Source organism: Staurois parvus, unplaced genomic scaffold, assembly GCF_062004578.1.
Source record: "Staurois parvus isolate SC_StPar_1 unplaced genomic scaffold, SC_StPar_1.0 ptg001191l, whole genome shotgun sequence".
NCBI lineage: Eukaryota > Metazoa > Chordata > Amphibia > Anura > Ranidae > Staurois > Staurois parvus.
In genome coordinates, this window is record NW_028318987.1 from 10,122 (window position 1) to 154,300 (window position 144,179).

Below are 144,179 nucleotides of genomic sequence, written 5' to 3' on the forward strand. Positions count from 1 at the left end.
TTAGAACTGTTTGGGCCCATGGATCAACGCTATGTTTGGAGGAGGAAGAACAAGGCCTATGATGAAAAGAACACCTTGCCTACTGTGAAGCATGGTGGAGGGTCAATCATGCTTTGGGGCTGTTTTGCTTCTGCAGGTACAGGGAAGCTTCAGCGTGTGCAAGGTACCATGAATTCTCTTCAGTACCAGGAGATATTGGATGGAAACGTGATGCAGTCCGTCACACACCTGAGGCTTGGGAGACGTTGGACCTTTCAACAGGACAATGATCCCAAGCATACCTCCAAGTCCACTAGAGCATGGTTGCAGAGGAAAGGCTGGAACATTTTGGAGTGGCCATCGCAGTCACCAGACTTAAATCCGATTGAGAACCTCTGGTGGGACTTAAAGAAAGCAGTTGCAGTGCGCAAGCCTAAGAATGTGACTGAACTGGAGGCCTTTGCCCATGAAGAATGGGCGAAGATACCCGTAGATCGCTGCAAGACACTTGTGTCAAGCTATGCTTCACGTTTAAAAGCTGTTATAACTGTAAAAGGATGCTGTACTAAGTACTAAGATTGAATGTCACTTGGGGGTTGAATAAAACTGATAATGCTGTGAGCACAGAAAAGACATTTGTGGTTATTTCATTATAACTGTTATGTTATATTTGTCTGACCTACAAGTGCCTCTTTAATGTAAATGTAAGCAAGATGACTGAATGATCAAAAGCAATGTCAAACTGGCCAAAACACTCAATTTCAGTGGGGGTTGAATAATTTTGGTCACAACTGTATATCCGGTCTCCCCGGACCCCGCGTTCACTATATCCGCTCTCCCCGGACCCCGCATTCACTATATCCGCTCTCCCCGGACCCCACATTCACTATATCCGCTCTCCTCGGACCCCGCGTTCACTATATCCGCTCTTCCCGGATCCCGGATTCACTATATCCGCTCTCCCCGGATTCACTATATCCGCTCTCCCCGGACCCTGCATTCACTATATCCGCTCTCCCTGGACCCCTGCATTCACTATATCCTCTCTCCCCGGACCCCGCGTTCACTATATCCGCTCTCCCCGGACCCCGCATTCACTATATCCGCTCTCCCCGGATCCCGTATTCACTATATCCTCTCTCCCCGGACCCTGCATTCACTATATCCGCTCTCCCCGGACCCTGCATTCACTATATCCGCTCTCCCCGGACCCCGCATTCACTATATCCGCTCTCCCCGGACCCCACATTCACTATATCCGCTCTCCCCGGACCCCGCGTTCACTATATCCGCTCTCCCCGGATCCCGCGTTCACTATATCCGGTCTCCCCGGACCCCGCATTCACTATATCCGCTCTCCCCGGACCCCGCATTCACTATATCCGCTCTCCCCGGACCCCGCATTCACTATATCCGCTCTCCCCGGACCCCGCATTCACTATATCCGCTCTCCCCGGACCCTGCATTCATTATATCCGGTCTACCACGACCAGGGGAGGACTGAGAACTCATGGGGCCCCTGTGTCCTTGCCCAAACTCAAAAAAGCCTATGAAAAAGGTACCAGGGGCATCTCATGGGGCCCCCTACTGACCCCAGGCCCTCGGGCAGTGCCCGAGTTTCCAAATGGTCAGTCCGCCCCTGCCCCGGACCCTGCATTCACTATATCCGCTCTCCGTGGTTCTTTCGTGGTTTCTCCCCATTTCATTTATGCTGGAAAATTCATGAAAAAGGACCGATTTTTGAAATCATTGGTGGCACCAGAACGAACAACGTTTTGATTTTCGGATGAAAAATCTTTCGGAATTCGAACCACGTACGGCCTGCTTAAGACTGGGTTCACATCTGTGCAGGTGGTGCTGCTGCGGATCCGCATTAAAATCCACCCGCACAGAAGAATGCGGACCCGCCGGCGGGTCACATTCATTTTAATGGCACGCCACCCGCACTGGAAATCACAACCGCACTGGGAACCTCGGCTGCGTTTTCAGAAGTGCCGGAACTTCTTCCCTGCGTGTCCCGGGGCACCGGAGTCCATTCACATGAAAAGCGCGGCCTGTAGGAACGCGGATATGTAAACTGGGGGTAAGATGCAGCTGCTGTTCAGGTATTCTGACAGCCGCAGCCGGTGGCAGCACTATATGGAGTGGATGGAGGAATGTGTTTTTTTTTTCTTACTTTCCGTTACCCCGGGTTCACACCTATGCGTTTTGCGCAGCGTTTTGCAGAAACGCACAGCAGTCCATTTAACATGATGTCCTATGGGACACGTTCACATCTGTGTGTTTTCACCCCGGTGCGTTTTTTTGGAAAGGGTCGGGGACTTTTTTTGAACACAAAAAAGTTGCGTTTTTGGTTCTATAGACTTCAATGGAAATGCTGCAGCAAAACATGAAGTGTGCGATTTGAATTTTAAATCCGGTGATCCTCGGTGTGTTGGTGATATTCTTCCTCGCTGATTCTGTTCGGTTCCAGCCGACAGTCGCTGCTGCACCCATTTATACACCCCGCCATTTTTAATGCAGGAACGTGTGCGATTGGATTGTACAGTTATTATTCATTTCAGGTACTTATATAGCGCCATCAATTTATGCCACGCTTTACATACATATTGTACATTCACATCAGTCCCCGCCCCTGAGGAGCGTACAGTCTAAGGTCCCTAACTCACATTCATACATACACATACTAGGGCCAATTTAGACAGAGAGCCAATTAATCTCCCAGCATGTCTTTGGAGTGTGGGAGGAAACCCGAGTACCTGGAGGAAACCCACGCAGGCACAGGGAGAGCCGTGGTTGGGATTTGAACCAACGACCTGAGTACTGCCAGGCGGAAGTGCTAACAATTTAGCCACTGTGCTGCCCCCACTTGCCTTTTAAATCTGCCTAGCAACAAGAAAAAAAAAAATGGAAAACACATTAAAAATGTGGCAAAAACATGTTGAGAAGGCATTTGCAAAACACAATACAGAAACAGATCAGTCGCAAAAAAAACAAAACCGCCTGCATGATACATAAGCAGCCACAGCCTACAGAGCAGAAAAGCCTGCCCCCTGCCAGCAGCTACAGAGGAGGACCCCCGCTCACTGTAGGGACGGAGTTCTCTCACCGCGGAGGTCCAACAATCAGAAAACATGAAAGTGATTATATAATACAATAATATAAACTCATCGACTTTCTGTGCCTGAATGTCCTATTCTGTGGAACTGGTTTGTAGTCTCTGGAGAAAGGCCAAGCTGGCCGCAAACGTCACCGAAATGTCACCTCCCAGAGAAGGTGAACCAACCAACTACCTACCACAAATACAGGGGCAGAGAGAAGACGGACAGACGGTGTCACTGACAAAGAGCAAGGTATGTCCTGATCTCTACAACTTCAACCAAACAATAGATTACATACAGACATATATCACATATCCATCCATCCATCCATCCCTCCGTCTGTATGTATTTTGTGTGTGTGTGTATATATATATATATATGTGTGTGTGTGTGTGTATATATATATATATATATATATATATATATATATATATACAGTCAGGTCCATAAATATTGGGACATGGACACAATTCTAACATTTTTGGCTCTATACACCACCACAATGGATTTGAAATGAAACAAACAAGATGTGCTTTAACTGCAGACTGTCAGCTTTAATTTGAGGGTATTTACATCCAAATCAGGTGAACGGTGTAGGAATTACAACAGTTTGCATATGTGCCTCTTACTTGTTAAGGGACCAAAAGTAATGGGACAGAATAATAATCATAAATCAAACTTTCACTTTTTAATACTTGGTTGCAAATCCTTTGCAGTCAATGACAGCCTGAAGTGTGGAACGCATAGACATCCCCAGACGCTGGGTGTCATCCCTGGTGATGCTCTGCCAGGCCTCTACTGCAACTGTCTTCAGTTCCTGCTTGTTCTTGGGGCATTTTCCCTTCAGTTTTGTCTTCAGCAAGTGAAATGCTCAATCGGATTCAGGTCAGGTGATAGACTTGGCCATTGCAGAACATTCCACTTCTTTGGTGTCTTTTGCAGTCTGCTTTGGGTCATTGTCCATCTGCACTGTGAAGCGTCCAATGAGTTGTGAAGCATTTGGCTGATTATGAGCCGATAATATTCCCGAAACACTTCACAATTCATCCGGCTGCTTCTGTCAGCAGTCACATCATCAATAAATACAAGAGAAGCAGTTCCATTGGCAGCCATACATGCCCACGCCATGACACTACCACCACCATGATCACTGATGAGGTGGTATGCTGAGGACCATGAGCAGTTCCTTCTCCATCCTCTTCTCTTCCCATCACTCTGGTACAAGTTGATGTCGGTCTCATCTGTCCATAGGATGTTGTTCCAGAACTGTGAAGGCTTTTTTACATGTCGTTTGGCAAACTCTAATCTGGCCTTCCTGTGTTTGAGGCTCACCAATGGTTTCCATCTTGTGGTGATCCCTCTGTATTCACTCTGGTGAAGTCTTCTCTTGATTGGTGACTTTGACACACATACACCTACCTCCTGGAGAGTGTTCTTGATCTGGCCAACTGTTGTGAAGGGTGTTTTCTTCACCAGGGAAAGAATTCTTCGCTCATCCACCACAGTTGTTTTCCGTGGTCTTCCGGGTCTTTTGGTGTTGCTGAGCTCACCGGTGCGTTCCTTCTTTTTAAGAATGTTCCAAACAGTTGTTTTGGCCACGCCTAATGTTTTTGCTATCTCTCTGATGGGTTTGTTTTGTTTTTTCAGCCTAATGATGGCTTCACTGATAGTGACAGCTCTTTGGATCTCATCTTGAGAGTTGACAGCAACAGATTCCAAATGCAAATAGCACACTTGAAATGAACTCTGGACCTTTTATCTGCTCATTGTAATTGGGATAATGAGGGAATAACACACACCTGGCCATGGAACAGCTGAGAAGCCAATTGTCCCATTACTTTTGGTCCCTTAATAAGTGGGAGGCACATATGCAAACTGTTGTAATTCCTACACCGTTCACCTGATTTGGATGTAAATACCCTCAAATTAAAGCTGACAGTCTGCAGTTAAAGCACATCTTGTTCGTTTCATTTCAAATCCATTGTGGTGTATAGAGCCAAAAATGTTAGAATTGTGTCCATGTCCCAATATTTATGGACCTGACTGTATATACACACACATATATATATATATACATACACGTATACAATAGCAGATAATTCGATTTTTTTTATTTATATGACTATAATATAGTTCTAATATGTATATTGCTAAGAGGTTTATGATGTTACCCCCCCACACACCCCTTTTCACATTTGCCCAATAGGTCCAGTTTTTAATTTCTGAATTTCTCCCAAGTTCCAAACATATTTAGAAAATTTGGTAGGCTGAAATAACAACTGTGTGAAACTTTTTTTTTCAATTTGTTATTTCCAATTTTCTCATACACACACATACACACACATACATACACACACATACATACACACACATCCATACATAATAATGCCCCATCATTGGTGTCAGTGGGAGGAATAGTGCCCCATCATTGGTGTCAGTGGGAGGAATAGTGTCCCATCATTGGTGTCAGTGGGGGGAATAGTGCCCCATCATTGGTGTCAGTGGGGGGAATAGTGCCCCATCATTGGTATTGGTGGAAGGAATAGTGCCCCATCATTGGTGTCAGTGGGAGGAATAGTGCCCCATCATTGGTGTCAGTGGGAGGAATAGTGCCCCATCATTGGTGTCAGTGGGAGGAATAGTGCCCCATCATTGGTGTCAGTGGGAGGAATAGTGTCCCATCATTGGTGTCAGTGGGAGGAATAGTGCCCCATCATTGGTGTCAGTGGGAGGAATAGTGCCCCATCATTGGTGTCAGTGGGAGGAATAGTGCCCCATCATTGGTGTCAGTGGGAGGAATAGTTCCCCATCATTGGTGTCAGTGGAAGGAATAGTGTCCCATCATTGGTGTCAGTGGGAGGAATAGTGCCCCATCATTGGTGTCAGTGGGAGGAATAGTGCCCCATCATTGGTGTCAGTGGAGGAATAGTGCCCCATCATTGGTGTCAGTGGGAGGAATAGTGCCCCATCATTGGTATTAATGGGAGGAATAGTGCCCCATCATTGGTATCAGTGTAAGAAGTGTCCCATTGTTGGTGTCAGTAAAAGGAATAGTACCTCATATCATTGGGAGAAATAGTGCCCCAATGGTCAAATAAAGGCTAGCAAAGGGCCACATCCGGAGAGAACACCTCTGATTTTACTTGGTTGCAAAAATATTCATCACAAGATTTTTTTTTTTTTTTTACAGAATATTATCGTTGTAATTCTGAGATCTGCCATGGATGGTCTTTGGTGTCACACGTTTTGGATGTGCTCTCTGCTGCTCTGGGGTGAGTTATTCTTATTACGTAAACCTCTGACATGGAGGATGAACACGGGCTTCCCCTTCCTCACCCTTCCTCACCTTTCCTCAGGGGCGGAGCAGTGGGTGTTACAGAATCATGGTGAGACCTCTATTGGGGCTTCATAACGACTGTCATGTCCAGGGGCGGACTGACCATTTGGAAACTCAGGCCCTGCCCGAGGGCCCGGGGTCAGTAGGGGGCCCCATGAGATGCCCCTGGTACCTTTTTCATAGGCTTTTTTGAGTTTGGGCAAGGATACAGGGGCCCCATGATCCCCTATTGCCCGGGGGCCCCATGAGTTGTCAGTCCGCCCCTGGTCATGTCCTAATGGCATTACAAATTGCTGGCATGGTTTAAGTGCCCCGCTCCCAACTGTCCCTGATTTTGAGGGATTGTCCCTCATTCGAGGCAAAGTCCCTCTGTCCCCCTTTCCTCCTCATTTATAGTTGTATATAAAAATCACTTCTAAACTATCAAAGAGCATTTCAAAGTGCTAAACCTTCCCTCCAATTTCTAAATTGTTTCATCTGTAAACTTCAAAAGCCAACATAAAGGAATATTAGTAGTAAAAATCCACTTTTTCGGTTTAACCTAACTTTTTTTTTGTACAATTATCCTTTAAGGGGGGGGGGGCGTGGCAGGGGGTGAGAGACTCTGATGGAGACACCTGATGTAAGGGGGCACTTTGATGGGGACACCTGATGTAAGGGGGCACTTTGATGGGGACACCTGATGTAAGGGGGCACTTTGATGGGGACACCTGATGTAAGGGGGCACTTTGATGGGGACACCTGATGTAAGGGGGCACTTTGATGGGGGCACTTTGATGGGGACACCTGATGTAATGGGGCACTCTGATGGGGACACCTGATGTAAGGGGGCACTCTGATGGGGACACCTGATGTAAGGGGGCACTTTGATGGGGACACCTGATGTAAGGGGGCACTCTGATGGGGACACCTGATGTAAGGGGGCACTTTGATGGGGACACCTGATGTAAGGGGGCACTTTGATGGGGACACCTGATGTAAGGGGGCACTTTGATGGGGGCACTTTGATGGGGACACCTGATGTAATGGGGCACTTTGATGGGGACACCTGATGTAAGGGGGCACTTTGATGGGGACACCTGGTGTAAGGGTGATCATTGGTGTCAGTGGGAGGAACAGTTCCCCATCATTGGTATCAGTGGGAGGAATAGTGCCCCATCATTGGTTGGTATCAGTGGGAGGAATAGTGCCCCATCATTGGTTGGTATCAGTGGGAGGAATAGTGTCGGGCTCTGCATACACCATCAAGCAGCCCACAGCCTCTCTCAGATCCCACCTGGTCCCCATGCTGCATGTGTCCCTTCTTTTATCCCTTCTTCCAGGGAGCGGCGCTGACCCCATGAAAAATGCTGCCCTAGGCAAGCGCCTTGTTTGCCTTGTGGTAGATGCTAACACCCTTTGCATATCTGCAGACGTGGTATCAATATCTCTGTATGTGGTTATCTACAGGCTTCCAAGAAGCTGCTTTCCATGGAAGAGAGTTTGTCACGACATTTTTGCAGAACAAGAACTCCAACGAGCTTCCAAACTGGGACATTGTGGTGACAGGAACCTCAGAGGAACCTTCCACCACTGTCACCGTTACGGCTATGAGATACAATCTTACAAAGGCAGTCACTGTTGGAAAAGGAGAAACTGCTAAAATCCCAATTCCGGTCTACGCCGAATTCAAAGGAACGGGTATCTTCTCAAATCCTGTGGTGGTGAAAGCGAGTGCAGATATCACCGCGATGTCCCGAAATTATAAAAAAAACAGTGGCGACGTCACATTGATTCATCCCGTTAAAAGTCTGGGGACTGAATATATTGTATCTACTCCATCAGGGGGACCTGCAAATGAATACAAAGAGTTTTCTATCATATCGCTTGAAAAGATAACCCCTGTGGGCATTTATTTAAAATCAAGTCTCCATTTCACGGCAGGGCCAAGGCCAAGGAGATCGGTAAGGGCTGAGAAGTTGGAAATTGTACTTAAGCCGTATGAAACTTTCCAAATTCAGAGCAAAGATGATCTTTCAGGAACCAGAGTGGTTTCTGATTTCCCTGTTGTGGTCCTGGCTGGTCATACATGTGCTCAATCTAACATAGGTTGTGGCCATGTCTACGAACAACTCAACTGTGTTGAAGGTTTGGGAACCTCATATGCCGTCCCAGGCATGCCCTTCCAGCCTGACCACGATACCGTGCTTGTCACATCCCCCACAGTTACCACCATTAAATATCAATCCGGTGATAAAAAAGGAGAAAGAAGATTGCCAGCTGGAAGACAGATACAATTCAGTGTCAACATGTCATCACCTCTGTTCATCGAAAGCAGAGATAAAATTCAAGTTTTGCTTCTTGGAGGTGGAGGAACATTTCAAGGCACACCTTTCGGACCTTTTCTAACTCGGGTTCCCAGCAGTGATACATTTTGCCGTTCGGTTTCCTTAAATAGCCAGGATGATTTTGACAATAATTATGCCATTATCACGTCCAAAACATCGGAGGATCCCGCAATTTCCATTAGCGGGGTGAATAAAGAATTCCCAGAGTGGAAGGAATTTCCTGAAACTAAATACGCCTGGACAGGATATAACTTTGGTCGAGTGTCTGGTGCCCACAGTATTCAGCAAACCTCTAGTATGTCGTTTGGAGTTTTAAGTATTGGGTACTCTAAAAATAAGGCCTATGGATCTATGGCACCTTGTATTTAGGGTAAAAGACCTTTCCTTGGGCTTCAAATGCTAGGATAAGGATCAATATCCCCCCCCCCCACCAAAAAAAAAAATGAACCTTACTTTCAGCTTAATCCAATAAAAAAATACAAGTTGCTAAGGCTGATGGATCTATGGCACCTTGTATTTAGGGTAAATTACCTTTCCTTCGGCTTCAAATGCTAGGATAAGGATCAATATTACCCCCCCCCCCAAAAAAAAAAAAAGAAAAATGAACCTTACTTTCAGCTTAATCCAATAAAAAAAATACAAATTGCTAATGTCCAAATGAAGGGGCGACCAAAAACTGATTATTCAATAATTTATCATTGAAAAATCTACCAAAATCTAACAATCTTTATTGAATAGAAAAATATACTCTCAAAAAAGAATCGAAAATTAAAAAAAAAAATATTCAATTCATTTTTATTAGGAAGGATCCTATTATATTTATGATAAGAAAAAGAAGACATTTTTACAATTTGACAAGGTGGTAAAAAAAAAAACATTTCTTGTTCCTATCTAAATGCAAACTCTAAAAATAAGGCTGATGGATCTATGGCACCTTGTATTTAGAGTAAAAGACCTTTCCTTGGGCTTCAAATGCTAGGATAAGGATCAATATTCCCCCCCCCACAAAAAAAAAAAAAAAAAAATGAACCTTACTTTCAGCTTAATCCAATAAAAAAAAAACAGATTGCTAAAGGTCCAAATGAAGGTGCGACCAAAAACTGATTATTCAATAATTTATCATTGAAAAATCTACCAAAATCTAACAATCTTTACTGAATAGAAAAATATACTCTGAAAAAAGAAAAAAAAAAAGAATCGAAAATTAAAAAAAAAAACATTTAATTCATTTTTATTAGGAAGGATCCTATTATATTTATGATAAGAAAAAGAAGACATTTTTACAAATTGACAAGGTGGTAAAAAAAAAAACATTTCTTGTTCCTATCTAAATGCAAACTCTAACAATAAGGCTGATGGATCTTTGGCACCTTGTATTTAGAGTAAATGACCTTTCCTTGGGCTTCAAATGCTAGGATAAGGATCAATATTACCCCCCCCCCCCCAAAAAAAAAAAAAATGAACCTTACTTTCAGCTTAATCCAATAAAAAAAATACAAAATGCTAATGTCCAAATGACTGAAGGGGCGACCAACAACTGATTATACAGTAAGTTGTCATTGAAAAAACAAAAAAAACTACCAAAATCTAATTATCTTGTATAGAAAAATATACTCTCAAAAAAGAAAATAAAAAAGAATTGAAAATAAAAAAAAACCAAATTAATTTAATTTTTATTAGGAAGGATCCTATTGTATTTATGATAAGAAAAAGAAGTGGTAAAAAAAAAAAAACATTTCTTGTTCCTATCTAAATGCAAACTCTGAAAATAAGGCTGATGGATCTATGGCACCTTGCGTTTATAGTAAATGACCTTTCTTTAGGCTTCCAATGCTAGGATAAGGATCAATATCCCCCCCACCAAAAAAAAAAAAACAAAAAAAAAAATGAACCTTACTTTCAGCTTAATCCAATAAAAAGATGGATAATGTCCAAATGAAGGGGCGACCAACAACTGATTATTCAATAATTTATCATTGAAAAATCTACCAAAATCTAACAATCTTTATTGAATAGAAAAATATACTCTCAAAAAAGAATCGAAAATTAAAAAAAAAAATATTCAATTCATTTTTATTAGGAAGGATCCTATTACATTTATGATAAGAAAAAGAAGACATTTTTACAAATTGACAAGGTGGTAAAAAAAAAAACATTTCTTGTTCCTATCTAAATGCAAACTCTAAAAATAAGGCTGATGGATCTATGGCACCTTGTATTTAGAGTAAAAGACCTTTCCTTGGGCTTCAAATGCTAGGATAAGGATCAATATTCCCCCCCCCACAAAAAAAAAAAAAAAAAATGAACCTTACTTTCAGCTTAATCCAAAAAAAAAAAAACAGATTGCTAATGTCCAAATGAAGGGGCGACCAAAAACTGATTATTCAATAATTTATCATTGAAAAAACTACCAAAATCTAACAATCTTTATTGAATAGAAAAATATACTCTCAAAAAAGAAAAAAAAAAGAATCAAAAATCAAAAAAAAATATTCATTTAATTTTTTATTAGGAAGGAATTCTATTATATTTATTGTAAGAAAAAGAAGACATTTTTACAAATTGACAAGATGGTAAAAAAAACAAAAAACATTTCTTGTTCCTATCTAAATGCAAACTCTAAAAATAAGACTGATGGATCTATGGCACCTTGTATTTATAGTAAATGACCTTTCTTTAGGCTTCAAATGCTAGGATAAGGATCAATATTACCCCCCCCCCCCCAAAAAAAAAAAAAATGAACCTTACTTTTAGCTTTATCCAATACAAAAAAAATACAAAATGCTAATGTCTAAAAGAATGAAGGGGCAACCAAAAACTAATCATTCAATAAGTTATCATTGAAAAAAAAAATCTAAAATGTAGTACCAAAATCTAACAATCTTTATTGAATAGAAAAATATACTCTCAAAAAAGAAAAAAAAAAAGAATAAAAAAATAAATAAATAAATTTAAATTCATTTTTATTAGGAAGGATCCTATCATATTTATGATAAGAAAAAGAAGACATTTTTACAAATTGATAAGGTGGTAAAAAAAAAACATTTCTTGTTCCTATCTAAATACAAACATTATAGTTAAAAAAACATCAAACACGAAACGCCGGACAAGATATAATATAATAATAAAGAAAGAAATTAGAGAAAGAAAAATAAACGGAGGGAAGAGCATCAGCTCCTCTAGATTTAGACACCATGTACTATAAGATGCTAGAAATATCTCCATAGTCACTGGGGATCGAGGCTATTTTTCAGCGGGAACGCGGGGGGTAACTCAGTGCCGGCGCCATTGAAAAAAAAGCACTTTTGCTCGCACATGATTGGATGGTGGAAGTGAGAAGAGCTTCTGCTCATTTACTAAGGTCTGGAGCAACTGCTCTTTCTGAGGGCAACGGCACTTTGCAAAGTGCACAGCCTGTTTGACTTTAGGAAACCAGGGATGACAGGTCGGGCTAGGGGGGCCTTTGTTTGGTCAGCATCGTCACATGAATGGTGCTGACCAATCAGATGCTGTCTAGCCCAAACTGTCATCCCTGCAAGGAGAGGAGAGAAAGCCACAGGGATTTCAAATCCCCAGACCTGTGAAGTGGCTTTCTCTCCTCTCCTTGCAGGGATGACAGTTTGGGATGGGCGGGGGGGTTTGATTGCTCAGCATCGTCACATGGACGGTGCTGATCAATTAGATGCCGTCTAGCCTAAACTGTCATCCCTGCAAGGAGAGGAGAGAAAGCCACAGGGATTTCAAATCCCCAGACCTGTGAGGTGGCTTTCTCTCCTCTCCTTGCAGGGATGACAGTTCGGGCTAGGGGGGGTTTTTGATTGGTCAGCATCATCACATGGACGGTGCTGACCAATCAGATGCCATCTAGCCCAAACTGTCATCCCTGCAAAGAGAGGAGAGAAAGCCACACAGAGGTCCCGTACAGTGATTGGTGACACAGCGGTGCCGCGCGCTCCCAGTTCAAAATGGCGGGCAACCTGCACCTGCACTGCCCCCATCTGGCCGTTTATATACAGCGGCCGGACGGGAAGTGGTTAACCCTCCTAGCACACATGTAAAATGTTTTCTATAAAAATACAATCATCCTTTATTAAGAGGAAGTCGTTGATTTCACAATGTGCGCTTAATTGCTCGTTTTCATTATAAAGACAGCTTATGATGATAAATATTTCAAAAAACAAACACAAGTCCCGGGTCTCCTGCCAATGGATAGCACTGAATTTCGGGATCTTTATTGTTGCAGAAGCCAAATACTTTGGCACAATATTTACTTTTGCATTAAAGCTGCCCGTGTCAATATCTATGAAAAAAAAAAAGGAAAATTCCTGATAGAGAGCCACCGTCTCCAGAATACAGGATAACCACACAGGAAGGTAAATGGGACTGTGAAGGCACAAATTAAAAATATATGAAATCTTTATTTTTCCATCAAATTTTCACACATATTAAAAATTATGGCGCAAACATGACAAACCATTTCCAAAAGGTCACATTGCAACCTGACATCGCCGTTACAAAATATTGTTTGGTTACAGAGACAATTTGTAAAGATCCAACAAAGCGTTCTGGAGTGATTTCACTCCTTCCTCGGGGAAAGAAAAACTCTGCGCAAAGGTGATATCATCTGTGAGACTGAAAATACATTTATTTAGAACTTAACATGTGTCCATAATAAATATTTGCATCATTCCAAGTGTATAAGTATTATTATACAGGATTTATATATTAATGTTATTATTATTATTCAGAATTTATATATTATTATTATTATACAGGATTTATATATTATTATTATTATTCAGGATTTATATATTATTATTATTATTATTATTATTATTATACAGGATTTATATATTATTATTATTATTCAGGATTTATATATTATTATTATTATTATTATACAGGATTTATATATTAATATTATACAGGATTTATATATTATTATTATTATTATTCAGGATTTATATATTATTATTCTTCAGGATTTATATATTATTATTATACAGGATTTATATATTATTATTATTCTTCAGGATTTATATATTATTATTATTGTGATTATTATTATACAAGATTTATATATTATTATTATTATTATTATTATACAGGATTTATATATTAATATTGTTCAGGATTTATATATTATTATTATAATACAGGATTTATATATTATTATTATTATACAGGATTTATATATTATTATTATTATTATAATACAGGATTTATATATTATTATTATTATTCAGGATTTATATATTATTATTATTGTGATTATTATTATACAGGATTTATATATTATTATTATTATACAGGATTTATATATTATTATACAGGATTTATATATTATTATTATTATTATTATACTGGATTTATATATTATTATTATACAGGATTTATATATATTATTTTTATACAAGATTTATATTATTATTATTATTATACAGGATTTATATATTATTATTATTATTATTATACAGGATTTATATATTATTATTAATATACTGGTTTTATATATTATTATTATACAGGATTTATATATATTATTATTATTATACAGGATTTATATATTATTATTATACAGGATTTATATATTATTATTATTATTATACAGGATTTATATATTATTATTATACAGGATTTATATATTATTATTATTATTTTTATTATTATTATTATACAGGATTTATGGCGCCAACAGTTTGCCCAGCGCTTTACAATATAACGGGAGATAATACAGCAACAATACAGTTCAGTACAAGAGGGATAGGAGGGCCCTGATCCTGGGAGCTTACAATCTAGGAGGGAGGGGCTAGTGGTACAAAAGGTAGTAACTGTGGGGGATGGACTGGTAGGAGGAATAGAAGATTCCAGTATTAGCTGAGGGCAGGATAGGCTTCCCTGAAGAGAGAGGTTTTCAGAGATCGCCTAAAAGTGAGCAGAGTAGGCGATCGTCTGATAGATTGGGGGAGGGAATTCCAGAGGATGGGGGAAGCTCTGGAGAAGTCTTGGAGATGAGCGTGGGAGGAGGAGACAAGGGAGCTAGAGAGCAGGAGGTCGTGCGAGGAGCGGAGAGGACGGTTTGGGTGATATTTTGAGACAAGATCGGTGATGTAAAGTGGGCAACAGTCTCCTATAAGTTGTTATACTGCACGGGGTGACACCGGATCCGCTCTACAAAAAGGTAGGTTGTAAAGAAAGCCGATGATCCCCGCAGGATGGATCGGATCTGCGGATCGGGGAGGTTAATGGATGGGATATTCCTGGAGTATTCTGCCTACAGACCAGGGGGGGACTGACAACTCATGGGGCCCCTGGGCAATAGGGGATCATGGGGCCCCTGTGTCCTTGCCCAAACTCAAAAAAGCCTATGAAAAAGGTACCAGGGGCATCTCATGGGGCCCCCTACTGACCCCGGGCCCTCGGGCAGTGCCTGAGTTTCCAAATGGTCAGTCCACCCCTGGCTTGTATTGTCTGTACCAGGGGCAGACTGACAACTCATGGGGCCCCCAGGCAATAGGGGATCATGGGGCCCCTGTGTCCTTGCCCACACTCAAAAAAGCCTATGAAAAAGGTACCAGGGGCATCTCATGGGGCCCCCTATTGACCCCGGGCCCTCGGGCAGTGCCTGAGTTTCCAAATGGTCAGTCCACCCCTGACTGTACCCATAATGCACTTGACCACATGCTCACCGCACAGGATGACGTTACAAGGGGCGGGGTCAGCTGTCAGGTGGCGTGAGCCGGCGTCGCAGGTTTTATTTTTCAGTGGCGGGCATCGTGATTGATGTTGGATCTACTTCAGGGGACATTTTTTACATTTTTAATAAAGAACTTGTCAAAGTCTGTCTCCTTTCTTTTTTTACACTACAGTTTTTTTGGAAGAATGGGTAGCGATACCATGTACCCCACACTCATTCACATGGGGGGGGGGTGGGGTCTGGGGGCCCCCTTGTTAAAGGGGTCTTCCAGATTCAGATAAGCCCCCCCCGCCCACAGACCCCCACAACTACAGAAACACAGCAAACTCTGTACTCCTGCGCTTACAGATCTGGGGCCCCCCTTGTTAAAGGGGTCTTCCAGATTCCGAAAAGCCCCCCCCGCCCACAGACCCCCAAAACTACAGAAACACAGCAAACTCTGTACTCCTGTGTTTACGGATCTGGGCCCCCCCTTGTTAAAGGGTCTTCCAGATTCCGAAAAGCCCCCCGCCCACAGACCCCCAAAACTACAGAAACACAGCAAACTCTGTACTCCTGCGCATACGGATCTGGGCCCCCCCTTGTTAAAGGGTCTTCCAGATTCCGATAAGCCCCCACCCGCCCACAGACCCCCACAGCTACAGAAACACAGCAAACTCTGTACTCCTGCGCTTGCGGATCTGGGGGCCCCCTTATTAAAGGGGTCTTCCAGATTCCGATAAGCCTCCCCGCCCACAGACCCCCAAAACTACAGAAACACAGCAAACTCTGTACTCCTGCGCTTACGGATCTGGGCCCCCCCTTTTTAAAGGGTCTTCCAGATTCCGATAAGCCCCCCTGGCCCACAGACCCCCACAACTACAGAAAAACAGCAAACTCTGTACTGCTGCGCTTACGGATCTGGGACCCTCCTTGTTAAAGAGGTCTTCCAGATTCCGATAAGCCCCCCAGCCCACAGACCCCCCACAGCTACAGAAACACAGCAAACTCTGTACTCCTCCGCTTAGGGATGGACTCAGCTAGGGATATGGAAACATCTCAGATGTCCTGGAAAATGTTCTCCTTGCTGCCCTCAATGGACCTCAATGGACTTCAATGGACCGGGGTAGTCCAATGTCACTGGATACAAAGAAAAACAACCAGAGGGCGCCCCGGCCTGGTGCATTATCATAAAAAATATTTATTGGAAGGATACAAAGGAAGTATCGTACTCACAATTGACAAACAGGTCCAAGGCAAATCACAAAGGACAGCGTTGTCCAATCCACAAAATGGAACCCTGGACTTCCAACAGGCTAACGCGTTTCGGGGACTCAGCCTCTTCCTCAGAGCCAACAAACTGAGAGACTGTACCTCTCCGACCCCACAAATACATCCCAGGGTTGGGGGAAGAGGCCCTTGTCCCCCCCTCCATGTCCAGAACCTCTGCACCTCCCCCTTTCAATCTTTATTTAAAAAATTAAGACAATTTAATGGCAGCTATAGGGGGATAAATATGTATGGCTTTGGTGCACATGTATGTGATGTGGCAGCGTTGTCTGTGTCAGCCACAAGTGGCAGTGCCGAGGAATTCTTGTAAATCATCTAGCTAAGGGTGTCCAACTGGTGGCCCTCCAGCGGTTGCCAAACTACAAGTACTATCATACCTTTGGGAGTCGTGCTTGTAGTTGTCGATCTTACAATGTCTCATGGGACTTGTAGTTTGGCAACCACTGGAGGGCCACCAGTTTGACCCCCGCTAGCATATGTGTGTGTGCATAGCTAGGTGCATGCCTGTGCGCAGGAGTTTGGGGTCTCTAGCCCCCACGGTTCCAGATAGGCTCGGCGGGAAAGCTGGCCAACTTTCCCATAGACTCCAATGTTAAAGTTTGCAGTTGGCTCCGGTCGGTTCACTTTGGGCAACTGTATCTCTGGAACCATTGGGTCTAGGGACCGCAGGGTTCCCAGCAGGTGCTGCTCCAAAGTTTACCGGTTGACGCCAAACCTTCAACCCGGGACTTAGTGCCAGTAAAGATTCTGGATTTTACTGGTCATTTTGGGTGCCCGTATCTCCGGAACCATGGGTGCCAGAGACCCCAAATGGACCATGGGTAGCCGGGGACGTCCTGAGCATGCACACCAAAACCGTTGTCTTTAGCCAACATGGTTCCCAGCAGGTTCCAGGGCAACCGGGCCCAACTTTCCTATAGGCTCCAATGTTAAAGTTTGTGGTCGGTTCTGTTCGCTTTGGGCGACCGTACCATTCAGTCTAGAGACCCCATATTTCACACATAAACCCCTGAGATCATTGATTCATGCATCTGCCTTACAGGGTGTACACTCCTCATTGGTGTCTAAAGGCTATGGCAGGGGCGGACTGACTCATGGGGCCCCCGGGCAATAGGGGATCATGGGGCCCCTGTGTCCTCGCCCACACTCAAACCACACCCAAAAAAGCCTATGAAAGGTACCAGGGAAATCTCATGGGGCCCCCTACTGACCCCGGGCCCTCGGACAGTGCCTGAGTTCCCCAATGATCAGTCCTCCCCTGGGCTATGGTGGTCTTCAGCGTGTTCCTTGCTCCCTGACTCGAGTTCCACCAGTTCTACCAGCCCAGCTTCCTCCTGACTTAATTGTGGATGTTGTTCTGGACCAACCAGCTCAGCCAGTTTGTTATCTTTGCTTCATTCCTGGCTTTGTTCTGGCTTCTGTACGGCATTGCGCACTCGTTGCTGACTTCATAAATACATCTCATAACTGCTCCACATTGCCTGCATGCACCGTGTTCAGATCCAGTGAATCCTGCTATCCTGAACCCACCGATGAATCGAAGTTCCACGAAACCTCTTCTGATTCTCCTGCTGACTCCTCACCTGGTATTGCTGCTCGCACGAGCTGCTTGAACATCCCAATTGGCATCTCCAGTCCCGGTTTCTGCAAGCTACATCTACTGGAACGTGTATTCTTCCAGCCCCTTTGGACCCTCTGTTTCACTTTCAGGGGTGCTCAGGCAGGAGATACAAGAGAGTCGTCTGCCCTCACCATCTCCATCTCCTATCAGGTAAGTGACAGTCGGATTTAAAACAAGGATACTGGAAAAAAAAATATATACCTTCAAAAAACAGAAGCTCCGATTTGGGGAAGGCAGGCAGCCTATGGCTACAGTACGCATGATTTTTGCTGCTGCCTTACCTTCCTTATGGGTGTTGAATTTCCCCATTTAATTTCTTTAGCCTAAGTTTCCAGGGCTGACGTCATGCTGCTGCACGATTCCGGGTCAGTAGCGTCTATACATGTAAGCCAGTTCGCATTGTTTTATTGGAGTGTTTTTACCCATATACAGTGAAGGAAATGCATATTTGCTCCCCGGCTGATGCTGAATGTTCGCCCCTCACAAGGAAATGATCGGTCTAAACATCGAATGTTCGGTGTATTGTAACACTGAGAGACAGAATACAAAAACAAATTCAGCAGAAATGCGTCTAACAAATGATGACTGATCTGCATGTTCATGAGGGAAAGAAGGATTTGATTCCCTTCACAAAACATGACTTAGTACTTGGTGGCCAATCCCTTGTTGGCAATCACAGAGGTCAGACGTTTCCTGTAGTTGGCCTCCAGGTTTGCACACATCTCAGGAGGGATTTTGGCCCACTCCTCTTGGCAGATCCTCTCCAAGTCATTCAGGTTTGGTGGCTGACATTTGGCAACTCGAACTTTCAGCTCCCTCCACAGATTTTCAATCAGATTAAGGTCTGGAGACTGGCTAGGCCACTCCAGGACCTTAATGTGCTTCTTCTTGAGCCACTCCTTTGTTGCCTTGGCCGTGTGTTTTGGGTCATTGTCATGCTGGAACACCCATCCACGACCTATTTTCAATGCCCTCGCTGAGGGAAGAAGGTTCTCACCCAAGATTTGATGGTACATTGCCCCGTCCATCATCCCTTTGATGCAGTGCAGTTGTCCTGTCCCCTTAGCAGAAAAACACCCCCAAAGCAGAATGTTTCCATCACCATGTTTCACAGTTGGGATGGTGTTCTTGGGGTCATAGGCAGCATTCCTCCTCCTCCAAACATGGCGATTTGGGTTGATGCCAAAGAGCTGGATTTTGGTCTCATCTGACCACAACACTTCCCACCAGTCCTCCTCGGCATCATTCAGATGTTCAGTGGCAGACTTCAGACGGGCCTGGACATGTGTTTTCTTGAGCAGAGGGACCTTGCGGGCACTGCAGGATTTCAGTCCTTGTCGGCGTAGTGTGTTACCAATTGTTTTCTTGGTGACTGTGGTCCCAGCTGCCTGGAGATCATTGACAAGATCCTCACGTGTAGTTCTGGGATGATTCCTCACTGTTCTCATGATCATTGACACTCCACGAGGTGAGATCTTGCATGGTGCACCAGACCTAGGGAGACTGACACTTGTTTTGTGTTTCTTCCATTTGTGAATGATTGCACCAACTGTTGTCACCTTCTCACCAAGCTGCTTGGCCATAGTTTGGTAGCCCAGTCCAGCCTTGTGTAGGTCTACCATCTTGTCCCTGACATCCTTGGACAGCTCTTTGGTCTTTGCCATGGTGGAGAGTTTGGAATCTGATGGTTTGATTGCTCCTGTGGACAGGTGTCTTTTATACAGGGAACACAATGAGATTAGCAGCACTCCCTTTAAGAGACTGCTTCTAATCTCAGCTTGTTACCTGTATGAAAGACACCTGGGAGCCAGAAATCCTGCTGAATGATAGGGGATCGAATCCTTCTTTCCCTCATGAACATGCAGATCAGTCATCATTTGTTAGATGCATTTCTGCTGAATTTGTTGTTGTATTCTGTCTCTCAGTGTTACAATACACCTGAAGTAAAAATAAAAAATAAAATAAAACGTGGCACCTGCCGCGGTCTATAACTGGCTTATGAAGCAAGGACTACGTGAACCAGGCAACGCATGTCAATATAAAAGAAAACGCAGTCCTTGCTTCATAAGCCAGCTATAGACCGCGGCAGGTGCCACGTTTTATTTTATTGTTGTTTTTAAGGTGAGTGGGCGCACTGGTTCCCATTGTGCTATATGCTGGGTGTTCTTTGCACTCCTGTACCTTTAAGAGGGGTGGGCTCCCTGATGAGCACCTGCCCCAGGTCTATCCTTTAAATACATGTGCCTCTACTATGTGGACTCAAATTTGTAGAGTTAGGACCACAGAATATCGGGGTGCCGTGGCTCACGTATGTATTTGCAAATGTGTGCTAACTAAACCCCGGTTTTAACGCATACTGTTAGACAGGTTAATTTGGTTGTTGGCAAGCTGGGTGGTGAGTTGATTTTTGAACACTTTTTTTCTTTTTCTTTTATACTTACAATACACCGAACATTCAACTTTTAGACCGATCGTTTCTTTGTGAGGGGCAAACATTCAAAAATCAGCCGGGGAGCAAATATGCATTTCCTTCGCTGTTGTTTAATACTACACTATTGGAGATTCGTTCGCTCTCGGTGAGCCGTATTTTGCCCCAGCCCGACTCTACCGAGAGGTGCGTGGGTACAGCTGATGGGCGACAACGTATACACATCGGGCTTCTGTTATAACGCATGGGCGCTGTAGTAATGGCAGCCATCTATTACCTGGGTATTGAATTCACAGGGAGATGGTGGGGGACCTCTGGATTCTTCATAGGAACAAGGATCACTATAGCTATGCTGGTGGATTGATCTCTTCAAGTCTTCTCACTCGGACTTTATTTTTTGTTGAATGTTTTTTCAAATTATGTTTATAATTTTTTAAACTCTTGGATCTCATTACTGTTTACACATAAATATTTCAGCGGCACGTCGCTTTTTGATCTTTTACACATTTCTTTAGCCTGCCCTTCCCCCTGTATTGTGGAAGGACAGGCAGCCTATAGCTCTAGGTTTCCCCCGTACAGGGGATCCAGCCACCATCTAATACGGGAAGGAGATTCTTTGCACCGACTCCTCAAAGTTGGGCATTTTGGGCTCTTTCTGGCAGGACTGGATCTAGCCTGGGGGTGCAGTACAAAAACAATCAGTGGGTGTAATGTCAACACTGTCAGTCTATCACACGGTGTCATGACCTGGGAAACACTAGTATGTATTAGATTAGGGTGATTAAACAAAACCTGTGCCCCCTTATATCAGATGTTCCTATTAGAGTCCTCAGATTCCTTCTTTATATCATGACTACTAATCAGAATCCCCCTTACATCAGGTGTCCCCATCAGAGCGCCCCCTTACATCAGGTGTCCCCATCAGAGCGCCCCCTTACATCAAGTGTCCCCATCAGAGCGCCCCCTTACATCAGTGTCCCCATCAGAGCGCCCCCTTACATCAGTGTCCCCATCAGAGCGCCCCCTTACATCAGTGTCCCCAGTAGAGCATCCCGTTACATCAGTGACCCCATCAGAGCCCCCCCTACATCAGTGTCCCTAAAAGACCCAGTCTTTGCATCATTTGTCCTCATAAGAGTGTCCCCTTCCATATGATCAGGGGTCCCCATCAGAGCGCCCCCTTACATCAGTGTCCCTATCAGAGCCCCCCCCCCTTACATCAGTGTCCCTATCAGAGTGCCCCCTTACATTAGTATCCCCATTAGAACACCCCCTTACATCAGTGTGCCCAGTATAGCATCCCGTTACATCAGTGACCCCATCAGAGCCCCCCCCTACATCAGTGTCCCTAAAACAGTCCTTGCATCAATTGTCCTCATAAGAGTGTCCCCTTACATATGATCAGGTGTCCCCATCAGAGTGTCCCCTTACATATGATCAGGTGTCCCCATCAGAGTGCCCCCTTACATCAGGTGTCCCCATCAGAGTGTCCCCTTACATATGATCAGGTGTCCCCATCAGAGTGCCCCCTTACATCAGGTGTCCCCATCAGAATCCCACCTTACTTCAGTGTCCCTAAAAGAGCCCACATTAGCATCAATTGTCCTCATAAGAGTGTCCCATAACATTTGATCATTTATCCCCATCAGAGCGCCCCTTACATCAGGTGTCCCTATAAGAGTGCCCCTTACATGGATTGCCCCCATCAGAGCACCCCCTTACATCAACTGTCTGCATCAGACTGGCTCATGGATCAGTGGATGCACTCAGAGTACAATCTGGGGGGGGGGGGGGCACAGCTCACCCTAGCACCTCCCTAGATCCGGCCCTGCTTTCTGGTATTGTGGCCATAGACCCCCCAGAATCAACCTTGAACCCTCCCAAAATAATCACCACCTCACTGTCGGCACCCAAACACTCCTAACTGCTATCACCCCCAAAACTCCTCATATTCCTCCTGCTGCCTCATGTCATTCCACATGCTGGACAAGAGCAGGAATGGCCTTCTGTGCAAACAAATGGTGCTGTTCTATATCCTTCTGTGGAGGAGGAGGAGGAGGAGGAGGAGCACCAAAAATGTTCTGCTAGATTATATGGAATGAGTTGTAAAAATACCAACAAAAATGGTGGTTGGAAATCTTCCACTCTAAGCCCACATATAATATATTTACAATAATATATTTGAAATACTACAATTTTGGCCGTTTTCAATATATATATATCTGTTGAAATGCGTTTTTATTACAAAATATCTGAAAAATATTTTTAAAAATACATTTTCAAATATACCGTATGTCTTTAAAAATACATTTTTGGAATGCATTTGCAGATGTATAGTAAAATGACTTTTATATGTTGAAAAAAATCTGAAGAATATATTTAACAAAATTTATTTTTAAATATTTTTCATATATTCTGTAATATATAAAAAACGCATTTCAACGTGTGTGTGTGTGTGTAATTTTTTTTTTTAAATATATTGAATACGGACAAAATTGTAGTATTTCAAATTTTGTCAATATATTTGGAAAGACTATTTTCAAAATATAGCTCAATAAATAGATATAGATATACAGTGTGTATATATGTGTGTGTGTGTATATATATAATCACACACGTTGAAATGCATTTTTTACAAAATATTTAAAAATGTATTTATTTTTTTTAAATATATTCAGATTTTTTTTTTTTAACATATTTATTTATTTATTTTTTTTAATTCAAATATTTATTGATTTTTCATATTTATAAGTACATATATAATAAAAGGAAAAAAGAACATGACAATACATTTCATCAACATTCTCATATCATATATAAAATTTTTAATCCTATCTCCTTCTATTTCCCCCTATTTATATCCCATACCTCTACCCCTACTCCCTACCACATCCCTCCACCCTCCCACTCTGCATTTTTCTCTTGTCTCCTTCCCTATACAATCAAACTTCTCTTCTCATTTCTTATTGCTTCATATATATTCGTTTAATGTACAAAATCTTCCCATTTCTCCCATCTCCTATTATATATCTCCATCTTACCTTCTTGGATATAGTATCATTTCTCCATTTTACTAATCTGATTTACTCTCTCTACCCAGTCCTTTTCCCTCGGAACTTCTAAACTATGCCAGAATTTAGGTATCAAACCCTTTGCTGCATTCACATAGTACCATATACCCGAGTCCTTGTATTTATTCACTGGTATATCAGTCTTATGTAATAAACACACTTCTGGATCTAGTCCTATCTTTATCCCTGAGATTTTCTCTATTAAGTTGACCGTTTTCTCCCAAAAACTTTGAATCTTTGGGCACTCCCACCAGATATGAAACCACGTACCAATCTCTCCACACCCACGCCAGCACTCTTGTGTTCTCTCTATACCAGTGGTTCTTAACCTGGGTTCGATCGAACCCCAGGGGTTCGGTGAGTCAGTCTCGCGGGTTCGGCGGAGGTGAAGACCCACACCCGACTCATATGATTCGTGATGACATGCCCCGCTTGTCCATCATTGGCTGCAGGTGGTCACGCAACATCGCTTAGCCCAGTGGTCGGCAAGCCGCGGCTCGCGAGCCACATGCGGCTCTTTACACGCTTTAATGCGGCTCTTGTGTGCCGGGCGCCCGCTCCCCTCCCTCCTCTTGGGTGGCAGGGACTCTGCAGCGTGATCCAAAAAAAAAAAACAGCCAGGGCAGCGCGCTCAAATGCAATGATTGGCCAGTCTCGCTGCCACTCACATCCTGATAGCCAGTGATTGGCTGTCAGGATGTGTGTAGGCGGGACAGCGTGACGAACGTGAGAGGAGCTAGGCTCCTCTCACAGTCCGCCCTGAAGACCGGAACGGCGCGGGAACACGGCGAGAGGAACGCACGGAGCAAAGGTAAGTGAATTGACACAGGGGGGACTTGGCTTACTACTTGCTACTTACTACTACTATATGGGGGATGAATTAATATGGGGGATGAATTAATATGGGGGATGAATTACTATGGGGGATGAATTACTATGGGGGATGAATTACTATGGGGGATGAATTGATATGGGGGATGAATTGATATGGGGGATGAATTACTATGGGGGATGAATTACTATATGGGGGATGAATTACTATATGGGGGATGAATTACTATATGGGGGATGAATTACTATATGGGGGATGAATTACTATATGGGGGATGAATTACTATATGGGGGATGTATTACTATGGGAGATGAATTACTATAAAACAGTGGTTCTTAACCTGGGTTCGATCGAACCCCAGGGGTTCAGTGAGTCAGTCTCGCAGGTTCGGCAGAGGTGAAGACCCACACCCGACTCATATGATTCGTGCAGTAAATATTCATTATTATGTTTTTGTTTTTGTGTGAAAATCATGTTTTAATGGTTTTGTTCTTTGTTAACGGTTTTGTTCATTTTGTGCACCTATGTATAAATATATACCTATGTTTTGAATTTTAAAAATCATATTTTATTTTTCCAATTAAGAAGGGTTCGGTGAATGCGCATATGAAACTGGTGGGGTTCAGTACCTCCAACAAGGTTAAGAACCACTGCTCTATACCCATTTTATGTTCCACCTTTGGTGTGATGTGCCATCTTACCAAACTTTTATAATTTACCTCCACTTCTCTCATGCTGATATTTTCGTGTGTGAGTCTATATATTTTCCTCTGTTTATCCTCATCTATCTCTATCCCCAAGTCCTTTTCCCATTTTTCTATATACATTGGTTTTACTTCCGTGACTAACTCAGTGAGAATTTTATATATCTTTGCCGTGCCCCGTTTCCCATCTCCCCGTGATTCCAACAACTTCTCAAACAGGTTCCATTCCTTTCTCCCTCTCATAGGTTTCGGAAGACTCTCAACAAAGTGTTTTAATTGGTGATATTTCCACTCATCAATCTTAATAAAAAGTTCCCTTCCACCTTTCTTTAAATCTTTTAATGTTTTCAATTTCTGTCCATCCATAATATCCCTTAATTGAATGTCCTCCTTTTTAATCCATTTTCCCATACTCCCCTCTATACCTGGTGGAAAATACTCCATATTCCTTAGTGACATTAATTGTGAATTAAAATCCCACTTCATACGTTTATGTAAATCATCCCAAACCTTTAAAACATTCAGTGTATACACACTCGTGGTATTTTTTAAACCTCTATATTGTGCTGGTGCCCATATGCTTCTACTCAGGTCAACTCCACTCAGATCGTTCTCTATCTTAACCCACCTTTTCCCCCTTATATTGTGCGTCCAATCATAAATTCTTGTTAAAACTACAGCATTATAGTATCTCCTAAAATCTGGCACTCCCAATCCCCCTCTGTCTTTACCTCTACTCATCAGATCATAGGATATTCTAGGTTTTTTATTTTTCCATATAAATTTTGTTATCTTTTTAATTTCTTTAAAAAAGGCCTCTGGGAGTCTTATTGGGATCATCTGAAATTTATACAAGACTTTGGGTACAATTATCATTTTTATCAGATTTATTCGTCCTAACCAAGAGGGGATTCCTCTTCCCAGTATCTTCAGTTCCTCTTTGATCTCATTTAGAAGAGCAATATAATTTACTTTATACAATTTTGTATATTAAGCAGTAAGTTTAACCCCTAAATATTTTATCTCTCTATCTCTCCATATAAAAGGGAATTCTTTTTGTATCTTTTCTTTCTCACTATTTGGAAGATTTACATTTAAGATCTCAGTTTTTGTCGGGTTGATTTTTAAGTTTGATATTTCCCCATACTCTTTTAACTAGTAGCCGACCGCAGATACCCGAATGACGGCTTCACTGCGGCGTCATATGACGTCCCCCCAGAACGCGCTCTCCTGCGCGCCCCAGGGGGCGCGCACCCGGCGATCTCCGTGATTGCTGTGTCCTACGGACACAGCTGATCACATGATGTGGTAAAAGGCCGATCCCAACTGCCTTTTACCACGTGATCAGCAGTGTCCAATGACGCGCTGATCACAGGGAAATGCAAGTGCCGGTTCTCGGCTGCACTTTCCTCACGCTGTCAGATCATGAGGAAAGTACTGCCGAGAACCGGCAGTTGTCAGAGCGAGGATCGGCACCGATCATCAGGACACTGATGATCAGTGCCCTGATGATCGGTGCCACCCGCAAATTCCGCCCACCTGTGCCCAGCAGTGCGCCCACCCACCTGTGCCCACCCACCTGTGCCCACCCACCTGTGCCCACCCACCTGTGCCCACCCACCTGTGCCCACCCACCTGTGCCCACCCACCTGTGCCCACCCACCTGTGCCCACCCACCTGTGCCCACCAGTCAGCGCCACCAGTCAGTGCCCAGGGGTTGTGCCAGTCAGTGCCACCAGTCAGTGCTCAGCAGTGATGCCAGTCAGTGCCGTCTATCAGTACCCATCATCAGTGTCACCTATCAGTGCCGCCTATCAGTGCTGCATATTAGTGCCGCCTATCCGTGACACCTCATTAGTGCTGTCTATCAGTGCCGCCTATCCGTGCCACCTCATTAGTGCTGCCTATCAGTGCCCTTTAGTGCTGCCTATCAGTGCACATCAGTGCCGCCTATCAGTGCCCATCAGTGCTGCCTTAACGCACATCAGTGAAGGAGAAAAAATACCTGTTTGCAAAAAATTTGAAAAAAAAAAAAAATTCTTTGCTTCTATTATAAAATTTTTCACTTTTTTTATTTATAGCACAAAAAGTAAAGTGCCCAGTGGCGATTAAATACCACCAAAAGAAAGCTCTATTTGTGAGAAAAAAATGATCAAAATTTCATATGGGTACAATGTTGCATGACCGCGCAATTGTCAATCAAAGTGCGGCAGCGCTGAAAGCTGAAAATTGGCCTGGTAAGGAAGGGGGTATAAGTGCCTGGTAGGCAAGTGGTTAAACTTTTTATTAAATTCAGGAGTGTTATCCTAGGGTTTCCCACATAAAACAGGTCGTCTGCAAAAGCTGCCACCTTATGTTCAGTTTCCCCTATTTGTATTCCCTTTATATCTACGTTCTTCCTAATTGTTTCCAACAAGGGTTCCAATGATAGCACATGCAGCAATGGGGACAGTGGGCATCCCTGTCTTGTCCCGTTTGACATCCCTATGGGCTCAGACTTTTCACCATTAACCAAAATAACCGCGGTTGGCATTTTATACAACTTTCCTATCCACTCCCTCATTCTACCACCTACTCCCATGATCTCTAGGGTATCCATCATAAAGCTCCAGTTTACTCTATCAAAAGCTTTTTCAGCATCGATCGAGAGCACCACTGCCGGGGTTTTCCCTTTCTTAGCTTTCTGGATCAACAACATAGTTCTGATTCCATTATCTCTACCCTCTCTCCCCGATACAAAACCAACCTGATCCCCCTGGATCCATTCTGGCATCAAGTCTTTCATCCTATTTGCTAAAACCTTTGCATATAACTTTGTATCTATATTTAGGAGTGCAATTGGCCTATAGCTAGAACATTGAGTAGCATCCTTTCCTTCCTTATGTATAAGTGTTACATGGGCTTTTAGGGATTCCTGTCTAATCTCCATTTCTCCACCCAGGGCATTCATATACTCCTTCAAGTTAGGTATTAGCAGTTCACTATATTTTTTATAATACCTCACGGTATATCCATCTGGGCCAGGGCTTTTCCCCACCTTAGTATCCTTCAACGCTATCTTTATTTCCTCCTGCGTAATTTCCAACTCCAGGGATCTCAGTAGATCTTCATCTATCTTTGGTAGTCCTGCATTTTTTAAATATGCCCTTCTTTTTTCTCTGTTTTCATTTTCACTATTTGCTAAGTTCTGAGAATTAATATTATACAGCTTGCTATAATATTCCTTGAACACCTTCCCGATCTCTTTAGTAGAGTGAGCTATTTCTCCCTTGGGATTTCTTATTTTTTTCTATATAGTTTCTATTTTTCTTTTTTCTCAGGGCTCTCATTAAGTGTTTTCCTGGTCGATCCCCCCATCTATACCTCTCCGCTGCTACTTTATTGAGTACTCTCCTCCTTTCTTCTTCCATTAATACCTCCAATTCTTTCTTCTTTCCTATTACCTTCTGCCTTGTCTCACTTGTTGTTCTATTTTTATGGATCTGTTCCAGGTCATATATTTCTTTTAAGAGCCCCGTCATTTTCTTACTCCTTTCCCTTTTCTTTTTTGCCCCTAGCGCGATCAATATACCCCTAATATATACCTTATGGGATTCCCAGACAGTGGCCACTGACACATCCCCTGTTTCATTCTCTTGAAAGTATCTTTCCATCTCTTTTCTGATCTGCTGATCAATCTCTTGATCTAATAGAAGGGCCTCATTTAACCTCCATCCTACCCCCCTTGTCAACTGCCTCCCCCATCTTACCTTCATTATAACTGGGGCATGGTCTGAGATAGTCATTGTCTCTATTTCTACTTTAACCACCCTCTCGATAAGTTGATGGTCTACCATTATATAATCCAATTTTGAATAAGTCTCGTGTGCATTAGAGAAGAAGGTATAGTCTCTTTCCTTTCCATGTGTTATTCTCCATATATCCACTAGTTGGCCCTCATGTATCTCCTTCTTTAAGGTCCTCATAGACCTACCTCCCTCTCATTGCACACGAGAAGTTGTATCCATCTGTGGATCTAAACATAGATTCAAATCTCCCGCCAGTATACCCTTTCAGGTATACTTCTGGTCTCTTATTTGGGCAGTATATATTCGCTATTGTACACTCCATTTCCTGCAATCTACCTTTCAAAAACAAAAATCTCCCCTCAGGATCCGTCTCTCTCTCCTCTATCTCCCACCTTACATTTTTATCAAACCCAATTGCCACCCCCTTAGCTCTCTTAATTGGGGAGTCTGCATAGAACCATGTTGGATAGCTGGTGATTAATTTAATATTTGACTTAATCTCAAAATGCGTCTCCTGTAAAAAAAACTACCGAAGCTTCTCTATGTTGCAACTCCTTAAATAGCTTAAATCTCTTCCCAGGACTATTCAACCCCTTTACATTGTAAGTTATAAATGTTATAACTTCCATATGTCTTGTATACATCTCCTCGCTATGCAGAGTATTTTTAAAAACTTCCCCCTATACCATCCTTCTCCCCCTCCCTCACCATAGCCCTCCCCTTTCCCCTCCCCCCTCCCCAACATCCTCCCCCTCCCAGGCCTCCTTTGCCTTTGGATCATGTTCCACCTTTGATCCCTCTATAGGGGTTCGACTCCAACTATGACCGCTCACCTTCCCCCCCTCCTCCCCAATGTCCCCTTATCTATTGTCTCTCTATTTCCTCTTTTAACCAACAGCCATTTTCCTAATCTACCAGTGTCCAACTCTCCCTCTTCCACTTCCCAACCCGGTATCACTTGTCTCTGCAGTCCAAGTTTATCACAGAAATCTTCCATATCTTCCGGAAATTTTAAGATGGCTGTAATTCCATCCCTCCACCCGATTAGACTTGTATCACGGCCTCATCTGTATTTCACACTATGTTTTTTCATCACTTCTAATAGGGGTTTCAGTGATCTCTTCCTTCTCAGAGTCTCTGATGTTAAGTCTGCAAAAATTTGAATAATTTTCTCTCCGTATGTAATATTTGTTTTTCCTTTAATCTTTTTCCATATCTCTTCTCTATCTCCGTAGTTATGGAATTTAACAATTATATCCCTTGGTTTTTCTATCCCTTTGTCTTGTTGATACTTTCCAATCCTGTATACTCCGTCCAATTTAAACATGTCCTCATCCACTTTATCCATTATGGAGTTCAAAATTTTGCCAATTAGCTCTTTTAAGTCTTTTAAATCTTCCCCCTGTGACAGTTCCGGGACTCCTCTTACTCTGAGATTATTTCTCCTTTCTCTATTTTCTTGTTCTTCCATCATATAGAGCAATCTCCTTTGTTCTTTTCTATCTTCTAGTATCCATTTTTCTAATTTTGGGATGGTTTGGGTATAAGTTTGCACTTTTTCCTCCATTTCCTCCACCCTAGTTAACAATTGTCCCATTTCTTCCCGAATCATCCCCATTTCATACTTCATTGATTTTTTCCAAGCCTTTAAACATCTCCGCCATTTTCTTTTTTATTAGGTATTTGCATATCTCTTTCACGATCTCTCAGATCAGTGCCTTCCATTAATTGTTGGCTATTATATACCGGGCCCAGGGAGAGTCTCGGGCTATTATCCAGACTTATTTCCAATTCACTTTTTTCATTTATTCCCTGAGATCTTTCTGGGGTAACATTTCCCTGTGACACATACTTCTTAATCGTACCAGTTTGGGAGTTCTTAGGCCCACTCCCTTTGATGTTTTTTACCTTTTCATTTTATTTTTAAAGCCTTTACTCTTGTTTCCTGTTCTCCTGGACACCTACTCCTCCCGATCTTCAGACCCGCCCTAGGAATCCCCGATTTCTTTTATTTTCAGGTTGTGTAATTAATGCAAAGTCTTACTATAGGCATCTGAAAGTCTAATACGAGGAATCAATGTATATAAGGCTCCAATGTACAGATCCAATATATAGTGTAGAAGAAGACCTGCTGGAGGGCCCACGGTCCTCACTCACCCTTCACGTTGGGATATCACTCCAGAAGCAGTCCTCTTTTGTCACTATAAGTTCTTAAGGGGATTCCTCTGGGTCTAATATGGCTCAAGTCACTTATCTTTCCCATCATATATCTCCTTATTTTGGAGGTGATGTATTGATATATATTAGTTTAAGGATTGGGAAAGATATAGAAGTTTAGAGGGTTAGCCTTATTGTAGCAGTGGTGTAAGGCAATAGGGATAGTATGATGTAGGAATGGTATGGCAGCAGGGAGATTTTGAGGTCTCAGGAAGATGGGGTGGAGATGGTGTGATGTGAAAGGAGTGTGCTGGTTTACCTCCTCCACTTCTCCTACTTGTGTACACATCAGGCAAGTTCTCCCACACCCGGATCTCCCAGGGCTTCTCTGCGGCTGCCCACGTGTCAGCGCCGCTCCACTGCCTCGTCCGTCTCAGTAGTATCTCCCTGGCAACCTCGCTCCTCCTCCGAAACCGGCTTTCTCCTGGCTCCAGGCACTCTGACCGACAGCCCGACCATCTCCCCGGCAACTCCACTCCTCCTCCTAAGCCTCCGCAGGACATCAGAGGAGAGCCCCGAGGCGTTCCTCTCCCGGGCTCTCTGCCAGCTCTCTCCGAGGTCCAGGAAGCCGACCGTCTCCGGGACACTGCGTATCGTCTCCAGTCGGGTGAGTCACCGCACACCCTCGATGCAGCTGGTCTCTCTTTTAGGGACTCATGGGGGAGGATAAACAGGGGGAGGCTAACGGAGAGTGCTTACTGCACGCTCTCCCGTGCCGTCATAGTCAGGCTCCACCCCGTTTTATTCTTTTCGAGGATTGCTGTATTGATGTTATCAACATATTTGTAAATGCATTCCAAGAATGTAAAAATATTTTTCATATATTTTGTAATAGAACGCATTTCAACATACTAATAAAAAAAAAAAATAAAAAAAAATAAAAAATATATATATAATTTATTTCAGGTACTTGTATAGCGCCGTCAATTTACGCAGCACTTTACATATATATTGTACATTCACATCAGTCCCCGCCCCCGAGGAGCGTCCAATCTAAGGTCCCTAACCCTCAAGGGGCGTACAATCTCTAAGGTCCCTAACCCTCAAGGGGCGTACAATCTAAGGTCCCTAACCCTCAAGGGGCGTACAATCTGAGGTCCCTAACCCTCAAGGGGCGTACAATCTAAGGTCCCTAACCCTCAAGGGGCGTCCAATCTAAGGTCCCTAACTCACATTCATACATACACATACAAGGGCAGATTTGGCCAAGAATCAATTCATCTACCAGCATGTCTTTGGAGTGTGGAAGGAAACCGGAGTACCCGGAGGAAACCCACGCAAGCACAGGGAGAACATGCAAACTCCATGTAGGAGGTGCCATGGTTAGGACCATTCACATCAGTCATCATTCACATCAGTCCCCGCCCCCAAAGAGCGTACAATCTAAGGTCCCTAACTCACATTCATACTTACACACCTTAGGGCCAATTTAGACTGAAGCCAATTAACTTACCAGCGTGTCTTTGGATTGTGGGATGAAACCGGAGTACCCGGTTTTGCGCGCCTGCAGAAGGAAAAGACACAGAAATAAAAATTCGACAGGGGCTTTAACGATTTCTTTCCAAAACAAAAAAAAGCCACTGTGCCTCCCGATATATGTATTGCAATATATTTTGAAATATATTGAATACGGCCAAAATTGTATTTCAAATATATTTTACTTCCATGTGGGGGGCCACCCAATCCAGGAGCTTTGTACATTCACATCAGTCCCCGCCCCCGAGGGGCGTACAATCTAAGGTCCCTAACTTACATGCATACATACACATACTAGGGCCAATTTAGACAGGAGCCAATTCACCTACCAGCATGTCTTTGGAGTGTGGGAGGAAACTGGAGTACCCGGTTTTGCACGCATGCAGAAGGAAAAGACACAGCAATAAAAATTCGACAGGGGCTTTAACGATTTCTTTTCTCTTCATAATCTTTTGTGTTTTTTTTTTTTTTTTTCTTCTGATCATTTGTTGTTTTCTCTTTATGCAGCATGACGATACCAAATTTCATGAAACTAGGAATGTTGCTAGCTCTCACATGTGGTAAGTTGAACGCCCCGTGCAATACTAATGTTCAATGTCATAGACATGCATAATGCATGTAACCAGGGGCGGACTGACCATTTGGAAACTCAGGCATTGCCCGAGGGTCGGGGGTCAGTAGGGGGCCCCATGAGATGCCCCTGGTACCTTTTTCATAGGATTTTTTGAGTTTGGGCAAGGACACAGGGGCCCCATGATCCCCTATTGCCCGGGGGCCACATGAGTTGTCAGTCCGCACCTGCATGTAACATTAGAAAATCATATGGCGTCCCAGAACGAGAGAACCGCCTTGCGCCCGTCATTACCTTATATGGCGGGTGGGAGGCGGTTAAAGGTATAGTACTGTACAGGGACATGATTAAAAAAATAAATTCGTAAATGCATTGCAAACCAATTAATCTGTTCATATTGCAAAAAATTTAGTAAACCGAGGCATTATTTTCAATGGATTTTCATTCGTAAACCGAAAATTACGTTAACCGAGACGTTCGTAAATCGAGGTACGCCTTTATATACCAAAGTTTGTAGGCTCTATAACTTTTATGCAAACCAATCATTATACACTTACTGGGATTTTTTTTTTTTTTTACCAAAGACTACATTTTGGCCAAAATTTATGAAGAAATTTGATTTTTACATTTTTGTTATTGGATATGTTTTATAAGAGAAAGTAAAAAAAATATATTTTTGCTAAATTTTCGTTTTTTTTGGTTTATATTGCAAAAAATAAAATCCCCAGTGGTGATCAAATACCACCAAAAAACAACTTTGTGTGAAAAAAAAATATATAAATTTTGTTTGGGTACAGCATCGCGTGACCGCGCAATGACCAGTTAGTCGCAGTGCGGTTTAGCAAAAAAATAGGGGACTTCCGGAGCTGAAGTGGTTAATATTGTTACCTTTTTGTTACAAGTTTATTACATATTATCCGTTGGGAAGAAAAAAGTTGAAGTCAATTAAAATTTTCGAACAGTTTTATAACCAAGTATAAAATGTTTTCTTCACAGAATCAGGAGCACTTACTGTCCCTCCCAAGATTCTCTGCGGTGATTTGATATGTCAAGCTGGAACAAACTGCAAAATAGGAAATGGACAACCCACTTGTGTGGGGGTCTCAGAAGCCAATTGTGAAGTATTCGGGTTTCCTCCTTACTTTAAGACCTTTGATGGCAAAACTTTTAACTTCCAAGGCCCTTGCACCTACACGCTTGCCGAGACTTCCCACAATGACACCAACCTTCCTGGTTTTAGCATCAAGATTGCATACCAAAATCAAGGCAACACCAAAATTATGAATCCAACTTTTGAGATCACGGATCCTTCACAAAATACTACTTTAAAGACCAAAAACAATAAGCTCACAAAGGTAAGTGACCATGCTTATGCATAGACACTAGGTGGCCAAAAGTTTGCAGAATCACAACCATCACACCCACACGAGCTTGTTGGACATCCCATTCCAAAACCGTGGTCATTAATATGGAGTTGCCTCCTCTGTGGCTAAAACAACCTCCACTCTTCTAGGAAGGCTTTTCATAAGATTTTGTATGGTGTCCGTGAAAATTTGTGCCCATTTGTGAGGTCAGGTACTGATTTTGGAGAAGATCTGGCTCACAGGGCTCTAGTTCATCCCAAAGGTGTTCAGTACGGCTGATGTCAGGGTTCTGTGCAGGACATTTGTGTTCCTGCACCCAAACTGGTCAAACCATGTCTTTTATGGAGCTGGCTTTCTAGGAGAAGATCTGGCTCTCAAGGTTCTAGTTCATCCCAAAGGTGTTCAGTATGGCTGAGGTCAGGGCTCTGAGCAGGACATTTGTGTTTCCGCACCCAAACTGGTCAAACCATGTCTTTATGGAGTTGGCTTCCAGGAGAAGATCTGGCTCTTAAGGTTCTAGTTCATCCCAAAGGTGTTCAGTATGGCTGAGGTCAGGGCTCTGTGCAGGACATTTGTGTTCCCGCACCCAAACTGGTCAAACCTTGTCTTTATGGAGTTGGCTTTCCAGGAGAAGATCTGGCTCTCAAGGTTCTAGTTCATCCCAAAGGTGTTCAGTACGGCTGAGGTCAGGGCTCTGTGCAGGACATTTGTGTTCCCGCACCCAAACTGGTCAAACCATGTCTTTATGGAGTTGGCTTTCCAGGAGAAGATCTGGCTCTCAAGGTTCTAGTTCATCCCAAAGGTGTTCAGTACGGCTGAGGTCAGGGCTCTGAGCAGGACATTTGTGTTCCCGCACCCAAACTGGTCAAACCATGTCTTTATGGAGCTGGCTTTGTACACAGGGGCACAGTCATGACAGAACAGAAAGTGGTCTTCACCAAACTGTTACCAAAAGGCTTAGAGAGCACAATTATCTACAATGTCTTTGTTTGCTGTAGTATTAACAGGACCATAACTGGAAACTCCTGAATTAAAGAATACTTTTGGTCATTTTATGTATCAGTGTGAACTTTATATGAAAAAAAATCACCTTTTTCTATCCCACTTGTTCTAGGTTAATCAAAATCTTGAAAAAAGAGCTAAAATTTCAAGTTCTGGACTCTTAGTGATTATTAAGACAGATTTCGGCCTAATTTTGCGATGGGACAAGAAAAACTATATGAAATTAACAATTCCCAACATCTTTAACCAAAAAGTACGTGGACTTTGCGGCAACAGTAATGGCAACTCTGCAGATGATTTTGAGACACCAACTGGCACTCGGGTAGCTCGTGGGGCTGACTTTGGCAGAAGTTGGGTAGTGGATGATGGACAGTGCATTGGTAAGGATGTCATTACAGACGGTACCCATAATCCTGGTCACGGAAATTCAGCCAGCATTAGACTTTGTGTTTTTTTTTAAGATGTTCCATTGTAACGAGGGGAGACTTTGCTCTCATTCAGTTATGTAATATCCATGTGTGCAAGGCACTCGAGCCCCAAGGGGGATGGGACCACTGTGCACTGAAAACATGGAGGCCATCCTGACTCCTGAGCTGCAGCTGTCACTTGCGGCTAAAGGACATCCACTTATGGCAGTGAGCCACCTCGTCTGGGCATAGTGGCTGCCACACTGGATCCCTCCCCTCCCTACCCTCGGATTGGACAGTATAGGTCGGGAAAGGAGAGTGGGTGGAAATTGTGGTTACTCATTGGAGCAACAGCCATGGACTTTAGCTCCTATGTGAAGTGGAGCTGGAGATAGGACATCCCCATGCCTGAGAATGGACTCCAAACCAGCTACCAACTGCTGGTGGCCCTGGGGTTAGTGTGGGGGAAATTATGAGGGGCAACTGAGATGGGGGGGCTGTAACATAAATGTAGGATTCGGATAGCTGTGATGTGATCTGTAGAAATATGTCGTCGTAGATCTCGTCTCATGTTGTTACAGATATTTTTATTTTACAGGATTTATGTAGCGCCAACAGCTTTACAATATAATAAGATCGCTGCGCGCTACCGGAGCCGCGCATTCGCAGTGAGAATGGGAGGACACCATATGACGTCCTCCCAGAACGAGAGAACCGCCTTGCGCCCGTCATTACCTTATATGGCGGGTGGGAGGCGGTTAAAGGTATAGTACTGTACAGGGACACGATTAAAAAAATTCGTAAATGCATTGCAAACCAATTAATCCGTTCGTATTGCGAAAAAAATGAGAAAACCGAGGCGTTATTTTCAATGGATTTTTATTTGTAAACCGAAAATTACGTTAACCGAGGCGTTCATAAATCGAGGTACGCCTTTATATACCAAAGTTATAGAGCCTACAAACTTTCATGAAAACCAATCATACACTTACTGGGATTTTTTTTACCAAAGACTACATTTTGGCCAAAATTTATGAAGAAATTTGATTTTTAAATTTTTTATGTTGCATATGTTTTATAAGAGAAAGTAAAAAAAATATTTTTGCTAAATTTTCATTTTTTTTTGTTTATATTGCAAATAATAAAATCCCCAGTGGTGATCAAACACCACCAAAAAAAACACTATTTGTGTGAAAAAATTATATAAATTTTGTTTGGGTACAGTATTGCCTGACCGCGCGATGACCAGTTAAAGAGTCAGTGTGGTTTAGCAAAAAAATTGGCTGGTCATGAAGGGGACTTTCGGAGCTGAAGTGGTTAATGTTGTTGTTACATTTTGTTACAAGTTTATTACATATTATCCGTTGGGAAGAAAAAAGTTGAAGTCAATGAAAATTTTCGAACAGTTTTATAACCAAGCAGAAAATGCTTTCTTCACAGAACCACCAGCACTTACTGTCCCTCCCAAGATTCTCTGCGGTGATGTGATATGTCAAGCTGGAACAAAATGCCAAATAGGAAATGGACAACCCACTTGTGTGGAGGTCTCAGAAGCCAATTGTCAAGTATCCGGTTTTCCTCCTTACTTTAAGACCTTTGATGGCAAATTTTTTGGCTTCCAAGCCCCTTGCACCTACACGCTTGCCGAGACTTACCACAATGACACCAACCTTCCTGGTTTTAGAATCAAGATTGCATACCAGAATGAAGACAACACCAAAATTATAAATCCAACTCTTGAGATCACAGATCCTTCACAAAATAAAAAGACCAAAAACAATAAGCTCACAAAGGTAAGTGACCATGCTTATGCATAGACACTAGGTAGGTGTGATGGTTGTGCTTCTGCAAACGTTTGACCACATGAGCTTGTTGGACATCTTTCCAAAACCGTGGTCATTAATATGGAGTGGCCTCCTCTGTGGCTAAAACAACCTCCACTCTTCTAGGACAGCTTTTCATAAGATTTGGGAGGGTGTCCATGGAACCTTGTGCCCATTTGTGAGGTCAGGTACTGATTTTGGAGGAAAATATCTGGCTTACAAGGCTCTAGTTCATTCCAAAGGTGTTCAGTACGGCTGAGGTCAGGGCTTTGTGCAGGAAATTTGTGTTCCCACACACCAAACTGGTCAAACCATGTCTTTATGGAGCTGGCTTTCCAGAAGATCTGGCTCACAAGGTTCTTGTTCATCCCAAAGGTGTTCAATACAGCTGAGGTCAGGGCTCTGTGCAGGAAATTTGTGTTCCCGCACACCAAACTGGTCAAACCATGTCTTTATGGAGCTGGCTTTGTACACAGGGGCACAGTTATGATGGAACAGAAAGCGGTCTTCACCAAACTGTTACTAAAAGGCTTGGAGAGCACAATTATCTACAATGTCTTTGTTTGCTGTAGTATTAACAGGACCCTAACTGGAAACACCTCAATTAAAGCATGCTTTTGGTCATTTTATGTATCATTATGGACTTTATATGAAAAAAATCCTTTTTTCTATCCCGCTTGTTCTAGGTTAATGATGAAATTCTTAAAAAAAGAGCTAAAATTTCAAGTTTCGAACACTTCGTGATTATTAAAATAGATTTCGGTCTAATTTTGGAGTGGGACAAGAAAAACTTCATAAAATTAACAATTCCCATTGCCTTTAACCAAAAAGTACGTGGACTTTGCGGCAACAGTAATGGCAACTCTGCAGATGATTTTGAGACACCAACTGGCGTTCAGGCGGCTAGTGAGGCTGACTTCGGCAGAAGTTGGGCAGTAGATGATGGACAGTGCAATGGTAAGGATGTCATTACAGACGGTACCCATAATCCTGGTCAAGAAAATTCAGCCAACATTAGACTTTGTGTTTTTAAGATGTTCCATTGTAACGAGGGGACACTTTGCTCTCATTCAGTTATGTAACATCCATGTGTGCAAGGCACTCGGGCCCCAAGGGGAATGGGACCACTGTGCACTGAACACATGGAGGCCATCCTGACTCCTGAGCTGCAGCTGTCACTTGCGGCTAAAGCTTAAAGGACATCCACTTATGGCAGTGAGCCACCTCGTCTCGGCATAGTGGCTGCCATACTGGATCCCTACCCTCCCTACACTCGGATTGGACAGTATAGGTTGGGAGAGGAGAGGGGGTGGAAATTGTGGTGTTACTCATTGGAACAACAGCCATGGACTTTAGCTCCTATGTGAAGCAGAGCTGTAGATAGAGGGCATCCCCATGCTTGGGAATGGACTCCAAAACCGCTACCAACTGCTGGTGGCCCTGGGGTTAGTGTGGAGGAAATGAGGGGCTACTAAGACTGGGGGGCTGTAATATAAATGTAGGATTTGGATAGCTGTGATGTGATCTGTAGAAATGTCATAGATCTCACCTTATGTTATTACAGATATTTTTATTCAGGATTTATATAGCGCCAACAGTTTGTGCAGCACTTTACAATATAATAAGATCAGTGTTCAGTATTCAGTCAGAGACTTATGTTCACCAATTAGCATCTGAAAGGACAGAGCAGCTGCTAGGCTGGAGGTGACACCTGGATGCCAATAAAACTTTGTCACCTATGTACCCAGAAATTGCCACCTTCTTGAAGTCTAAAAGAAGAGCTCCAGTCATTTTGGCTTCGGGAAGCAGCAGGAGACCAGGAGTGGCTCCAATCTGTCTGCTAGCTCTGAGGTATATCCACAGATCAAAGGGATCTATTTCATCTCTCATAAAAGCTAAAATATTAGTTGTAGAGATGAAAATTACTTCCTTCTGACTGGACACACTGTAGGCTCCATCTACATGCAAAACTGTATTTGTAGCCCCTGTGGAATCCCAGAGAAACGCAGAAAACGGCTATATGGAGCCTGATTGCGACAGCTGAACAAGCGATTGGTAATATCATGATCAGACTGATGCGCTGGTGTTGGAATTTCTACCCCTGACTTGGTGATTCAAACCATTCCTGGCCCATTCAGCTCTTGGTACTGCAGAACCCAGAACATCCTGTGGGCTGGTACAGGACCCCCCCCCCCCCGGGGTTGATTGGCCAAGGGCTCCCCAGCCCTTAGAGTGCACCAGATTCCAGATTGTATCTGCCTGTGTGGTCAGCCAGTTGGATTGGAGTCTCCCTCTAGTGGTGGCCAGAGGCAATGCGTACTGTGAAAGTGTATCATGGCCAGTCTTATATGGTCAAAGTCCCCCTTATGACTTCACCCCAAGTCATAGCCAGATGTGCATGCCTTGGTTAGCTAGTCGCTGTGGGCATGTGCTTGTGGGTTGGATCTGTGACAGGGGCGATAGTGAGTGTGCGTTCCATCTTTTTCCTGACAGCCTATTGTCTCCTATCAATGGCCCCCTCTGCACTGCCTGTCGCTGATGAAGGGGCATTTATTCATTCGACTGACAGTACTGAAACGAGAACATTTTTACTTCTAGTAACACCACCAAAGCAGGGGCATCTCTATCACCCACTGACAGCAATGCAGGGACATTTTTTTCCCGGTAGCAACACCTACACAGGCATGTAGATGGTTGTATAGGCAGTACCTTACACACATATACACTCACTGGTCACTTTATCAGGTCCACCTTGCTAGTGCCCAGAAAATCTCCACCACACTATAGCACCACCAGCCTGAACTGTTGATACGAGGCAGGATGGATCCACCACACCATGACACCACCACTACCACCAGCCTGAACCATTGATACAAGGCAGGATGGGTCCCCCACACCATGACACCACCACCACGAAGCATTGATACAATGCAGGATGGATCCACCACACCATGACACAACCACCACCAGCTTGAACTGTGATACAATGCAGGATGGATCCACCACACCATGACACTACCACCACCACCCTGAAGCATTGATAAAAGGCAGAATGCATCCATGCTTTCATGTTGTGCCAAATTCTGACCCTACCATCTGCATGTTGTAGCTGAAATCCAGACTCATCAGACCAGGCAAGTCTTTTCCAATCTTCCATTGTCCAATTTTGGTGCGTTTGTGCAAATTGTAGCCTCAGTTTCCCATTCTTAGCTGACAGGAGTGGCACCAGGTGTGGTCTTCTGCTGCTGTAGCCCATCTGCTTCAAGGTTGGACATGCTGTATGTTCAGAGATGGCATTCTGCATACCTTGGTTGTAACGAGTGGTTATTTGAGTTACTGTTGCCTTTCTATCATCTCCAACCAGTCTGCCCATTCTCCTCTGACCTCAACAAGGCATTTTCCTCCACACAGTGTAAAACTATAATTACCAATTTATTAAAATGTACAAAATACAATGTTAAAAATACATAGGCACTTATTATACAACCAGGCTGCTTCCTAGTATAAATGTACATGATGACGTCATGAGCGGTGGCAAAAAGTGCTAAATGGTTGAGGGGTTGTGGTGGAGACCTTTGTCTGAAGGTAGGCTTTAAAAACAGCTTCCAACTAATAAAGGTTTATGAATCTACTCCAGTGACCTCATTAGAAGGACCGACCATTTATTATTACATTGAAATTTGAATGTATAGAGATCTATGAACAAATCATGTGACATTAACTTTCCAATAAGAGAGCATTGTAACCAAACCATGTGACCTAGGAATAATTCATCCTTTGCAGAGGTTCAGTTTGAGATTGTTTTCCTACTTTCAAATAACTTGCTACTATTCATCACTGTACTACTTTATTGAAAGATTGTATATTCTTTTATTTTTTTTTAGACAGACTACAGAATTAAGAATCAAGATGAATATTATACTTCCCTTTCCACAAATTATTGCTGGGATGGATGAAATTGTGATTATGGAAAACAGAAATTTTTCAACATGAAGAGATTATTCAGTCTAAAATGGGAATCCTTGGTTTCTTTCTAAACTTTCAAATGATAATTAAATTACAAATCCTGATTTTGAAGCATCGTGATGTATCTTTTTTTTTTTTTTTCTTTTTTTCACTCAATTCAGGCATGGGTATATTTCCTTTTTTGTATAAACAAAACCTTTTGCTGGACACAATAGGTACAGTGAAACTTTTTTTTAAGCACAGTGAAAGACCAGACAATACTACAGGTACAATAATTTATTGACATAGAAGGATCATATGACAATGTATAAAACAAACAATATATACATACTCCCCCCCCCCCCCCAAAAAAAAAAGACAACAATGGGGTATCATTTCTTTCTTCAGAAATGAACAGGAAAATGCAGAGCAGAAAGGGTCAGGGATTGGATAGGTGGTATATAGGTAGGGGGAGGGGGGATGGACGGAAAAGGATGAACGGATAAATGTATTGATAATATGCTAGGGTTTTAATGAGTTTGTTTGTATAACTTGTTTATCTGAAAAATTAATAAATAGTTAAATAAAAAAAAAAAAGCAACAAGGGGGAATAAAAGTAGGTACGTAATTACTCCCTTCCATGTACTATTGTCACCGAGAATGTTAGTTCCAACTATAGTAAGAAGTCAGAGTACGGTCAACGCGTTTCACCTGGACCTTTGGCTTCCTCAGGACCGTAACTTCTGTATAAGGGAAAGCAGTACTACTGTATATAAAACATAATAATTATGCTGACACACAATTATACAATAACTTGAAAAATGCACATATAATAGGCAAGAGCAATATTTATTGGGCTTACATAGGAGGTCGATATTGGTCCTTATCCAATTTTTTTTTTTCCATTTTTGCCTGGTCTATACCAGGGGTGGGCAAACTTTTTGACTTGAGGGCCGCAATGGGTTCATATATTGGACCCGGGGGCCGGACCAAGAGTAGATGAATGATGTGTATGTGTCATCCATAGTAAGTATAGTAATATTCCCCCATAGTAAGCATAGTAATTCATCCCCCCTATAGTAATTCATCCCCCCTATAGTAATTCATCCCCCCTATAGTAATTCATCCCCCCTATAGTAATTCATCCCCCATATTAAGTCCCCCCTGTGTTAATTCACTTACCTTTGCTCCTGTCGCCGTGTTCCCTCGCCGTTCCGGTGTAGCATGAACATCTGTCTCCTATGAGGATCTGTCCCCCTCGACGTATCTGCGCATGTGCCAGTTTCAGGCATTAGCAGCCGATCGGCGATCTCCGGCACATGCGCAGATACGTCGAGGGGGACAGATCCTCATAGGAGACAGATTTTCATGCTACACGGCGGACTGTGAGAGGAGCCTAGCTCCGCGGGCCGGATTAAAAGGTCCGCCGGGCCGTAGTTTGCCCATTGCTGGTCTATACCCTATTTTGTATAGTACATTTTTTGGAGAAGTAGCAAGTAGACACATATATTTTTGATATCTTATAATAATATGTATATATTAAATCTATTTAATATTTATATATTAAAAAATATAATAATATATATATTACACCTAGAAACCTCGATGACATTAGATTTTGACCAAACCTTCTACAGATACAAATTGCTACTCCATGAAAAAAAGAGTTTTCAGGTACAACATATGGCAGGAAAAGTATAAAACACATAATGTTCATTCATGTAAGTTTAAATGCACGGTAACTAAATTTGACCACTCAAGCCCTGGAAGGTTTTACCCTCTTCATGACCAGGGCATGTTTTGTTATTCACCAATGCGCTACTTTAACTGACAATTGCTCAGTCATTACTTCAAGTAAAGTGGAGGCGCTGTCTCCTGAAAATTCCAAAGTGTAATTGTGCATACAATATACCTACACTATATTGCCAAAAGTATTGGTCGGCTGGCCTTTCCACGCACGTGACCTTTAATGGCCCCCCAGTCTTAGTCCGTAGGGTTCAATATTGAGTTGGCCCCGCCCTTTCCACGCACGTGACCTTTAATGGCCCCCCAGTCTTAGTCCGTAGGGTTCAATATTGAGTTGGCCCCGCCCTTTGCAGCTATAACAGCTTCAACTCTTCTGGGAAGGCCGTCCACAAGGTTTAGGAGGGTGTCTATGGGAAGGTTGGACCATTCTTCCAGAAGCACATTTGTCAGGTCAGGCACTGATGTCGGGGGAGGAGGCCTGGCTCACAGTCTCCGCTCTAATTCATCCCAAAGGTGTTCTATGGGGTTGAGGTCAGGACTCTGTGCAGGCCAGTCAAGTTCCTCCACCCCAAACTGGCTCCTCCATGTTTTTACGGACCTTGCTTTGTGCGCTGGTGGGCAGTCGTGTTGGAACAGGAAGGGGCCATCCCCAAACTCTTCCCACAAAGTTGGGAGCATGAAATTGTCCAAAATGTTGCCTTAAGAGTTCCCTTCACTGGAACTAGGGGGCCAAGCCCAACCCCTGAAAACAACCCCACACCATAACCCCCCCTCCACCAAACTTTACGCTTGGCACAATGCAGTCAGGCAAGTACCGTTCTCCTGGAAACCACCAAACTCAGACACGCCCATCAGATAGCCGGACAAGCGTGATTCGTCACTCCAGAGAACATGTCTCCCCTGCTCTAGAGTCCAGTGGCGGTGTGCTTTACACCACAGCATCCGATGCTTTGCATTGCACTTGGTGATGGAAGGCTTGGATGCAGCTGCTCGGCCATGGAAACCCATTCCATGAAGCTCTCTACGCACTGTTGTTGGGCTCATCTGAAGGCCACACCAAGTTTGGAGGTCTTTAGCCATTGACTCTGCAGACAGTTGGCGACTTCTGCGCACTGTGCGCTTCAGCATGTGCTGACCCCGCCCTGTCATGTGACGTGGCCTACCACTTGGTGGCTGAGTGGCTGTTGTTCCCAGTGGCTTCCACTTTGTTATAATCCCACTAACAGTTGAGCGTGGAATATTTAGTAGCCAGGAAATGTCACGGATGGACTTATTGCCCAGGTGGCCACCTATCATGGGACCACGCTTGGAGTCACTGAGCTCCTGAGAGCGACCCATTCTTTCACCAATGTTTGTAGAAGCAGTCTGCATGCCTAGGTGCCTCCTTACATCCTCTCCTCATGCGATGCCTCAGCGGTTCGAGCGCCACCTGCAGTGGAGAAAAGAGACTGCACCTGCCTACAGGATTATGATGGCAAACCTCTTGAGATGTACAAGAAGCCAGACCTGATACAAGACAACGTAATGGAGAAGGCCATCTGGGTGCTGAGAAGGAGATCTGGGGATTGCTGCACCAAAGACAAATTACGTAAGCGGTGGTCTGATTTGAAGCTGTGTGAGGGGCCCCAACTGAGGAGAATCAAAAAGGTTCTTGAGAAAAAGAAACATTACTCAGTTTTGTGTTGTCCTCTCTGGCTAGTCACTCACATGTTGGAACTAATATTGCCGTAGGCCAATCAGATGCCACATGACTGCAGAAGGAACGCTCTACACCCGGAATGAAGTGAATGACTTTGTGCTGTTTACTGACGATGCGAGCCTTGGGCTTCCACTATGTATTCAGGAGCACATGATGCTATGCCAACAGCAGCCTACAAACACCGAGCCGGGGGTGAGCAATTTATTTTCCCAAGGGGCCACATGAGCATACGAGCTGTGGATGGCCAAACCAAAGTTTAGTGTGTCGCAAAAAATATTTTGATTTAACAAGCAACCTTGGGCCCCATTCACAATACGTGAATGGAAATCGCAAAAAATGTGTTTGGGCGCCATTATTCTTCAAGGGTTACTAAACCCAGAACAGTGCAATCAGTCTGTAGATGCAGGAAAGTATGCTTGTTATACTCACTGTGGAACCTAAGGGGTTAAACCTCTGCATTGTTTAAAAAGGATGTTTGATCCTGTCTTCTCTGATCCTTCCCTTCTTCCAGTGTCCCCCTCTTATTTCCTGATAAAACATATTGTGTGGAGTCACTCTGCACATGCTCAGTTTGGTGTGTATTGCTGGAGAGGTTTTTTTTTTTTATTGGGGGGTGCATGTGATCAGCACAGGGCCAATCAGCACACAGGGGTTTTGCATCCTCTTAGAGCAGAAAGAAAACTCCTCCTATAAGCTTTAACCAGTGCTCTGCTGGACACTAATAGAAGTCACAAGACTCCTATATACTACTGATGAGAAAAGGTATTTAGCAGTTTATATTTACAAAAATAATTGCATTTCTATGTTGTGTGTACAGTGGGAGAGCGGATATAATGAATGCGGGGTCCTGGGAGAGCGGATATAGCGAATGCGGGGTCCGGGGAGAGCGGATATAGCAAATGTGGGGTCCGGGGAGAGCGGATATAGTGAATGTGGGGTCCGGGGAGAGTGGATACAGCGAATGCGGGGTCCGGGGAGAGCGGATATAGCGAATGCGGGGTCCGGGGAGAGCGGATATAGCGAATGCGGGGTCCTGGGAGAGCGGATATAGCGAATGCGGGGTCCGGGGAGAGCGGATATAGCGAATGCGGGGTCCGGGGGGACTGGATATAGCGAATGCGGGGTCCGGGGAGAGCGGATATAGTGAATGCGGGGTCCTGGGAGACCGGATATAGTGAATGCGGGGTCCGGGGAGACCGGATATAGTGAACGCGGGGTCCGGGGAGAGCGGATATAGTGAACGCGGGGTCCGAGGAGAGCGGATATAGTGAACGCGGGGTCCGAGGAGAGCGGATATAGTGAATTCAGGGTCCGGGGAGACTAGATATAAGTGGAAGAATATTTTACAGTGAATGCAGATGAACAAATAGGACCATATAATTCAGAGTGTGGGGCTGAATGTACAAGTCGAACCTAAGTTCGAATTGAACATTGACCGTTCGCATGTTCGCTGAACACACGAACAATACGGATGTTCAGCGTGCTGTTCGCCCACTGCGCCCCACACTGCACTTGACCACATGCTTTGGCCAATCACAGCACAGGATGATGTCACAAGGGGCGGGATCATCTGTCAGGGGGAGCTGTCAGATGGAGCTGTCAGAGGGCGTGAGCCGGCGTCGCAGGTTTTATTTTTCTTTTTTCCGGGTAGCGGCGGGCATCGTGATTGATGTTGGATCTACTTCAGGGGACATTTTTTTAATTTTTAATAAAGAACTTGTCAAAGTCTGTCTCCTTTCTTTTTTTACACTACATTTTTTTTTGTATGGGTAGCGATACCATGTACCCCACACTCATTCACATGCGGGGGTGGGGTCTGGGGCCCCCCTTGTTAAAGGGGTCTTCCAGATTCCGATAAGCCCCCCCGCCCACAGACCCCCACAACTACAGAAACACATACCTCTACATTTGGGAGTCATGCATGTAGTTGTCAATCTTGCAATGCCTCATGGGACTTGTAGTTTGGCAACCTCTGGAAGGCCACCAGCTAAGTGCGTGCCTGTGCGCAGGAGTTCGGGGTCTCTAGCCCCCACGGTTCCCGATAGTTTTGGTGGGAAAGCTGGCCAACTCTCCCATAGACTCCAATGTTAAAGTTGGCTCCGGTCGGTTCCGCTCACTTTGGGCAACCGTATCTCCGGAGCCATTAGGTCTAGGGACCGCAGGGTTCCCGGCAGGTGCCGCTCCAAAGTTTACCAGTTTACACCAAACCTTCAACCGGGACTTAGTGCCGGTAAAGATTCTGGATTTTAGCGGTCACTTTGGGCGCCCGTATCTCCAGAACCATGGGTGCCAGAGACCCCAAATTTGGACCATGGGTAGCCGGGGACCTCTTGAGCATGCAAAACCATAGTCTCTAGCCCACATGGTTCCCGGCAGGATCCAGGGCAACCGGGCCCAATTTTCCCATAAACTCCAATGTTAAAGTTTGCGGTCGGTTCTGTTCGCTTTGGGCGACCGTACCTCTGGAACCATTCGGTCTAGAGACCCCATATTTCACACATAAGTCCCTGAGATCATTGATTCATGCATCTGCCTTACAGGGTGTACACTCCTCATTGGTGTCTAAAGGCTATGGCAGGGGTGGACTGACAACTCATGGGACCCCCGGGCAATAGGGGATCATGGGGCTTCTGTGTCCTTGCCCACACTCAAACCACACCCAAAAAAGCCTTTGAAAGGTACCAGGGAAATCTCATGGGGCCCCCTACTGACCCCGGGCCCTCGGGCAGTGCCTGGTTTCCCCAATGATCAGTCCACCCCTGGGCTATGGTGGTCTTCAGCGTTTTCCTTGCTCCCTGACTTGAGTTTCACCAGTTCTACCAGCCCAGATTCCTCCTGACTTAATTGTGGATGTTGTTCTGGACCAACCAGCTCAGCCAGTTTATTATCTTTGCTTCATTCCTGACTTTGATCTGCCTTCTGATTGTGAATGGCATTGCGCACTCGTTGCTGACTTCATAAATACATCTCATAACTGCTCCACATTGCCTGCATGCGCCGTGTTCAGATCCAGTGAATCCTGCTATCCTGAACCCACCGATGAATCGAAGTTCCCCCCAACCTCTTCTGGTTCTCCTGCTGACTCCTCGCCTGGTATTCCTGCTCTCACGAGCTGCTTGAACATCTCAATTGGCATCTCCAGTCCCGGTTTCTGCAAGCTACATCTACTGGAACGTGTATTCTTCCATCCCCTTTGCACCCTCTGTCTCAGTTTCAGGGGTGCTCACGCAGGAGATACATCATCATCTCGATCTTCTACCAGGTATGTGACAGTCGGGTTTAAAACAAGGATACTGGAAAAAAAAAAAATATATATACCTTCAATAGACAGGAGCTCTGATTTGGGGTAGCGGCTATACATGTAAGCCAGTTCACATTGTTTTATTGGAGTGTTTGTACCAATATAATCTTCATTCAATTTCTTTAGCCTAAGTTTCCAGGGTTGACGTCATGCCGCTGCACGATTCCAGGTCAGTAGCGGCTATACATGTAAGCCAGTTCACATTGTTTTATTGGAGTGTTTTTACCCTTATAGTCCCCATTCAATTTCTTTAGCCTAAGTTTCCAGGGCTGACGTCATGCCGCTGCACAAATCTGGGTTGCTAGTGGCTATACATGTAAGCCAGTTCACATTGTTTCATTGGAGTGTTTTTAGCCATATAGTTTAATATGGGTGAGCCGTATTTTGCCCTAGCCCGACTCTACCGAGAGGTGCGTGGGTACAGCTGCTGGGCAACAACGTATACGCATCGGGCTTCTGTTATAACACATGGGCACTTAAGCTGTAGTAATGGCAGCCATCTATTACCTGGGTACTGAATTCACAGGGAGATGGTGGGGGACCTCTGGATTCTTCATAGGAAGAATGATCACTATAGCTATGCTGGTGGATTGATCTCTTCAAGTCTTCTCACTCGGACTTTGTTTTTTGTGGACTGTTTTTTCATATTATGTTTATAATGGTTTAAACTCTTTTGGATCTCATTACTGTTTACACATAAATATTTCAGCGGCACGTCGCTTTTTGATCTTTTACACATTTCTTTAGCCTGCCCTTCCCCCTGTATTATGGAAGGACAGGCAGCCTATAGCTCTAGGTTTCCCCCCTACAGGGGATCCAGCCACCATTTAATATGGGAAGGAGATTCTTTGCACCGACTCCTCAAAATTGGGCATTTTGGGCTCTTTCTGGCAGGACTGGATCTAGCCAATCTGATCTGGGGATACAGTAAACAAAATTCAGTGGGTGTAATGTCAACACTGTGTGTGAGTCACTGACAGTCTGTTACACGGTGTCATGACCTGGGATATACTATTATGTATTAGATTGTCAGTAGATTAGGGTGGTTAAACAAACCTGTGCCCCCTTATATCAGATGTTCCTATCAGAGTCCCCATTTACATCAGGAGTCCTCATCAGAGTGCCCTCGTAAATCAATGTCCTTATCAGAGTGCCCCTTTTACATCAGGTGTCCCCATCAGAGTGCCCCCTTACATTAATGTCCCCATCAGAGTGCCCTCGTACATCAAGTGTCCCCATCAGAGTGCCCCCTTACATTAGTATCCCCATTAGAACACCCACTTACATCAGTGTCCCCATCAGAGTGCCCCCTTACATCAGTGTCTCTAAAAGACCCAGTCTTTGCCTCAATTGTCCTCATAAGAGTGTCCCCTTACATATGATCAGTTATCTCCATCAGGTGTCCCCATTCGAGTGCCCCCCTGCATCAGTGTCCCCTATCAGAGTGCCTCCTTACACCAGTGTCCCTATCAGAGTGCCCCCTTACATCAGCGTCCCCATAAGAGCACCCCCTTACATCAGAGTCCCATCAGAGCACCCCCTTACCTCAGTGTTCCATCAGAGCACCCCCTACATCAGTGTCCCCATCAGAGCACCTCTTACATCAGTGTCCCCATCAGAGCACCTCTTACATCAGTGTCCCCATCAGAGCACCCCTTACATCAGTGTCCCCATCAGAGCGCCCCCTTACATCAGTGACCCCATCAGAGCACCTCTTACATCAGTGTCCCCATCAGAGCGCCCCCTTACATCAGTGACCCCATCAGAGCACCCCTTACATCAGCGTCTCCATAAGAGCACCCCCTTACCTCAGTGTTCCATCAGAGCACCCCTTACATCAGTGTCCCCATCAGAGCACCTCTTACATCAGTGTCCCCATCAGAGCACCTCTTACATCAGTGTCCCCATCAGAGCACCCCTTACATCAGTGTCCCCATCAGAGCGCCCCCTTACATCAGTGACCCCATCAGAGCACCTCTTACATCAGTGTCCCCATCAGAGCACCCCTTACATCAGTGTCCCATCAGAGCGCCCCCTTACATCAGTGTCCCCATCAGAGCGCCCCCTTACATCAGTGTCCCCATCAGAGCACCTCTTACATCAGTGTCCCCATCAGAGCACCCCTTACATCAGTGTCCCCATCAGAGCACCCCTTACATCAGTGTCCCCATCAGAGCGCCCCCTTACATCAGTGTCCCCATCAGAGTGCCCCCTTACATCAGTGTCCCCATCAGAGCGCCCCCTTACATCAGTGTCCCCATCAGACCACCCCCTTACATCAGTGTCCCATCAGAGCACCCCTTTACATCAGTGTCCCTAAAAGAGCCCGTATTTGCATCATTTGTCCTCATAAGAGTGTCCCCTTACATATGATCATTTATCCCCATCAGAGTGCCCCCTTACATCAGTGTCCCCATCAGAGCACCTCTTACATCAGTGTCCCCATCAGAGCACCTCTTACATCAGTGTCCCCATCAGAGCACCCCTTACATCAGTGTCCCCATCAGAGCACCTCTTACATCAGTGTCCCCATCAGAGCACCCCTTACATCAGTGTCCCCATCAGAGCACCCCTTACATCAGTGTCCCCATCAGAGCACCCCCTTACATCAGTGTCCCCATCAGAGCACCCCCTTACATCAGTGTCCCCATCAGACCACCCCCTTACATCAGTGTCCCATCAGAGCACCCCTTTACATCAGTGTCCCTAAAAGAGCCCGTATTTGCATCATTTGTCCTCATAAGAGTGTCCCCTTACATATGATCATTTATCCCCATCAGAGTACCCCTTACAAGGATTGCACCCATCCGAGCACCCCCTTACATCGGCTGTCTGCATCAGGCTGGCTCATAGATCAGTGAATGCACTCTCAGAGATTCGGGGAGCACAAATACAATTTGGGGGGGGCACAGCCCTCCTCAGCACCTCCCTAGATCTGGCCCTGCCTTCTGGTATTGTGACTGTAGACCCCCCAGAATCAACCTTGAACCCTCCTAAAATAATCACCACCTCACTGTCAGCACCCAAACACCCCTTCTGCTAACTTCTAGCACCCCCAAAACTCCTCATGTTCCTCCTGCTGCCTCATGTCATTCCACATGCTGGACAAGAGCAGGAATGGCCTTCTGTGCAAACAAATGGTGCTGTTCTACATCCTTCTGTGGCAGAGGTCACATTAACAGGAGGAGGAGGAGAAGGGTGCATCAGTAGCCCTCCCAAAAAATGGCTGCTGTGTGCTCATGAGTAGAAAAAGGGATCCTTAGCCTCTATGCACCCTTGAGTAGTAGGAGGAGGAAAAAGGCCAAGAATGTTCTGCTAGATTATTTGGAATGAGTTGTAAAAATACCAACAAAAATGGTGGTTGGAAATCTTCCACTCTAGGGCCACCAATCCAGGGACTTCTGCTGGATTACTGTTAGAGATGAGCGAAGAAATGAAAAATTCGATTCGACTGATTCGGCGAATTCGTGGACAATATTCGATTCGAGTCGAATAAATTCGCTGTGAATTTAACTTAAAAAAGGGTGTTTCTAGGCTTCAGAGAGACTTAATATTAGTGCAGAACACTGTACCTTTAATTTAAATGCCCTTGGAGTCTGCTGGGGAAGAGAAATAATACTGTCAGTCAGTATGACATGCAGATGAGTGCCGTCGATCTTAGAATCACCGCACACTTCACTCATTTGGGCAGTCACGGGGCCAAAACCAGAGTGTGGAGCCACAGTGTGGCGGTGGAGGCAGCAGCAATGGGAGGCCATACAGCACCCTATGACAAAAATGGAAACCACCAGCAGTGTGAGGAGACCTGAAAGTGGCACATGGCAGAGTGTGGCGATAGAGACAGCAGCAATGGGAGGCCGTACAGGGACCCATGACACACTCTGGACCTGGCAGCAGCATGAGGAGGCGGTACAGGGGCCCATGACAGATTACGGGCCTGGCAGCAGCATGAGGAGTCGGTACAGGGGCCCATGGCAGATTACGGGCCTGGCAGCAGCAATGGGAGGCCGTACAGGGACCCATGACACACTCTGGACCTGGCAGCAGCATGGGGAGGCGGTACAGGGGCCCATGACAGATTACGGGCCTGGCAGCAGCATGAGGAGTCGGTACGGGGGCCCATGACACACTCTGGACCTGGCAGCAGCATGAGGAGGCGGTACAGGGGCGCATGACAGATTACGAGCCTGGCAGCAGCAACTTGGACAGGAGGACGTTCAGCTTCTGCACCGTCGGGTGCGTGCTCGCAAACTGTTGTCTCTTGGAAACGGATTCCAAGAAAGACTGCTGACGGAATCCGTGAAGAGGAGTAGCAGGAGAAGGAGCATCTGAACGAGCGGAATATGCCAACAAGCGACAACAGTGGCCCATGACAGATTACGGGCCTGGCAGCAGCATGAGGAGTCGGTACGGGGGCCCATGGCAGATTACGGGCCTGGCAGCAGCTATGGGAGGCCCGTAATCTGCCAGCACCCTATGACAAAAAATGGAACCCACCAGCAGTGTGAGGAGACCTGAAAGTGGCACATGGCAGAGTGTGGCGATGGAGACAGCAGCAATGGGAGGCCGTACAGGGACCCATGAGAGACTCTGGACCTGGCAGCAGCATGAGGAGGCGGTATAGGGGCCCATGGCAGATTAGGGGCCTGGCAGCAGCTATGGGAGGCCCGTAATCTGCCAGCACCCTATGACAAAAAATGGAACACACCAGCAGTGTGAGGAGACCTGAAAGTGGCACATGGCAGAGTGTGGCGATGGAGGCAGCAGCAATGGGAGGCCGTACAGGGACCCATGAGAGACTCTGGACTTGGCAGCAGCATGAGGAGGCGGTATAGGGGCCCATGGCAGATTAGGGGCCTGGCAGCAGCTATGGGAGGCCCGTAATCTGCCAGCACCCTATGACAAAAAATGGAACACACCAGCAGTGTGAGGAGACCTGAAAGTGGCACATGTTTGGGGCATGATTCATGGCGGATTTAGTCAGTTGTGTCAGGAACTGGTGGTTTGAAATCCAGACTAATCCACGCCTGATTCATTTTCACAAACGTGAGTCTCTCCACACTTTGGGTGGACAGTCGTGTCCTCCGCGGAGTTGCAATACCTCCTGCCGCACTAAACACGCGCTCCGATGCCACGCTACTGGCCGGGCATGACAGCCTTTCAAGGGCAAATTCAGCTAGTTGGGGCCAAAGGTCAAGTTTCGTTGCCCAGTAGTCAAGGGGATTGTCTACCTCGGTTGGCAGGGTGCTGTCCAAGTAGGCCTAAGCCTGTTGTTTGAGGTCCTGCTCCAGGTCCACCTGATGCTGCTGCTGCTGCTGCGGCTGGTTAGTAGTTTCCTCACTGCGCTGGTGAAGAAAGCTACTCATCATCGACTGCAGACTGAGGCAGCCGCTGCTGGTGGAGCTGCCACTGCTCCTACCACCCCACCCCTCCCCTGCTGCCATGGCAGCGGAACACGAGCGCACAGGGCCCACAGTGTCTGAGGATGGACGTTGGCGCAGACAGGCAGAGACCAGCTGACTACATAGGTGTTTTTTATAGTACGTTATTTTGGCCTCCCTCTCAGCAGGTGTGAAAAAGGCCACCATTTTTGAACGGTAGCGAGGGTCCAACAAGGTGGACAGCCAAAAGTCATCCCTCTGTCTGATGGTTATTATTCGGCTGTCGCTACGCAAGCAACCGAGCATGCTATGGGCCATTTGTGCCAAGGAATGCGAGGGACTCCCTGCCTCCATCTCCACAGCATACTGCCACGGTGCGTCTAGGTCCTCTGTCTCCTCTTCCTCCTCCTCTACCAGATGCTCCTGCTCCTCCACTCCTGTCCGCTGAGTGGAAAAACCACCCATTTCACTCAATAATTCCTGAGCACCAATGTCCTCCTCTACCTCCTCCTCTTCTTCCAGTCCTGCCCCCACAGGGGCCATGTGGCGTTGAGATCTGTGCGCCACGTCTACCGCACCCTGACCAGCCATTGTTAACAGCATTTGTTCCAGGACGTGCAACAGAGGAATGACGTCGTTCATCCCATAGTCCTGCCGACTCACGAATAGCGTGGCCTCCTCAAAGGGCCTGAGCAAGCGCAGGTGTCACGCATGAGCTGCCAATGGCTGACATCTAAGTTACACAGGGAGTACCTTTATCTGCTTTTAACATCAGGAAATCTGTGATGGCCTTTTGCTGTTCGTAAAGGCGGTCTAACATATGTAGGGTTGAATTCCACCTTGTTGCAACGTCACAGCATGAGGAGTCGGTATAGGGGCCCATGGCAGATTAGGGGCCTGGCAGCAGTTATGGGAGGCCCATAATCTGCCAGCACCCTATGACAAAAAATGGAACACACCAGCAGTGTGAGGAGACCTGAAAGTGGCACATGGCAGAGTGTGGCGATGGAGACAGCAGCAATGGGAGGCCGTACAGGGACCCATGAGAGACTCTGGACCTGGCAGCAGCATGAGGAGGCGGTATATAGGGGCCTACGGCAGATTAGGGGCCTGGCAGCAGCTATAGGAGGCCCGTAATCTGCCAGCACCCTATGTCAAAAAATTCAACACACCAGCAGTGTGTGAGGAGACCTGAAAGTGGCACATGGCAGAGTGTGGCGATGGAGACAGCAGCAATGGGAGGCCGTACAGGGACCCATGACAGACTCTGGACTTGGCAGCAGCATGAGGAGGCGGTATATAGGGGCTTATGGCAGATTAGGGGCCTGGCAGCAGCTATAGGAGGCCCGTAATCTGCCAGCACCCTATGTCAAAAAATTCAACACACCAGCAGTCTGAGGAGACCTGAAAGTGGCACATGGCAGAGTGTGGCGATGGAGACAGCAGCAATGGGAGGCCGTACAGGGACCCATGACAGACTCTGAACTTGGCAGCAGCATGAGGAGGCGGTATATAGGGGCCCATGGCAGATTAGGGGCCTGGCAGCAGCTATAGGAGGCCCGTAATCTGCCAGCACCCTATGTCAAAAAATTCAACACACCAGCAGTGTGAGGAGACCTGAAAGTGGCACATGGCAGAGTGTGGCGATGGAGACAGCAGCAATGGGAGGCCGTACAGGGACCCATGACAGACTCTGGACTTGGCAGCAGCATGAGGAGGCGGTATATAGGGGCCCATGGCAGATTAGGGGCCTGGCAGCAGCTATGGGAGGCCCGTAATCTGCCAGCACCCTATGTCAAAAAATTCTACACACCAGCAGTGTGTGAGGAGACCTGAAAGTGGCACATGGCAGAGTGTGGCGATGGAGACAGCAGCAATGGGAGGCCGTACAGGGACCCATGACAGACTCTGGACTTGGCAGCAGCATGAGGAGGCGGTATATAGGGGCCCATGGCAGATTAGGGGCCTGGCAGCAGCTATGGGAGGCCCGTAATCTGCCAGCACCCTATGTCAAAAAATTCAACACACCAGCAGTGTGTGAGGAGACCTGAAAGTGGCACATGGCAGAGTGTGGCGATGGAGAAAGCAGCAATGGGAGGCCGTACAGGGACCCATGAGAGACTCTGGACCTGGCAGCAGCATGAGGAGGCGGTATATAGGGGCCCATGGCAGATTAGGGGCCTGGCAGCAGCTATGTGAGGCCCGTAATCTGCCTGCACCCTATGTCAAAAAATTAAACACACCAGCAGTGTGAAGAGACCTGAAAGTGGCACATGGCATGAGAGACTCTGGACCTGGCAGCAGCAGGAGGAGGCGGTATAGGGGCCCATGGCTGATTAGGGGCCTGGCAGCAGCTATGTGAGGCCCGTTATCTTGCAGCACCCTATGTCAAAAAATTTAACACACCAGCAGTGTGAAGAGACCTGAAAGTGGCACATGGCAGCAGAGTGTGGCGATGGAGACAGCAGCAATGGGAGGCCGTACAGGGACCCATGAGAGACTCTGGACCTGGCAGCAGCAGGAGGAGGTGGTATATAGGGGCCCATGGCAGATTAGGGGCCTGGCAGCAGCTATGTGAGGCCCGTAATCTGCCTGCACCCTATGTCAAAAAATTTAACACACCAGCAGTGTGAAGAGACCTGAAAGTGGCACATGGCAGCAGAGTGTGGCGATGGAGACAGCAGCAATGGGAGGCCGTACAGGGACCATGACAGACTCTGGACTTGGCAGCAGCATGAGGAGGCGGTATATAGGGGCCTATGGCAGATTAGGGGCCTGGCAGCAGCTATGTGAGGCCCGTAATCTGCCTGCACCCTATGTCAAAAAATTTAACACACCAGCAGTGTGAAGAGACCTGAAAGTGGCACATGGCAGCAGAGTGTGGCGATGGAGACAGCAGCAATGGGAGGCCGTACAGGGACCATGACAGACTCTGGACTTGGCAGCAGCATGAGGAGGCGGTATATAGGGGCCCATGGCAGATTAGGGGCCTGGCAGCAGCTATGTGAGGCCCGTAATCTGCCTGCACCCTATGTCAAAAAATTTAACACACCAGCAGTGTGAAGAGACCTGAAAGTGGCACATGGCATGAGAGACTCTGGACCTGGCAGCAGCAGGAGGAGGCGGTATAGGGGCCCATGGCTGATTAGGGGCCTGGCAGCAGCTATGTGAGGCCCGTTATCTTGCAGCACCCTATGTCAAAAAATTTAACACACCAGCAGTGTGAAGAGACCTGAAAGTGGCACATGGCAGCAGAGTGTGGCGATGGAGACAGCAGCAATGGGAGGCCGTACAGGGACCCATGAGAGACTCTGGACCTGGCAGCAGCAGGAGGAGGTGGTATATAGGGGCCCATGGCAGATTAGGGGCCTGGCAGCAGCTATGTGAGGCCCGTAATCTGCCTGCACCCTATGTCAAAAAATTTAACACACCAGCAGTGTGAAGAGACCTGAAAGTGGCACATGGCAGCAGAGTGTGGCGATGGAGACAGCAGCAATGGGAGGCCGTACAGGGACCATGACAGACTATGGACTTGGCAGCAGCATGAGGAGGCGGTATATAGGGGCCCATGGCAGATTAGGGGCCTGGCAGCAGCTATGTGAGGCCCGTAATCTGCCTGCACCCTATGTCAAAAAATTTAACACACCAGCAGTGTGAAGAGACCTGAAAGTGGCACATGGCAGCAGAGTGTGGCGATGGAGACAGCAGCAATGGGAGGCCGTACAGGGACCATGACAGACTCTGGACTTGGCAGCAGCATGAGGAGGCGGTATATAGGGGCCTATGGCAGATTAGGGGCCTGGCAGCAGCTATGTGAGGCCCGTAATCTGCCTGCACCCTATGTCAAAAAATTTAACACACCAGCAGTGTGAAGAGACCTGAAAGTGGCACATGGCAGCAGAGTGTGGCGATGGAGACAGCAGCAATGGGAGGCCGTACAGGGACCATGACAGACTCTGGACTTGGCAGCAGCATGAGGAGGCGGTATATAGGGGCCCATGGCAGATTAGGGGCCTGGCAGCAGCTATGTGAGGCCCGTAATCTGCCTGCACCCTATGTCAAAAAATTTAACACACCAGCAGTGTGAAGAGACCTGAAAGTGGCACATGGCATGAGAGACTCTGGACCTGGCAGCAGCAGGAGGAGGCGGTATAGGGGCCCATGGCTGATTAGGGGCCTGGCAGCAGCTATGTGAGGCCCGTTATCTTGCAGCACCCTATGTCAAAAAATTTAACACACCAGCAGTGTGAAGAGACCTGAAAGTGGCACATGGCAGCAGAGTGTGGCGATGGAGACAGCAGCAATGGGAGGCCGTACAGGGACCCATGAGAGACTCTGGACCTGGCAGCAGCAGGAGGAGGTGGTATATAGGGGCCCATGGCAGATTAGGGGCCTGGCAGCAGCTATGTGAGGCCCGTAATCTGCCTGCACCCTATGTCAAAAAATTTAACACACCAGCAGTGTGAAGAGACCTGAAAGTGGCACATGGCAGCAGAGTGTGGCGATGGAGACAGCAGCAATGGGAGGCCGTACAGGGACCATGACAGACTATGGACTTGGCAGCAGCATGAGGAGGCGGTATATAGGGGCCCATGGCAGATTAGGGGCCTGGCAGCAGCTATGTGAGGCCCGTAATCTGCCTGCACCCTATGTCAAAAAATTTAACACACCAGCAGTGTGAAGAGACCTGAAAGTGGCACATGGCAGCAGAGTGTGGCGATGGAGACAGCAGCAATGGGAGGCCGTACAGGGACCATGACAGACTCTGGACTTGGCAGCAGCATGAGGAGGCGGTATATAGGGGCCCATGGCAGATTAGGGGCCTGGCAGCAGCTATGTGAGGCCCGTAATCTGCCTGCACCCTATGTCAAAAAATTTAACACACCAGCAGTGTGAAGAGACCTGAAAGTGGCACATGGCAGCAGAGTGTGGCGATGGAGACAGCAGCAATGGGAGGCCGTACAGGGACCATGACAGACTCTGGACTTGGCAGCAGCATGAGGAGGCGGTATATAGGGGCCCATGGCAGATTAGGGGCCTGGCAGCAGCTATGTGAGGCCCGTAATCTGCCTGCACCCTATGTCAAAAAATTTAACACACCAGCAGTGTGAAGAGACCTGAAAGTGGCACATGGCAGCAGAGTGTGGCGATGGAGACAGCAGCAATGGGAGGCCGTACAGGGACCATGACAGACTCTGGACTTGGCAGCAGCATGAGGAGGCGGTATATAGGGGCCCATGGCAGATTAGGGGCCTGGCAGCAGCTATGTGAGGCCCGTAATCTGCCTGCACCCTATGTCAAAAAATTTAACACACCAGCAGTGTGAAGAGACCTGAAAGTGGCACATGGCAGCAGAGTGTGGCGATGGAGACAGCAGCAATGGGAGGCCGTACAGGGACCATGACAGACTCTGGACTTGGCAGCAGCATGAGGAGGCGGTATATAGGGGCCCATGGCAGATTAGGGGCCTGGCAGCAGCTATGTGAGGCCCGTAATCTGCCTGCACCCTATGTCAAAAAATTTAACACACCAGCAGTGTGAAGAGACCTGAAAGTGGCACATGGCAGCAGAGTGTGGCGATGGAGACAGCAGCAATGGGAGGCCGTACAGGGACCATGACAGACTATGGACTTGGCAGCAGCATGAGGAGGCGGTATATAGGGGCCCATGGCAGATTAGGGGCCTGGCAGCAGCTATGTGAGGCCCGTAATCTGCCTGCACCCTATGTCAAAAAATTTAACACACCAGCAGTGTGAAGAGACCTGAAAGTGGCACATGGCAGCAGAGTGTGGCGATGGAGACAGCAGCAATGGGAGGCCGTACAGGGACCATGACAGACTCTGGACTTGGCAGCAGCATGAGGAGGCGGTATATAGGGGCCCATGGCAGATTAGGGGCCTGGCAGCAGCTATGTGAGGCCCGTAATCTGCCTGCACCCTATGTCAAAAAATTTAACACACCAGCAGTGTGAAGAGACCTGAAAGTGGCACATGGCAGCAGAGTGTGGCGATGGAGACAGCAGCAATGGGAGGCCGTACAGGGACCATGACAGACTCTGGACTTGGCAGCAGCATGAGGAGGCGGTATATAGGGGCCCATGGCAGATTAGGGGCCTGGCAGCAGCTATGTGAGGCCCGTAATCTGCCTGCACCCTATGTCAAAAAATTTAACACACCAGCAGTGTGAAGAGACCTGAAAGTGGCACATGGCAGCAGAGTGTGGCGATGGAGACAGCAGCAATGGGAGGCCGTACAGGGACCATGACAGACTATGGACTTGGCAGCAGCATGAGGAGGCGGTATATAGGGGCCCATGGCAGATTAGGGGCCTGGCAGCAGCTATGTGAGGCCCGTAATCTGCCTGCACCCTATGTCAAAAAATTTAACACACCAGCAGTGTGAAGAGACCTGAAAGTGGCACATGGCAGCAGAGTGTGGCGATGGAGAAAGCAGCAATGGGAGGCCGTACAGGGACCCATGAGAGACTCTGGACCTGGCAGCAGCATGAGGAGGCGGTATATAGGGGCCTATGGCAGATTAGGGGCCTGGCAGCAGCTATGTGAGGCCCGTAATCTGCCTGCACCCTATGTCAAAAAATTAAACACACCAGCAGTGTGAAGAGACCTGAAAGTGGCACATGGCATGAGAGACTCTGGACCTGGCAGCAGCAGGAGGAGGCGGTATAGGGGCCCATGGCTGATTAGGGGCCTGGCAGCAGCTATGTGAGGCCCGTTATCTTGCAGCACCCTATGTCAAAAAATTTAACACACCAGCAGTGTGAAGAGACCTGAAAGTGGCACATGGCAGCAGAGTGTGGCGATGGAGACAGCAGCAATGGGAGGCCGTACAGGGACCCATGAGAGACTCTGGACCTGGCAGCAGCAGGAGGAGGTGGTATATAGGGGCCCATGGCAGATTAGGGGCCTGGCAGCAGCTATGTGAGGCCCGTAATCTGCCTGCACCCTATGTCAAAAAATTTAACACACCAGCAGTGTGAAGAGACCTGAAAGTGGCACATGGCAGCAGAGTGTGGCGATGGAGACAGCAGCAATGGGAGGCCGTACAGGGACCATGACAGACTCTGGACTTGGCAGCAGCATGAGGAGGCGGTATATAGGGGCCCATGGCAGATTAGGGGCCTGGCAGCAGCTATGTGAGGCCCGTAATCTGCCTGCACCCTATGTCAAAAAATTTAACACACCAGCAGTGTGAAGAGACCTGAAAGTGGCACATGGCAGCAGAGTGTGGCGATGGAGACAGCAGCAATGGGAGGCCGTACAGGGACCCATGAGAGACTCTGGACCTGGCAGCAGCAGGAGGAGGTGGTATATAGGGGCCTATGGCAGATTAGGGGCCTGGCAGCAGCTATAGGAGGCCCGTAATCTGCCAGCACCCTATGTCAAAAAATTCAACACACCAGCAGTGTGAGGAGACCTGAAAGTGGCACATGTTTGAGGCATGATTCATGGCGGATTTAGTCAGTTGTGTCAGGAACTGGTGGTTTGAAATCCAGACTAATCCACGCCTGATTCATTTTCACAAACGTGAGTCTCTCCACACTTTGGGTGGACAGTCGTGTCCTCCGCGGAGTTACAATACCTCCTGCCGCACTAAACACGCGCTCCGATGCCACGCTACTGGCCGGGCATGACAGCCTTTCAAGGGCAAATTCAGCTAGTTGGGGCCAAAGGTCAAGTTTCGTTGCCCAGTAGTCAAGGGGATTGTCTACCTCGGTTGGCAGGGTGCTGTCCAAGTAGGCCCAAGCCTGTTGTTTGAGCTCCTGCTCCAGGTCCACCTGATGCTGCTGCTGCTGCTGCGGCTGGTTAGTAGTTTCCTCACTGCGCTGGTGAAGAAAGCTACTCATCATCGACTGCAGACTGAGGCAGCCGCTGCTGGTGGAGCTGCCACTGCTCCTACCACCCCACCCCTCCCCTGCTGCCATGCCAGCGGAACGCGAGCGCACAGGGCCCACAGTGTCTGAGGATGGACGATGGCGCACAAAGGCAGAGACCAACTGACTACATAGGTGGTTTTTATAGTACGTAATTTTGGCCTCCCTCTCAGCAGGTGTGAAAAAGGCCACCATTTTGGACCGGTAGCGAGGGTCCAACAAGGTGGACAGCCAAAAGTCATCCCTCTGTCTGATGGTTATTATTCGGCTGTCGCTACGCAAGCAACCGAGCATGCTATGGGCCATTTGTGCCAAGGAATGCGAGGGACTCCCTGCCTCCATCTCCACAGCATACTGCCACGGTGCGTCTGGGTCCTCTGTCTCCTCCTCCTCCTCCTCTACCAGATGCTCCTGCTCCTCCACTCCTGTCCGCTGAGTGGAAAAACCACCCATTTCACTCAATAATTCCTGAGCACAAATGTCCTCCTCTACCTCCTCCTCTTCTTCCTGTCCTGCCCCCACAGGGGTCATGTGGCGTTGAGATCTGTGCGCCACGTCTACCGCACCCTGACCAGCCATTGTTAACAGCATTTGTTCCAGGACGTGCAACAGAGGAATGACGTCGTTCATCCCATAGTCCTGCCGACTCACGAATAGCGTGGCCTCCTCAAAGGGCCTGAGCAAGCGGCAGGTGTCACGCATGAGCTGCCAATGGCTGACATCTAAGTTACACAGGGGAGTACCTTTATCCGCTTGTAACATCAGGAAATCGGTGATGGCCTTTCGCTGCTCGTAAAGGCGGTCTAACATGTGTAGGGTTGAATTCCACCTTGTTGCAACGTCGCAGATCAGGCGATGCTGTGGAATTCCGTTCTGCCGCTGCAGCTCAATGAGGGTGTTCTTTGCGGTGTAGGAATGGCTGAAATGCATGCACAGTTTACGTGACATTTTAAGGATGTCTTGCAGTGGGATGGTGGATTTTAGGAACCGCTTGACAACCAGATTGAACACGTGAGCCATGCATGGCGCATGGCACAACCTTCCTTGACGCAGAGCAGACACCATGTTCTTTCCGTTGTCAGTCAACATGGTTCCGATTTTTAGTTTGCGCGGAGACAGCCATCTGTCGATTTCTCTGTTCATTACACTCAGCAGTTCCTCCCCTGTGTGACTACGTTCGCCAAGGCATACCAGGTGCAGCACAGCGTGACACCGTTGCGCCCTGCACATGTGATATGCCGGTCGGGTAATGGGACTTGGCACGGGGGTGGCGGCTGAGGACACGGCGGAAAAAGAGGTGGTAGAGGCGGACATGCTTGCTGGACCAAGGACGTGCAAACGTGGAGGCAAAAGCGTCGTGACCTGTCCAAGTTGCTGGTGCGGCTGTGCCGGCACCACGTTCACCCAGTGGGCCGTAAATGACATGTACTGTCCCTGACCGTAGTTACAGCTCCACACGTCGGCGCTGCCGTGCACTTTGGCAGAGACCGACATGCTCAAAGACTGGCCCACCATCTCTTCTACATGTGAATGCAGGGCTGGCACTGCCTTTTGGGCAAAGAAATGACGGCTTGGCACTCTCCACCGCGGCGCGGCACAAGCCATCATTTCTCGGAAAGGTGCTGAGTCCACCAGTTGGAAAGGGAGGGACTGCAGCACCAGCAACTTGGACAGGAGGACGTTCAGCTTTTGCACCGTCGGGTGCGTGCTCGCAAACTGTTGTCTCTTGGATACGGATTCCAAGAAAGACTGTTGACGGAATCCGAGAAGAGGAGTAGCAGGAGAAGGAGCATCTGAACGAGCGGAAGATGCCAATGAGCGACAACTCCCCTCAGCAGAGGTGTTGGAGCCTTGACTGGCTGATAGAGGGCGATTGACGACGTCGGGTGACGGAGCAAGTAACGGAGCGGGTGATGGAGCGGGGGCTGGGGCAGGCAGAACCGCCGTATGTTTATCACGGTTTTCCCAGGCCACCGAATGGTGACGCTGCATATGCTGACGCAACGCTGTAGTCCCAACATGGGCCCCCTGGCCACGCTTGCATTTCTGGCCACATAGTCGACATACGGCTACATTTACTTCCTCGGGCGGCTTGAGGAAAAATTGCCACACCACCGAGTAGGAAACTTTGCCCCCGCTACTCTTCACTGGCTGACTGCTACTTCCTCCGTGCGCACCGGCACCACTACTGGCCGTGGTGGTAGGCTGCAGTGGAGCTGGTGCTCTACTCCGTGGACGTTTGGCTCCACTGACACTGATGCGACCCTGCTGCTGTCTCCTGGGCAACCCACCGACTGTTTTGCTCGCTGCCAAGCTGCCACCCTCTTCTCCTGATGATGCGGAAGAAATTGCCTGATGACGACGAGGCTGCCAAGTGCGATCAACCTCCTCATCATCAAGTAGGGTCTCCGCCTCACTACTAGCCCCCTCGGCTGCGTCTGGGTCAGGAGACAGACCTGTCTCTAGACCGGCTACCGAGCCACTCTCCTCGCCAGTACTTGTTCGCTTGGCTGCTGAAAAGGCCGATGTCTCCCCCCGTTCCTGACCGCCCTCTGTTAGCTCTTCCTCACTGTACAGTGGGGCTGAGCCCACAGCATGCGATACTTCGCTTGGTGAGGGAACAGCAAAGGACAGGGGCAGGTAGAGGACACGTGATTTCAGTGGGCTTGGTCCCGGGCCATGCCAACTAACGGTTGTGTCTGACGTACCCACCGACCGTTGGCTGTAGGTGTCAGAGGTGACCTGGGAAGAGGAAGACGACCGAGCCAACCAATCAATGACGGCAGGGTTGTCGGTGGAGACACGACCGCTGGATGACACCGGGAGCACTGGCCTCTGGCTGCGAATACTGCTGCCTCGACCCCTTCCTCTGCTGCCACGTCTGCTCGCTCCTAAAACATTGCCTCCTCTGCCACTCCTCTGCATGTTGTCTGACATACTATTTAATTCAACGATTAGGTGTCCCTGAGTAACAATTCTCTGGCACTCAGTAACAATTCTGTCTGTCCCTGAGTATGAATTCTGTGGCCCTGAGTAACAATTCTGTGTCTGTGCGAGTAACAATTCTGTGTCTGTGCGAGTAACAATTCTGTGTCTGTGCAAGTAACAATTTTGTGTCTGTGCGAGTAACAATTCTCTGGCACTCAGTAACAATTCTGTCTGTCCCTGAGTAACAATTCTCTGGCACTCAGTAACAATTCTGTCTGTCCCTGAGTAACAATTCTCTGGCACTCAGTAACAATTCTGTCTGTCCCTGAGTAACAATTCTCTGGCACTCAGTAACAATTCTGTCTGTCCCTGAGTATGAATTCTGTGGCCCTGAGTAACAATTCTGTGTCTGCGCGAGTAACAATTCTGTGTCTGTGCAAGTAACAATTTTGTGTCTGTGCAAGTAACAATTTTGTGTCTGTGCGAGTAACAATTCTCTGGCACTCAGTAACAATTCTGTCTGTCCCTGAGTAACAATTCTCTGGCACTCAGTAACAATTCTGTCTGTCCCTGAGTAACAATTCTCTGGCACTCAGTAACAATTCTGTCTGTCCCTGAGTAACAATTCTCTGGCACTCAGTAACAATTGTGTGTCTGTGCAAGTAACAATTCTGTGTCTGTGCAAGTAACAATTTTGTGTCTGTGAGAGTAACAATTCTCTGGCACTCAGTAACAATTCTGTCTGTCCCTGAGTAACAATTCTCTGGCACTCAGTAACAATTCTGTCTGTCCCTGAGTATGAATTCTGTGGCCCTGAGTAACAATTCTGTCTCTGTGCGAGTAACAATTCTGTGTCTGTGCAAGTAACAATTTTGTGTCTGTGAGAGTAACAATTCTCTGGCACTCAGTAACAATTCTGTCTGTCCCTGAGTAACAATTCTCTGGCACTCAGTAACAATTCTGTCTTCCCTGAGTAACAATTCTCTGGCACTCAGTAACAATTCTGTCTGTCCCTGAGTATGAATTCTGTGGCCCTGAGTAACAATTCTGTCTCTGTGCGAGTAACAATTCTGTGTCTGTGCAAGTAACAATTTTGTGTCTGTGAGAGTAACAATTCTCTGGCACTCAGTAACAATTCTGTCTGTCCCTGAGTAACAATTCTCTGGCACTCAGTAACAATTCTGTCTGTCCCTGAGTATGAATTCTGTGGCCCTGAGTAACAATTGTGTGTCTGTGCAAGTAACAATTCTGTGTCTGTGCAAGTAACAATTTTGTGTCTGTGAGAGTAACAATTCTCTGGCACTCAGTAACAATTCTGTCTGTCCCTGAGTAACAATTCTCTGGCACTCAGTAACAATTCTGTCTGTCCCTGAGTAACAATTCTGTCTGTCCCTGAGTATGAATTCTGTGGCCCTGAGTAAGAATTCTCTGGCACTCAGTAACAATTCTGTCTGTCCCTGAGTATGAATTCTGTGGCCCTGAGTAACAATTGTGTGTCTGTGCAAGTAACAATTCTGTGTCTGTGCAAGTAACAATTTTGTGTCTGTGAGAGTAACAATTCTCTGGCACTCAGTAACAATTCTGTCTGTCCCTGAGTAACAATTCTCTGGCACTCAGTAACAATTCTGTCTGTCCCTGAGTATGAATTCTGTGGCCCTGAGTAACAATTCTGTCTCTGTGCGAGTAACAATTCTGTCTCTGTGCGAGTAACAATTCTGTGTCTGTGCAAGTAACAATTTTGTGTCTGTGAGAGTAACAATTCTCTGGCACTCAGTAACAATTCTGTCTGTCCCTGAGTAAGAATTCTCTGGCACTCAGTAACAATTCTGTCTGTCCCTGAGTAACAATTCTCTGGCACTCAGTAACAATTCTGTCTGTCCCTGAGTAACAATTCTGTCTGTCCCTGAGTATGAATTCTGTGGCCCTGAGTAAGAATTCTCTGGCACTCAGTAACAATTCTGTCTGTCCCTGAGTATGAATTCTGTGGCCCTGAGTAACAATTGTGTGTCTGTGCAAGTAACAATTCTGTGTCTGTGCAAGTAACAATTTTGTGTCTGTGAGAGTAACAATTCTCTGGCACTCAGTAACAATTCTGTCTGTCCCTGAGTAACAATTCTCTGGCACTCAGTAACAATTCTGTCTGTCCCTGAGTAACAATTCTCTGGCACTCAGTAACAATTCTGTCTGTCCCTGAGTAACAATTCTCTGGCACTCAGTAACAATTCTGTCTGTCCCTGAGTAACAATTCTGTCTGTCCCTGAGAATGAATTCTGTGGCCCTGAGTAAGAATTCTCTGGCACTCAGTAACAATTCTGTCTGCCCCTGAGTAACAATTCTCTGGCACTCAGTAACAATTCTGTCTGTCCCTGAGTATGAATTCTGTGGCCCTGAGTAACAATTGTGTGTCTGTGCAAGTAACAATTCTGTGTCTGTGCAAGTAACAATTTTGTGTCTGTGAGAGTAACAATTCTCTGGCACTCAGTAACAATTCTGTCTGTCCCTGAGTAACAATTCTCTGGCACTCAGTAACAATTCTGTCTGTCCCTGAGTAACAATTCTGTCTGTCCCTGAGTATGAATTCTGTGGCCCTGAGTAAGAATTCTCTGGCACTCAGTAACAATTCTGTCTGTCCCTGAGTATGAATTCTGTGGCCCTGAGTAACAATTGTGTGTCTGTGCAAGTAACAATTCTGTGTCTGTGCAAGTAACAATTTTGTGTCTGTGAGAGTAACAATTCTCTGGCACTCAGTAACAATTCTGTCTGTCCCTGAGTAACAATTCTCTGGCACTCAGTAACAATTCTGTCTGTCCCTGAGTATGAATTCTGTGGCCCTGAGTAACAATTCTGTCTCTGTGCGAGTAACAATTCTGTGTCTGTGCAAGTAACAATTTTGTGTCTGTGAGAGTAACAATTCTCTGGCACTCAGTAACAATTCTGTCTGTCCCTGAGTAAGAATTCTCTGGCACTCAGTAACAATTCTGTCTGTCCCTGAGTAACAATTCTCTGGCACTCAGTAACAATTCTGTCTGTCCCTGAGTAACAATTCTGTCTGTCCCTGAGTATGAATTCTGTGGCCCTGAGTAAGAATTCTCTGGCACTCAGTAACAATTCTGTCTGTCCCTGAGTATGAATTCTGTGGCCCTGAGTAACAATTGTGTGTCTGTGCAAGTAACAATTCTGTGTCTGTGCAAGTAACAATTTTGTGTCTGTGAGAGTAACAATTCTCTGGCACTCAGTAACAATTCTGTCTGTCCCTGAGTAACAATTCTCTGGCACTCAGTAACAATTCTGTCTGTCCCTGAGTAACAATTCTCTGGCACTCAGTAACAATTCTGTCTGTCCCTGAGTAACAATTCTCTGGCACTCAGTAACAATTCTGTCTGTCCCTGAGTAACAATTCTGTCTGTCCCTGAGAATGAATTCTGTGGCCCTGAGTAAGAATTCTCTGGCACTCAGTAACAATTCTGTCTGTCCCTGAGTAACAATTCTCTGGCACTCAGTAACAATTCTGTCTGTCCCTGAGTAAAAATTCTGTGGCCCTAATAACGTTTCTGTGGCCCTAAGTAACAATTCTCTGGCACTGAGTAACAATTCTGTCTGTCCCTGAGTATGAATTCTGTGGCCCTAACTAGCGTTTCTTTGTCCCTAAATAACGATTCTGTGGCCCTCATTAACAAGTCTGTGTCCCTGAGTAATGGTTCTCTGTCCCTAAGTAACTTCTCTCTGTCCCCAATTCTCGTTTCTGTGGCCCTAACTCTGTCCCTGTCCCTAGTACAGAGCGGTCTGCCTCTGTTCAATGACTGCAGGCAAATGAAGATTTCCAAAATGGCCGCTATATATACCTCGACCATTACACAGTGCTGGCTGGCTGGCTGCTGATTGGCTGATGCGATCACATGTCGTTGAGGAATGCATTATGGGGCAGCGCGCCTTGTCTGCGCGCCTTCCCCGACATCCCCGCTCCGTCGCCGCACATGTCAGCCGCCATTTTCGGAAAAATTTCGATTCGCGCGTCCGAATTAGGCTGTTTTTCGGATTCGGCACGAATCGAAATTTTTCCGATATTCGACTCGAATTCCACTTCGGATACTTCGATTCGCTCATCTCTAATTACTGTATATAGGAGGGTTGAAGTGCAAAGAGCTCAGAAAAGTGGAACTCAGACCACCAGATCTGGAGGTGGTTATAGCGTAGCTCTTTTGTGCGCCTGCAGAAGGAAAAGATCCGGCAATAAAAATCCGACAGGGGTTTTAACGATTTCTTACGCTATCCAAAACTAAAAAAAAAAAAAAGCATACATTTAATCCTTTGTTGTTTTTTTCTGATCATTTGTTATATTCTTCTTTTTTATGCAGCATGAAGATACCAAATTTCATGAAACTAGGAATGTTGCTAGCTCTCACGTGTGGTAAGTTGAATGCCCCGTGCAATACTAATGTTCAATGTCATAGACATGCATAATGCATGTAACCAGGGGCGGACTGACAGCTCATGGGCCCCCGGGCAATAGGGGATCATGGGGCCCCTGTGTCCTTGCCCAAACTCAAAAAAGCCTATGAAAAAGTTACCAGGGGCATCTTATGGGGCCCCTACTGACCCCGGGCCCTCGGGCAGTGCCCGAGTTTCCAAATGGTCAGTCCGCCCCTGCATGTAACATTAGAAAATGATTCTCATATTAGAAAAAAATGTTAAAATATAGTTATTCATCATCAAGAAAACCTCTCCGGCCTGCAGATGGCTCTGTGTCTCTCTCTCTAGTGCTGGCTGTGCACAGAGAAAGAAGTAATAGGTGAGAATTTGGTTTATATTGCAAAAAATAAAAACTCCAGTGGTGATCAAATACCACCAAAAAAAACACTATTTGTGTGAAAAAAAAGATATAAATTTTGTTTGGGTACAGCATCGCATGACCGCGCAATGACCAGTTAAAGAATCGCAGTGTGGTTTAGCAAAAGAATGGCCTGGTCATGAAGGGGACTTCCGGAGCTGAAGTGGTTAATGTTGTTGTTACATTTTGTTACACATTTATTACATATTATCCGTTGGGAAGAAAAAAGTCAATGAAAAATTTCAAACAGTTTTATAACCAAGGATAAAAATACTTTCTTCACAGAACCACGAGCACTGGCTGTCCCTCCCAAGATTCTCTGCGGTGATGTGATATGTCAAGCTGGAACAAAATGCCAAATAAGAAATGGACAACCCACTTGTGTGGGGGTCTCAGAAGCCAATTGTCAAGTATCCGGTTCTCCTCCTCACTTTAAGACCTTTGATGGCAAAACTTTTGGCTTCCAAGGCCCTTGCACCTACACGCTTGCCGAGACTTACCACAATGACACCAACCTTCCTGGTTTTAGTATCAAGATTACTAACCAGAATGAAGGCAACACCAAAATTATGAATCCAACTCTTGAGATCACAGATCCTTCACAAAATATTACTATAAAGACCAATAATCTCACAAAGGTAAGTGACCATGCTTATGCATAGACACTAGGTGACCAAAGGTTTGCAGAAACACAACCATCACACCCACATGAGCTTGTTGGACATTCCAAAACCATGGTCATTATTATGGAGTGGCCTCCTCTGTAGCTAAAACAACCTCCACTCTTCTAGGAAGGCTTTTCAGAAGATTTGGGAGGGTGTCCATTGAAATTTGTGCCCATTTGTGAGGTCAGGTACTGATTTTTGTGAAGAAGATCTGGCTCAGAAGGTTCTAGTTCATCCCAAAGGTGTTCAGTACGGCTGAGGTCAGGGTTCTGTGCAGGACATTTTTGTTCCTGCACCCAAACTGGTCAAACCATGTCTTTATGAAGATGGCCTTCCAGGAGAAGATCTGGCTCACAAGGTTCTAGTTCATCCAAAAGGTATTCAGTATGGCTGAGGTCAGGACTTTGTGCAGGAAATTTGTGTTCCTGCAACGAAACTGGTCAAACCATGTCTTTATGGAGCTGGATTTCCAGGAGAACATCTGGCTCACAAGGTTCTAGTTCATCGCAATGGTGTTCAGTAAGGCTGAGATCAGGACTCTCTGCAGGAAATTTTTGTTCCTGCACCCAAACTGGTCAAACCATGTCTTTATGGAGCTGGATTTCCAGGAGAACATCTGGATCACAAGGTTCTAGTTCATCCCAAAGGTGTTCAGTAAGGCTGAGATCACTACTCTCTGCAGGAAGTTTTTGTTCCTGCACCCAAACTGGTCAAACCATGTCTTTATGGAGCTGGATTTCCAGGAGAACATCTGGATCACAAGGTTCTAGTTCATCCCAAAGGTGTTCAGTAAGGCTGAGATCACTACTCTCTGCAGGAAATTTTTGTTCCTGCACCCAAACTGGTCAAACCATGTCTTTATGGAGCTGGATTTCCAGGAGAACATCTGGATCACAAGGTTCTAGTTCATCCCAAAGGTGTTCAGTAAGTCTGAGATCACTACTCTCTGCAGGAAATTTTTGTTCCTGCACCCAAACTGGTCAAACCATGTCTTTATGGAGCTGGATTTCCAGGAGAACATCTGGATCACAAGGTTCTAGTTCATCCCAAAGGTGTTCAGTACAGCTGAGGTCAGGGCTCTGTGCAGGAAATTTGTGTTCCCACACACCAAACTGGTCAAACCATGTCTTTATGGAGCTGGCTTTGTACACAGGGGCACAGTCATGACAGAACAGAAAGTGGTCTTCACCAAACTGTTACCAAAAGGCTTGGAGAGCACAATTATCTACAATGTCTTTGTTTGCTGTAGTATTAACAGGACCCTAACTGGAAACACCTGAATTAAAGCATACTTTTGGTCATTTTATGTATCAGTGTGAACTTTATATTAAAAAAATACTCTTTTTCTATCTCACTTGTTCTAGGTTAATAATCAAGATCTTAAAAAAAGAGCTAAAATTTCACGTTTTGGACTCTACTTGAATATTATGACAGATTTCGGCCTAATTTTGCACTGGGACAAGAAAAACACGATAAAAATAACAATTCCCAACACCTTAAACCAAAAAGTACGTGGACTTTGCGGCAACTCTAATGGCAACTCTGCAGATGATTTTGAGACACCAGTTGGCACTCAGATGGCTAGTGAGGCTGACTTTGGCAAAAGTTGGGCAGTGGATGATGGACAGTGCAATGGTAAGGATGTCATTACAGACAGGACCCATAATCCTGGTCAAGGAAATCCAGCCAGCATTAGACTTTTAGTTTTTTAAGATGTTCCATTGTAACGAGGGGACACTTTGCTCTCATTCAGTTATGTAATATCCATGTGTGCAAGGCACTCGAGCCCCAAGGGGAATGGGACCACTGTGCACTGACTGAACACATGGAGGCCATCCTGACTCCTGAGCTGCAGCTGTCACTTGCGGCTAAAACTTAAAGGACATCCATTTATGGCAGTGAGCCACCTCGTCTCGGCATATTGGCTGCCACACTAAATCCCTCCCCTCCCTGCCCTCGGATTGGACAGTATAGGTCGGGAGAGGAGAGTGGGTGGAAATTGTGGTGTTACTCATTGGAGCAACAGCCATGGACTTTAGCTCCTATGTGAAGCAGAGCTGGAGATAGGACATCCCCATATTTGAGAATGGACTCCAAACCAGCTACCAACTGCTGGTGGCCCTGGGGTTAGTGTGGGAGCAATGATGAGTGGCAACTGAGACTGGGGGGGTGATAGAGCCTATGTGTGCCATCTTTTTCCTGATAGCCTATTATCTACTATTAAAGGCCCCCTCTGCACTGCCTGTCAATGATGAAGGGGTATTTATTCATTCCACTGACACGACTGAAACAGAAAAGTTTTCTTTCTAGTAACACCACCAATGCAGGGGCATCTTTATCTCCCACTGACACCAATGCAGGGGCATCTTTATCTCCCACTGACACCAATGCAGGGGCATCTTTATCTCCCACTGACACCAATGCAGGGGCATTTTTCTGTTTTACTGGCACCATTGATGCAGGGTCATTTTTCCCAGTAGCAACACCTACACAAGCATGTAGATGGTTGTATAGGTAGCACCTTACACATATACACTCACTGACCACTTTATCAGGTCCACCTTGCTAGTGCCCAGAAAATCTCCCTCACACCATGACACTACCACCACCAGCCTGAACCATTGGTACAAGGCAGGATGGATCCACCACACCATGACACCACCACCAGCACCAGCCAGAACTGTTGATACAAGGCAGGATGGATCCACCACACCACCACCATTAGCTTGAACCGTTGATACAAGGCAGGATGGATCCACCACACCATGACACCCCCACCACCAGCCTGATCTGTTGATACAAGGCATGATGGATCCACCACACCATGACACCCCTACCAGCCTGAACCATTGATACAAGGCAGGATGGATCCACCACACCATGACACCACCACCAGCCAGAACTGTTGATACAAGGCATGACGCATCCACCATACCATGACACCACCACCACCAGCCTGAACCATTGATACAAGGCAGGATGGATCCACCACACCATGACACCACCACCACCAGCCTGAACTGTTGATAAAAGGCAGGATGGATCCACCACACCATGACACCACCACCACCAGCCTGAACCATTGATACAAGGCAGGATGGATCCACCACACCATGACACCACCACCACCAGCCTGAACCATTGATACAAGGCAGGATGGATCCATGCTTTCATTATGTTTACGCCAAATTTTGACCCTACCATCTGAATGTAGCAGCTGAAATCCAGACTCTTTAGGCCAGGCAAGGTTTTTCCAATCTTCTATTGTCCAATTTTGGCGAGCTTGTGTGAATTGTAGCCTCCATTTCCTATTCTTAGCTGACAGGAACGGCACCCAGTGTGGTCTTCTGCTGCTGTAGTCCATCTGCTTCAAGGTTGGACGTGCTGTGTGTTCAGAGATTGTATTTTGCATACCTTGGGTGTAATGAGTGGTTATGTGATTTTCTGTTGCCTTTCTATCATCTGCCAGTCTGCCCATTCTCCTCTGACCTCAACAAGGCATTTTCCTCCACACAACTGCCGCTCACTGGATATCTTCTCTTTTTCAGACCATTCTCTGTAAACCCTAGAGATGGTTGTGTGGGAGAATCCCAGTAGCTCAGCAGTTTTTGAAATACTCAGACCAGCCCTGTGTGGCTCCAACAACCCCTCCACTTTCAAAGTTACTTAAATCCACTTTTTTCCCCATTCTGATGCTCGGCTTGAACTTCAGCAAGTTGTCTTCACCACGTGTAGATGCCTAAATGCATTGAGTTGCTGCTGTGTGATTGGCTGATTAGCAATTTGTATCACCAAGCATTTGAACGGGTGGGCCTAATAAAGTGGCCGGTGAGTTTATATTGTACATCATTCCCTGCCCTCAATCTAAGGTCCCTAATTCACATTCATACATACACATACTAGGGCCAATGTAGACAGGAGCCAGTTAACCTACCAGCATGTCTATGGAGTGTGGGAGGAAACCGGAGTACCCGGAGGAAACCCACGCAGGCACAGGGAGAACATGCAAACTCCAGGCAGGTGGTGCCGTAGCTGGGATTCAAACCAACGACCCGAGTACTGCCAGGTGGAAATGCTAACCATTTAGCCACTGTGCTGCCCATATCAAAATCATCATATTTATTATTATTATTATTATTGTGAGAAAATGAAATATTCATATGCTGTTTATTTTTTCATGCAAACAACAGTGCAGCACTGTTTTGTAGCGAGTATATGACTCTTTTGTGTCAATAAATGGTTGTATGTATTTTACTGTGCCTGGAAAAATCCAATATTTGTGCCGTACTTATTATCTAGCTTCTCTTTTCTATGAACAAATCACATGATATTAACTTTCCAATAAGAGAGCGTTATAACCAAACCATGTGACCTAGGAATAATTCATCCTTTGCAGAGGTTCAGTTTGAGATTGTTTTCCGACTTTCATATAACTTGCTACTATTCATCACTGTACTACTTTATTGAAAGATTGTATATTCTTTTATTTTTTAGACAGACTACAGAATTAAGAATCAAGATGAATATTATACTTCCCTTTCCACAAATTATTGCTGGGATGGATGAAATTGTGATTATGGAAAACATTTTTCAACACGAAGAGATTATTCAATCTAAAATGGGAATCCTTGGTTTCTTTCTAAACTTTCAAATGGTAATTAAATTACAAATCCTGATTTTGAAGCATCGTGATGTATCTTTTTTTTCCACTCAGTTCACGCCTTGTACAAATTGCTACTCCATGGAAAAAGACTTTACAGGTACAACACACGGCGGGAAAAGTATAAAACACATAATGTTTATTCATGCAAGTTACAAATCGCACGGTAATTAAATTTGACCACTTAAGCCCCGGCAGGTTTTACCCCCCTTCATGACAAGGGCATCTTTTATTATTCAGCACTGCGCTACTTTAACTGACAATTGCTCAGTCGTTACTTCAAGTAAAGTGGAGGCGCTGTCTTCTAAAAATTCCAAAGTGCAATTGTGCATACAATATACCTACACTATATTGATGAATGTATTGGGCCGCCGGCCTTTCCACGCACATGACCTTTAATGGCCCCCCAGTCTTAGTCCGTAGGGTTCAATATTGAGTTGGCCCCGCCCTTTTCACAAACATGACCTTTAATGGCCCCCCAGTCTTAGTCCGTAGGGCTCAATATTGAGTTGGCCCTGCCCTTTCCACGCACATGACCTTTAGTGGCCCCCCAGTCTTAGTATGTAGGGTTCAATATTGAGTTGGCCCCTCCCTTTCCACGCACATGACCTTTAATGGCCTCCCAGTCTTAGTATGTAGGGTTCAATATTGAGTTGGCCCCTCCCTTTCCACGCACATGACCTTTAATGGCCCCCCAGTCTTAGTCCGTAGTGTTCAATATTGAGTTGGCCCCGCCCTTTCCACACACATGAACTTTAATGGCCCCCCAGTCTTAGTCCGTAGGGCTCAATATTGAGTTGGCCCTGCCCTTTCCTCGCACATGACCTTTAGTGGCCTCCCAGTCGTAGTCCGTAGGGTTCAATATTGAGTTGGCCCCTCCCTTTCCACGCACATGACCTTTAATGGCCTCCCAGTCTTAGTATGTAGGGTTCAATATTGAGTTGGCCCCGCCCTTTCCACGCACATGACCTTTAATGGCCCCCCAGTCTTAGTCCGTAGGGTTCAATATTGAGTTGGCCCCGCCCTTTGCAGCTATAACAGCTTCAACTCTTCTGGGAAGGCCGTCCACAAGGTTTAGGAGGGTGTCTATGGGAAGGTTGGACCATTCTTCCAGAAGCACATTTGTCAGGTCAGGCACTGATGTCGGGGGAGGAGGTCTGGCTCACAGTCTCCGCTCTAATTCATCCCAAAGGTGTTCTGTGGGGTTGAGGTCAGGACTCTGTGCAGGACAGTCAAGTTCCTCCACCCCAAACTGGCTCCTCCATGTCTTTATGGACCTTGCTTTGTGCACTGGTGGGCAGTCATGTTGGAACAGGAAGGGGCCATCCCCAAACTCTTCCCACAAAGTTGGGAGCATGAAATTGTCCAAAATGTCGTCTTAAGAATTCCCTTCACTGGAATTAGGGGGCCAAGCCCACCCCCTGAAAAACAACCCTACACCATAATCCCCCCTCCACCAAACTTTACACTTGGCACAATGCAGCCAAGCAAGTACCGTTCTCCTGGCAACAGCCAAACCCAAACACATGCATTGGATTGCCAGACAGAGAAGTGTGATTGGTCACTCCAGAGAACACGTCTCCACTGTTCTAGAGTCCAGTGGCGGCGTGCTTTACACCACGGCATCTGACGCTTTGCATTGCACTTGGTGATGGAAGGCTTGGATGCAGCTGCTCGGCCATGGAAACCCATTCCATGAAGCTCTCTACACACTGTTGTTGGGCTCATCTGAAGGCCACACCAAGTTTGGAGGTCTTTAGCTATTGACTCTGCAGACAGTTGGCGACTTCTGCGCACTGTGCGCTTCAGCATGTGCTGACCCCGCCCTGTCATGTGACGTGGCCTACCACTTGGTGGCTGAGTGGCTGTTGTTCCCAGTTGCTTCCACTTTGTTATAATCCCACTAACAGTTGAGCGTGGAATATTTAGTAGCCAGGAAATGTCACGGATGGACTTATTGCCCAGGTGGCCACCTATCACGGGACCACGCTTGGAGTCACTGAGCTCCTGAGAGCGACCCATTCTTTCACCAATGTTTGTAGAAGCAGTCTGCATGCCTAGGTGCCTCCTTGCATCCTCTCCTCCTGCGATGCCTCAGTGGTTCGAGCGCCGCTTGCAGTGGAGAAAAGAGACTGCATCTGCCTACAGGATTATGATGGCAAACCTCTTGAGATGTACAAGAAGCCAGACCTGATACAAGACAACATAATGGAGAAGGCCATCTGGGTGCTGAGAAGGAGATCTGGGGATTGCTGCACCAAAGACAAATTACGTAAGCGGTGGTCTGATTTGAAGCTGTGTGAGGGGCCCCAACTGAGGAAAATTAAAAAAGTTCTCGAGAAAATGAAATATTATTTAGCTTTGTGTTGTCTTCTTTGGCTAGTCACTCACACGTTGGAGCTCACTAATATTGCCTTAGGCCAGGGGTGGGCAAACTTTTTTTTTGAGGGCCGCAATGGGTTCATATATTGGACCCGGGGGCCGGACCAAGAGTAGATGAATGATGTGTATGTGTCATCCATAGTAAGCATAGTAATTAATTCCCCATATAGTAATTAATTCCCCATATAGTAAATCATCCCCCATAGTAATTCATCCCCCATAGTAATTCATCCCCCATAGTAATTCATCCCCCATAGTAATTGATCCCCCATAGTAAATCATCCCCCATAGTAATTCATCCCCCATATAGTAATTCATCCCCCATATAGTAATTCATCCCCCATATAGTAATTCATCCCCCATAGTAATTCATCCCCCCTATAGTAATTCATCCCCCATATAGTAATTCATCCCCCATATAGTAATTCATCCCCCATAGTAATTCATCCCCCCTATAGTAATTCATCCCCCATAGTAATTCACCCCCCATAGTAATTCATCCCCCATAGTACTATTCCCCCCCAAGTAGTAAGCCAAGTCCCCCCTGTGTCAATTCACTTACCTTTGCTCCGCGCGTTCCTCTCACCGTGTTCCCGCGCCGTTCCGGTCTTCAGGGCGGACTGTGAGAGGAGCCTAGCTCCCCTCACGTTCGTCACGCTGCCCCGCCTACACACATCCTGACAGCCATCCTGACAGTATCACGCTCCATGGGCCGGATTAAAAGGTCCGCCGGGCCGTAGTTTGCCCATTGCTGCCTTAGGCCATTCAGATGCCACATGACTGCAGAAGGAACGCTCTACACCCGGAATGATGGGAATGAAGCGAATGACTTTGTGCTGTATACTGACGATGCGAGCCTTGGGCTTCCACTATGTATTCAGGAGCACATGATGCTACGCCAACAGCAGCCTACAAACACCGAGCCGGGGGTGAGCAATTTATTTTCCCAAGGGGCCACATGAGCATATGAGCTGTGGATGGCCAAACCAAAGTTTTTCTTTCTTGGGAGGGTGCATGTGATCAGCACAGGGCCAATCAGCACTGTCCAGACAGAGGTCAGGGGTTCTGCATCCTCTTAGAGCAGAATATGTGGAGTCACTCTGCACATGCTCAGTTTGGTGTGTATTGCTGGAGAGGTTTTTTTTTTTTATTTTTTATTGGGAGGGTGCATGTGATCAGCACAGGGCCAATCAGCACTCAGGGGTTCTGCATCCTCTTAGAGCAGAAAGAAAACTCCTCCTATAAGCTTTAACCAGTGTGCTGCTGGACACTGATAGAAGTCACAAGACTGCTATATACTGCTGATGAGAAAAGGTATTTAGCTGTTTATATTTACAAAAATAATTGTATTTCCATGTTGTATGTACTGTGGGAGACCAGATATAGTGAATGCAGGGTCCGGGGAGAGCGGATATAGTGAATGCGGGGTCCGCGGAGAGCGGATATAGTGAATGCGGGGTCCGGGGAGAGCGGATATAGAGAATGCGGGGTCCGGGGAGAGCGAATATAGTGAATGCGGGGTCCGGGGAGAGCGGATATAGTGAATGCGGGGTCCGGGGAGAGCGGATATAGTGAATGCGGGGTCCGGGGACAGCGGATATAGTGAATGCGGGGTCCGGGGAGAGCGGATATAGTGAATGCGGGGTCCGGGGACAGCGGATATAGTGAATGCGGGGTCCGGGGAGACCGGATATAGTGAATGCGGGGTCCGGGGAGAGCGGATATAGAGAATGCGGGGTCCGGGGAGACCGGATATAGAGAATGCGGGGTCCGGGGAGACCGGATATAGTGAATGCGGGGTCCGGGGAGAGCGGATATAGAGAATGCGGGGTCCGGGGAGACCGGATATAGAGAATGCGGGGTCCGGGGAGAGCGGATATAGTGAATGCGGGGTCCGGGGAGAGCGGATATAGTGAATGCGGGGTCCGGGGAGAGCGGATATAGTGAATGCGGGGTCCGGGGAGAGCGGATATAGTGAATGCGGGGTCCGGGGAGAGCGGATATAGTGAATGCGGGGTCCGGGGAGACCGGATATAGTGAATGCGGGGTCCGGGGAGAGCGGATATAGTGAATGCGGGGTCCGGGGAGAGCGGATATAGTGAATGCGGGGTCCGGGGAGAGCGGATATAGTGGATGCGGGGTCCGGGGAGAGCGGACATAGTGAATGCGGGGTCCGGGGAGAGCGGATATAGTGAATGCGGGGTCCGGGGAGAGCGGATATAGTGAATGCGGGCTCCGGGGAGACCAGATATAAGTGGAAGAATATTTTACTTTGAGTGCCCGTATCTCCAGAACCATAGGTGCCAGAGACCCCAAATTTGGACCGTGGGTAGACAGGGACCTACCAAACATGCGCACCAAAACTGTTGTCTCTAGCCTGCATGGTTCCCGGCAGGTTCCAGGGCAACCGGGCCCAATTTTCCCAAAGACTCCAATGTTAAAGCTCGCGGTCGGTTCTGTTCGCTTTGGGCGACCGTACCTCCGGAACCATTCGCTCTAGAGACCCCATATTTCACACATAAGTCCCTGAGATCATTCGTTCATGCATCTGCCTTACAGGATGTACGCTCCGCATTGGTGCCTAAAGGCTATGGTGGTCTTCAGCGTGTTCCTTGCTCCCTGACTTGAGTTCCACCAGTTCTACCAGCCCAGCTTCCTCCTGACTTAATTGTGGATCTTGTTCTGGATCAACCAGCTCAGCCAGTTTATTATCTTTGCTTCATTCATGACTTTGATCTGCCTTCTGATTGTGAATAGCATTGCGCACTCGTTGTTGACTCCTGCTGGATTCCTGACTTCGTAAATACATCTGATAACTGCTCCACATTGCCTGCAGGCACCGTGTTCAGATCCAGTGAATCCTGCTATCCTGAATCGAAGTTCCCCCCAACCTCTTCTGGTTCTCCTGCTGACTCCTCGCCTGGTATTCCTGCTCGCACGAGCTGCTTGAACATCCCGATTGGCATCTCCAGTCCTGGTTTCTGCAAGCTACATCTACTGGAACGTATATTCTTCCAGCCTCTTTGCACCCTCTGTCTCACTTTCAGGGGTGCTCAGGCAGGATTTACAAGAGAGTCTGCCCTCATCATTTTGATCTCCTATCAGGTATGTGGCAATCGAGTTTAAAACAAGGATACTGGAAAAAAAAAAATATATACCTTCAATAGACAGAAGCTCTGATTTGGGAAAGGAGGGCAGCCTGTGGCCACAGTACGCATGATTTTTGCTGCTGCCTGCCCTTCCCTATGGGTGTTGAATTTCCCCATTCAATTTCTTTATGCTAAGTTTCCAGGGCTGACGTCATGCTGCTGCACGATTCTGGGTCAGTAGCGGCTATACATGTAAGCCAGTTCACATTGTTTTATTGGAGTGTTTTTACCCATATAGTCCCCATTCACTATCTTTAGCCTTAGTTTCCAGGGCTGACGTCATGCTGCTGCACCATTCCGGGTCAGTAGCGGCTATACATGTAAGCCAATTCACATTGTTTTATTGGAGTGTTTTTACCTATATAGTGTTTTTACCCATATAATCAGAGTCCCCCTTTACATCAATGTCCCCATCAAACTGCCCCCTTTACATCACGTGTCCCCATCAGAGTGTCATCAGGTGTCACCATCAAAGTGACCCCTTACATCAGTGTCCCCATCAGAGTACCCCCTTACATCAGTGTCCCTGAAAGAGCCAGTCTTTGCATCCATTGTCCCCATCAGAGTGCCCCCTTACATCAGTGTCCCCATCAGACCACCCCCTTACATCGATGTCCCCATCAGAGTGCCCCCTTACATCAGTGTCCCCATCAGAGCACCCCCTTGCATCGATGTCCCCATCAGAGTGCCACATTAAATCAGTGTCCCCATCAGAGCACCCCCTTACATCAATGTCCCCATCAGAGTGCCCCCTTACATCAGTGTCCCCATCAGAGCACCCCCTTACATCAATGTTCCCAGCAGAGTGCCCTCTTACATCAGTGTCCCCATCAGAGTAACCCCTTACATCAGTGTCCCCATCAGAGTGCCCTCTTACATCAATGTCCCCATCAGAGCACCCCCTTACATCAATGTCCCCATCAGAGTGCCCCCTTACATCAGTGTCCCCATCAGAGCACCCCTTACATCTATGTTCCCAGCAGACTGCCCCCTTACATCAGTGTCCCCATCAGAGTACCCCCTTACATCAGTGTCCCTAAAAGAGGCAGTCTTTGTATCCATTGTCCACATAAGAGTGTCCCCCTACATATGATCATATATATATATATTTATTGAAATATATTGAATACGGACAAAATTGTAGTATTTAAAATATATGTCAATATATTTGGGAAGAATATTTTTTAAATATATTTCGCCCAATCCAGGGACTTCAGCTGGATTACTGTATATAGGAGGGTTGCAGCGCAAAGAGCTCGGAAAAGTGGACCTCAGACCACCAGATCTGGAGGTGGTTATAGCGTAGCTCCTTTGAGCGCCCGCAGAAGGAAAAGCTGCGGCAATAAAAATCCGACAGGGGTTTTAACAATTTCTTACGCTATCCACAACTAAAAAAAAAAGCATACATTTAATCCTTTGTTGTTGTTTTTTTCTGATCATTTGTTATATACTTCTTTTTTTATGCAGTATGAAGATACCAAATTTCATGAAACTAGGAATGTTGCTAGCTCTCACGTGTGGTAAGTTGAATGCCCCGTGCAATACAAATGTTCAATGTCATAGACATGCATAATGCATGTCACCAGGGGCGGACTGACCATTTGGAAACTCAGGCATTGCCTGAGGGCCCGGGGTCAGTAGGGGGCCCCATGAGATGCCCCTGGTACCTTTTTCATAGGCTTTTTTTAGTTTGGGCAAGGACACAGGGGCCCCATGATCCCCTATTGCCCAGGGGCCCCATGAGTTGTCAGTCCGCTGCACGTAACATTAGAAAATGATTCTCATATTAGAAAAAAATGTTAAAATATAGTTATTCATCATCAAGAAAACCTCTCCGGCCTGCAGATGGCTCCGTGTCTCTCTCATAGTGCTGGCTGTGCACAGAGAAGGAAGTAATAGGTGAGAATTTGGTTTATATTGCAAAAAATAAAAACTCCAGTGGTGACCAAATACCACAAAAAAACACTATTTGTGTGAAAAAAAAGATATAAATTTTGTTTGGGTACAGCATCGCATGACCGCGCAATGACCAGTTAAAGAGTCGCGGTGTGGTTTAGCAAAAAAATGGCCTGGTCATGAAGGGGACTTCCGGAGCTGAAGTGGTTAATGTTGTTGTTACATTTTGTTACACATTTATTACATATTATCCGTTGGGAAGAAAAAAGTTGAAGTCAATGAAAATTTTCGAACAGTTTATAACCAAGTATAAAAATACTTTCTTCACAGAACCAGGAGCACTTACTGTCCCTCCCAAGATTCTCTGCGGTGATTTGATATGTCAAGCTGGAACAAAATGCCAAATAAGAAATGGACAACCCACTTGTGTGGAGGTCTCAGAAGCCAATTGTCAAGTATCCGGTTCTCCTCCTCACTTTAAGACCTTTGATGGTAAAACTTTTGGCTTCCAAGCCCCTTGCACCTACACGCTTGCCGAGACTTACCACAATGACACCAACCTTCCTGGTTTTAGTATCAAGATTACTAACCAGAATCAAGGCAACACCACAATTATGATCCCAACTCTTGAGATCACAGATCCTTCACAAAATATTACTATAAAGACCAATAATCTCACAAAGGTAAGTGACCATGCTTATGCATAGACACTAGGTGGCCAAAGGTTTGCAGAAACACAACCATCACACCCACATGAGCTTGTTGGACATTCCAAAACCGTGGTCATTAATATGGAGTGGCCTCCTCTGTGGCTAAAACAACCTCCACTCTTCTAGGAAGGCTTTTCATAAGATTTGGAAGGGTGTCCGTGGAAATTTGTGCCCATTTGTGAAGTCAGGTACTGATTTTGGAAGAGAAGATCTGGCTCACAAGGTTCTAGTTCATCCCAAAGGTATTAACCACTTCCAGACCGGACACTTTTACCCCCTTCCTGACCAGGGCAATTTTCAGCTTTCAGCGCTATCACACTTTGAATGACAATTGCGCGGTCATGCAATACTGTACCCAAATGAATTTTTTACCATTTTTTTGAGACAGATAAAGCTTTATTTTGGTGGTATTTATTCACCACTGGGATTTGTATTTTTTTTGCTATGTAAATGAAATGTCCAAAAATTTTGAAAAAAAGTGTTTTTTTTATAAAATTTTGCAAATAAATAATATTTCATCATAAATCTTAGCCAAAATTTATTCCGTTATCTTTTTAGTAAAAAAAAAAAATCCAAATTAGTTTATAAGCATAACATTTTTTTTACATTTTTATTTTATTTTTTTATATTATTTTTTATTTATTTATTTTTTTTTACATACTGTCACCCTAGCAGTACAGTGTCACCATGGTGACACTGTACTACTTGTGGGGGGTGATGAAGATTTTTTTTTTTTTTTTTTTACACTGATTGCTTTTACACCCATATAGGATGTAAAAGCAATCATTTCTCTTTCTCTCTGTGTGCATTCCTGCACTCATTGAGAAATACAGAGTGAGCTGTGATTGGTCACAGCTTGTCACATGGTACAAGGCTGTTGTGAATAGCCTTGTACCATGTGACCTCGGTGATCATTCACAGATTTCACACGTAGTAAGCAATGATGTCAGAAGTGACATCTTGCTAACTACTTTGCATGTGATCACTGATTGGCCAATCAGTGATCACATGATCGGGACCTCGTACAGAGGTCCCGTCCGACGATCGGTGTTTCACTGTGTCTGGAGGACACAGCGGGCAACAGATCGCGGTGCTGTGCGCTCCCAGGGAGCGCGCACAAGCAGGGTGCGGGGAGGCCGTTTATAGACGGCCACCTGACCCTGCAGTGCCACCGTCCGGCCGTTTATATGCAACGGCCGGTCGGGAAGTGGTTAAGTACAGCTGAGGTTAGGGCTCTGTGCTGGAAATTTGTGTTCCCACACCCAAACTGGTCAAACCATGTCTTTATGGAGCTGGCTTTCCAGCAGAAGATCTGGCTCACAAGGTTCTAGTTCATCCCAAAGGTGTTCAGTACGGCTGATGTCAGGGCTCTGTGCAGGAAATTTGTGTTCCCACACCCAAACTGGTCAAACCATGTCTTTATGGAGCTGCCTTTCCAGGAGAAGATCTGGCTCTCAAGGTTCTAGTTCATCCCAGAAGGGTTCAGTATGGCTGAGTTCAGGTTTCTGTGTGGGAATTTGTGTTCCCACACACCAAACTGGTCAAACCATGTCTTTATGGAGCTGGCTTTGTACACAGGGGCACAGTCATGGTGGAACAGAAAGAGGTCTTCACCAAACTGTTACCAGAAGGCTTAGAGAACACAATTATCTACAATGTCTTTGTTTGCTGTAGTATTAACAGGACCCTAACTGGAAATGCCTGAATTAAAGCATACTTTTGGTCATTTTATGTATCAGTATGGACTTTATATGAAAAAAAAATCCTCTTTTTCTATCTCGCTTGTTCTAGGTTAATAATCAAGATCTTGAAAAAAGAGCTAAAATGTCAAGTTCTGGACCCTACGTGAAAATTTCGACAGATTTCGAACTAATGTTGCACTATATCACAGAAAAATCAATGAAAATAACAATTCCCAGCACCTTTAACCAAAAGGTACGTGGACTTTGCGGCAACAGTAATGGCAACTCTGCAGATGATTTTGAGACACCAGCTGGCACTCAGGCGGCTAGTGAGGCTGACTTTGGCAGAAGTTGGGCCGTGGATGATGGACAGTGCAATGGTAAGGATCTCATCACAGACAGGACCCATAATCCTGGTCAAGGAAATCCAGCCGGCATTAGACTTTTTGCTTTTGTAAGATTTTCCATTGCAACGAGGGGAGACAGATATATATATAAATGATATTAATATATTTAATATATTCAGTACATTACACCTAAAAACCTCGATGACATTAGATTTTGACCAAACATAATAAAGATACAAATTGCTACTTCATGAAAAAAAGAGTTTTCAGGTACAACATACGGCAGGAAAAGTATAAAAAACATAATTTTTATTCATGCAAGTAAAAAAATCGCACGGTGATTAAATTTGACCACTTAAGCCCCGACAGGTTTTACCCCCCTTCATCACCAGGGCATGTTTTGTTATTCAGCACTGCGCTACTTTAACTGACAATTGCTCAGTCATTACTTCAAGTAAAGTGGAGGCGGTGTCTCCTAAAAATTCCAAAGCGCAATTGTGCATACAATATACCTACACCATATTGCCAAAAGTATTGGGCCGCTGGCCTTTCCACGCACATGACCTTTAATGGCCTCCCAGTCTTAGTCCGTAGGGTTCAATATTGAGTTGGCCCCGCCCTTTCCACGCACATGACCTTTAATGGCCTCCCAGTCTTAGTCCGTAGGGTTCAATATTGAGTTGGCCCCGCCCTTTCCACGCACATGACCTTTAATGGCCTCCCAGTCTTAGTCCGTAGGGTTCAATATTGAGTTGGCCCCGCCCTTTCCACGCACATGACCTTTAATGGCCTCCCAGTCTTAGTCCGTAGGGTTCAATACTGAGTTGGCCCCGCCCTTTCCACGCACATGACCTTTAATGGCCTCCCAGTCTTAGTCCGTAGGGTTCAATACTGAGTTGCCCCGCCCTTTGCAGCTATAACAGCTTCAACTCTTCTGGGAAGGCCGTCCACAAGGTTTAGGAGGGTGTCTATGGGAAGGTTGGACCATTCTTCCAGAAGCACATTTGTCAGGTCAGGCACTGATGTCGGGGGAGGAGGCCTGGCTCGCAGTCTCCGCTCTAATTCATCCCAAAGGTGTTCTATGGGGTTGAGGTCAGGACTCTGTGCAGGACAGTCAAGTTCCTCCACCCCAAACTGGCTCCTCCATGTCTTTATGGACCTTGCTTTGTGCACTGGTGCCAGTCATGTTGGAACAGGAAGGCCATCCCCATATTCTTCCCACAAAGTTGAGAGCATGAAATTGTCCAAAATGTCTTGGTATGCTGATGCTTTAAGAATTCCCTTCACTGGAACTAGGGGGCCAAGCCCACCCCCTGAAAAAAAAACCCACACCATAATCCTCCCTCCACCAAACTTTACACTTGGCACAATGCAGTCAGGCAAGTAACGTTCTCCTGGCAACCTCTGAACCCAGACAAGTCCATCAGATTGCCAGTCAGAGAAGCGTGATTGGTCACTCCAGATAACACGTCTCCCCTGCTCTAGAGTCCAGTGGCGGCGTGCTTTACACCACGGCATCCGACGCTTTGCATTGCACTTGGTGATGGAAGGCTTGGATGCAGCTGCTCGGCCATGGAAACCCATTCCATGAAGCTCTCTACGCACTGTTGTTGGGCTCATCTGAAGGCCACACCAAGTTTGGAGGTCTTTAGCTATTGACTCTGCAGACAGTTGGAGACTTCTGCGCACTGTGCGCTTCAGCATGCGCTGACCCCGCCCTGTCATGTGACGTGGCCTACCACTTGGTGGCTGAGTGGCTGTTGTTCCCAGTTGCTTCCACTTTGTTATAATCCCACTAACAGCTGAGCGTGGAATATTTAGTAGCCAGGAAATGTCACGGATGGACTTATTGCCCAGGTGGCCACCTATCACGGGACCACGCTTGGAGTCACTGAGCTCCTGAGAGCGACCCATTCTTTCACCAATGTTTGTAGAAGCAGTCTGCATGCCTAGGTGCCTCCTTGCATCCTCTCCCCCTGCGATGCCTCAGCGGTTCGAGCGCCACCTGCAGTGGAGAGAAGAGACTGCACCTGCCTACAGGATTATGATGGCAAACCTCTTGAGATGTACAAGAAGCCAGACCTGATACAAGAGAAGGAGAAGGCCATCTGGGTGCTGAGAAGGAGATCTGGGGATTGTTGCACCAAAGACCAATTACGTAAGCGGTGGTCTGATTTGAAGCTGTGTGAGGGGCCCCAACTGAGGAAAATCAAGAAAGTTCTCGAGAAAAAGAAACATTACTCAGTTTTGTGTTTGTCTTCTTTGGCTAGTCACTCACACGTTGGAGCTCACTAATATTGCCGTAGGCCAATCAGATGCCACATGACTGCAGAAGGAATGCTCTACACCCGGAATGATGGGAATGAAGCGAATGACTTGGTGCTGTTTACTGACGATGCGAGCCTTGGGCTTCCACTATGTATTCAGGAGCACATGATGCTACGCCAACAGCAGCCTACAAACACCGAGCCGGGGGTGAGCAATTTATTTTCCCAAGGGGCCACATGAGCATACGAGCTGTGGATGACCAAACCAAAGTTTTTTTTTCTTGGGAGGGTGCATGTGATCAGCACAGGGCCAATCAGCACTGTCCAGACAGAGGTCAGGGGTTCTGCATCCTCTTAGAACAGAATGAAAACTCCTCCTATAAGCTTTAACCAGTGCTCTGCTGGACACTGATAGAGGTCACAAGACTGCTATATACTGCTGATGAGAAAAGGTATTTAGCTGTTTATATTTGCAAAAATAATTGCATTTCCATGTTCTGTGTACTGTGGGAGACCTGATATAGTGAATGCGGGTCCGGGGAGAGCGGATATAGTGAATGCGGGGTCCGGGGAGAGCGGATATAGTGAATGCGGGGTCCGGGGAGAGCGGATATAGTGAATGCCGGGTCCGGGGAGAGCGGATATAGTGAATGCGGGGGTCCGGGGAGAGCGGATATAGTGAATGCGGGGTCCAGGGAGAGCGGATATAGTGAATGCGGGGTCCGGGGAGAGCGGATATAGTGAATGCGGGGTCTGGGGAGATTAGATTTAGTGAATGCGGGGTCCGGGGAGAGCGGATATAGTGAATGCGGGGTCCGGGGAGACCGGATATAGTGAATGCGGGGTCCGGGGAGAGCGAAATAGTGAATGCGGGGTCCGGGGAGAGCGAAATAGTGAATGCGGGGTCCGGGGAGAGCGGATATAGTGAATGCGGGGTCCGGGGAGAGCGGATATAGTGAATGCGGGGTCCGGGGAGAGCGATATAGTGAATGCGGGGTCCGGGGAGAGCGGATATAGTGAATGCGGGGTTCGGGGAGAGCGGATATATTGAATGCGGGGTCCGGGGAGAGCGGATATAGCGAATGCGGGGTCCGGGGAGAGCGGATGTAGTGAATGCGGGGTCCGAGGAGAGAGGATATAGTGAATGCGGGGTCCGGGGAGAGCGGATATAGTGAATGCGGGGTCCGGGGAGAGCGGATATAGTGAATGCGGGGTCCGGGGAGAGCGGATATAGTGAATGCGGGGTCCGGGGTGAGTGGTTCTTTGGTGGTAGGTTATGGTAGTTACAAGAAACACACAGCTTTTTTTTTTTTTTTCTTTTACTATTTTTGGCCAGTTTTCCTTTGATAATAAAAAAAAATCAGGAGATCTCCATTACCATTTACCACCAAATGAAAGTTCATTTTGTCCAGAAAAAAAACCCGCAGTATAATCCACCCGGATGCACGAAGTAGTTGCGATGATACGGACGGTTTTACTAACACAGGTCAACGTTGCAAAATTGTGCTTAGGCATTTAGATTTGTCTTACCCTCAGGCATGAAGGGGTTAAGGTGAAAAACCTTCTAGCTTTACAACCACTTTACACATTTGTCTTTTTTAATGGAGGGTTTAGGGTTGCCCCCCCCCCCGAATCTACCACTGCATGGGGGGAAAAAAAAAACTCTGGGAAAAACCAACATGAAATAATATCAAATATCGTACAGTTCCCTAAGTAGAAGTCTGCATATGAAATAAACTGGTTTGGCAGTCAATGTAGGGTGGGAGGAGCCCTGACACCTTCCAGAGTAGGTGGGGCGGTAGGTGGGGTGGGGCGGGGCACCAATGGAACACGCCTACTCTGTATATAATAAACGCAGCATACGGGAGGAATATAACAAGGCAGAATCAACCAGAGAAAGGTAAGTCTTCATATAAATCTCATGACTTTTATTTATTTTTTTTTTTTAATTCAACTGGAACTGTTTAATTTTCATATAACTTTTTTTTTAAAATAGTTTATTTTTTGTCCTTTTTTAACCACTGGACCTCCAGAGGATTCCACCCGCCCACCCCCCGACCAGGCCATTTTTTACGATATGACGCTGCGCTACTTTAACTGACAATTGCGCGGTTATGCAACGCTGCACCCAAATTAAATCTACGTCCTTTTTTCCCCATGAATAGAGCTTTCTTTTGGTGGTATTTGATCATCTATGCGATTTTAATTTTTTGCGCTATAAACAAAAAAAGACCGAGAATTTTGAGAAAAAAACAATATTTTTGACTTTTTGCTATTAAACATGTCCAAAAAAAAATTTAACAAAATCAAATTTCATCATAAATAGCCAAAATGTATTCTGCAACATGTCTTTGCTAAAAAAAAATCCCAATACATGTAAATTAATCGGTTTAAAATTAATTGGAAAAAAAACAATATTTTTAACTTTTTGCTATTAAACATGTCCAGAAAAAAAAATCAAAAAATCTAATTTCGTTATAAATTTCAGCCAAAATGTCTCCCGCTCCATATCTTTGCTAAACAAAAATCCCGATACGTGTAAATTAATTGGTTTACGTGAAAATTATAGCGTTTACAAATGGCGGTATATATACTATATCAGTAGTCATAAAAAGCACTGACACTGTACTAATGGCACTGGGCAGGAAGGGGTTAACATGAAGGGAGATCAAAGGGTTAACTGCGTGCAAAGTATTTCACTTTGAGCATGCTGCTATGCAGAGCCATACAAAGCAGTGTGCAGGAGCTGACAGTGGAGAGCTCTGTGTTGTTTAGACGCAGGTCTCTTCCCCGTCGGAGATACTCGACAATCACCGGGTGCGGGCAAGAAATCCCCGGCCAGGAGACCAGGTGATTGACAGCTGAGGGATGAACGTGGAACATGTTCCCATACAGGGGCGGACTGACCATTTGGCACTGCCCGAGGGCCCGAGGTCAGTAAGGGGCCCCATGAGATGCCCCTGGTACCTTTTTCATAGGCTTTTTTGAGTTTGGGCAAGGACACGGGGGCCCCATGATCCCCTATTGCCCGGGGGCCCAATGAGTTGTCAGTCCGCCCCTGTTCCCATAGCTGCAGCCGCCCCCCTGCTGCTTGCTTTTATTCAGCCCTTGGAGAAATAATTTATCCTCTGACACCAACAATGGGACATAATTCCCCCCACTGACACCAACAAAGGGGTACAATTCATCCCAATGACACCAATGATGGGCCACAATTCCTCCCAGTGACACCAACCATGGGGCATTATTCTTTCCACCCAGTGACACCAGCGATGGGCACAATACCTCCCACTGACACCAACAATGGGGTCCAATGACACCAATGAACGGGTACAATCAGGGGCGGACTGACCATTTGGAAACTCGGGCACTGCCCGAGGGCCCGGGGTCAGTAGGGGGCCCCATGAGATGCCCCTGGTACCTTTTTCATAGGCTTTTTTGAGTTTGGGCAAGAACACAGGGGCCCCATGATCCCCTATTGCCCGGGGGCCCTAAGAGTTGTCAGTCCTCCCCTGGGTACAATTCCTCCCAATGACAGCAACGATGGGGCACAATTTCTCTCACTGACACCATAGATGGGGCATTGTTTACACCCAACTGATGCAGGGACCTCCAAAGGTCATAGTCTTGCCCCCTCAAAATCTGAAGGACAGTAAACTGATCCTTTTTTTTTTTTAGAAAGTTTGGAGACCCCTGATCTGCGGTTACAGTGTAGCATATTTGTGCACCTACAGAGGGCAATAAAACTCCCTAAAATGCAAAAAAACGGCTTTTCACGCACTTTTAACCTTTACTGATTTATTGATAACCATTGCTTATGTTCTTCTTTTTTTGACGCAGCATGAAGACCCCGGCCTTCCTGACTCTGTGCATGTTGCTCGCGCTCACATTTGGTACGTTTAATGCCCAAAGGCAGTGCAATAGAAATGTCTGAGATCATAGAAATCGTAATAATAATGAGAATGTATCTAAGATTGGATACCGTCTTTTTCACTCCATAAGACGCACTTTTTCTACGTCCCAAAAATGGGATGTTCCTCGGTCATACCTGTTCCTCAGTCTCTGGTCATCTCCTGTACTGTGTCTGCAGTCTCTGGTCATCTCCTGTACTATGTCTGCAGTCTCTGGTCATCTCCTGTACTATGTCCGCAGTCTCTGGTCATCTCCTGTACTATGTCCGCAGTCTCTGGTCATCTCCTGTACTATGTCCGCAGTCTCTGGTCATCTCCTGTACTATGTCCGCAGTCCCAGTGGAAAAACCACTGGTGGACAGAGTGAAGACATACAGCAAAAGCTGCAGTCATGTTTTATACACACAGATTGTAGTCATTGTTGCCCAGGCTAGATACGAAAACCTGTGCCTCCTCGTGTATACCAGTCCATAGAATGAGAATGTCGTCGATGTACCTATACTAAGCCAAAATCTTGGAAAGGTATATCCTGTACTATGTCCGCAGTCTCTGGTCATCTCCTGTACTATGTCTACAGTCTCTGGTCATCTCCTGTACTATGTCTACAGTCTCTGGCCATCTCCTGTACTATGTCTGCAGTCTCTGGCCATCTCCTGTACTATGTCCGCAGTCTCTGGTCATCTCCTCTACTATGTCTGCAGTCTCTGGTCATCTCCTGTACTATGTCCGCAGTCTCTGGTCATCTCCTCTACTATGTCTGCAGTCTCTGGTCATCTCCTGTACTATGTCCGCAGTCTCTGGTCATCTCCTCTACTATGTCTGCAGTCTCTGGTCATCTCCTGTACCATGTCCGCAGTCTCTGGTCATCTCCTGTACTATGTCCGCAGTCTCTGGTCATCTCCTGTACCGTGTCCGCAGTCTCTGGTCATCTCCTGTACTATGTCCGCAGTCTCTGGTCATCTCCTGTACTGTGTCCGCAGTCTCTGGTCATCCCCTGTACTGTGTCCGCAGTCTCTGGTCATCTCCTGTACTGTGTCCGCAGTCTCTGGTCATCTCCTGTACTGTGTCCGCAGTCTCTGGTCATCTCCTGTACTAGGTCCGCAGTCTCTGGTCACCTCCTGTGCTATGTCCGCAGTCTCTGGTCATTCCCTGTACTGTGTCCACAGTCTCTGGTCATCTCCTGTACTGTGTCCGCACTCTCTGGTCATCTCCTGTACTGTGTCTGCAGTCTCTGGTCATCTCCTGTACTATGTCCGCAGTCTCTGGTCATCCCTGTACTGTGTCCGCAGTCTCTGGTCATCTCCAGTACTATGTCCGCAGTCTCTGGTCATCTCCAGTACTATGTCTGCAGTCTCTGGTCATCTCCTGTACTGTGTCCGCAGTCTCTGGTCATCTCCAGTACTATGTCCGCAGTCTCTGGTCATCTCCAGTACTATGTCCGCAGTCTCTGGTCATCTCCTGTACTGTGTCTGCAGTCCATTGGTTCAGAATATTTTTTTTCTTGTTTTCCTCCTCTAAAACCTAGGTGCGTCTTATGGAGTGATAAATACAATAGTTACATTCCTATTACAAGCATTTTCAATGATACTTACCTAATCTTCTGATCCTTGTTGTATTTCTTACACTTCTTACCACAATATTAATAAAACATACTAAGTATTAAAATGTTTTCTCTACAGGACCGCAGGCACTTACCATGGGGGTCAATCTCGAGCGTCTCTGCAGTGATAGGAAATGTCCACCCGGACACAAATGCCAAATAATAATGGGATTAGGCCTCTGTGTGGACGTCTCAAAAGCCAAAAGCACATTATTCAAATAACAGGGGCTGTTAATGTGACCTTCGGGAGACCAAAACACACAGATGTTTCATAAATGTACGATTCTTTTATTTGTTCAATGTTCAGATCAGGGAACAAATAAATCCTAATAAAAAGTATACAGAGCATGATAGTTACAGTGCCTAATTTTTGGGATGGCAACGCCTTTCGTGGAAACCGCTTCACCCTGAGAGGAGCGCTGGTCTCCAAAATGTTGACGTACAGCTCTACAAATGAAACATTCATAAAGACAAAGGAATCACATATCCCAAAAATAACAATAACACAATACCCAACAGTCACATAATACATAGAAGACAATCAGTGGTGTATTTAGGTTTCATGCTACCCTAGGCAACACAGAAATTGTCTCCCCCCCAACGGAGAGACCCTGACACCGACCAACACCTCCCTCCCCCACGAAAGAGAGCCTGACATTGACCAACAACACCCCAGCCTCCCATTCACTGGCAACCCCACCCCCCCCACCCCGGTGAGAGATAAGGCACTCACATTCACAGCTCCGGACATCCACGGGAACAAGAGTCGGGCTCTGCATACACCATCAAGCAGCCTGCAACCTCTCTCAGATCCCACCTGGTCCTCGTGCTACGTGTGTCCCTTCTTCCATCCCTTCTTTCGGGGGGAAGCGCTGCCCACCTGAACAATGCTGCTGCCCCGCTAAAAAATCCGCCCTAGGCAAGTGCCTTGTTTGCCTTGTGGTAAATACACCCCTGAAGACAATCGAAAGATAATGCAATGGGGTTGATTTACTTAAACTGGAGAGTGCAAAATCTGGTGCAGTTGTGCATGGCGGCCAATCAGCTTCTAACTTCAGCTTGTTCATTTAAGCTTGGACATTAAAACCTGGAAGCTGATTGGTTTCTATGCACAGCTGCACCGGATTTTGCACTCTCCAGTTTTAGTAAATCAACCCCAATGACTGAAAGGAAAAAAAAACTGTCTATACTGCTTAAAAAACAAAAACAAAAGACGGAGCTGTACATACAACATGAACAGATAAACCACACACCTAACACCAAAACCAGGTCTCGGGGGGGTAGTCAGTCTACTCCAGCCTGAGGGGAGAATGAAAAGGGTGCCAAAACTACACACTATAGCTTAATTCAGAGGTACCTAAATGAAAAACATTCTCTCTCTGTCTCTCCCTCTCTCTCTGTCTGTCTCTCCCTCTCTCTATATATATAAATATACAATATATCAAGTATGTGTGGAAAAACCACTGGTGGACATAGTTAAGACATAAAGCAAAAGCTGCAGTCATGTTTTATACACACAGATTGTAGTCATTGTTGCCCAGGCTAGATACGAAAACCTGTGCCTCCTCGTGTATACCAGTCCATAGAATGAGAATGTCGTCGATGTACCTATACTAAGCCAAAATCTTGGAAAAGTATATCCTGTACTATGTCTGCAGTCTCTGGTCATCTCCAGTACTATGTCCGCAGTCTCTGGTCATCGCAAGTACTATGTCTGCAGTCTCTGGTCATCTCCAGTATTATGTCCGCAGTCTCTGGTCATCTCCTGTACTGTGTCCGCAGTCTCTGGTCATCTCCTGTACTATGTCCGCAGTCTCTGGTCATCTCCTGTACTGTGTCCGCAGTCTCTGGTCATCCCCTGTACTGTGTCCGCAGTCTCTGGTCATCTCCTGTACTGTGTCCGCAGTCTCTGGTCATCTCCTGTACTGTGTCCGCAGTCTCTGGTCATCTCCTGTACTAGGTCCGCAGTCTCTGGTCACCTCCTGTGCTATGTCCGCAGTCTCTGGTCATTCCCTGTACTGTGTCCACAGTCTCTGGTCATCTCCTGTACTGTGTCCGCACTCTCTGGTCATCTCCTGTACTGTGTCTGCAGTCTCTGGCCATCTCCTGTACTATGTCCGCAGTCTCTGGTCATCCCTGTACTGTGTCCGCAGTCTCTGGTCATCTCCTGTACTATGTCCGCAGTCTCTGGTCATCTCCAGTACTATGTCCGCAGTCTCTGGTCATCTCCAGTACTATGTCTGCAGTCTCTGGTCATCTCCTGTACTGTGTCCGCAGTCTCTGGTCATCTCCAGTACTATGTCCGCAGTCTCTGGTCATCTCCAGTACTATGTCCGCAGTCTCTGGTCATCTCCTGTACTGTGTCTGCAGTCCATTGGTTCAGAATATTTTTTTTCTTGTTTTCCTCCTCTAAAACCTAGGTGCGTCTTATGGAGTGATAAATGCAATAGTTACATTCCTATTACAAGCATTTTCAATGATACTTACCTAATCTTCTGATCCTTGTTGTATTTCTTACACTTCTTACCACAATATTAATAAAACATACTAAGTATTAAAATGCTCTCTCTACAGGACCGCAGGCACTTACCATGGGGGTCAATCTCGAGCGTCTCTGCAGTGATAGGAAATGTCCACCCGGACACAAATGCCAAATAATAATGGGATTAGGCCTCTGTGTGGACATCTCAAAAGCCAAAAGCACATTATTCAAATAACAGGGGCTGTTAATGTGACCTTCGGGAGACCAAAACACACAGATGTTTCATAAATGTACGATTCTTTTATTTGTTCAATGTTCAGATCAGGGAACAAATAAATCCTAATAAAAAGTATACAGAGCATGATAGTTACAGTGCCTAATTTTTGGGATGGCAACGCCTTTCGTGGAAACCGCTTCACCCTGAGAGGAGCGCTGGTCTCCAAAATGTTGACGTACAGCTCTACAAATGAAACATTCATAAAGACAAAGGAATCACATATCCCAAAAATAACAATAACACAATACCCAACAGTCACATAATACATAGAAGACAATCAGTGGTGTATTTAGGTTTCATGCTACCCTAGGCAACACAGAAATTGTCTCCCCCCCAACGGAGAGACCCTGACACCGACCAACACCTCCCTCCCCCACGAAAGAGAGCCTGACATTGACCAACAACACCCCAGCCTCCCATTCACTGGCAACCCCACCCCCCCCACCCCGGTGAGAGATAAGGCACTCACATTCACAGCTCCGGACATCCACGGGAACAAGAGTCGGGCTCTGCATACACCATCAAGCAGCCTGCAACCTCTCTCAGATCCCACCTGGTCCTCGTGCTACGTGTGTCCCTTCTTCCATCCCTTCTTTCGGGGGGAAGCGCTGCCCACCTGAACAATGCTGCTGCCCCGCTAAAAAATCCGCCCTAGGCAAGTGCCTTGTTTGCCTTGTGGTAAATACACCCCTGAAGACAATCGAAAGATAATGCAATGGGGTTGATTTACTTAAACTGGAGAGTGCAAAATCTGGTGCAGTTGTGCATGGCGGCCAATCAGCTTCTAACTTCAGCTTGTTCATTTAAGCTTGGACATTAAAACCTGGAAGCTGATTGGTTTCTATGCACAGCTGCACCGGATTTTGCACTCTCCAGTTTTAGTAAATCAACCCCAATGACTGAAAGGAAAAAAAAACTGTCTATACTGCTTAAAAAACAAAAACAAAAGACGGAGCTGTACATACAACATGAACAGATAAACCACACACCTAACACCAAAACCAGGTCTCGGGGGGGTAGTCAGTCTACTCCAGCCTGAGGGGAGAATGAAAAGGGTGCCAAAACTACACACTATAGCTTAATTCAGAGGTACCTAAATGAAAAACATTCTCTCTCTGTCTCTCCCTCTCTCTCTGTCTGTCTCTCCCTCTCTCTATATATATAAATATACAATATATCAAGTATGTGTGGAAAAACCACTGGTGGACATAGTTAAGACATAAAGCAAAAGCTGCAGTCATGTTTTATACACACAGATTGTAGTCATTGTTGCCCAGGCTAGATACGAAAACCTGTGCCTCCTCGTGTATACCAGTCCATAGAATGAGAATGTCGTCGATGTACCTATACTAAGCCAAAATCTTGGAAAAGTATATCCTGTACTATGTCTGCAGTCTCTGGTCATCTCCAGTACTATGTCCGCAGTCTCTGGTCATCGCAAGTACTATGTCTGCAGTCTCTGGTCATCTCCAGTATTATGTCCGCAGTCTCTGGTCATCTCCTGTACTGTGTCCGCAGTCTCTGGTCATCTCCTGTACTATGTCCGCAGTCTCTGGTCATCTCCTGTACTGTGTCCGCAGTCTCTGGTCATCCCCTGTACTGTGTCCGCAGTCTCTGGTCATCTCCTGTACTGTGTCCGCAGTCTCTGGTCATCTCCTGTACTGTGTCCGCAGTCTCTGGTCATCTCCTGTACTAGGTCCGCAGTCTCTGGTCACCTCCTGTGCTATGTCCGCAGTCTCTGGTCATTCCCTGTACTGTGTCCACAGTCTCTGGTCATCTCCTGTACTGTGTCCGCACTCTCTGGTCATCTCCTGTACTGTGTCTGCAGTCTCTGGCCATCTCCTGTACTATGTCCGCAGTCTCTGGTCATCCCTGTACTGTGTCCGCAGTCTCTGGTCATCTCCTGTACTATGTCCGCAGTCTCTGGTCATCTCCAGTACTATGTCCGCAGTCTCTGGTCATCTCCAGTACTATGTCTGCAGTCTCTGGTCATCTCCTGTACTGTGTCCGCAGTCTCTGGTCATCTCCAGTACTATGTCCGCAGTCTCTGGTCATCTCCAGTACTATGTCCGCAGTCTCTGGTCATCTCCTGTACTGTGTCTGCAGTCCATTGGTTCAGAATATTTTTTTTCTTGTTTTCCTCCTCTAAAACCTAGGTGCGTCTTATGGAGTGATAAATGCAATAGTTACATTCCTATTACAAGCATTTTCAATGATACTTACCTAATCTTCTGATCCTTGTTGTATTTCTTACACTTCTTACCACAATATTAATAAAACATACTAAGTATTAAAATGCTCTCTCTACAGGACCGCAGGCACTTACCATGGGGGTCAATCTCGAGCGTCTCTGCAGTGATAGGAAATGTCCACCCGGACACAAATGCCAAATAATAATGGGATTAGGCCTCTGTGTGGACATCTCAAAAGCCAAAAGCACATTATTCAAATAACAGGGGCTGTTAATGTGACCTTCGGGAGACCAAAACACACAGATGTTTCATAAATGTACGATTCTTTTATTTGTTCAATGTTCAGATCAGGGAACAAATAAATCCTAATAAAATGTATACAGAGCATGATAGTTATAGTGCCTAATTTTTGGGATGGCAACGCCTTTCGTGGAAACCGCTTCACCCTGAGAGGAGCGCTGGTCTCCAAAATGTTGACGTACAAATGAAACATTCACAAAGACAAAGGAATCACATATCCCAAAAATAACAATAACACAATACCCAACAGTCACATAATACATAGAAGACAATCAGTGGTTTATTTAGGTTTCATGCTACCCTAGGCAACACAGAAATTGTCTCCCCCCCAACGGAGAGACCCTGACACCGACCAACACCTCCCTCCCCCACGAAAGAGAGCCTGACATTGACCAACAACACCCCAGCCTCCCATTCACTGGCAACCCCACCCCCCCCACCCCGGTGAGAGATAAGGCACTCACATTCACAGCTCCGGACATCCACGGGAACAAGAGTCGGGCTCTGCATACACCATCAAGCAGCCTGCAACCTCTCTCAGATCCCACCTGGTCCTCGTGCTACGTGTGTCCCTTCTTCCATCCCTTCTTTCGGGGGGAAGCGCTGCCCACCTGAACAATGCTGCTGCCCCGCTAAAAAATCCGCCCTAGGCAAGTGCCTTGTTTGCCTTGTGGTAAATACACCCCTGAAGACAATCGAAAGATAATGCAATGGGGTTGATTTACTTAAACTGGAGAGTGCAAAATCTGGTGCAGTTGTGCATGGCGGCCAATCAGCTTCTAACTTCAGCTTGTTCATTTAAGCTTGGACAATAAAACCTGGAAGCTGATTGGTTTCTATGCACAGCTGCACCGGATTTTGCACTCTCCAGTTTTAGTAAATCAACCCCAATGACTGAAAGGAAAAAAAAACTGTCTATACTGCTTAAAAAACAAAAACAAAAGACGGAACTGTACATACAACATGAACAGATAAGCCACACACCTAACACCAAAACCAGGTCTCGGGGGGTAGTCAGTCTACTCCAGCCTGAGGGGAGAATGAAAAGGGTGCCAAAACTACACACTATAGCTTAATTCAGAGGTACCTAAATGAAAAACATTCTCTCTCTGTCTCTCCCTCTCTGTCTGTCTGTCTCTCCCTCTCTCTCTATATATATAAATATACAATATATCAAGTATGTGTGGAAAAACCACTGGTGGACAGAGTGAAGACATACAGCAAAAGCTGCAGTCATGTTTTATACACACAGATTGTAGTCATTGTTGCCCAGGCTAGATACGAAAACCTGTGCCTCCTCGTGTATACCAGTCCATAGAATGAGAATGTCGTCGATGTACCTATACTAAGCCAAAATCTTGGAAAAGTATATCCTGTACTATGTCTGTAGTCTCTGGTCATCCCCTGTACTATGTCTGCAGTCTCTGGTCATCTCCAGTACTATGTCCGCAGTCTCTGGTCATCGCAAGTACTATGTCTGCAGTCTCTGGTCATCTCCAGTACTATGTCCGCAGTCTCTGGTCATCTCCTGTACTGTGTCCACAGTCTCTGGTCATCTCCTGTATTATGTCCGCAGTCTCTGGCCATCTCCTGTACTATGTCCGCAGTCTCTGGTCATCTCCTGTACTATGTCTGCAGTCTCTGGCCATCCCCTGTACTATGTCCGCAGTCTCTAGTCATCTCCTGTACTGTGTCCGCAGTCTCTGGCCATCTCCTGTACTATGTCCGCAGTCTCTGGTCATCTCCTGTACTGTGTCCGCAGTCTCTGGTCATCCCCTGTACTGTGTCCGCAGTCTCTGGCCATCTCCTGTACTATGTCCGCAGTCTCTGGTCATCTCCTGTACTATGTCTGCAGTCTCTGGCCATCCCCTGTACTATGTCAGCAGTCTCTGGTCATCTCCTGTACTGTGTCCGCAGTCTCTGGCCATCTCCTGTACTATGTCCGCAGTCTCTGGTCATCTCCTGTACTGTGTCCGCAGTCTCTGGTCATCCCCTGTACTGTGTCCGCAGTCTCTGGTCATCTCCTGTACTGTGTCCGCAGTCTCTGGTCATCTCCTGTACTGTGTCCACAGTCTCTGGTCATCTCCTGTACTATGTCCGCAGTCTCTGGTCATCTCCTGTACTGTCTGCAGTCTCTGGTCATCTCCTGTACTGTGTCCGCAGTCTCTGGTCATCTCCTGTACTATGTCCGCAGTCTCTGGTCATCTCCTGTACTGTCTGCAGTCTCTGGTCATCTCCTGTACTGTGTCCGCAGTCTCTGGTCATCTCCTGTACTTTGTCCGCAGTCTCTGGCCATCTCCTGTACAATGTCCGCAGTCTCTGGTCGTCTCCTGTACTATGTCCGCAGTCTCTGGTCATCTCCTGTACTATGTCCGCAGTCTCTGGTCATCTCCTGTACTGTGTCCGCAGTCTCTGGCCATCTCCTGTACTGTGTCCGCAGTCTCTGGCCATCTCCTGTACTGTGTCCGCAGTCTCTGGTCATCTCCTGTACTGTGTCCGCAGTCTCTGGTCATCTCCTGTACTATGTCCGCAGTCTCTGGTCATCTCCTGTACTATGTCCGCAGTCTCTGGTCACCTCCTGTACTTTGTCCGCAGTCTCTGGTCATCTCCTGTACAATGTCCGCAGTCTCTGGTCATCTCCTGTACTGTGTCCGCAGTCTCTGGTCATCTCCTGTACTGTGTCTGCAGTCTCTGGTCATCTCCTGTACTGTGTCTGCAGTCTCTGGTCATCTCCTGTACTGTGTCTGCAGTCTCTGACCATCTCCTGTACTGTGTCTGCAGTCTCTGGTCATCTCCTGTACTGTGTCTGCAGTCTCTGGTCATCTCCTGTACTATGTCCGCAGTCTCTGGTCATCTCCTGTACTATGTCCGCAGTCTCTGGTCATCTCCTGTACTGTGTCTGCAGTCTCTGGTCATCTCCTGTACTGTGTCTGCAGTCTCTGGTCATCTCCTGTACTATGTCCGCAGTCTCTGGTCATCTCCTGTACTGTGTCTGCAGTCTCTGACCATCTCCTGTACTATGTCCGCAGTCTCTGGTCATCTCCTGTACTATGTCCGCAGTCTCTGACCATCTCCTGTACTGTGTCTGCAGTCTCTGGTCATCTCCTGTACTGTGTCCGCAGTCTCTGGTCATCTCCTGTACTGTGTCCGCAGTCTCTGGTCATCTCCTGTACTGTGTCCGCAGTCTCTGGTCATCTCCTGTACTGTGTCTGCAGTCTCTGGTCATCTCCTGTACTGTGTCCACAGTCTCTGGTCATCTCCTGTACTGTGTCCGCAGTCTCTGGTCATCTCCTGTACTATGTCCGCAGTCTCTGGTCATCTCCTGTACTATGTCTGCAGTCTCTGGTCATCTCCTGTACTGTGTCCGCAGTCTCTTGTCATCTCCTGTACTGTGTCCGCAGTCTCTGGTCATCTCCTGTACTGTGTCCGCAGTCTCTGGTCATCTCCTGTACTGTGTCCGCAGTCTCTGGTCATCTCAAGTACTATGTCTGCAGTCTCTGGTCATCTCCTGTACTATGTCCGCAGTCTCTGGTCATCTCCTGTGCTGTGTCCGCAGTCTCTGGTCATCTCAAGTACTATATCTGCAGTCTCTGGTCATCTCCTGTACTATGTCTGCAGTCCATTGGTTCAGAATATTATTTTTTCTTGTTTTCCTCCTCTAAAACCTAGGTGCGTCTTATGGAGTGATAAATACAGTCGTTACATTCCTTTTACAAACATTTTCAATGATACTTACCTAATCTTCTGATCCTTGTTGTATTTAATACACTTCTTAGCACAATATTAATAAAACATACTAAGTATTAAAATGCTCTCTCTACAGGACCGCAGGCACTTACCATTAGGGTCCCTCTCGATCGTGTCTGCAATGATGGAAAATGTCCACCCGGACAAAAATGCCATAAAGCAATGGGAAGAGCGCTCTGTGTGAAAGTCTCAAAAGCCACAAGCACCTTATTGAAAAAACCGGGGCCTTCAATGTGACCTTCAGGAGACCAGAGCACACAAGATGTTTCATAAATGAACGATTATTTTATTTGTTCAATGTTCAGATTAGGGAACAAATAAGTCCTAATAAAAAGTATACAGAGCATGATAGTTATAGTGCCTAATTTTTGGGATGGCAACGCGTTTCGTGGAAACCACTTCACCCTGAGAGGGGCGCTGATCATCAAAATGTTGAAGTACAGCTCTACAAATTACACATTCATAAAGACAAAGGAATCACATATCCTGAAAATAACAATAACACAATACCCAACAGTCACATAATACATAGAAGACAATCAGTGGTGTATTTCGGTTTCATGCTACCCTACGCAACACAAAAATTGGCTCCCCCCCAACAGAGAGAGACCCTGACACCGACCAACACCTCCCTCCCCCACGAAAGAGAGCCTGACATTGACCAACAACACCCCAGCCTCCCGTACACTGGCAAGAAGGCAATCATAAGATAATGCAATGGGGTTGATTTACTAAAACTGAAGAGTGCAAAATCTGGTGCAGTTGTGCATGGCGGCCAATCAGCTTCTAACTTCAGCTTGTTCATTTAAGCTTTGACAATAAAACCTGGAAGCTGATTGGTTTTTATGCACAGCTGCACCGGATTTTGCTCTCTCCAGTTTTAGTAAATCAACCCCAATAGGTCAATAAAGATATTCAAATGGGCAGCACAGTGGCTAAACGGTTAGCACTTCCACCTGGCACTACTAGGGTCATTGGTTTGAATCCCAACCACGGCACCATCTGCCTGGAGTTTGCATTTTCTCCCTGTGCCTGCGTTGGTTCCTCCCACACTCCAAAGACATGCTGGTAGGTGATTTGGCTTCTGTCTAAATTGTCCCTAGTATGTGTATGAATGTGAGTTCCATGAAGCTCTCTACGCACTGTTGTTGGGCTCATCTGAAGGCCACACCAAGTTTTGAGGTCTTTAGCTATTGACTCTGCAGACAGTTGGCGACTTCTGCGCACTGTGCGCTTCAGCATGCGCTGACCCCGCCCTGTCATGTGACGAGGCCTACCACTTGGTGGCTGATTTGCTCGGCCATGGAAACCCATTCCATGAAGCTCTCTACGCACTGTTGTTGGGCTCATCTGAAGGCCACACCAAGTTTGGAGGTCTTTAGCTATTGACTCTGCAGACAGTTGGTGACTTCTGCTCACTGTGCGCTTCAGCATGCGCCCACCCTGCTCTGTCATGTGACGTGGCCTACCACTTGGTGGCTGAGTGGCTGTTGTTCCCAGTTGCTTCCACTGTGTTATAATCCCACTAACAGTTGAGCGTGGTATATTTAGTAGCCAGGAAATGTCACGGATGGACTTATTGCCCAGGTGGCCATCACGGGACCACGCTTGGAGTCACTGAGCTCCTGAGAGCGACCCATTCTTTCACCAATGTTTGTAGAAGCAGTCTGCATGCCTAGGGGCGTGATTGTATACACCTGTGTCCATGGAGGGGATTGGAGCACCTGAATCACATGATATGGGGGGATTGGAACACCTGAATCACATGATTGGGAGGGGATTGGAACACCTGAATCACATGATTGGGAGGGGATTGGAACACCTGAATCACATGATTGGAAGGGGATTGGAACACCTGAATGACATGATTTGGAGGGGATTGGAACACCTGAATGACATGATTTGGAGGGGATTGGAACACCTGAATCACATGATAGGGAGGGTGGGGCCAATACTTTTGGCAATATAGTGTTTGTCTAAATTTTTAAACACTGTAATGCTATCTGGGATCCAGCAGGTGTCACTGTGCCTCTTGCAGCAAGTGTTCATTGTTCCCAGCTGCGTCCCTACATCTGTACATTAGTGATTTAGGCAACATTGACAATTTCACTGTTGGTAAAATTTTTGCCAAATTGAGAATTTGCTTGATATATATATATATATATATATATATTTATTTATTTAAAGTCTCCTTTTGATATACCCCGACCCCTTTTCTTGTATATGTATTTGATTGTCATTTGTATACTGCTGCTTTAATTTTTATTTTCCTTTTTTGTAAATTTTCAAATATGCTGTATGTCTTTAAAAAATACAACATGCAGTATAAATAGTTATATATATATAACTATTTATTATATGCTGAAATGCATTTTTATTACAAAATATATGAAAAATATTTTTAAAAATACATTTTCAAATATACTGTATGTCTTTAACCTCCTTGGCGGTATTCCCGAGTGTAGCTCGGGGTAACATTTCAGTACCAAAAGCGGTAACCCCGAGCTACACTCGGGAATACCATGCGGCGCTGCTCCGGCATGTGTTCTTCACTTACCTTACCCTGCGCTCCCACGATGTGTCCCCTGCAGCGTCCCCGGCCATCTCCTCCGGCCGATGCCGGCATCCGGCTTCTGTGTCCTGTCCCTGTGACGTCGGGACGTACGGGCGCCGCCGGCGGCGGGAAATTTAAAAATTTTAAAAAATGTCATTTTTTTTTTTTTCATTTTACACAGTAAAACATTGCTGTCTCAACCTATTTCACATACATATTGTCCCTAGTGCTTTGTCCTGCGCCCTGCCTGCATTTTGTCTGTTCTTTCTGCCTGGAAACTGAGAAATGTCCATGGCGTCCAAAAAGTGTCCCTTTAGGTCAAAAGCGGTTTAGATCAGCTAGAGAACAGCGATAGTAAATCAGAACCACTTACAGAATTGAGTGATAATGATTCGTGGGGGAAATTCGTCATCAGAAACTGAAAACGATTTTGCGACTGAGCTCAGCAATGTGCGAACTTGGCGCTCTATTTCACATTTCAGTGTTTTTGGTTTGATTATATTATTGAATTAAATTTTTTATTATTTTTATATTATTTTTATGATTATTTATTAAATTATAATTTATGATTTTGTGTTTCAAATTTTATCATACCCGGGATGTTTACTAGACTCTTGTTCGGACAGATTTCAGTGAGTTTTTCCTAAAAATTACAGCCTACAATAAAAAAATACATATTTCCATGCAAAAAAATGGTACCGCTTTCAGCACCAAAAATCTGAAATAATCATACCGCCAGGGAGGTTAAAAAATACAAATCTACATTTTTGGCATGCAATTACAAATATGTGTAAAAATATATGTTAAAATGACTTTTGTACATGTTAAAAAAATCTGAAGAATGTATTTAATAAAAATATATTTAAAAAAATATTTTTCATATATTTTGTAATATATATAAAAAACACATTCCACATACTGTATGTTGAAATGTGTTTTTATTACAAAATATATGAAAAATATTTAAAAAAATACATTATCAAATATACTTTATGTCTTTAAAAATACAAATCTACATTTTTGGAATGCAATTACAAATATGTGTACAAAAGTATGTTAAAAATGACTTTTGTACATCTGAAGAATATATTTTAAAAACATCTATTTGTAAAAATATTTTTCATGCATTTTGTAATATATAAAAAACACATTTCAACATGCAATATATATATATATATATATATATATATATATATATATATATACTGCATGTTGAAATGTGTTTTTTATATATTACAAAATATATGAGAAAAAAAATATATATGTATATATTGCATGTTGAAATGTGTTTTTTATATATTACAAAATATCTGAAAAAAAAATATATATATATTTATTGAAATATATTTTGAAATATATAAAAAACACATTTCAATATGCAGTATATATATATATATATATATATACAGCATATTGAAATGTGTTTTTTTTATAAATTTCAAAATATATTTCAATATATATATATATATATATATATTTTTTTTTTCCAGATATTTTGTAATATATAAAAAACACATTTCAATATGCCATATTTATATATGTAGTATGTAGAATATTGTAGTATTTCAAATATACAGTATGTCAATATATTTGGGAAGAATATTTTAAATATATTTTTCTTCCATATGGAAATTGCCCTGGGTGCTGGATGACCAGGGGCGAACTGACCATTCAGGCTCTCGGGCAGTGCCCGAGGGTCCGGGATCAGTAGGGGGCCCCATGAAATGCCCCTGGTACCTTTTATATGCTTTTTTGGGTGTGCTTTGAGTGTGGGCAAGGACACAGGGGCCCCATGATCCCCTATTGCTCGGGGGCCCCATGAGTTGTCAGTCCGCCCCTGTGGATGACCATGTCCCGGATCCCACAGTATGCCATCACAGTTCTAGTGGAGTCCATACCTGGATGGCTTAGTGCTGTTTTGGTGGCAAAAGGAGGACCTACCCAAATATCAGGTGGGTGATCATAAGATTACGGCTGATCTGTGGCTACGCAGAGTTGAAAGTCATTACATTTTTTTTTTATTATCGGCAACTACTTATGAAATAATAAATGATACAGCAAGATAACTGATAAACATTTGCATCAATTTGGAAGCAAAGTGTTTTTCTTTCAGCTGTTGCACGTAGTTGACTGTCCAGTTTCCTAACCTTCAGCTATAAATAAGTCGGGATGATACAAGGTATCGGCCTATGAGAGCTGACAAAACAACCTGGGAACTAACCCCACCCAACCCCAGATCATCACTCTCATGGATGGCAATATCCCATTATGGTGGCACCTCAGTGTAACCGATAACTTGATAGCTTTCAAATGATACATCATTAGGTATGAGATTACAACTCTGACTTGGGTAATGATAAGTAATAGTGAGTGATTAATAGAATCTAACATGTGTGTTTGTTCCACAACATGTATATGAAACATACAGGAAGCCTGTAGACTATTGAAGTGCTCCTTATATTTCTTTTTTTTATTAATGTACACGACTGGTAGGAACCCAAAAAGCTTTTATTTGCAAGTCAAAATTGGGAACTCAATATCCACTACAACCAGGGGTGGACTGACCATTTGGAAACTCGGGCACTGCCAGAGGGCCCGGGGTCAGTAGGGGGCCCCATGAGATGCCCCTGGTACCTTTTTCATAGGCTTTTTTGAGTTTGGGCAAGGACACAGGGGCCCCATGATCCCCTATTGCCCGGGGGCCCCATTATAATTATTATTATATCGAGTTTATATAGCGCCAAAGGGTTTGCTCAGCGCTGTACAATAGAGGGGGGGGGACAATACATGAAACAGTACAGTAGCAAACAAACAGCACACAAGGGGTAAGAGGGCCCTACTCTTTCGAGCTTACAATCTAGGAGGGAGGGGGTAGTGGTACAGGAGGAAATGGCTGTGGGGGATGGAGTGGTAGGAGGAGGGAAGGGCAGCGGCTGTTAGGTGAGGGTGGGGTAGGCTTCCCTTAAGAGATGGGTTTTCAGGGACCGCCTGAAGGTGAGGAGGGAAGGTGACAGTCTGATGGATTGGGGTAGTGAGTTGCAGAGGATGGGGAGGACCTGGAGAAGTCTTGCAGTCGTGCGTGGGAGGAGGAGACCAGGGAGCAAGATAGCAGGAGGTCCCATGAGTTGTCAGTCCGCCCCTGACTACAACGATTCATTTTGGTGATAGACCTACTTACTTTGCCTCAGGTTTGGATCTAACCTATCTGATCTGGGGGTGCAGTAAAAAAGTCAGGGTGCCTAATGTCAATACTGTGACAGAGATGCATGAAACCAATATATTCGGTTGTTGGCAAGCTGACCAGGAACTTTCTTTTCTCTCTTTTTTCTTTTGACACACATCACCTGTTCATTTGTCTTTGCTGCAAAAGCCAGTTGTAGACTGGGGCAGTGGCCATTTTTTTAAACCATTATTCCCTGTTCATTTGGAACGCTTCTATACCATGGGGTCACAACCCAGAAGTAACATCTGACAGGTAGTGCAGAGGCTGTGAAGGAGGGAATAGAGAGCACTAGTATGTAGTATCATGAATAAACAGAACCTGTGCCCTCTCTTATATTAGGGTTCCTATAAGAGTCCCCCTTACATCAGGTGTCCTTATCAGAGTGCCCCTTACATAAAATGTTCACATCAGAGTGCCCCCTTACATCAACTGTCCCCATCAGAGTGCCCCCTTACATCAATTGTCCCCATCAGAGTGCCCCCTTACATTAAATGTCCCCATCAGAGTGTCCCCTTACATCAAATATCCCCATCAGAGTCATCAGAGTGCCCCCTTACATCAATTGTCCCCATCAGAATGCCCCCTTTTTATGTATTTTTATGGCCCAATAGTTGGTGACCCCCTCCTTGTGTATCTGTATCCATCCATTTTTTTTTAACTTACCTTACCTCTTCTATGTTCCTGTGACATCTTCATAGAGACTTCGCTTGGTCATAGCCGGGAGCTTCAGTCCAAGAGAGAGCCCTGAACCACTTTCTTCAGAAACAGGTTTCCTCGTTGGATGTCCTATGCCAATAGATAGTGTGGGAGAGATAACTCCTCTCCTTAGCATGCACAGCAAAGCAGCTGATCTCCTTTCTGGAGGAAGCTCTTTGACTGGTGGGATCACCAGTTTTTTTTTTTTATAAAAAAGGGTATGATATAATTGAATTGTTGGGTATAGTTGTACTTTAAAGTTTCTTATTCACTATTTGTGTGGCACCCTCCTAGTCAGCTAGGGGAAGCTTGACTCTAATCTAGAAGGGCTGAGTAGCAGCCTGGGTGTGATAGCCAGCAGGGTAAAATTGCAGTCAGAACTGAGAGGCTCTGAAGACCACCTCTGGGATTTCCCCCTGCTCTAGAACTTTGGAGAAAACTCAAAAAGCATTGGGCGGAGGAGAGAAGTGGCTGGTCTGTACTTTTAGAGGACCCTGGTTAATCCCTAGCAGGAGGCCTGGCAAGGGGCCTGGACAACCTTTAAGAGTAACTGAGCCTGCTCAGCAGCAGGAGAGTTAGAGGAGAGTTCGGGTGGAGGATGAGGATGTGAAGCTGGAAAGCAGGAGCCTGGGAGGGGGCCCAGATGGAGAGGGTGCAACGGCCCCAGACACCCACGACTGGGTATCTCCATCAAGAAGCTGCTTCTAAGGCTCTGGAAGACGAGACCAGCGACTCTGGCTATTGTTACCCCAAAATCCAGACGACACCAGATTTGAAGTAAGCCAGAAGGTAGACTAGTTTATTTTAACACAGATACAAGATATATACACTCAAGTGGACATTCCCCCCCTCCTTGCATAATGACACAGGGCGGGGCAATCTACATTAAGTAGCAAGAGACACACAACAGGCAGTCCCCACAAGGCCGGGCAATCTACATTTAGTAACAAGAGACACATCAACAGACAGTCCCATCAGGAGGGAGGGCTGCTGGAGACACCCCCCCCCCCACCAAGCCAATACACATAAACACATATATCCCATAATAGTTTGCTCCCAAGCCAGACAAACAATAGAACAATGGGATGTAACTACATAACATCAAACAATCAACAACCCCCCCACCCCAATATTAGGACAGATCACCCTGCACCCCTAACAGGCACAGGGTGACTTACACATAAGAGGGATATGGGGAGCTGAGACAGGGGTCTCCCCACCTCTCCAAAGTGAGCTGGGTTCCATGGGCCCCCCCACCCAAAGTGACTCCCTTCACAGAGGGGCTCACCTCCAGGAAGGAGCCTTGGAAGGAGGAAAGCTTGGGATTTCTCTGTCCTCCTGAGAGAGGACCACCTGTGTGGCAGGGAAGTAGTGGCCTAGTTAGAAGGCCTGGTAGCAGCCAAAGACCCACCAGCAATGCAGGAGAAGGACTAAGTGAGTAAACTTGCACCCCTTGGGCCAGATAGGGGAAGGAAGTCTTCCCTTAAAGAGACAGGCAGTAGCCCAGGGATTCGTCCAGATTGGCTGGATTAGGAGAATCTAGGGTCTGGGGTGGTAGACTCTGGCTAGCTCTCCAAGAAGAGTTTTGCTGTTAAAACTTGTATAGAGTTCGAGGAAGCTGTCCTCGGTTTCACAGTTCCACCCCTAACCCTTTCCAAGTTCAAAGCCCCTACTAAAACTTCAAAACAAAGTTTATAGACTGGTTACTGTCTCCTGGATGCAAGTTGATGTGAAAATGCGTGTTGCCTGGCTGTACGGGACTATAGGGGGACCCAAAACGTCAGCGACTCCTAAGGGGGTAGTGCTACATTTGTTCCTTAGGAACATCATGTTTGGCCCAGCTCGCACTTGGTTTGAATAATGAGGAACGTCGATACTCGGAAGACTCGATGTGGATCTTCTGGAGGCAAAGGCTGGAGGTAAGGGGGTAGTGCTACATTTGTTCCTTAGGAACATCATGTTTGGCCCAGCTCGCACTTGGTTTGAATAATGAGGAACGTCGATACTCGGAAGACTCGATGTGGATCTTCTGGAGGCAAAGGCTGGAGGTAAGGGGGTAGTGCTACATTTGTTCCTTAGGAACATCATGTTTGGCCCAGCTTGCACTTGGTTTGAATGAGGAACGTCGATACTCGGAAGTCTCGATGTGGATCTTCTGGAGGCAAAGGCTGGAGTTTCGCTTCTGGCAGAATCCATTACTATAATAACGAGTGCATTAATAACATTTTGTATACAGGTCATGCCATTGTCTTCTCTTTAATTAGATTTTATCTCCACTTGGGTGGGGTGCTGAGAACGTTAGCGAGGAGATTACCGGCTACATCACATTACCTGTGAAGGTGGTGACCTATGGTGGGGGATTTATCAAAACTGGAGAAGCTGTGCATGGCAACCAATCAGATTCTATCTTCGGCTTGTTCAGTTAAGCTTTGAAAATGAAAGGCAGAAGCTGATTGGTTGCCGTCCAGATTCTTCTTGCTCCAGTATTAATCCACATTCCATTCCTGGTTGCTCTGATGACCCTCTTCATGGGTATTTCTAGGCTTGTAGGACTTTGGTGAACCATAAATAAAAGATGGGGGATGTTCGGACCAGCACCAGCATCCCAAAAGTCACCCACAAGAGAGAAGATTAGGTCTGTAGTGGGCTGGGCCAAATGATAGTTGGAACCAATAATATGGGAGAGTATGGCCAATAGTCTCACCTGAGTTTCAGATGTAGACCTAATGGGTCCTCCCTGTCCAGCCTTGTGGTATGCCCCTGCAGATTTTAAGGAGGACCGTACACTGTGCTGCATGGTACATTCTCTGTACAATCCCACCCTGTGCACTGTGCTTTGTGTTACATTCACCTTACCATCCCACCCTGTGCACTGTGCTTTGTGTTACATTCACCTTACCATCCCACCCTGTGCACTGTGCTTTATGTTACATTCACCTTACCTTCCCACCCTGTGCACTGTGCTTTGTGTTACATTCACCTTACCATCCCAACCTGTGCACTGTGCTTTGTGTTACATTCACCTTACCATCCCACCCTGTGCACTGTGCTTTATGTTACATTCACCTTACCATCCCACCCTGTGCACTGTGCTTTGTGTTACATTCTCTGTACCTTCCCACCCTGTGCACTGTGCTTTATGTTACATTCACCTTACCATCCCACCCTGTGCACTGTGCTTTATGTTACATTCACCTTACCTTCCCACCCTGTGCACTGTGCTTTGTGTTACATTCACCTTACCTTCCCACCCTGTGCACTGTGCTTTATGTTACATTCACCTTACCTTCCCACCCTGTGCACTGTGCTTTATGTTACATTCACCTTACCATCCCACCCTGTGCACTGTGCTTTGTGTTACATTCACCTTACCATCCCACCCTGTGCACTGTGCTTCGTGTTACATTCTCTGTACTACCCCACTCTGTACCCTGCTGTATGTTACATCATCTGTACCATCCTATCTATGTTACATCATCTGTACCATCCTGTCTTGTACATTGTGCTGCATGTTACATTCTCTGTACAACCCAATCTTGTACATTGTGCTGTATGTTACTTTCTCTGTACTATCCCACTCTGTACACTGCTGTATGTTACATCATCTGTACCAACCTATCTTGTACATTGTGCTGCATGTTACATCATCTGTACCATCCCACCCTGTGCACTGTGCTTTGTGTTACATTCCCCTTACCTATCCTGTACATTGTGGTGCATGTTACAGTCTCTGTACTATCCCACTCTGTGCACTGCTGTATGTTACATCATCTGTACTATCCCATCTATGTTACATCATCTGTACCAACCTATCTTGTACATTGTGCTGCATGTTGTATTCTCTGTACCATCCTATTCTGTACACTGAGCTGCATGTTACATTTTCTGTACTATCCCACTCTGTACACTGTGCTGTACATTACATTATTTGTACCACCCTATCTTGTACACTGTCCAACCTGGAACTAGCTAGGTGGACCTAATAAAATCTCTAAGGAATGTTTCCAACACCTTGGTGGATCTATGCCACGAAGAATGAAGGCAGTTCTGAAGGCAAAAGGGGGTCCAACGCAGGACTAGCAAGGTGGACCTAATAAAATCTTTGAGGAATGTTTCCAACACCTTGTTGGATCTAGGCCATGGAGAATGAAGGCAGTTCTGCAGGCAAAAGGGGCTCTATGCCGGTACTGGCAAGGTGGACCTAATAAAATCTCTAAGGAATGTTTCCAACACCTTGTTGGATCTAGGCCATGAAGAATGAAGGCAGTTCTGAAGGCAAAAGGGGGTCCAACCTGGGACTAGCAAGGTGGACCTAATAAAATCTCTGAGGAATGTTTCCAAAACCTTGTTGGCTCTATGACACGAAGAATGAAGGCAGTTCTGAAGGCAAAAGGGGGTCTATGCCGGTACTGGCAAGGTGGACCTAATAAAATCTCTGAGGAATGTTTCCAACAGCTTGTTGGATCTATGTCACGAAGAATGAAGGCCGTTCTGAAGGCAAAAGGGGGTCCAACCCGGGACTAACAAGGCGGACCTAATAAAATCTCTGAGGAATGTTTCCAACACCTTGTTGGCTCTATGACACAAAGAATGAAGGCAGTTCTGAAAGCAAAAGGGGGTCCAACCTGGGACTAGCAAGGTGGACCTAATAAAATCTCTGAGGAATGTTTCCAACAGCTTGTTGGATCTAGGCCATGAAGAATGAAGGTAGTTCTGAAGGCAAAAGGGGGTCCAACCCAGGACTAGCAAGGTGGACCTAATAAAATGGCCGGTGAGTGTAAATAATTGCTATATGAGCCAATTCGTAATTTGGGCCACTGGCCAGGTCAGGGAGTAATCACCATCATTATCTCTTCCTCTTTTAATGAGCCCATTTGAAAACAATGGCTTGACACCTGGCCAAAGTCATAAATCCTTCTAATGAGAAACAAATTCTTTCATCCCTTCGATCATCTACTATACTGTAGATGTAACTCCAGATTTGTGGATACAGCGGGGATGAGGAGTAAATTGTTTTTTCTTTCTTAAAGCCTAGACAGGCAGGAAGAGAGCTGAACAAGATGGCGGTGTTGTGATGCTACCATTAACGAATTCCAGGCATGACTATGTTATATATAGGTACGTTGGTCTAGCTTGGACCTATGTAACTAGGTGTATGACACACTTGGCCAGTGAAGATGGAAACTTAAAACCATTGAAGTACACACCGTTACTACACAGCCACACCATAGACACGGTTCTTATAGTCCCACCAGTCAACATAGTATTGCCATCTTTATAATTCAGTAAACTCGAGAGGTCCAATTTGAATTGGGAGGGAGAGAAAGGAGAGAAACTTGCAGCCCTGCTATTGAAAGGGCACAAAGTGGGGCCCAGACAGCAAAGGGTGGGGTGATTAGAGCCATGGGGGTGCACAAATCCTAGAACCAATTCCCCTGCAACTCAGCTGGAGGGAGGGATAGGAGGAGAAGCCAGAGGCCTGAAGAGGGTGCCGCAAGAGGATCAGTATCAGCGGTAAAGCAGCCAGTCCTCTTGCTCGGCAGGTGCCTGGGCCTACTTTTTGAACTGATGGGGCCCAGTACAGGAGGCTGTTCTGCCTTATCAGTGGCCCAGCCAAATCCTGTTGTATTGGTTGGGCTTTGATGACGTGAGTAGAGTGATGACACCTCTCACAGTCTGCAATTCTGCACACACAATGCCACCGGCCCCGTCTACTGCCTCCTGCATTTTGTAGTGCAGTTTGGGATATTGCCCATTCTGAACCTCACTCCACCTTTCAGTCCCAGAATTGCATTCCAACCAGGGAATGCACACCAATGGATGAGTAGACTGGTGATTATGGTGCCATGGTATAAATATAATTTTAATTATAGGGAGGGCAACAATGAACGCTGCAACTAACAATAGGCAAATTATAAATTATAATTCAGTAAAGAATAACAATAGTATAAGAAAACCGGAGCAAAGAAGGAAAAATCAGTATAACATGATCATACTGTGTGCAAGAGGTGGAAGTAGGGCAGGATAGGAACTAGCTGGGCAGGACTGGGTGAATCTATTGGGGCAGAGCAGGGCTGAGGCAAGCTGGGGAGGACAGGGTCAGTCTAGATCAGCAATGGGCAAACTACGGCCCGCGGGCCGTATACGGCCCGGCGGACCTTTTAATCCGGCCCGCGGAGCTAGGCTCCCGCAAGGCCAGTGGTCGGCAAGCCGCGGCTCTTTACAAATTTAGATGCGGCTCTCCTGTGTGCCGGGCGCCCGCTCCCCTCCCTCCTCTCCCCTCCTCTCCTCTCGGATGGCCGCCCCCCCTCTCGGATGGCCGCCCCCCTCCCTCCTCTCGGACGTCAGGACTCTGCAGCTGTCAGGATGTAGGCGGGGCAGCCAGAATGTAGGCGGGGCAGCGTGACGAACTCCTCTCACAGTCCTCCCTGAAGACCAGAACGGCGCGGGAATACGAGAGGAACGCGCGGACCAAAGGTAAGTGAATTGACACAGGGGGGGGGACTTACTATATGGGGGACTTACTATATGGGGGATGAATTACTATATGGGGGACTTACTATATGGGGAATGAATTACTATATGGGGGACTTACTATATGGGGAATGAATTACTATATGGAGGACTTACTATATGGGGAATGAATTACTATATGGAGGACTTACTATATGGGGGATGAATTACTATATGGGGGATGAATTAATATGGGGGATGAATTAATATGGGGGATGAATTACTATGTGGGGGATGAATTACTATGGGGGATGAATTACTATATGGGGGATGAATTACTATGGGGGATGAATTACTATAGGGTGGATGAATTACTATGGGGGACGAATTACTATATGGGGGACGAATTACTATATGGGGGACGAATTACTATATGGGGGATGAATTACTATGGGGGATGAATTACTATATGGGGGATGAATTACTATATGGGGGATTAATTACTATGGGGGATTAATTACTATGCTTACTATGGGGGAATATTACTATACTTACTATGGATGACACATACACATCATTCATCTACTCTTGGTCCGGCCCCCGTGTCCAATATATGAACCCATTGCGGCCCTCAAGTCAAAAAGTTTGCCCACCCCTGGTCTAGATCAAGGGTGTCAGACTCAATTTCATAATGAGCCAAAAAAACAAATTAAGCGCAGGGACGACATGACTGGGGGGAATAGAGGGACAACATATAGGGTTAAAAGAAGGGTAGGCATTTTTGGGAGTATGGCTTACCTGATTGGATGCTGATGTTGGGGAGGGTTCACATGGAAGAAAAAGAGTGTTTGATCTCATGAAGTCCAGTGGGGGAAGTTGGAAGAAGAAGACGCTTCCCACCATCCCTCCCCTCTGTGCTTTGGTTTGGATTGTCACGGTGGCCTTGGCGGTGGTTGGTCTTTGGAGGAGGAAAGAATTCTGTATGGAGACAGATTCGGGACCCATCAGTGGTATGGGGATGTCGGTACATTCCGGTTAACAAGGGGTTAACTTGGAATAGGTGAGCCGGTGGGTTGCAGCTGGAGATAAGTAGGATTGTCCCCGAGCCGGTGGGTTGCGGCTGGAAATAAGTAGGATTGTCCCCAAGCCAGTGGGTTGCGGCTGGGGATAAGTAGGATTGTCCCTGAGCTGGTGGGTTGCAGCTGGGGATAAGTAGGATTATCCCTGAGCCGGTGGGTTGCCACTGGGGATAAGTAGGATTGCCCCCAAGCTGGTGTGTTGCGGCTGGGGATAAGTAGGATTGTCCCTGAGCCGGTGGGTTGCGGATTGGGATAAGTAGGATTGTCCCTGCGTTGGTGCAGTTGCGGCTGGGGGCCTAAGTTGAAGGAATGTTTTCTGCAAAAGTGAAGTTGGATCTATGGCCCTCAAATGACCACCAAGTTTTGTAACAGTGGGTTGGTCTTTGGAGGAGGTATGGAGACAGTTTCGGGACCCATCAGTGGTATGGAGACCTTGGTACATTCTGGTTAACAAGGGGTTAACTCGGAATAGGTAAAATGGTGGTCACTGCGGATAAGTAGGATTGTCCCCGAGCCGGTGGGTTGCAGCTGGGGATAAGTAGGATTGTCCCTGAGCCGGTGGGTTGTGGCTGGAGATAAGTAGGATTGTCCCCAAGCCAGTGGGTTGCGGCTGGAGATAAGTAGGATTGTCCCCGAGCCGATGGGTTGCGGCTGGGGATAAGTAGGATTGTCCCTGAGCCGGTGGGTTGCGGATGGGGATAGGTAGGATTGTTCCCGAGTCAGTGGGTTGCGGCTGGGGGCCTAAGTTGAAGGAATGTTTTCTGCAAAAGTGAAGTTGGATTTATGGCCCTCAAATGACCACCAAGTTTTGTAACGGTGGGTTGGTCTTTGGAGGAGGTAGAAATTCTGTATGGAGACAGTTTCGGGACCCATCAGTGGTATGGGGACCTTGGTACATTCTGGTTAACAAGGGGTTAACTCGGAATAGGTAAAATGGTGGTCACTGTGGATAAGTAGGATTATCCCCGAGCCGGTGGGTTGCGCCTGGGGTTAAGTAGGATTGTCCCCGAGCTGGTGGGTTGCGGCTGGAGATAAGTAGGATTGTCCCGAAGCCGGTGGGTTGTGGCTGGAGATAAGTAGGATTGTCCCCGAGCTGGTGGGTTGCGGCTGGAGATAAGTAGGATTGTCCCGAAGCCGGTGGGTTGCGGCTGGAGATAAGTAGGATTGTCCCCAAGCCGATGGGTTGCGGCTGGAGATAAGTAGGATTGTCCCCGAGTCGGTGGGTTGTGGCTGGAGATAAGTAGGATTGTCCTCAAGCCGGCGGGTTGCGGCTGGAGATAAGTAGGATTGTCCCCGAGCCGGTGGGTTGCGGCTGGAGATAAGTAGGATTGTCCCCGAGCCGGTGGGTTGTGGCTGGAGATAAGTAGGATTGTCCCCGAGCCGGTGGGTTGCGGCTGGACATAAGTAGGATTGTCCCCGAGTCGGTGGGTTGCGGCTGGAGATAAGTAGGATTGTCCCCGAGCTGGTGGGTTGCGGCTGGGGATAAGTAGGATTGTCCCCGAGCCGGTGGGTTGCGGCTGGGGATAAGTAGGATTGTCTCCGAGCCGGTGGGTTGCGGCTGGGGATAAGTAGGATTGTCTCCGAGCCGGTGGGTTGCGGATGGGGATAGGTAGGATTGTCCTCAAGCCGGCGGGTTGTGGCTGGAGATAAGTAGGATTGTCCCCGAGCCGGCGGATTGCGGCTGGAGATAAGTAGGATTGTCCCCGAGCCGGTGGGTTGCGGCTGGAGATAAGTAGGATTGTCCCCGAGCCGGTGGGTTGCGGCTGGGGATAAGTAGGATTGTCCCCGAGCCGGTGGGTTGCGGCTGGAGATAAGTAGGATTGTCCCCGAGCTGGTGGGTTTCGGCTGGGGATAAGTAGGATTGTCCCCGAGCCGGTGGGTTGCGGCTGGGGATAAGTAGGATTGTCTCCGAGCCGGTGGGTTGCGGCTGGGGATAAGTAGGATTGTCTCCGAGCCGGTGGGTTGTGGCTGGAGATAAGTAGGATTGTCCTCAAGCCGGCGGGTTGCGGCTGGAGATAAGTAGGATTGTCCCCAAGCTGGTGGGTTGCGGCTGGAGATAAGTAGGATTGTCCCCGAGCCGGTGGGTTGCGGCTGGAGATAAGTAGGATTGTCCCCGAGCTGGTGGGTTGCGGCTGGGGATAAGTAGGATTGTCCCCGAGCCGGTGGGTTGCGGCTGGAGATAAGTAGGATTGTCCCCGAGCCGGTGGGTTGTGGCTGGAGATAAGTAGGATTGTCCCCAAGCCGGTGGGTTGCGGCTGGAGATAGGTAGGATTGTCCCCGAGCCGGTGGGTTGCGGCTGCAGATAAGTAGGATTGTCCCCAAGCCGGTGGGTTGCTGCTGGAGATAAGTAGGATTGTCCCCGAGCCAGTGGGTTGCGGCTGGAGATAAGTAGGATTGTCCCTGAGCTGGTGTGTTGCTGCTGGAGATAAGTAGGATTGTCCCAGAGCCGGTGGAGTTGCGGCTGGGGATAAGTAGGATTGTCCTCGAGCTAGTGGAGTTGCGGCTGGTGGCCTAAGTTAAAGGAATTTTTCCACAAAAGTGAAGTTGGGTTTATGGCCCTCAGATGACCACCACGTTTTTTCCTCTGAATATAGTTTGGAATGTTATGTTATTTATGTTGAAATAATTTATTGTTTAATAAAAGGCTGCTATGGCCATTTTGACTCCAAAAACTTGGTTTGCATATTTTGTATATCTGGGACGGTGGAGGGTGTGGCCTAGCAGGCTTGGTTAGGTTGGAAGGCCTATATTCGACCCTTGTCCTGTTTAGGGATTCCTATGGAGTTCATCTGTATTGACTACAATGTCTGTTGTCATGGAACGGACTGAAATCCACTGATATCATAGAACATTTTGTTGCCATTATTCCTTCACTTCCCCGTAGGTGTGAGATGTATTATGTTTTCGTTGTAGCGCTTGTCTGTCCTCATTTTATACAATTTATGCCGCATCAGTCAACAGCATTTAGATTCAATCGGTGATATGCATTTTGTTAAATGTCAACCTCCTATTGTTCTCTTAATCCCTTTTAATAATATTTACTATATCAACCACCTAAAGTACAAGGCCACACCTACAATTATTTAAATAAGGTGATAAACAGGACGCGTTGGCGCGATAAAAAGCTTACATTTTTTTTTTCTTGTGGCCGATGATTGTTCATTTTAAAGCCTGCAGGAAAAAATGAGTCTCCTAGGGCAGCAGTGGGCAACTGTGGCCCTCCAGCTGTTGGTCCCATCATGCCTCTGCCTTTGGGAGCCATGCTTGTAACCAGGGGCGGACTGACCATTTGGAAACTTAGAGCGGGATTGCGGCGGCCATTCTGACACTGGGGGGAGGGGTGACTGACTTGATGTCACTAACATCCCCGGTGACGCCAATACAGTGATCAGTAGTCATAAAAAGCACTGACACTGTACTAATGGCACTGGGCAGGAAGGGGTTAACATGAAGAGAGATCAAAGGGTTAACTGTCTGCATACAAAGTATTTCACTGTGAGCATGCTGCTATGCAGAGCCATACAAAGCAGTGTGCAGGAGCTGACAGGGGAGAGCTCTGTGTTGTTTATACGCAGGTCTCTTCCCCGTCGGAGATATTCGACGATCACCGGGTGCCGGCGAGAAATCCCCGGCCAGGACCAGGTGATTGACAGCTGAGGGATGAACGTGGAACATGTTCCCATACAGGGGCGGACTGACCATTTGGCACTGCCCGAGGGCCCGGGGTCAGTAGGGGGCCCCATGAGATGCCCCTGGTACCTTTTTCATAGGCTTTTTTGAGTTTGGGCAAGGACACAGGGGCCCCATGATCCCCTATTGCCTGGGGGTCCCATGAGTTGTCAGTCCGCCCCTGCTTGTAACTGTCAGTTTTGCAATGCCTCATGGGACTTGTAGTTCTACAACAGCTGGAGGGCCACAGTTGCCCACCCCTGTCCTAGGGTATGAAAATATATATATAAAAAGTCAAAATATTGAGCTGATTCATCTTAGAAGGACGTCTACTCCAAATGAAACGCATCTAAATGAATCAGAAACATCTCAAGCTGGCCGAAAAAAAACAACTGAACGCAAAGCGCGTCTGCCAATCGACACACGCCCTTAAAGGGTAACTCCACTTTTGTGGAAAAATGATAGCAAATTAAAAAAAAAATTTTAGAACATAAAATTGCTACACAAACCATATTGTAATTTACGTTATAACAATGACCTTTCCTTTTCAGCCCTCATGCACACTTGACAGCAGCTGTTTTTGGCATTTTAACGTTTTTTTTTCTACGGTCAATAAACCCCCCGGCATGTTATCCTAGGTGTCCATACACACATAGGCTGCAATCAACGTTTTTTTGGCTGGGATGGTTTTTGGCTGGAAAAAAACCCCCAAACCTAGTGGGTTTCTAGAGGAGTTTTTCAGCTTTTTCAGGAGTTTTTCAGCTGTAAAAATGCATTTTTACAGCTGAAAAACTCCTCTAGAAACCCACTAGTTTTGGGGTTTTTTTTCAAGCCAAAAACCGTCCCAGCCAAAAAACGTTGATTGCAGCCTATGTGTGTATGGACACCTAGGATAACGCTAAAAAACGTGGTAAAACACCACAAACTGGCGTTTTTGGACTTTTTTTTTACCCCCCAATTTTTTTTTGCCCCAAGAAAATGCAAAAAAATGTAAAGGCAGAAAAACGCTGCTAAACGCGGAAAAACGCAGCTAAACGTCAATGCAGAAACGCTTTACACAGCTAATGTTACCAGCGGTAGAAAAATGTCAAGTGTGCATGAGGGCTCAATCTGCAGCCGCTGTAGTTTTCCATATAATGAATGGAAAACGCAGAAAAATGCCGCTAACCACGGCAAAACGAAGCTAAACGCTAATGCAAAAACGCTAAAAAAGCTGAAAAACGCACGTTTTTAATGTGACTTTACACAGCTAATGTTACCAGCGGTAGAAAACCGTCCCCCCAGTGAGCATGAGGGCTGAATCTGCAGCCGCTGTAGTTTTCCATTTAATTCAATACAATATGGCAATCTGAAGGTGTTCTGTACACAGCTGGTGTATGACCCCCCCCCCCCCAGAAATATCACTTCCCGCTTGTCTGATTGGCTGATTGATTTTCCCAGAAGTCTGCACTAAGATACAAGTCAGATTTTAGGTATCCTTTTTGGTATATTTTTGTAATATATATTATATAAAGTAATATATATATATATATATACAGTGGGGATCGAAAGTTTGGGCACCCCAGCTAAAAATGTGTATTAATGTGCATAAAGAAGCCAAGGAAAGATGGAAAAATCTCCAAAAGGCATCAAATTACAGATTAGACATTCTTATAATATGTCAACAAAAGTTAGATTTTATTTCCATCATTTACACTTTCAAAATAACAGAAAACAAAAAAATGGCGTCTGCAAAAGTTTGGGCCCCCTGCAGAGTTAATATCTTGTACTGCCCCCTTTGGCAAGTATCACAGCTTGTAAACGCTTTTTGTAGCCAGCCAAGAGTCTTTCAATTCTTGTTTGAGGTATCTTTGCCCATTCTTCCTTACAAAAGTCTTCCAGTTCTTTGAGATTTCTGGGCTGTCTGTCACGCACTGCTCTTTTAAGGTCTATCCATAGATTTTCAATGATGTTGAGGTCAGGAGATTGTGAAGGCCATGGCAAAACCTTCAGTTTACGCCTCTTGATGTAATCCCCCGTGGATTTCGAGGTGTGTTTAGGATCATTATCCATTTGTAGAAGCCATCCTCTCTTTAACTTCAGCTTTTTCACAGATGGCATCAAGTTACCATCCAAAATTTGCTGAAATTTTATTGAATCCATTTTTCCTTCTACTCGTGAGATGTTCCCTGTGCCACTGGCTGCAACACAACCCCAAAGCATGATTGATCCAACCCCATGCTTCACAGTTGGACAGAGGTTCTTTTCATTCAATTCTGTGCCCCTTCTCCAAACGTACCTTTGCTCATTCCGGCCAAAAAGTTCAATTTTAACCTCATCGGTCCACAGAACTTGTTTCCAAAATGCATCAGGCTTGTCTATATGTTCATTTGCAAAGTTCAAACGATGATTTTTGTGGTGAGGACGTAGAAGAGGTTTTCTTCTGATGACTCTTCCATGAAGACCATATTTGTACAAGTATCTCTTTATAGTGGAATAGTGTACCACAACTCCAGTGTCTGTCAGATCTTTCTGGAGGGATCGTGCAGTCAAACGTGGGTTTTGAATTGTTTTTCTCACAATTATGCGAGCTGTTCTGTCTGATATTTTTCTTGGTCTTCCAGATGTTGCTTTAACTTCCACTGTTCCTGATGACTGCCATGTCTTAATTACATTCTGAACAGAGGATACTGACATCTGAAAACGCTTTGCTATCTTCTTATAGCCTTCTCCAGCTTTGTGAGCGTCAACTATTTTCAGTTTCAGTTTTCTAGACAACTGCTTAGAAGAACCCATGGTGCTGATTGTTGGGGCAAGGTCAGATGAGTCTGGGCATTTAAAACCTTTGAGATTGACATCACCTGGTCTTCCCAGACGATGATTGAGAACAATCCATGACACTGGCAGGTCTCAGCTTGGCAAAGGGGGCAGTGCATGCTATAAATTCTGCAGGGTGCCCAAACTTTTGCAGATGCCATTTTTTTGTTTTCTGTTATTTTGAAAGTGTAAATGATGGAAATAAAATCTAACTTTTGTTGATATATTATAAGAATGTCTAATCTGTAATTTGATGCCTTTTGGAGATTTTTCCATCTTTCCTTGGCTTCTCTATGCACATTAATACACATTTTTAGCTGGGGTGCCCAAACTTTCGATCCCCACTGTATATCTATATATATATATATATATATATATATATATATATATATAATTTTGGGGAGTTCTAAGAAATTTTCTCACAAAAAATACTGATTGTTACATGTAAACGAAAAGTACCAGAAATGGCTTTGTCTTCAAGTGGGTGTTCAGCTGTTTGGTCTGAGACATCCTTCGATGAGCTTTCCCTTTCCTCTCTGACGACAATGACATGATATAAATATAAATGGGGTTGGTAATGAAGGATATTAACATCCAATTTGTAAATGAGTTCAGAGCTCAGAGTTATATAACCGATGAATAATGTATATATTCTCATCCTAATTAAGGGAGAAGTCAAACCCGATGTACAGATACTCTACAATGATTGATGGACACCCGGAATCTTCGGCCTCGAGTTTTTCTCTGGAATCTGTGGTATATTCTGCTATGTAGCTACAAGTCTCCCCCATCAGATCCCCATCTGGCTGTACATTGTCCTTTATAAAGTGGCTGCTATCCCAGATTTATTAATTATTTTTAAAGTGCTGATTGTAGTCATCGGTCACGCGTGTCACGGCCAGGGGCGGACTGACCATTTGGAAACTGGGGTCTGGGGTCAGTAGGGGGCTCCATGAGATGTCCTGGTACCTTTTTCATAGGCTTTTTTGAGTTTGGGCAAGGACACAGGGGCCCCATGATCCCTTATTGCCCGGGGGCCCCATGAGTTGCCAGTTCGCCCCTGGTCACGGCCCAGAAGTAGCATCTGACATTAGTTCCCGGTAGCATGGAGGTGGTTCAAGAGTGAACGGGGAATGATAACCGCCACAAAAGGTGCAAGTACTAGGCCGTAATTCGATTCGAATGATGAAACAGAACCTGTTCCTCTCCTATGTTAGGCAACCCTTTCATAGTCCCCCTTATATCAGGGCTTCTCATCAGATTCCTCCTTGCATCAGGAGATCTCAACAGAGTTCCCCTTACATGGAGGTCCCCATCAAAGTGCACCCTTTCATCAGTTGTCTCCATCATAGTGCCCCTTACATCATAGTGCCCCTTACATCATGGTGCCCCTTACATCATAGTGCCCCTTACATCATAGTGCCCCTTACATCATAGTGCCCCTTACATCATCTTTCACCATCAGATTGTCCCCTTAAAGCAAATCAGATTTCCCCCTTCCATCGACTTTCCACATCAGAGTGTTCCCTTACATCAACTCTTCCTATCAGACTCCCCTTTACATCAACTGCCACCATCAGATTGTACCCTTACATCAACTATTTCTATCAGACTGCCCTCTTATGTCAACTGTTCCCATCAGAATGCCCCCTTACATCAACTGTCTACATCAGATTTCCCCTTACATCAACTATTCCCATCAGATTTCCCCTTTCCATCAACTGTCCACATCAGAGCACCCCTTACATCAACTGTCCACATCAGATTGTCCCTTATGTCAACTGTTCCAATCAGAATGCCCCTTTCATCAACTGTCACCATCAAATTTCCTCCTTACATCAACTGTCACTATCAGATTTCCCCCTTACATCAACTGTCGCCATCAGAATGTCTCTTATATCAACTGCCCCCCTTCAGCGTACCCCCTTAATCAACTGTACCCATAAGAGCACCCCTCTCATCAACTGTCCCCATTAGATTGCCCCCTTTCATCAACTGTCTGCATCAGATTGCTTCCTTGTGTCAACTTTCACCATCAGATTGCCCTCTTTCATCAACTGTCACCATCAGATTGCCCCCTTTCATCACCTGTCACTATCAGAGCACCCTTTAAATCAACTGTCCCTATCAGAGTTCCCCCTTACATCAACTGTCCCCATCAGAGTGCTCCTTTTTATCAACTGTCCCCATCAGAGTGCTCCTTTTTATCAACTGTCCCCATCAGAGTGCCCCCTTGTGTCAACTGTCCCTATCAGAGTGCCCCCTTGTGTCAACTGTCCCTATCAGAGTGCCCCCTTGTGTCAACTGTCCCTATCAAATTGCCCCCTTTCATCAACTGCTCAAATCAGTTTGCCCCCATGCATCAACTGTCCCCATCAGAGTGCCCCGTTATGTCTACTGTTCCCATCAAAATGCCTTTTACATAAACTGCCCACATCAGAGTGACCCCTTAATCAACTGTACCCATCAGAGCACCCCCTTACATCAACGGTCCTTATCAGATTGCCCCCTTTCATCAACTGTCTGCATCAAAGTGTTATCTTCCATAAACTGCCCCATCAGAGTGCCCCCTTAATCAACTGGACCAGTCAGAGCACCCCTTACATTAACTGTCCCCATCAGAGTTCCCCCTTATGTATTATACATGGAGATCATATCCCCCCCTTATGTATTATACATGGAGATCATATCCCCCCTTATGTATTATACATGGTGATCATATCCCCCCCTTATGTATTATACATGGAGATCATATCCCCCCTTATGTATTATATATAGAGATCATATCCCCCCTTATGTATTATACATGGAGATCATATCCCCCTTATGTATTATACATGGAGATCATATCCCCCTTATGTATTATATATGGAGATCATATCCCCCCTTATGTATTATACATGGAGATCATATCCCCCTTATGTATTATACATGGAGATCATATCCCCCCTTATGTATTATACATGGAGATCATATCCCCCCCGTATGTATTATACATGGAGATCATATCCCCCCCTTATGTATTATACATGGTGATCATATCCCCCTTATGTATTATACATGGAGATCATATCCCCCCTTATGTATTATACATGGTGATCATATCCCCCTTATGTATTATACATGGAGATCATATCCCCCTTATGTATTATACATGGAGATCATATCCCCCCTTATGTATTATACATGGAGATCATATCCCCCTTATGTATTATACATGGAGATCATATCCCCCCTTATGTATTATACATGGTGATCATATCCCCCTTATGTATTATACATGGAGATCATATCCCCCCTTATGTATTATATATAGAGATCATATCCCCCCTTATGTATTATACATGGAGATCATATCCCCCTTATGTATTATACATGGAGATCATATCCCCCTTATGTATTATATATGGAGATCATATCCCCCCTTATGTATTATACATGGAGATCATATCCCCCTTATGTATTATACATGGAGATCATATCCCCCCTTATGTATTATACATGGAGATCATATCCCCCCCGTATGTATTATACATGGAGATCATATCCCCCCTTATGTATTATACATGGTGATCATATCCCCCTTATGTATTATACATGGAGATCATATCCCCCTTATGTATTATACATGGTGATCATATCCCCCCTTATGTATTATACATGGAGATCATATCCCCCCCTTATGTATTATACATGGTGATCATATCCCCCCCTTATGTATTATACATGGAGATCATATCCCCCTTATGTATTATACATGGTGATCATATCCCCCCTTATGTATTATACATGGTGATCATATCCCCCCTTATGTATTATACATGGAGATCATATCCCCCCCCTTATGTATTATACATGGAGATCATATCCCCCCCTTATGTATTATACATGGTGATCATATCCCCCCCTTATGTATTATACATGGAGATCATATCCCCCCCTTATGTATTATACATGGTGATCATATCCCCCCTTATGTATTATACATGGAGATCATATCCCCCTTATGTATTATACATGGTGATCATATCCCCCCTTATGTATTATACATGGAGATCATATCCCCCCCTTATGTATTATACATGGAGATCATATCCCCCTTATGTATTATACATGGTGATCATATCCCCCCTTATGTATTATACATGGAGATCATATCCCCCCTTATGTATTATACATGGTGATCATATCCCCCCTTATGTATTATACATGGAGATCATATCCCCCTTATGTATTATACATGGAGATCATATCCCCCCTTATGTATTATACATGGAGATCATATCCCCCCTTATGTATTATACATGGAGATCATATCCCCCCTTATGTATTATACATGGAGATCATATCCCCCCTTATGTATTATACATGGAGATCATATCCCCCTTATGTATTATACATGATGATCATATCCCCCCCTTATGTATTATACATGGAGATCATATCCCCCCCTTATGTATTATACATTATTATTATTATTATTATACAGTATTTATAAAGCGCCAATAGATCGCTCAGCGCTGTACATTACAAAGGGGGATAGAACATGTGACAGAACAATACCAATACAATGTGATACACGAGGGGTTCGAGGGCCCTGCTCTTTCGAGCTTACAATCTAGGAGATCATATCCCCCCCTTATGTATTATACATGGAGATCATATCCCCCCTTATGTATTATACATGGAGATCATATCCCCCCTTATGTATTATACATGGAGATCATATCCCCCTTATGTATTATACATGGAGATCATATCCCCCCTTATGTATTATACATGGAGATCATATCCCCCCTTATGTATTATACATGGAGATCATATCCCCCCTTATGTATTATAAATGGAGATCATATCCCCCTTATGTATTATACATGGAGATCATATCCCCCTTATGTATTATACATGGTGATCATATCCCCCCTTATGTATTATACATGGGGATCATATCCCCCCTTATGTATTATACATTGTGATCATTTCCCCCCTTATGTATTATACATGGAGATCATATCCCCCCCTTATGTATTATACATGGAGATCATATCCCCCCTTATGTATTATACATGGAGATCATATCCCCCTTATGTATTATACATGGTGATCATATCCCCCCTTATAGAACATGTGACAGAACAATACCAATACAATGTGATACACGAGGGGTTCGAGGGCCCTGCTCTTTCGAGCTTACAATCTAGGAGATCATATCCCCCCCTTATGTATTATACATGGAGATCATATCCCCCCCTTATGTATTATACATGGAGATCATATCCCCCCTTATGTATTATACATGGAGATCATATCCCCCCTTATGTATTATACATGGAGATCATATCCCCCCTTATGTATTATACATGGAGATCATATCCCCCCTTATGTTTTATACATGGAGATCATATCCCCCTTATGTATTATACATGGTGATCATATCCCCCCTTATGTATTATACATGGAGATCATATCCCCCCTTATGTATTATACATGGGGATCATATCCCCCCTTATGTATTATACATTGTGATCATTTCCCCCCTTATGTATTATACATGGTGATCATATCCCCCCTTATGTATTATACATGGAGATCATATCCCCCCCCTTATGTATTATACATGGTGATCATATCCCCCCTTATGTATTATACATGGTGATCATATCCCCCCTTATGTATTATACATGGAGATCATATCCCCCCTTATGTATTATACATGGAGATCATATCCCCCTTATGTATTATACATGGAGATCATATCCCCCTTATGTATTATACATGGTGATCATATCCCCCTTATGTATTATACATGGTGATCATATCCCCCCTTATGTATTATACATGGAGATCATATCCCCCTTATGTATTATACATGGAGATCATATCCCCCCTTATGTATTATACATGGAGATCATATCCCCCCTTATGTATTATACATGGAGATCATATCCCCCCTTATGTATTATACATGGTGATCATATCCCCCCTTATGTATTATACATGGAGATCATATCCCCCCCTTATGTATTATACATGGAGATCATATCCCCCCTTATGTATTATACATGGTGATCATATCCCCCCTTATGTATTATACATGGAGATCATATCCCCCTTATGTATTATACATGGAGATCATATCCCCCCTTATGTATTATACATGGAGATCATATCCCCCCTTATGTATTATACATGGTGATCATATCCCCCCTTATGTATTATACATGGAGATCATATCCCCCCCTTATGTATTATACATGGTGATCATATCCCCCCTTATGTATTATACATGGTGATCATATCCCCCCTTATGTATTATACATGGAGTTCATATCCCCCCCCTTATGTATTATACATGGAGATCATATCCCCCCTTAGTCTCCTCTTCTCAGTAGAGAATACATTCAGTTCCTCTAATCTCTCCTTATAGCTGATCCCCTCCATGCCTCGTATCAGTTTGGTTGCCCTTCTCTGCAGTGGTGTATTTAGGTTTCATGCTGCCCTAGGCGACACAAAATCGGCTCCCCCCCACCACCACCCCCATGGAGAGACCCTGACACCGACCAACACCCCCCTCCCCCATGAAGATGAAGAGAGCCTGACATTGACCAACAACACAACAGCCCCCAAACCCCCCCCACCCGAGTGAGCCTTCCACTACCACCGCCCCCCATACACTGGCAACCCCTCACCCCGGCAAGAGACACTCACCTTCACAGCTCCGGACATCCTCGGGAACAAGAGTCGGGCTCTGCATACACCATCAAGAAGCCCGCAGCCTCTCTCAGATCCCACCTGGTCCCCATGCTGCGTGGGTCTCTTCTTCCATCCCTTCTTTCGGGGGGCGGCACTGCCCCCCGAAAAATGCTGCTGTCCCCCCTGAAAAGTGCCGCCCTAGGCAAATGCCTTGTTTGCCTTGTGGTAGATGCGCCCCTGCTTCTCTGTACTTCCTCCAGTTCCCCAATGTTCTTTTTGTGACTTGGAGCCCAATTAGGTTTTTGTTAAGCTGTGTTGTCAGGGCTCCGGATGTTTTATTGGGGCACTTGCCCCCTGGCCCAGTCCCCCCCTGGTCGCGACCCACTTTTAGGTCATGACCCACTACTTGAGAAACATGGCCATAGAACATACCATTGGTTCCCTGACATGCTGCACCCTATAGAAATGTTATGCAATACCTGGCTGCAGGAATGTAATTTACAGCCAATCAGCTGGCTCGGTGTCACAAGTCCGTTGCTGATACTCTAACCTCTCCTGAGGTAGCTTGACAATTTGTTGAGCAAGATCAGTAGAACTAGTTTTGTCTCCGGGTGTCCGCCTTTCGCTGGTATTCTTCATTTCGACATGGAATTCTGTCTAGGTGTGTCATGCATCTATGAAATTGCCGACCTGGAGGAAGCATGCGGCCAGCAAAGACTAAACAGACTTACCTGCCATCCTCCTTGCTTCTTCCAGTGATTATAGATCAGGGGTGTCAAACTGGTGGCCCTCCAGCTGTTGCAAAACCACAAGTCCCATCATGCCTCTGCCTTTGGGAGTCATGCTTGTAACTGTCAATCTTGCAATGCCTCATGGGACTTATAGTTTGGCAACAGCTGGAGGGCCGTCAGTGTGACACCCGTGTTATAGAGCATTGGCTGGACTTTTAAATTAAAAAAAAAAGAAAAAAAACATATATATATACATATGCATTATATTGCCAAAAGTATTGTCCCCACCCTCCCAATCATGTGATTCAGGTGTTCCAATCCCCTCCCAATCCTGTGATTCAGGTGTTCCAATCCCCTCCCAATCATGTGATTCAGGTGTTCCAATCCCCTCCATATCATGTGATTCAGGTGTTCCAATCCCCTCCCAATCATGTGATTCAGGTGTTCCAATCCCCTCCCAATCATGTGATTCAGGTGTTCCAATCCCCTCCATATCATGTGATTCAGGTGTTCCAATCCCCTCCATGGACACAGGTGTATACAATCAAGCCCCTAGGCATGCAGACGGCTTCTACAAACATTGGTGAAAGAATGGGTCGCTCTCAGGAGCTCAGTGACTCCAAGCGTGGTCCCGTGATAGGTGGTCACCTGGGCAATAAGTCCATCCGTGACATTTCCTGGCTACTAAATATTCCACGCTCAACTGTTAGTGGGATTATAACAAAGTGGAAGCAACTGGGAACAACAGCCACTCAGCCACCAAGTGGTAGGCCACGTCACATGACTGGGCGGGGTCAGCGCATGCTGAAGCGCACAGTGCGCAGAAGTTGCCAATGCCTGCAGAGTCAATAGCTAAAGACCTCCAAACTTGGTGTGGCCTTCAGATGAGCCCCCAACAACAGTGCGTAGAGAGCTTCATGGAATGGGTGTCCATGGCCGAGCAGCTGCATTCAAGCCTTCCATCACCAAGTGCAATGCAAAGCGTCGGATGCCGTGGTGTAAAGCACGCCGCCACTGGACCCTGAAGCAGAGGAGGCGTGTTCTCTGGAGTGACCAATCACGCTTCTCTGTCTGGCAATCCGATGGATGTGTCTGGGTTTGGCAGTTGCCAGGAGAACGGTACTTGCCTTATGATGTGGGGTTGTTTTTCAGGGGGTGGGCTTGGTCCCCTAGTTCCAGTGAAGGGAACTCTTAAGGTGCCATTTTGGACAATTTCATGCTCCCAACTTTGTGGGAAGAGTTTGGGGATGGCCCCTTCCTGTTCCAACATGACTGCGCACCAGTGCACAAAGCAAGGTCCATAAAGACATGGAGGAGCCAGTTTGGGGTGGAGGAACTTGACTGTCCTGCACAGAGTCCTGACCTCAACCCCATAGAACACCTTTGGGATGAATTAGACCGGAGACTGCGAGCCAGGCCTCCTCCCCCGACATCAGTGCCTGACCTGACAAATGTGCTTCTGGAAGAATGGTCCAACCTTCCCATAGACACCCTCCTAAACCTTGTGGACGGCCTTCCCAGAAGAGTTGAAGCTGTTATAGCTGCAAAGGGCGGGGCCAACTCAATATTGAACCCTACGGACTAAGACTGGAAGTCCATTAAAGGCCATGTGCGTGGAAAGGGCGGGGCCAACTCAATATTGAACCCTACGGACTAAGACTGGAAAGGCCGGCGGCCCAATACTTTTGACAATATAGTGTATATATATATATGAATAAAACTATTTAAAATAAAATATATAAACAAACATTTTTTACAAATTGCACTCATGTCGCAGATTCTCAGAACAATTTTCTAGAGAGGCGGAGTAGCTGTTTTCTTTCAGTCTATCTCTCTCTAAATGAAAATTTCATACAAGCCAATCACAAGTGGGTCCCTTGTCTGGTTGTTCCTCTGGATATATCCTATAGCTGCATATAGATGGCAGTAGATTACGTAAGAAATTTCTTAGAATAAACTTTTTTTTTTTTTACAAAATTGGCCAATTAAAAAAAAAATAGACTCCAAGTAGTCTTTTTAAAAACATTTTCACACAAGATTCACACCATTTTAACTCAAGGGTCATACTTTATTTCTTTTTTTTACACAATTGCCCATTTTTTTTTCCTTAATAAGACTCCTATGCATTTGTTTTATAAATGTTTTCACACAAGTTTCACAATACTTTTACTCAAGATTCACAAACTTTTTTATACAAAATTGGCTATTTTTTCTAAATGATTTCAATTAGATTCCAAGGAGTATACTTATAAACATTTTCACTCAGAATTCACACCACTTTTACTCAGGATTCATAAACTTTTTTTTATACAAAATTGCCTATTTATTCTAAAATATTTCGATTAGATTCCAAGGAGTCCATTTGTAAATATTTTCACACAAGAGTCACACCACTTTTACTCAAGATCTATACATTTTTTTAAAAATAAAATTGGCCATTTTTAAAAATAGACCCCAAGGAATCTGATTTGAGTCTATTAATGTTTTCACACATGATTCATATAAGATTCACAGCACTTTTACTCAAGATTCATACATTTTTTTTACAATGTTGGCCATTTTTTTTCTTAATTAGACTTCAATGCGTTTGTTTTTTAAATGTTTTCACACAAGATTCACACCACTTTTACTCAAGATTCATAAACCTTTTTTTTATACAAAATTGGTTATTTTTTCTAAATGATTTAAATTAGATTCCAAGGAGTCCATTTATAAATATTTTCACACAAGACCAGGGGCGAACTGACAACTCATGGGGCCCCCGGGCAATAGGGGATCATGGGGCCCCTGTGTCCTTGCCCACACTCAAAAAAAGCCTATAAAAGATACCAGGGGCATTTCACGGGGCCCCCTACTGACCCCGGGCCCTCGGGCAGTGCCCTAGTTCTTGAATGGTCAGTTCGCCCCTGCACAAGAGTTACACCACTTTTACTCAAGATCTATAAATATTTTTAAATAAAAACTGGCCGTTTTTTAAAACACATGATTCACATACGATTCACACCCCTTTTACTCAAGATTCATACATTTTTTTTACAAAATTATCCGTAAATGTTTCCATAATTTTTAATTGCTGGCAATTATTTTGTTTGCATTTAGCTGTCATCGAGGTCCCTGAATGTAAACAAAAACAATTGCTGACAATTAACAATTACGGAAATTAAAGCGGTATTGAACCCAAAAAACCACACCGCTTTTACTCAAGATTCATACATTATTATTTTTTTTTTTACAGAACTGGCCAATTTGTATTAATTTTTTTTTTAAATTAGACTCCAAAGAGTCTATTTATAAATGTTTTCATGCAAAATCCCACTTTTACTCAAGATTTATACTTTTTTTTTTTTTTTACAAAATTGGAGTCTATTAATGTTTTCACACAAGATTGACATAAAATTCACATCACTTTTACTCAAGAAGGATCCTTTTTTTTTTATTTACAAAATTGGCCAATTTTTCATATATATATTTTTAAAATACACACAAGAGTTACGCTACTTTTACTGAAGCTTCATAATTGGATTTCACTGGAAAAATGTGTAACTCCTGGGTGAAAGTTGTGTAATTCCCGTGAATAACACTCGCTATTAGCTCTTATGTAACAAATCCTGTAGTAGAACCTGTTTATATACATTATTGTACGGCATGATCCAACCTGCCAAGCAAACAGGGGAAATAAAGTAGACGAGTCTGCTGTGTTTTGTACAATCCTCGTACAATCATGTTAGACGGTAATTTAATGTGTTATCAAAACATCCTATATTTATAGCCTACTCAACTGTTAACCGCTTGCCCTCTGCCCTATGGCAGATGTATTGCTACAGGGCGGCACGGCTGCTTAAAATCACGTATATATATGTGATATATTAAAGTGGTATTAAACCCAAAAATCCACACCACTTCTACTCAAGATTCATACATTTTTTTTACAACATTATCCGTAAATGTTTCCATAATTTTCAATTGCCGGCAATTGTTTTGTTTACAATTAGCTGTCATCGAGGTCCCTGAATGTAAACAAAAACAATTGCTGGCAATTAAAAATTACGGAAATTAAAGCAGTATTGAACCCAAAAATCCACACCGCTTTTACTCAAGAGTCATACATTTTTTTTTTACAAAATTATCCGTAAATGTTTCCATAGTATTTAATTGCTGGCAATTGTTTTATTTATATTCAGCTGTCAGAGGGATTCCCTGAATGTAAACAAAAACAATTGCCGGCAATAAAAATTATGGTGTCACCATAGTGACACTGTACTACTTGTGGGGGGTGATGAAGATTTTTTTTTTACACTGATTGCTTTTACACCCATAAAGGCTGTAAAAACAATCATTTCTCCTCTCTGGATGTGTTTTGTAAAATCCTCGTACAATCATGTTAGACTATAATTTAATGTGTTATCAAAACATCCTATATTTATAGCCTACTCAACTTTTAACCACTTGCCCTCCGCCCTATGGCAGATGTACTGCTACAGGGCGGCACGGCTGCTCAAAATCACGTATATATATGTGATAAATTAAAGTGGTAATAAACCCAAAAATCCACACCACTTCTACTCAAGATTCATACATTTTTTTTACAACATTATCCGTAAATCGTTCCATAATTTTTAATTGTCGGCAATTGTTTTGTTTACAATTAGCTGTCATGGAGGTCCCTGAATGTAAACAAAAACAATTGCTGGCAGTTAAAAATTATGGAAATTAAAGCGGTATTGAACCCAAAAAAACACACCACTTCTACTCAAGATTCATACATTTTTTTACAACATTATCCGTAAATTTTTCCATAATTTCTAATTGCCGGCAATTGTTTTCTTTACAATTAGCTGTCATCGAAGTCCCTGAATGTAAACAAAAACAATTGCTGGCAATTAAAAATTACGGAAATTAAAGCGGTATTGAACCCAAAAATCCACATCGCTTTTACTCAAGAGTCATACATTTTTTTTTACAAAATTATCCGTAAATGTTTCCATAATATTTAATTGCTGGCAATTGTTTTATTTATATTCAGCTGTCAGAGGGATTCCCTGAATGTAAACAAAAACAATTGCCGGCAATAAAAATTATGGTATCACCATAGTGACACTGTACTACTTGAGGGGGGTGATGAAGATTTTTTTTTTTACTCTGATTTCTTTTACACCCATAAAGGCTGTAAAAGCAATGATTTCTCCTTCTCTCTGGCTGCATTCCTGCATTATTGAGAAATACTGTGAGAGCTGTGATTGGTCACAGCTTGTCACATGCTACAAGGTTGTTGTGAATGGACCTATACCATGTGATCTCTGTGATCATTCACACATTACACTAGTAGTAAGCAATGATGTCAGAAGTGACAGCTTGCTTACTACTATTCATGTGATCACTGATTGGCCAACCAGTGATCACATGATCAGGACCTCAGACAGAGGTCCCGTATAGCGATCGCAGGGAGCGATCCCAGGGAGCGCGCACAGGCTGCAAATGCGGCCGGACAGGAAGTGGTTAAAGGAAACTAGACTGAGCACTTTGCAAAATGCAGTTGCACTCGGCACCAGAGCTTAGTAAATGAGGTAAAGCTACACTCTGCAAAGAATATCCAATGACATGCAAGGAAAATTAAAAAAAAAACAGCATTTTTGCTCGCACGTGATTGAACGATGGAAGTCAGCTGAGCTTCTGCTCTGCTCATTTACTAATCTCTGGAGCAGGGGCAGACTGACAACTCTTGGGGCCCCCGGGCAATAGGAGATCATGGGGCCCCTGTGTCCTTTCCCAAACTCAAAAAAGCCTATGAAAAAGGTACCAGGGGCATCTCATGGGGCCCCCTACTGACCCCGGGCCCTCGGGCAGTGCTCGAGTTTCCAAATGGTCAGTCTGCCCCTGCTCTGGAGCAACTTCTCTTGCAGAATGCAACTGCTCTTTACAAAGTGCACAGTCTCTTTGACTTTAGTAAATCACCCCGTAGTCTGCAGTTGGGGTCAGTGAGGCACATTGGGGTATGAAGACAGGACTTCAAGAGTCAACGTCAAGTCAGGGCCTGGACTGCGCAAAGCTAAAAGGGAGGGCCAGCATGACCGGGGCGTGCAGACGAGGCGGAGCGTGTATTCGGGTGGGAGTATATGCAGGAGGTAAGGGGGGGTTACTCACCTGATTGGATTACGCAAGCTCGAGGGGTGGTCTTGCCAGGATTAGGAGTTGGGATGGGTCTTGTCGGAGGTCAGTTGGAGCTTGTGCCAGCACGGGGTTGGTTTCTCCCGCCCTCCCTCTCTGGAGCTGTTTCGTGTTTTTGTTTTGATGTTTTGGTTATTGTTTGTTCTTTGTGTTTGTTTTGTTGTTTGTTTTGTGTGGGTTCCTTGATTTTGTCTCTTGTCCTGAAGGGCATTTTGTGTCCCGAGGTGTTTGTCTGTTTGTTTTGTCATGGCAGCAGGCAGGGGTCCATAGGTCTTTGAAGGCGGTGCTGGAGTGATGATTTGGTGGGTTATGGGTTGGGCCCATCGTAGGTATGGGTGTTCCTTCCCAATTATAAGGTCACATTGGTAATGTGGGAGTTCATTGGCTGTATCTGGGACTACGTAACTAGTATTGTCCAAGAGGCGGTGTAGTAGCAGCTGGGGGCCTTTCCATTGGGTGTCAGATACAGCCGAGTTTTGATGTGAGTAACGGTGCCTTTGAAGACCTTGGACCCGTTTGGGATCATTACTGTCAGTTATTATTTGAGTGTACTGTAAGAAGTGTTATGTAAGAGTTATGTTAAATAAATGGCTGCTATGGCCGGTTTTACACCAAAAAGAGAGTCGCGTGGTTATTTAGGTGGGGAAGGTTGAAGGGTGGTGGTGGTTTTTATGGATTAGGCGGTAAGTATTAGCCTTGATATTCTGCATATCCATCAGTCATGCAGAGAACAGCAAGTGGTTATCATGGATAACAGAGGTCTAGCAAGGAGCCTGTCAGGAAGTGTGTACCTGTGACCGGTGGGACGTCCTCTTGTAGCAAAGGAGTTGATGTCTCCCCTGGCGGTCTGTCTCCTATAGTAATCGGAGCAGATCAGTACCACAGATGTCACCAGGCCTGTGCACTAGGTATAGAAGAAGAAGGGTTAATGAAGAGCACTCATAGAGTTTGCGCTAGGTGCTTGGTGGGACTGTGTTCCGTTGCTGGGAGCGAGGTAGCAGAGATCTGCTGGACAGGAGGAGTGGGCATTGGACCAGCGTGTCCCTCCTAAATGCAAACAGTGACTGCGAAGGTGTACTTCAACATGGGGGCAGAGACAGTTAACTGGAGTCCAGTTTATTGCTCAAGTGTACTCGGTGTACAGCCATCTCTAGGTTGGTGGTCCACCTAAAGGTTGAGCTATCCCTGAAAGTGGGCTTCGACTGGTCACGGGCATTGATGAGTACCCCATGTTTGGGAGAGAGTGACACCCGGCTAGGCTAGTGTAGCAGGGGGTAGATCTTTCAGCATCAGCCTATAACATGGATTGCCAGACAGAGATGCGTAAATATTCAAAAAAAGGGGGGAGGTGCAGCGCTTTACAAAACAACAGACACTAATAAAATTAAAAGTCAAACATAAAATAAATAGTGACTGTGTGCAAGTAAAATAAAGCCACTAAATGGTGGCTATAAAGTGAAAGAGGTGCAAAATGAATAAATAAAAGAGTCCAATGAAGGGGTGCTCTTAAGATCCAGGATGATCCTCAGACGTCCAATGATTGGAACAGCCAGGTGATAAATAATATAAAGATTGCGCACTCACCAGATACGCAATCTTTATGCGCATTTGTATATCAAATCACTGGACCTCTGGTGTCATCCAATTGGTCTGGTCAGATCTGGTCATATGGCTCTTGCTGCCTGGCACTCGGATAGATGCGGCTGCTCTGTAGATCTGGCTGGTTTTCACCAGAGCTCAAATAAACAGAGAAGGCCACATAGTGTAATATCCTTGAGGTATTTTATTTAGTATACAGGCACAGGATAGCAGAAACAACTCAATCATAAAAATTACTGACCCAGATGTAAACAAAGATGGCTGCCGGGGCCCCTCGTGGCGCCGGCGGCATGGCGTCCAACCTACTGTACAGCTGCTGTGTATTTGTTCAAGCGCTCACTAAACTCTGCTTTTTAGACAGAGATGCGTGATTGGTCACTCCAGAGAACATGTCTCCTCTGCTCTAGAGTCCAGTGGTGGCGTGCTTTACACCATGACATCCGACACTTTGCATTGCACTTGGTGATGGAAGGCTTGGATGCAGCTGCTCGGCCAGGGAAATCCCATTCCATGAAGCTCTCTACGCACTGTTGTTGGGCTCATCTGAAGGCCACACCAAGTTTGGAGGTCTTTAGCTATTGACTCTGCAGACAGTTGGCGACTTCTGTGCACTGTGCGCTTCAGCATGCACTGACCCGGCTCTGTCATGTGACGTGGCCTACCACTTGGTGGCTGAGTTGCTGTTGTTCCCAGTTGCTTCCACTTTGTTATAATCCCACTAACAGTTGAGCGTGGAATATTTAGTAGCCAGGAAATGTCACGGATGGTGTCAGGGTCCTGTCCATGGCAGAGGTTTTGGAAGATCTGGCATTTCTGCCAGTACTGTGCATGGCCGCAGAAGGACACATCAGCCTCAATCTGGTGCCAGACGGCCTTTATAAGGAGGCTTATAACTTCCTCAAGTTGCTGGATGTTCTCTAGCTCCCTGTGCCCTGTTTCCTGTGACTTTGACCCGTGATTTCCTGTTACCGACTCGGCTTGCTCCTGGACCTGTCTACTCTGCCTTACCCCTGATCTGACCTCGGCTTACAGATACTCTCTGTCTCTCTCTCCTCTGTGTATGACCTCAACTATCCCATCTGACTTCGTCCGCTCTGATTCCCACCTGGTACCTGACCTTGGCTTGAACCGACTACCCAGTAGACATCTAAATCCCGGAAAGGCTTGCATACCAAACACAAGTGCCTCCTGTCTGCAGACCTATCTCCGTGCACGAGCTGTGCTTCTGAGTGGACCACCAACCAGCACTCCTACAGGCGACCTGTGCAACTTTGGGCCTGACTCCCGCTGTCCCACTCTCGGGGGAGTCTGGAACTTAGCCGCAAGGGAAGCCCTCTCTCCGTTGGCCTCCATCACCAGGTACGTGATAGATGGTCTTATTGCACAGGTGACCACCTATCACGGAACCACGCTTGGAGTCACTGAGCTCCTGAGAGCGACCCATTCTTTCACCTATGATTGTAGAAGCAGTCTGCATGCCTAGGGGCTTGATTGTATACACCTGTGGCCATGGAGGGGATTGTAAGCACGTGAACCCAATGATTGGAAGGGCGGGCCCAATACTTTTGGCAATATGTGTACCTTGTTTTTCTGTAGGTGATTGGAACAAATGGCCTGGTTATCTCCATATACGTGGCCCAAAATGAATGGCACAAATGGCAAGGTATATCACCACAGAAAGGAAGTAAACAAAGCAGAGTATTAAAAAACTGTTTCACAATGATAACAAAGGCTAATTGCTGGACATACATCAGAGGTTCTTTTGTTAGAGGATTAATCTAACAGGTTAAATATTGACTCTCAACAAACATGAAGCCGATACGCATTACATCTGATACAATCCAAACGTTTGTTGAGGAAAAAAAAAATATTCATTTCATCAAGGAGGAAATCTGATGTTGATTTCAGGGTGCACTGTAAGAAGCCTATTACAGGTGAGCAGTGGTGTATTTAGATTTCATACTGCCCTAGGCAACACAAAAATTGCCCCCCCCCCTCCTTGGAGAGACCCTGACACTGACAAACACCCCCCTCCCCCATGATAAGAGCCTGACATTGACCAACAACACCCCCTCATCCCCCCCAGAGAGAGTCTTCCACTACCACCACCCCCCATACACTGGCAACCCCCCACCCCGGCGAGAGAGAAGACACTCACCTTCACAGCTCAGGACATCCCCGGGAACAAGAGTCAGGCTCTGCATACACCATCAAGTAGCCCCCAGCTTCTCTCAGATCCCACCTGGTCCCCATGTTGCGTGTGTCCTTCTTTTGGGGGCAGCACTGCCCCCCGAAAGAATGCCACCCTAAACAAATGCCTTGTTTGCCTTGTGGTAAATATGCCCCTGCAGGTGAGCAGATCCATTCATTAGTAAAGCAAGTTGCCAATTTGAAGCCTTTTTAATTCATGTAAAGAGGAACTCAATTTAAATTTTTTTATTTTTTTCAATTATACTTACCTAGGTGGATGCAGCATCTGTCCTCCACTGGCTCTAAGGGCGAGAACTCAATGATCACATGACCGCTGATCGCTCAGTTCTCTCAGCTGCTCTGAGCAGACAGAGGTGACTGGAGTGCTCACTGGAGTGCTGGGTTGTGGAGGGGGAGGAATCGGCTGGCTCAGGCTCTCAGTGGCTCGACTCTGAAGTCAGGATCTTTCCCCAGCTTGGACCGGCTGAGTGATGTCAGCCGACAGTGGGCTTCAGCTGAAAATGGGTCACAGAAGTGCAGAACGAACTCCACTGTTGTGGTTCACAGGAGAAGAACAGCCAAAAAAGCTTTGGCTGTACTTTTCCTTTAACAGTTTCCAAAAACAGTTGCATTAGAAGCATGCTGTGGATGATGATTGTCGCATTTGCTTGAGCTCTCAACTGAACTGTCAAGCCATCAAATGGCTGAGGTCATAACTGATCACACGAGCAGCACCACGGCAACTGCAGATCAAACATAAACTAAGATGGCAGCTTCCTTGGCTGTGAAGGATAGTAGGGTTTGGTTCCACTTCAAAATGTATCTGTCAGGAATGGACTCACCATTAGTGGTGGGACTCATCTGCCGTGTGGGCTGCAGTACCAGGGCTGGCCAGCAGGTGCTCTCAGCAACCAGAATCTCACTCCTGCAGTCAGCCATCACCTGAGGCTGATTGCAGGAGGTGTATTTAAGGAATGGCCAGACCTGCAGTCAGTGCCTTGGTGTATGTTTCCCATGAGCCCCTGTACCTGCATCCTGTCTGCTTCCTGCCTGATCCTGATTCTGCTTTGATCCTGACTCTGAACGAACTCCGCCTGTCCTGACCTCGGCTATTCCTGACCACTCTCCAGCCTGCTCCTTTGGTACCTTGTCTGCCTGATTGTTCCTGACCCGGCCCATCTGACTACGCTCTGCCTGCTCCTTTGTGTCTTGTCTTCCCGATGGTTCCTGACCCGGCCTGCCTGACCACTCCACCTCACCAGCCCTGACTGCTCTTATCTGTGTTCATTCCGTTATCAGTTGGAGGTTTGGTTTTGTTATCTTGTGCATTTTATATTTGTGTTTAACCTTTAATAAATTATATTGTTACACCATACTTAAGCCTGCGTTTCCCTGTGTCAGTCCACACATCTCTGGTCTTACCGGGAGCCCTGACAGTATCTCTCTGCTTTTCTCCAACCTGTGTCATTAAAAAGCCACCCTTGAGCTCCAGGCTAATGCCTTTGCCTAGGCTGAGATGATGTCATCATCTTCACAAAGTGAACTGCTGTTGCAGGGATTGAAATATTACCTGCACATCACATTTAATGCTAGTTTAACTTAAACTATCTTTATCAACCAAGGGAACCCTTGAAATAATGTTTAGGTCTTGAGAAAACCCTACTAAACTCAATACGTTGGTGGTTGGTGGGAAGAACCATTTACAGTGGTGGTCTGAATGCCAACCTTGCAAACAGCTAAAAAAAAAGATCATTTGATGTCATGCAGCTGGCTCTGCCAAGTGGTGCAGGTCTCAACTTTGTAGACACCATCAAATGTGAAGTCAATTAACTGTAGCTCAAGGTATACCCAGGGGTTTATTTACCACAAGGCAAACAAGGCATTTGCCTAGGGTGATATTTTTCAGGGTGGGCAGCACTGCCCCTTGGAAGAAGGGATGGAAGAAGGAGCACACGCGGCATGGGGACCTGGTGGGTTCTGACAGATACTGTGGGTTTCATGACGGTGTATGCACAGCCCGACTATCGTTCCTGGACATGTCCAGAGCTGTGAAGGTGAGTGTTTTTCTCTCTCTCGCCATGGCAGATGGTGGCTGGTGTATGGGGGGCAGTGGTATTGGAAGGCTTGGGTGGAGGGCAGGGGTGTTCTTGGTCAATGTCAAGCTCTTTCTGCAGGGGGGAGCACCAATTTTTGCGTTGCTTAGGGCAGCACAAAACCTAAATACACCACTGGGTACACCAGTGACCTCTAAGGTTCCAAGGAATCCTGTTTGAGAATGGCTGCTTTTACTGCTTGCCAACCATGTGATTAAAATATTCACCTTCAGCTTGGAGCTCATCCAACCAAATGGGAATTAGACTTCTGAAGGGGGTTCTTTGCTTCATATGGTCTCCTTCAATGTCTACACAATAGATAAAACATATAATCTTAATAATTACTATTTTAATTTTCATTACCCAACAAAGAACCCTTGAAATATCGTTCAGGTTTTGGGGAACGCCTGCTAAAACCGATATGCTGGTGGCCAGTGGGAATAACGTAGCTGGCTGTGCGAAGTGGTGTAGGCCTTAACTATGTAGACACCATCAAATGTTGAATCAATCAGTCGGAAGTTCAAGGTATCCCCAACAACTTCTGGGGAACCCTAAGGGTCCAAGGAATCCTGGTTTTACTATTGGCCAACCATACAGTTTAAATATTCACCTTTAGCCTGAATTTTATCCAGCAGGATGGGGATTAGACTTCCGAAAGGGGTTCTTTGCTTTACAATGGTTTCTTTCAATATCTGCATAATGGTTAAAAAATATTGCAATTGTAATATTTAACATTTTCATTACCCCAGAATAGCCCATATTTTTCAGGTCCTGGGCAACCCTGTTAAAAAAAATAAGTTGGCGGATATTGAGAAGAATGACCCCTTTACAGTGGTGGTCTGAATGCCAACCTTGCAGACAGCTAAAAAAGATCATTGATGTCATACAGCTGGCTCTGCCAAGTGATGTGGGCCTTAAAATGGTTTTCGGGGCTAGATATTTTTTATCTTAATGCAATCCCTCCATTAAGCAAAAAAAGTGTCCCATTAGTTGTATCACCCCCTCACCACCCTTTATTCTTACCTATATCGAGTCTTATCTCAATCCAGCATTGGGCCTCTCTTCAGCAGAGCTGCTCTCTCTCTCTCTCTCTCTCTCTCTCTACTCACAGGCTCAGAGACAGCAGTGGGAGCCATTGGTTCCTGCTGCCATTGGCTCCTACTGTCATCAATCAAATCCTGCATTTCCTCATATCCTTTCTCCATAAATCTGCTTTTCAAAATATTGGCTTGGGATTTATGGAGAAAGGATATGAGGAAATGCATCTTACTCAAATTATCCAAAATGTGGCCCATATGAATAGAGAAGTGCTATTGGCTAATAATATATCACATAAGCCACCAAAAGTCTGCCCTTTTATAACCACGTTTTCCAGACAGTATAAAACAATATCCAAAATAATAAATCAGAATTGGAAAATTTTAAAAGCTGATCCGGTTTTAACAAAAATTCTGCCAGAAAAACCGGAAATAATTTATAGAAGAGCACAGACTTTGAGAAATCTCATAGCCCCAAATGTTCAATCTCAATCCCCCACAATCGGTTTCTTTATTTGGGGATATGAGAGGTTTTTTTCCATGCAGTCGGTGCGTTATATGCACCTATAATGGTAAAAGGAAGTGTAAAATTGAGGATTTTACTTCCACCATCACAGGAAAAACCTTTAGGATTAAGAACTTTATCTCTTGTAACAGTAGACACGTTGTTTATCTCTTGCAGTGTCCTTGCAAAAAACAGTACATTGGACGTACGACTAGAAAACTCAGAGATAGACTCAGAGAACATGTTAATAACGTGAAAAAGGGTTACAAGGATCACTCATTATCTATGCACTATAGAACACACCACAGTAGAGATCCATCCTCTTTGATGTTTGTGGGAATAGATGCAGTTCAATCCCACTGGAGGGGCACTAATAAGAAAAGAGCAGTGTCACAAATGGAAACTAAGTGGATCTTCCAGATGGACTCTATCCGCCCTAAGGGGCTTAACATAGAACTAGATTTGAACTGCTTCATAGATAATAGTGAATTTTTTGATATATACAGATTCATTACAATTTTATGTTTCTATGTATATATACAAAATTTATAATTATGCCTCCCGTTATGTCTAAGAATATGCTAGGGCGGACATTTCTTTCTTTCCGATCTTGGTTTCTGATTATGGCGAAGTCTATTTTTAGATCTAATTCTAGATATATTTTATATATTGTCATATAAATTTTACATATTTTTAT

At 45.6% G+C, this 144,179-nt stretch overlaps 4 protein-coding genes across 12 annotated transcripts; all 4 read left to right on the plus strand.

The window, feature by feature from the left end:
• Positions 1-6,390: 6,390 nt before the first annotated feature.
• Positions 6,391-9,181, plus strand: LOC149438468 (peptidylaminoacyl-L/D-isomerase-like). Its single transcript, XM_089659798.1, has 2 exons — positions 6,391-6,466; positions 7,867-9,181. The coding sequence occupies exons 1-2, from the start codon at positions 6,391-6,393 to the stop codon at positions 9,111-9,113; spliced, it is 1,323 nt and encodes a 440-aa protein (XP_089515924.1). The 3' UTR covers positions 9,114-9,181.
• Positions 9,182-18,160: 8,979 nt separating this feature from the next.
• On the plus strand, positions 18,161-42,091 carry LOC149438469 (zonadhesin-like). 2 transcript variants are annotated; one of them, XM_089659820.1, is made up of 7 exons: positions 18,161-18,481; positions 33,355-33,407; positions 34,415-34,773; positions 35,897-36,164; positions 37,632-37,984; positions 38,701-38,971; positions 41,899-42,091. In XM_089659820.1, exons 2-7 carry the CDS (start codon positions 33,356-33,358, stop codon positions 41,913-41,915), a joined length of 1,320 nt encoding a protein of 439 aa, XP_089515946.1. In that variant the 5' UTR covers positions 18,161-18,481; position 33,355; the 3' UTR covers positions 41,916-42,091. The 2 variants fall into 2 exon arrangements, with proteins under 2 accessions (XP_089515946.1, XP_089515948.1); XM_089659822.1 differs by lacking the exon at positions 18,161-18,481 and adding an exon at positions 31,725-31,978.
• Positions 42,092-48,327: 6,236 nt separating this feature from the next.
• Positions 48,328-75,080, plus strand: LOC149438470 (zonadhesin-like). The gene is made up of 5 exons (XM_089659823.1): positions 48,328-48,666; positions 69,260-69,312; positions 70,018-70,370; positions 71,762-72,032; positions 74,892-75,080. The coding sequence occupies exons 2-5, from the start codon at positions 69,261-69,263 to the stop codon at positions 74,906-74,908; spliced, it is 693 nt and encodes a 230-aa protein (XP_089515949.1). The 5' UTR covers positions 48,328-48,666; position 69,260; the 3' UTR covers positions 74,909-75,080.
• Positions 75,081-78,728: 3,648 nt separating this feature from the next.
• On the plus strand, positions 78,729-102,343 carry LOC149438471 (zonadhesin-like). Of its 8 annotated transcripts, none has more exons than XM_089659800.1 (6): positions 80,043-80,544; positions 82,056-82,108; positions 82,815-83,167; positions 84,986-85,256; positions 91,331-91,383; positions 102,076-102,343. In XM_089659800.1, the coding sequence occupies exons 2-5, from the start codon at positions 82,057-82,059 to the stop codon at positions 91,333-91,335; spliced, it is 681 nt and encodes a 226-aa protein (XP_089515926.1). In that variant the 5' UTR covers positions 80,043-80,544; position 82,056; the 3' UTR covers positions 91,336-91,383; positions 102,076-102,343. The 8 variants fall into 8 exon arrangements, 4 of the variants coding, with proteins under 4 accessions (XP_089515926.1, XP_089515929.1, XP_089515925.1 ...); XM_089659803.1 differs by having other exon boundaries at positions 80,154-80,544; positions 84,986-85,129; XM_089659799.1 differs by lacking the exon at positions 102,076-102,343 and adding an exon at positions 93,081-98,337 and having other exon boundaries at positions 80,327-80,544.
• Positions 102,344-144,179: the final 41,836 nt, after the last annotated feature.

What these genes read in the sequence shown, in the direction of transcription:
- LOC149438468 (XM_089659798.1), top strand. Translation starts at nt 6,391, where the DNA reads ATGAACACGGGCTTCCCCTTCCTCACCCTTCCTCACCTTTCCTCAGGG. An exon ending in GTGGGTGTTACAGAATCATG is followed by an intron (nt 6,467 to 7,866) that starts GTGAGACCTCTA and finishes GGTTATCTACAG; the next exon opens with GCTTCCAAGAAGCTGCTTTC.
- LOC149438469 (XM_089659820.1), top strand. Translation starts at nt 33,356, where the DNA reads ATGACGATACCAAATTTCATGAAACTAGGAATGTTGCTAGCTCTCACA. An exon ending in GGATGATGGACAGTGCATTG is followed by an intron (nt 36,165 to 37,631) that starts GTAAGGATGTCA and finishes CTTTCTTCACAG; the next exon opens with AACCACCAGCACTTACTGTC. An exon ending in AAAACAATAAGCTCACAAAG is followed by an intron (nt 37,985 to 38,700) that starts GTAAGTGACCAT and finishes CGCTTGTTCTAG; the next exon opens with GTTAATGATGAAATTCTTAA.
- LOC149438470 (XM_089659823.1), top strand. Translation starts at nt 69,261, where the DNA reads ATGAAGATACCAAATTTCATGAAACTAGGAATGTTGCTAGCTCTCACG. An exon ending in GTTGCTAGCTCTCACGTGTG is followed by an intron (nt 69,313 to 70,017) that starts GTAAGTTGAATG and finishes CTTTCTTCACAG; the next exon opens with AACCACGAGCACTGGCTGTC. An exon ending in AGACCAATAATCTCACAAAG is followed by an intron (nt 70,371 to 71,761) that starts GTAAGTGACCAT and finishes CACTTGTTCTAG; the next exon opens with GTTAATAATCAAGATCTTAA.
- LOC149438471 (XM_089659800.1), top strand. Translation starts at nt 82,057, where the DNA reads ATGAAGATACCAAATTTCATGAAACTAGGAATGTTGCTAGCTCTCACG. An exon ending in GTTGCTAGCTCTCACGTGTG is followed by an intron (nt 82,109 to 82,814) that starts GTAAGTTGAATG and finishes CTTTCTTCACAG; the next exon opens with AACCAGGAGCACTTACTGTC. An exon ending in AGACCAATAATCTCACAAAG is followed by an intron (nt 83,168 to 84,985) that starts GTAAGTGACCAT and finishes CGCTTGTTCTAG; the next exon opens with GTTAATAATCAAGATCTTGA.